This window comes from Diaporthe citri, assembly GCF_014595645.1.
Source record: "Diaporthe citri strain NFHF-8-4 chromosome Unknown scaffold_5, whole genome shotgun sequence".
Classification (NCBI taxonomy): Eukaryota; Fungi; Ascomycota; class Sordariomycetes; order Diaporthales; family Diaporthaceae; genus Diaporthe; species Diaporthe citri.
The window spans coordinates 2,066,489-2,188,384 of NW_025064850.1; the positions used below are offsets into that span (position 1 = coordinate 2,066,489).

Genomic DNA, 121,896 nt, shown 5'->3' on the forward strand with positions numbered 1-121,896 from the left:
TAGCGACGACGACGTTGAGAGTTCTAGTGCTGGGGGTTACGGTTCCTACCTAGGTATGCCCCGTGCCTGTGCCTGTGCCTGTGCCTGTGCCTGCTGGCCCGCCCCCTGCTTCCCCATCCTATCCCTCTGCTTCTTCCCGCCCAAGCCCCAGGTTCCTGGATCTGAGGTTGAAATGTGGTTAGCCCCGGCAGGGTACGTCGCGGGCAAGGCGACCAAGAGAGTTACATCTCGGCTGGGGTCCCTTCAGGTCGGTGGGGACCGGGGGGTGTGCGCGCATTGACGACGCAGTATTTCATTTTCCAATGCCCCCCCTCCCCCCACCACGTCCTGCCCTGATCCGCTGGCTGCCCGGCCCTGCCTTTGCCAGCGCCCTTTGCCAGCCTGGCTGCCCTGGCTCCCCTGGCTTCCCTGGCACCCGTGGTTTTCCCTGGTGCTTGGGCCCGGGTCGTCATTTACTAATCAGAATCCAATACACGCCGCATCCACAAACACAGGCACGCATCCTGTAACCGGACCAGACGAACAAGGCACGTACCGCCTAGCTCGGACCACTGGGCGGTGGGCGGGTGGGCTGGTACCACCCAAAGGTACCGCATCGTGCCCAGACAGTGCCGTATGCTGCGCTGCGGCGCCCATACAGTACTCTCCGGTACGCCCGTGGTACGCTCGGCACGAGGCATGTACAGTACAGGTCAATCCAGACTGGACTGACTGGATCGAGGCCATTCCCTTGCTCATCAGCCTGTCCTTTCCTGTCGCTACGCAATGCAATGCAATGCCATGCATGCACTCTCCTGCACTCCCTTTCCTCCTCCTCCATCCTGACTGATACTCTCCATTTCGCCTTCGTGCTTGACTGACTTTTTTTTTTCTTTGCCTTCGTACCTGTTCGACTCCTTTCCTTTCCTTTCCGCCCTTACCTTGGGCTCCATCCGCTTAGCTCGCCTTACCGAACTTCTTATAACCCACGGATACCTCATCCACTCATTCCACCTGTGTCGCTCTCTTTGACTGAATTTCCTCTTTTTCCCTCCTCACCTCGGCTGCCTGTCTCCTAGAGCGGTTTCAGCACCGACTGTACACCTAGTTTACCAAGACAGCACCCACGGATACTTGATACGCCTCCGCTGCCCTCGCCTTACCTTATCCGGGCATCCTCACGCCTGACCCAACCCATCGCTCCTTGGTCTGAAGTGTGCCGGTCCGTCCGCATGTGTACGAGTGACTCTGTGTTACTCTGAACATCGCTTCCGTTCGGTCTGCAAGCTGCCTCCTTCATCTCACCAGGGGCCCCGACACAAGAATCCCGTCCGTACTCCCGTGGCTACTTCCATCCCGTGGGTATAGCCAACTTCGCCTCAAACCGCCCTGCCTTGACCCCTAGGAGCACTCAGGGGCAGTCACCCTCATTGCACGGGCAGTTGCCTTGCACACCAAAAACTTAAAGCCTCCTGCCCTCAAAGGTTGGTTGGCTTGAGTCGCGACAGGACCAGCGCTTCGTTCCGTCCGGGCTCGGTTTCCTGCTCTTTGTTCCGCACGCTCCCGCAGCCATACCAACACTGCTTCTGTTACAAGCCGAACGAGGCCCGCCCGGTTCCTCGCCCCTTCCTCCCTGCCGATAATTACATCGCCCTCTCTGCAAACAGACAATTTGTCTTCGCTCGTGGGCCACGTTGCTTCCCTGGACGCTTCAAAAGATCGTGAACATTGCGCCTCTTGCGTTGTGGTACTTACAAACGACGGCGACTAAGTCAAGCTGCGAATAGCGATCGCCATATACTCGACTCTTCTTTTTTGCGAAACACTGCAGGTCAGTAAATAGCCTCCCGCTTGTCCTCTCTCCTCACTTCTACTTGGAGAACACAACGCCATTCTACTCCTCGACGATCATAGCCTGCCTGCAGGTTTCCACGGTACGAGAGGGCACTCCTGCGGCCATCCGCTGCATGAGATCTCATTAGTCTGGCAACCAAAGCTCCTCCGTCCACAAACCTTTTGCAATAGAAACTGTTGGACTGACCGGTGTGCTACTGCTTCTACAGCCAGATTTTTCTGACCAAGGCCTGCACTGTAATTTTCGTCCTCGATATTCCTCTTGTCTTCCCGTCGATCTCCCGAGGCGGACATCTGATCAGACTCCGCGACTCGCTTATCATCACTGACACCAGGTCTGCCGCTGTGTGATTCTTGATTCCGGTGTCAACCCCCTGAACTCAGTGACAAGACCAGCTGGACTGGGGAAGGCAGTAGGAAACATGGCCGACCAAGGCGCCGGCGGGCACATATCGCAACACTCGAGATCAGAATCTCAGAATGAGACAGCGCCAGCAGAGAGATTAGTGGACACGATAAGTACGACATCGACCGATCCGGAAGACCATGTACTACAGCACCCACGATCAGAGTCCGAGACGTCCCAAACGTCAAATACATCGGCGTCCTCGGCACCGTCAGTGGTCTCGTGCCCATTGATACCGTCCGAGAATATCCCGGCTCGTCAGTTGGCTCCCGCGAGGACGCCCGAACCAAGGAATCAGATTTCTCATCCACCTCGACCGCTCGAACCACCTGTCACCAAGGCGACGCTGAGCGAGTTGGACGTAAGCAAGATCATACACAACCCCAAACTCCGACACGACATCAACTTTGATCCGGAACTTCACTTTCGACCGAATTTGGACGGAGACAAAGGGCGAAGAAAGCAGGAAAAGGCAAACCAGTTCTGGACGACGCTTCGTGACCAACTCACTTCCTTTGTGGTGGACAGAGAAACATTTAGAAGGGAGTACCCCGCTGGGACCGACTGGTGCTTGCCAATTCTACTGAAGTCCGTCAAGGAGATTATACAGACGCTCGTACCACAACGAGACCGCGAATTTCTCCACGAGGGTTTCAATGTGGAGCTTCTCATGCAACAGTTCAATCAGGGTATGGCAGATTTGGAAAAGGTTGCCTCCTGGTTGTCCGGTGTCCTCAAGCTTCACTGCGCCCCCATGCGTGATGAGTGGGTGGATGAGATGTACAGCGAACTCTCCAATGGCAACCGCAACAACGACATGGCCGAGCTCGTGAAGGGCATGCGAAGTCTGCTCAGCGTCCTAGAGGCGATGAAGTTGGACGTCGCCAATCACCAGATACGGTGCCTCAGGCCGATGCTGATCGAAGACACTGTACACTTTGAGCAGCGATTCTTCTACAAAAAGATCGCCGCGAATAGGCTGGACATCAGTGGGGCACGGCTGTGGTACGCGGAGGCGTTGCGGTCAAACTCGGGAGTGCCTCAGGACACACGGAGCTTTGGCGAGACGGCTGCATTCTTTGCGGCTCTGGCCAAGTTGATCCTACCCTCGACAGCCAAGGAGACCATCCCAAACACCTTTCTGTTCGACGAGGAGCGGATAATCAAGCTCCGTTCCGACATGCTTGACGCTATCAACCTAGAGGTCTGCATGAGGCTTTATGATGATCTGGATCGCGTATCGAGGATCACTTCTGTCACACCGTCCTTTGTCCCACCTCCAACCTCTGTTCCATCGTATGTGGTAGATGAAGAATCCAGCACGCACAGCAACAGGAACTCGGGCGACTTCAGCTTCCTCAACACACCTCCATCTCGCCCTTCCAGCCTGACCCTCTCCGCCTGCGGCTCCACGACCTCATCGCCCCGGAGCTCTGGCTACATCACCCTCCAGCCGCCCACCTCAGCCGATACCGCCGAGTCAAAAACCGACAAGGACAACACCGTGTACGACTCGCTTGTTGCCCTGCTGAACACGGCCCCACAGAACCAAAGACCGCAACAGCGCTGGCAAGGCCTGGTCCCTTCCATTGCGATACAGATTTTCCGCTACACGAACGCTCCACAAGACTTCCTGCCCCGATTTGAGGCCAAACTCGCCCAGCATCTTTGCGAGATGAACAGCGATCTGTATCATGCTGTCGAGGCTGCTTTCCAGCGCAGGATCATGAGATCACTTAGCGGGCGTGTGAAAGACTTCAGGAGCCTGAGCGGCGTTGCACTCTTCTCTGTTGCCACTGGTGGGCGTATGGGAGGCTCGGGATCCGCACGAGGCGAAGACGGCGGTTGCGATTCTTCAATGACTTCCGAGGCCGGACAGATGTCGAGGGAAGAGGGAGCCCTACAGGAGCTCGTAGAGGACATGGCCGTACGGTTGGCCCACCTGGGCATTCTGCACTGGAGAGTTTGGGCTCAGCTGGCCTATCTGGAAGAAGACCCGGACGAGATGGACATCGAGTGAGGTGACCACCGGCCCAAGAGGAGAACGACGCTGGGATCTCGGGTCCTCCGCCTCGGCCAAAACGAACTCAGAGCCGACATTTTCCCCGGAAACACTCGAACACCCGTGAAACCGACCTATACGACGACTTTAATCACCCCAGTGCCTATCTTGGAGAATGAAGGGAATCATTTCATGTTCAGGTGTCACCAGCTGCTAATTTCCTTTTTTCGGCTCCCAATACCCCAGCATTGTAATATCTGCATTTATAAGCTTGCATATCGAGTTGGCAGCCAGTCGCGTCGTGGGTAGTAGAAAGGAGCAGGAACAGCGATGTCGAGAATACGGCGTTTTGGGGGCCACGAGCGGTTATCTGCATTTCAAAGTTTTCCGGAGTGTCAGCACATCGCGCGGGGTTTTCTGTTATTGTTGTTTTTGGACTTTACATGGGACAACTTTCTGCTTGTGCTTGGCTGCGTGGCATCGCAGGACAAAAAAGGCGCCTGTCCACGTTTTATTTAGAAGAGGCTCTGTTCGCACTATTACTACTTGACTCGGCCCAGCCTGCCCATCCAGCTTGGAGAACATATTATTTCGCGGCTGGGGGAGGTGGATGGTATATCACAGGAAACTATCACCAGACCCGCAACAGAGAAAGACGGGAATCAAATTATTTTGGAAAAAAGAAAACTGGTCGTCTCAAGCTCGCCGGCCGATGTTCAGTGTGGCTGCTCTCCCTTGTGTCTCAGTTTCCGGGCCGTCTGTGAAAGTGTGATGACCACCACGCCGACCAACTGCACGGCAGGTGGGATCACAGACGAGGCAGTCCGGCCCAACGACACCCACCCGCCGAACCAAGGGCCGAGTCGAGGCCCGCGGTCGAATCCGCGGCCAGATCAGTGCCAGAGCCTGGCAGGCTAACTCACAGGAGGGCAAGTCAGAAGAAACTTTGCCCAACTTTTCTGTGTTTCTAGGCTGAGACGACACCTGCCGGAATTCTCGACGTCCTGAGCCAGGGGGCAGGCGGGAGGGTGTCCCAAGGCAGCTTATACATGTTTGTGTAAGTCAGTCATGTGGTTAGTCAGTCCATGAAGTAGGTGCATGGGTGTGCCCCGGCATTTTGGGCGCGCAACTCCAAACATGGGCGGCTGAAGATTCAGCCCCGTACAGTAGCATTCCGGCCGCTGGCCATGCCCCCTTGGGGGGGGGGGTCTCGCCTTCCCCGGTGGGATGCGACGTTCTGGTTTTGTCCAGGGGACCGGAGACCACACACACACACACACACACACACACACACACACACACGGCGGTGATTCGGCTCGTTGGGGTTTTGGGTTTGCCTTGGGTATGGTGACTGCAAATTGATGCGTGGCTGTCGTATTTGGGCACAGCGCAGGGATTGGGAATACGGGAGGATGTGAAAGGTGAAGAGGCTCGAGCATGGAATCACATATTGGGGGCCAGGGCCGCCAGGAGTGTGCTTGAACGTGCAAGTTATTGGCATCTATCTCATCAGCCTGGGGCAGTTTTGGCTTTCAATGCTACTCTGCCCTGGCCTGGGCTCGTTGTCTCTGCTGCGTACCGAGGAGGTACTGGGTCGGGACATATACTGTACCTGTTATACCTGATTGCCCGTCCAATGATCGACAACAACGAAACCCCAAGGTATTCTTGCACCAGTGCCGCGGAGAAGCGGTCGACGCAGCAGGATTAAGGTTCTGTGGCTAGTGTGTTCCAGGGGGTACAAGTTGAGGCTGAAGGGCTGAGAGAGTGTTCCAGATCCAGCGGCATGTTCAGCTGCAGCTCTTAGTGTACCTCCCCGTCGGGGAATCAAGTCCCAGCTGGTGACGCAGGCGTGGAGGTCACCACACGTTGTAGAGTTTATATGAGAATTCGGAATCACCATCCGGGGAAAAAGGTAAAGGAAGGGGAGCGCTTCTTGATATCGTCGTCGACTATTCACTCTCGATCATCTTGAGCCACTTCTACACATGCACTGATTTCATCGCGAGGCGGGAAGGGCTAATGATATCGGATTGATTCTAGGTCGTACATGAAATTTTTTGCTCTCTAGATGTCAGTCATCTGTTCCTCATCTTCAGGTGTGCCAGAGAATGACCCAGTAACGCCATCCAGCGAGTTGAGTCCATCAAATCCCCGTCGACAGCTGTTGCTGTCAACCGCGTTCACACGTGCTGCGTCCAGTTGTCCCTCCAGGAAAGTCGCAATTTTGACATCCCTCAACTGCGTCCTCAGTTTGTGCAACAACGCATCAGCAACCGCCTTCTTGACCTCGGGAGGCGACTGCTCGGGCACCATGCAGAGGCAAAATGCGTCCCTTGCTCCAGGTATCATTCGCTTCATGCAGCGTGCTGCTTGTTCGCAGACGTGTTCCAAGACTGCTTCCATGAACAATTTGCAGGTGCCGCATGCATAGCTTGATACTCCGATGACTGGGAATGCTTGGTTCGCGCGCCGTGGTCTGGCTATCCAGTGTTGCGCAAGGACGCATTCGCAATGCACTCTGGGGCGGCCCAAGTTCATTTGCAAGTGGTGCTGCGACAGTTCCGATGTGTCCGCAAGCTCTGAGAGGATATCGAATCCCTTCTGAGCACGTGTGTCAGTGTTGGCAGAAGCTTCTTTCTTCCAATACTCGCGGATGATTTCGATCACGTCCGTCTTGTCGATCTGGTGGTTGTCCTTATCGGAGATAAAGCTGATGTGCACGGGTTTCTCGTCGCTCTCGCTGTCAGCCTTGCCAACTGTGAAGGCTTCTATAACCCCATGCGCCTCGTTCTGTCGGCGCATGACAGCGTCGAGTCTGAAGCAACCCTCTAGCATATCCCTCACTTGTGTGTTGTCGACTGCAACGAAGACTGACGAGAATCTTGGGGGCCTGGCTGGGTCGCTGTTCAAGGCCTGATAGATATCTCCCTCATCTTCGCCTTCTACATCTTCCACATCCATTCGATCTTCCGGCACACGTCCTTGGCCACCATTCGTGGGTGGTGCTGGAGTGTCGGGATCCTCTGCGAGTAGGTGAAGGGCACATGCGACGGTCCAAGGACACTTCATCAGTTCGTTCCATGTAATTTGTGCGCTGTACAGTGCCATAGAACACCATGTGATCTCCACCCTTGTGTCCAGTTCGTCCAAAACATGTCCATTGTGGGTTTCACCAATTTCGACCCACAAGGAAAACATGTGTACAAGGTGTTCCAGAGCCTTCCTGGATGAGTGGATCATCAACGCCATTGTGTAAAAGTAGGAAGTGATGTTCTCTGTGGTTTGGCCCTGCTCGAGCGTCTCCTGTGCTGCCTCCAATGCATCGTGTGGATCTGCGTCGACCCTGGTCGGCGTCCCGCCTGTTGCCAGCCAGAGATCAGATACACGGTCGCAGATCTGGCTGAGTTCGTCGAGGCTGACTTGTGCTGGAGTCGCATCTATGGCGCAATCGGAAAACCACTTCTCGTGCTGATCCTCCAGCTTGTTCAGTTCTGGTGCGAGAAATGTTCCTCCGACTTGACTCCAGAGACAGAACCGCAAAGGATGTACGGTATATAATGCGTACTCAATAGTGTGGAGCGCAAATAGGATCCGAGGATGTTCCTTTTGTATCTGAGCCGAGTGTTCGCGATAGAAGTCGATCGTAGACTGAAGCTTTTCTGAGTGTCCGGTCCATTTCGGCATTGCCTAAACGCCGCGATCGGTATCCAAGGCGATTCTCGCCTCGTGCCGAAAAAGAGGAAACCTGGAAGCAGAGAGATACTCTCCGATTCTGCTACGAATCATAAGCGGGTGGTGCAGTACCTCGGTGTCTTCGTCCGGCGTCATCTTCCAGTTGTCTGCGATGATGCTGTGCAACCTGATGAGATGTTCTTGGGCATGAGTTGTCCATCTGTGACTGGGCCAGTCGCTGCACAGTTCTGGAATCGCCTGGAGAAGAATATGGGTGTAGAGCTCTGGACACATGTAGAATACTCTATGCCACTTTGTTAGTTTCACTCCAAGTCTTACAGCATGGATGGACACTTACTTTTCAGGCCGTTCCCCTTCACTCGTACCCGTCTCTAGAGGGATACGACTGCTGTCATCATGGGCCACCGCCAAGAGAATTTCGTTTTGGAAAACGTCTGCAGAAATAGCAATCGTCTCACCGGGCTTCCGTAGCAGGCCTCTACAAAGACTTGTCAACGCCCTGACTTTGGTGCTGGTGCTCTGGTCTGAACAATCATTCGGGGAGTTTTCCTTGCGGCACTTGCTCTGAAGATAGGCCAGAGTCGCGGAAGCTGCTATGATGCTTCTGTTGTGTGTGTCTGGATACTGGCTTGTTGCACCGCTAGTAGTGGGTTCAGGGGCGGCTGACGACGCGTATCTGGGCGGCCAGGGTCTGCCTGAGGCATGCTGGCCGTTTTTCGGATCTGCTGTTGGACACGATCCTTGTTGAAGTTCTTCCGCGTCTGCGTTGCTGCTTGAGGACGGGACGGTCCTGTCGGGCACGTGCGGAGGTGGTTCTGGCATGCTGCTGGATTGGGCTGTCGATTCGGGCATGATGGAGGTTGGCATCAACGACGCTGGAAGTTTTGGCTGCGACTTTTGTGCGCTACTGGCTGGTTGATTTCGTGACCAGAAGTTTTCGGCGGTTGGTTGGGTGTAGCCTGGGAGGCAAGCGGACGGTCACTTCGATGTGTGAGAAAGCGAAACTGCTGCAAGGCGACCGTAAGCAGGCTGGCTGTGACTGACCATGGCTCTTGGAAGGGAGGTAATGTCCTGGACAATGGACTCTTCAGACGGGAACATTTGAGCAACTGGCATTTCTCGGCCGCTGCTAATCATTCCATCTCATTCAGGCCCAATGGTCTCAGGTTCACCTAGCAGTCTAGGTCATACAGCCACCTCCTACCTGGTATCCGGAGAGTGTCCATTATCTCAGCAGCGCTTCCGTGTCCTGATTCTGCCATTTCGATTTCCAACTTATTTCAATCCACTCTTTCAAGTGCAAGGGCCTCCTGACTGTCAGGAACACCTTTCTTTCTTGGCTCTGCAGTTTGGATCGATACTGTTGACAACATCTTACATGCACAATGCGCTGGATTTTCTCTTACAAACGTGCACTTACAGTGACGAGCGCGACTACCGAAACTCCATTCGTTGTGATTCTAAGTTTGCCTTGTCAAATTGGACGGGGACCTTCCGAAGTGCTTGAATGAAGCGGCATAAGGGATGAGACTTGCGCTGTGACTTATCCAAACCAGCTTACTACACTTTTTTTTTTTTTTTTTTTGGATCAGGTCTCACGGTATGCCTTTGCAATATTATATTTCTTGTAAATCATGCAGGTTCAAGAGCCTTGTGACAGACATGTCGAGCAGTGAAACTTGGATTCTACAAGGTATATTTCTATCACCTGCATGTATACCGGGCTGATCCCGTCAAAATTCACTAATTGTCATGAATGTTTGACATACACATAAGTTGTCGGTATCATTGAGGATCCTTTGTAGTAGACCCCTTACAAGGTCTCCACCATTCCACCAATCCACCGCATCGCTCACATTCTGCTGAAACGGACAGCAACAGGTGGTGAAACTGATGAGAGATCCTAGGCCATCAATCAGGTCTGACAAAGCGAATGACAATTTTAAAAAGACTCACTTCTTCTGCATGTTGGACTTCATGTCGCATGGTCGGCATGTATGCCCGACCAAGACAATCATCGGAAGGGGGGCGTGGCTTTAGTGTCCCGCCCCGCTCTGCGAAATCGACGACGGGGATGTGAGGGAGCAGCATTGTATGTATGCTCATGCGCCTCAGGTCACAAAAAAAAGGACACCGCAAGACATTATACTTTTGAGGCAGTGTGTACCGTAGCACTCTCAGCCCAACCCCGATTTTATCCACACTACTACCTACTTGCTAAGATTTACCCCAGACTCTGAACTCTGCAGCCCTCCATCCCGCCAGGGTGTCGATCGGCACAAGCATGACCGAGACAGAGATGAAGGTCGATGCCGTCAGAGCCAAGGCTCTCGTCTCACAGCTGCAAGAAGTGCGGCTCAGGATTGCGAACGTGGCCAAGGGCCGGAATGTAAGTTTCCATGTGCGTGCAGCACACTCATTTGCACTGCAACCTCGAGGCACCCAGTTCTCGTCTCACCTTGTGTGCGTGGTGCCGTTGCCGCGGCGCCTGAGGGCCTGCGTTGCCGGACCGGGGGTCGGACCCGATGCGGTTGGAACGGACAGGAAGAACCGGAGGAAGCGTTGTCATGTGAAGACGTCAAAGAGGCTGACGCCCACTCGCAGGTCAGGCTGGTGGCGGTGTCGAAGCTGAAGCCGGCCAACGACATCCTCGCCCTCCACCGGGAGCCCACGAGCCAGCTGCACTTCGGCGAGAACTACGCCCAGGAGCTGGGCCAGAAGGCGGAGCTGCTGCCGCGGTCCATCCGGTGGCACTTCATCGGGGGCCTGCAGTCGACGCACTGCAAGACCCTGGCCAAGATCCCCAACCTGTTTGCCGTGTCGAGCGTCGACGGCGCAAAGAAGGCCCAGCTGCTCAACAAGGCCCGCGGGGAGCTCATCGCCTCCTCCTCCTCCGCCGAGGGGGACGCCGCCCCGGTCTCCAGGCTCAACGTCCACGTGCAGGTGAACACTTCAGGCGAGGAGAGCAAGTCGGGCGTCGCCCCGGGCGCCGACGTCGTGGCCCTGTCCAGGCTCGTCCTGGCCGAGTGCCCGCACCTGAACCTGCTGGGCTTCATGACCATCGGCGCCATCGCCCGCAGCGTCGCCACCACGCCCGAGAACGAGAACGAGGACTTCGTGCGCCTGAGGGAGCAGCGCGACCTCGTCGCTGCCGAGCTCGCGGACCTGCTGGCCGCCAGGGGGGACGGCGGCGAGGCCCAGCCGCTGGAGCTGAGCATGGGCATGAGCGAGGACTTCGAGGGCGCCATCGCCCTGGGCAGCGGCGAGGTCAGGGTCGGCAGCACCATCTTCGGGACGAGGGGCCCCAAGTCGGAGGCCAAGATCCTGGTGTGAGGGATGCCCAGGCGGATTGAGATGATTGGGATATGGGTCAAGTTCGGTAGTGAAGAACTCGGGCAGGCCGGAGCATCACAGGCAGGCAGCCACGGGATACCAAACAAAGGCTTCGATCACAGGATCATGAAACTAAATGCATCAAGAATGGTCAAGGCGTTGCTGAGATTAGACAATCGCCGCAAGCGACGGGCACTTTGCAATTAAATTTGTCAAATACCAAGACGTTGGCTTCGTCCGCGTCGGTGGATACAGCTGGGAAGGGCCAAATCCAGGCCGCCGCACCCATCGACGCCACCACCGTCTCAGTCAAGAAGTGGAATGGAAAGTACCTTGCCGATGCTGTCCAAGAACGCCCTATGCTCGCTCGATTGTGGTGTACTCCACGTAATTCAACATGTTGCCCACACGGCAATGTGCCATTATATACTGCTTCCCAATCCCTTGGACTTTCATTCCAGCACCATGATGTTAGAAAACGAATCAGATATTTCTCTTGGCGTTGGTCCGAGATGCGACTCCGGTAGAGTCGAGACTCCGGCCGCAATCCTCTCCTCCATCATTTTCAACATCACCTGGGGTACACTCTCATCGGTAGCTCGGATTGTGAGACGGACCATCTGTGGTACAGGTTAGCTCTGTTCATGAAGGCGGTACACGCAGAGACTCTTACCTGTGTGCTGTAATTGGGCTCCAGCCTCATCAGACACCCAAACTTGCCGCCTTCCGATGTATGCAGCACACTCGCGCCGACAAAATTCTTCCTATTAGGGTCGACACCCTCAAGGATACCCCACCTGAAGCCAGACACGACCGAGCGCACCGAGCCTTCAGTCATCTCTCTGTCGCGGCTGCCAGGAGCCAATCCGACAATCTTCTGGGCCTCCCTTGGAGCCCCACCGATCTGCTTCCACCTCTTGAAGAAGTCTTCTCCGGTAAGCTCTGCAGGGTCCATGAATTTGTGAGGGGTGACAGGCAGCTTCAAGGTCAGAGCCTGTAGCGCTCCGGCGAGGTAACTGATCCGCATGGTGGGGCTCTTCGAGAACATCCTCTTCGCCTCAAACATGATGACCTGTTGACACTGATTGCCTTGGGTGATGGTGGTATCGGGAAGGCCCTTGATGTCCCATGTCAAGTTGCCCTTGTCGCTCTCGTCCAGGTCTAAAGTCGTGGTAAATGAGCTCATGATTGTAGGGGTCTTGTTCATGAAGTACATTATGAGACAAGCCATCTGGCCTCGGTACTCGGATCGAACGCCGATCTGGATCTGGCCGTCTTCGAACAAGATGCCGTCGGCTTTAAGCAGCAACCGGTTGAAGCCCTTCTCCCATCCGGGCGACAAGTGAGCCGCACTGGCCAGATTTGGTGGTTTCGTCTTGGGTTCCGCGGAGCCAAGATTCGCCATGTCAAGCCCAGCAAGGTCACTGGCGGCCTTGTGGCCGTTGGTGCCATTCGTTCCGTTGGTAAGTCCGTTGCCGTTAGCTTGAGACTGCGTGCTGAAAGTCCTCTTGAGCCCTGGGTTCTTAGCCATGTTAAGCTCCTGGGCGTCAGAATTTGCGCTCTTCCCGCCAACAACCCAGGTGCGCTTATCACTAGTATTCGCATGCTTCTGGTGCAGGCGAGACAGAAGAGCTGACTGCCTCTCTGGGAACGGAGGCATCTCATCGCAGACAGTTCGCAGGAGGTCGTCCGTTGGGAGGGTGGCTAGAGTGAGATACTCGCATGCTCGCTGCTGGAGTTCCGAGTCGAGCGTATGGCTGTAGATATCGAAGACGTGGAGAAGTTGAGGTTTGATCTCGGGGAAGAGATTGACGTATTTGACGAAACAGGACAATATCATGGCGCGTGTGCTAGAAGAGCAGGCGGGCAACTTGCCATGCAGTCCTAAGAACTGCTCGATAGGGCTGCAGCCCTTGTCCTCGGCAATGAGATGCCCGAATTCCCCTAGGATGTATGCCCCTATCTTGACGAGCGTCTCGTGACAGTGATCTTGCTTGATGTATTGCAAGGCGTTCTTTGCCGCATAGACTTGCAGTTCCTCGTTGTTTGTAACGATCTGGATGACACGCTGCCATACTTCGTCGCTGACATGATCACCAGCCATGGCAATCAGTCTCAGCGAGATGTCGACATACCACTGCACATCTGTTGCATACTTTTCTGTCAAAATAGCGATTTTGAGTACCATTTCTTCCCGGATGGCAAAGTCGGCGTTCTGCAGATAGTGTAGCAGCTCTGCAACAATCGGTTGTGCGTTGGAAGCATCGCACATGCTGTAAAGCAGGTCGAGCCCCTTCCGCCGGACACTGATGTCTCGATCCTTGAGCGAACCAATAATGATGTCCTGGTGCTGCTTGATGGGGTCTAATGTGTCTGCTCGTGCTGCAAGATGCGTCATTGCCTCTAGACCGAGGTACCGAACATTAGTCTCCCTCGACTGAATGAATTTACCAAGCCTTTGGGATATTTGCCGCATCAGGGCTTGTTCGGTTTCTAAGTGGATGACCAGGTCGATGGCTTCAAACAAGACCGCGTTCTGCGCGTTGTTTTGCTGGACATTTTTGTTGGTCTCCAGCGCCAGATCCAAGATCTTCTGGCAAGACATTCTGATCATTTCCCGCACATGGCTATCATCTGCGCAGACTGTTAATTTCCGTTCCAGCGAGGGCTGACGGGATCAGAGTGCAAACCTGAAGGTGGGAAGTACTGAAGCAGCCTGAGAAGCTTCACCTGGATCCAAGGACAAGGCACCTTGTAGTAAAGGTAGTCGGCAGCGTAGTCTCCGTCAACCACTATTCTCTTCAACCGGGCAGCAGCCTTCGCGTAGGCTCCTCTGTACTGGTCCAGGTTGTCTTGCGCCAACGCCATGACAAGAGACGTGACGGACAACGCAACCCCTAGATCCAAGTCGTCCATCAGAGAGATGATTCGCTCAGCCCACTGCGGTTGGATGATATCGGGGTATTTCCTGTACAGTCGGAGAAGAGTAAGTGCGGCCTTTTTCTTGACAAATGATTTAGATGTCCTGCGCCTGCCGTCAGCTCCGGTCACAAATACGGGCAGTGGTGAATCGTACGGTGATATCAACAGCCGATGTACCTCGCCGCTCAAAGCCTCTCCCATCTCCCTTCCACCAACATTGGCTATCGCGTGCAGGGCCAGGCAGTTGAATAGTTCGTTGTGGTCAAGTAGGTCCTTCCTGATGCTGTTGACGACCAGGTGAAGCAGCTCGTGCTTCTCGTGGAGGAAGAGGGTCATGGCGAGGTACCCGATCTGCTTCTCGGAGTACTTGTTGGCTGAGATGAGGTTGACTGCCTCGAGATGGCCAAAGTCAACATTCCAACCGAGGATGTATATATATAAGAGCTGCGCCCGACCGTCAGCCGTTTCTCTTGCACAATACGGGGATATCCTTTCCAGCGCGCACCTTGCAAACATATTTCTTCTTGTGGTACCCGCTCAGGTTTCCATCTGCTTCGAGTTAGCCGAGTGATCGCGTGGGATTTTTCGTTGACGGCAGGGATCGCAAACCTTTGAACTTTTGCCTGTATACAACATTCGTAGTCAGCAAGATACTGGGACGTGGAAAGGGGTTGTCTCGCGACCAGCGCCGCGTCGAGCCGCGTGCGTGCTCACCGGATATTGGCCAGTTCCTTGTTGATGCGCTTTTCCTCAAGCTCACGGGCTCTCGCATTCCTCAAATCTGCGATAAATTGCACGAGCCCGCGCATGTTCGAGTTGTTGCTACTTGACCGGCCCAGGAAGCCGGAGGCCGTGGAGGAGGACATCTTGGATGTTGAGGGTCGTGATTCTTCGAAATCGTCTCGTCGTGATAGTCAGAGTGAGAGAACGGAGAGGTCTTCGAATCAAACCAGGGTGTCAAATTGGACAGTCAGGCCGATGCGTGTTGGACGCGAGAGCCGAATTACCCATGAGGGCCCGCGACGGCAATGCAGGAGGGCAGGGGGTTGATGCTCAGGTGGTTGTGGACTCAGAAGACGGCCGGCATGATGGAGAAGGTTTGTAGGGTATCCGTGTCCGCGATTGAATGGGGAGCGTCGCAGTGGGATTCGATTCGAATGAACGAGACGGGGGAGGCTTGATGCGATGTCCTCAATGTCAAAAGGGGATGGATCGATGGTCGGGCTCGACGGTGGAGTTATGCGGGCCGTCTCGAGGTTCGGCTTTGGGATCCTTTTACTCACTGCACCGCTGCCGCGCTGCACCACGCACCTGCTTGCCGGCTTGCTTAGCCAAGCACAGACCCTTGAACGCGACCTGCAGCTTGCTGTCTTGGAACCCTGCTGGGGACTTCCATGCTCTGGATGAGGCGTCAGTCAGCCCGGAGTTTGTCTTGGACTCGAAGCGGGCAATTCATGTGCGATTCCCTCCAAGCAATACCGAGTGGTGTGAATCAACGTTGTGCAAGACCATCATTCAGGCAAAAAGAGCATGTGTCTACGCAGGCTCGAGACTCGTACTAGATCGATAGCGTTTTGTCTTGCTGCCTCGGTCCACTCTTTTACATAGAGTTGATCTAGATGAGCTATCGTCTGCTGGACCAAGACTATGGGCACAATTCGACTATTCCACGGACAAGTTGGAGGTACCATACGGTGCATTAGGCATGGATGAATTGTGTCTTGACAACTCAATTGGACGTGCAGCAACCTATGACAGTAATCCCTGAGATTGACAAAGTGCCAAAAGGTAATGGTGCCTAAGTAGAGTGCATGACGTCTTGAGCTTCTACCGTTTGCTCCCCAACCCCACCATGCAGCAGCAGCAGCCAGCTCCAAACCCTTCCTGCAACAACAACAATGTCAATACCCAAAGATGACACCGGTCCTGCCAAGAGTCCGCGCAACTCAACTCCCAGGAGTGGTTGCTTGGACACGTCGAAGCTTCGCCTCGCAGACCCCGGGATCTCCTGTCTTTGAGGTCTTCAACAGGCGATCGAAATGGCTGCAGAAGGAGAGGGCTGCAGCTGATGTCGAGGGGAGCCGGCAGGCCGACTACCTCAAGGACGAGGTGGCCATCAGGCTCTGCGAGCGACTCCTGGTAGGTTGCACCAGACACCCCAAGACCTGTAGCTGCCAGGCCCCAGTTCGCTGACTTCGTCATGCTCCTGCCGCAGGATATCAAGCGGCACTTCCCTCGCGCCCTCGACCTCGGCGCGAATACCTGCAGCGTCGCCCGCGCCCTCACCCGCGAGAATCCGGACCCGGACCCGGCGAAGCCCACCTCCCCGCCGCTCGCAGAGCGCATCAGCGAGCTGGTCGCCGCCGACTCGTCGCACTCGCAGCTGTACCGCGACGCGGACCTGCCCTTCAACGATCACCTGGCCATCACGCGGCAGGTCCTGGACGACGAGGAGAGCCTGCCGTTCGAGCCGGCGTCCTTCGACCTGGTTCTGAGCAGCCTCAGCCTGCACTGGATCAACGACCTCCCCGGCGTGCTCTCGCAGATCAACCACGTCCTCAAGCCGGACTGCCCCTTCATGGGCGCCATGCTCGGCGGGGACACGCTCTTCGAGCTGCGGACGTCGCTGCAGCTGGCCGAGCAGGACCGCAGGGGCGGCATGTCCCCCCGCGTGTCCCCGCTCGCTGACGTGCGGGACGTCGGCGGCCTGCTGCAGAAGGCCGGCTTCAAGATGCTGACCGTCGACGTGGACGACATCATCGTCGACTACCCCAGCACCTTCGAGCTAATGCAGGACCTGCAGCTCATGGGCGAGGGCAACGCCGTCCTGGGCCGGGAGCCGGGAGCCATCGGCAGGGACGTCCTCCTCGCGAACGAGGCGATCTACCGTGAGCTCCACGGGAACGAGAATGGGACGATACCTGCGACCTTCAGGATAATCTACATGATTGGGTGGCACGACTCTCCTAATCAGGCTGAGCCTCTCGCTCGGGGCAGTGCGGAGATCAACCTCAAGGACATACTTGAGAAAAAATAATACGGCCAACGAGTGGTATGCTAAGCACGTCGTTGTACTTTGGTCTGCAGGAAAGCATATGGCTTGAAGATCCAGTTCATTTCATGAGACGAGGACCAGAAGGGAAGTGGGAGGCCGGCCAGACAAACGGACAAAGAATCGCCTCGCCAGTCCAGGTGTTTTTCAGGGCAATTACACATCCAGGCATGCCACCGATGCGTATTCTGTGTGTTACCTACGGACAAAGCTTGGTGGGCTCACTTCTGAAGCCTCAATACTTCTTTATAATACGTACATTATTGGCATCAAGGCTAACCGGTCAACGCTTTACCATGAGCCTTGGTTGTCCACAGGCGTGCTGCAGCCATGCTACCTCAAACTGAGCGCCCCTGCTTGGTACGGAGTTCATCGACGCTGGAATGGATTGATACTGGCACTAGTGATGTTGGTGATTTGGGTGCTGTCGTGCTCGTCCTTGCAAGCTTCCCAGCTGTGGACATCGGCGAGCTTGGTGTTCGCTATTGCAAGCCACCTAGGTAGTTGTGGGTGTCAACCATTATCAACGAAGATTCGGTCGGTACTCGAAGGCTGGGTTGTTCTCATCAAAAAGCAAAGCATCTCTCTTGGGCGCGCACATGATGGTGGATCTCAGATTGTCAGATGCCGTCGGATGTGGATCTCACGACAATGTAGTCTGCCAGGACAAAGCCTTTGCGTGTCTCTAGAATATGCATTGCTCCCCTCGATAACGTGCGCTGTTCAGGCACGAAGACGATGTTCCCTCGTCGGTCTGTACGAAGCCGTCAGCTTCGAGGCAGCCTTTCCCTGCTGTAGTAAACCATGTAACCATCTTTACACCCTCCGCCAGTCCGTCATCGTGCGTCCTATGCATCCAAGCCCAGCCACATCGACCACCTTCTCGTGCCAGCTCAGCAGAACACTCATACCCGCGCCCGCGGACTCGTTCGCCGCGCCCGGTCGGCCACCGACCTGGCTGAACCCCGTGGCCTGGGGTGTGACTCTGGTGGGGGTCCGGGGAGCGCTACCTCCGGATGTCGATGCCATGCCCTTGTACCTGGTCGAAGGACAAGATGCCCAAGGTCAGCTCACCGCTCCACGTGGGACTCTCGTGTGTTGAAGGGGACATGTTGTAGAAGTCGGCACTTCCGAATGGGGACCACCACGTACAGGTACTTCATGAGCACATCCAACAGCTCGCTACCGCCGTCGCCCTGGTATATGCGCTGGAGCATGCGTCATCTCGCTCGCCTTGATCGACTGGAGGACCTCAACGACGGTCTGCAGGTGTGCGTCCTATGACAATCACGCGTCAGCAACAAAAGAGATCCTCATCCTGTCCCAAACGGCGGCCGTCCCCACACGGGGGGCGGCGTCCCCTTTCCCAAGGAGCCCACTCCGACCAGACGTTCGGGGAAGGAGGACCAGGCGGGATCCTCAGGGCTCGTCGTACCTTTGCCAGTTCGTTCCCGTTGTACACCGGCATCTCCAGGCAGCCCCTCAGCGCGCCCTCCGCGTCCCCGCCGCGCAGCAGCTGTCTAACCTGCCCCGCGAGCGAGCGCACCTCGGCCTCGCCGATTTCGGGCAGGGGTGGGTGCAGGGTCGAGGTGTCGAAGTTGACGGACGAGTCCTCTTGTAGCGCGTCGATGTCGATGGTGCGCCAGGCGTCGCTGAGCGACGCGGACGTGTGTTGCTGGATGATGGACATGGTTGCGAGGCGGGCGGTGATGGTGTTGAGGGGTCACCGTAGGGGCGAGGAGCCGGACGTCGAAAGGAGCTGGCTTCGGCCACTGGGATCACGCTGGAGACACCGCAGGTCTGTCTGGTGTGGCCAATTGTTTGTCGTCTGTTTGAGTGAGGTGAGTGAGATGCTGTCGTGGCGGTCTTTTGGATGGAATTCAGATGTGAGCTTAGTTACTGTACGCACGTACGTACGTTGCTGCGATGCACTACCTACCTAGGCACCGTTACTGTGGTAGGTGCCATGTGGAGGGAGGCGTCACCAACCGGCTTAACCAATGTGGGGCAGGCAACCCACCCCTCCTCCCCCTTTACCAGAACCCGAACTCAATCACGCCCGCGACCCATGTCCTGAGCAGGTCAACAACGCCCCAAAACGACTCAAGTATTTCGTCGGACTCGATTTGATCTGGATGGTCTCTTTCACTATTCTGGAAAACAAAAAGAAGAAAAGAAAAAAAAAAATACGTCGCCGACAAAGCTGCGCACGAGAAGGTATTGCCTTACATATTTCTATGCAATAGCAGGGCAACGGATCAACCACTCTCCCACAGCGACTGGGATTGACCAACCTGGCCAATGTAGAAATATATCGGTCAGCTGGACAATGGAAGAATTCTCTTCGATGTGGCGATTACGAAAACGAACCCACCTCTTGTAGAGTGCTCATGATGTTAAGATTGCACCCCAGGATGTTCAAAGGCTTTTAAAAGCTATAAAAGTTGATGGTTACTACATCGCATCGCCAGTTCAATGAGTACATCTCGAGCTGCGTCCGCAAGCTTAACAATACGGTTAGATCTCGATTGCCCAGAACTCTCTCTTGATTCTGGTGTTTGGTGTATATGAGATTGCTCCGGCCCGAGCGCTTCTGGCCTCACTCAGCCCAAGCTTCGTCGTACTCGTGGGTCTGTTCCCTGGAGAATCTTGTTGTCATGGCACCACCGGGGAACATGAAGCTTTCGCACTTATACACCCCAGGTAGCTTGCGCTAGAACCTTGGAACATGCTGCATGCTGCATGCCGCCAGAGGGGAGCTGGGGAGCTCCCTCCAAACCCAAATCTGCGAAAATCCCCGTATTCAACGGCCCCAGGCTCTGTGCGCGCCGGGCTGAAGAGGTTAAGGTTTTCCTGTAGCAGCGTTTCAAAAGCCGCCATACCGGGCGGCCAATCTTGACTCGACCCGGCACTCTCGAATCAGACGCACGCGATGCTGATTGACAGATTCAGCCCGTCTTGCTTGACATTTTGATGAAGGTTGGGCTTCTCCTTCAAGTTGACTCGCGTCGCTCGTGCGGATGTGTAGGCCGAGCCCGCTCACCTTGACCCTGAAAGCCAGACTCTAGAGCAAGGTGAGGCATTCCCGAGCGGTCGGCTTGTGCCACCGCAATGGGAACTCTCGCCGCGGGAGAATCGCGGTCTAGACTCCAATGCCCGTGGGGACCCGAAGGCGGTGCAGTCGGCAGCACGAAGCAAGGGGGCGTCGGCTCTCCTCTGTGAATCGTGGAGGCAAAGAGGCTTTCGGTATCTGTGGGTGTCGTTGAATCGGTGATAGGGGTTTCTTACAGCTGACTCTGAAACCACAATCATGTGCTCTGAATAATGCAGTGCGAGGCCTGCTTGCATAGCATCATTTGCGAGAGTCGGAATAGGCATTACAAAGTGAAGTCCGGGAATTTCAGATAATCTCTGTATGGAGATCAGTTGGAAGTCAAGCAACACACGGGAAGGTTGCTCGAATATGGCAATCGGCAATCCATATGCTTCCGGGCATCCATTGCCATTGAGGCCGGATGGTACTGCATGGCAGTCACGGCTGTGACATCCTCTCCCCGTCCCCCGTCCACCTCGTGTCGCGACCAAAGTTGCGTCTCGTTGCAGGAGCTGGCGAAACAGGGTTGCAAACGTCGGGGGAGACAAGCCGGACACCTAACCCAGGCTTCTAATGCGACCCGGTGGCCCCAAAAGCTGGCTGGGCTGCCTGTCAATTTGATCGCCCTCGCCCTGCGGCAGCCAGCAAGGACCGTTTCCAGAGGGCCGCCTGCAATGCAACCGTTCGGAGCCGAGGCCAAACCACGTGTGATGCGCATAACGTAAGTACTATAGAGGCCTAACAAGTATGTTGCACCGAGTGACCCGGTGGGCGTCGCCCTGTTGCAATACGTCAGCAATTGTCGATGTTTCCCATTAACAGGTTCGACCGAAAGCCAGCCTTATCCCAGCAACGTGCTCATGCTGCATTGGGATCCCCAGCCCCCGTTCGTGGCAGACGCCTGCCCTATGCCCACATAAACGGTGGCGCTCCGTATTTCCTTCCAAATTAGCAACCTTCGAGAAAAGATGAACCGCATGGCGGCAAGTGGAGTGGCATGCGAGGCCGGATGGTTCCCCGGAAACCACGAGGTCGCCAGCCGACAGGGATCTCTCATGCACCTCTGACAGCGCGGCTGGGCTTCCGGCCCAGAGGCGCCCGGCACATTTGTTTCCCTAGTGTTCGCTAAATGGCCGATGTCCGTTGTTGTTGTGCCAGAGAGGTGTCATCTACTTGGAACCTTGCCTTGGCAGGCGGCTGCTTTTAGAAGACTCACAAAAGCCCTGAAGATCCTTGTCCCAGGTGAAGGCCAGAGGGACCAAGCAACAAGCAAGGCTGAGTGCTGTCGATGTCCTAGCTCTATGCAACTCACACGTCGCGCTCAGCCAAGCCCACTGCCGACGGCTCTGGCTGGGCGAGGGCGAGGACACGGCATTTCGGACACGCTACCCACACGTGCCGTTTGCGGGACCAAGCGAGGGCCCTCGACCGCCCAGCGTTTCGGTGTGGACAACGGACGAGGGAATGGTTCAGTGCCTGACCCTTGCTCACCGAGCCTTCTCGGTGAGATTTGCTACTGGTCTGGAGGCCCACCGTACCTAGGTATGCTGGCCTAGCCGCTCTCTCGGCAGTGCCGCAGGGCCCGGTTTGCAACGCGCCGTGTGCTGGGTGCGGCCCACTACCGTGCATTGTAGTCGCGTGGCCGGTGGGTCTGCATGTAACTTCGTGTAAATGGACTCATGACAGACTGTGAAATTAACCCCAACTCGTTATCGTCAATACGGTCAATCGCGATTGCCTCACAGGGCTGCTGGCCGGGGAAATGATAAACAGTTTTCCAGAAGGTTTCGCGGCGGCCCACTGAGCGGCAGGGGCAGAAGCTCGAAGCGGCGGGCTGGAGTAGCCCACAGTCTCTGAGCGCTCCACACCTGTTCGTCCTCGCCGAAGATGCCCACTTGGCGCAACTGTCAACTGGGTGCCAGCCCACCAGGCCTTCACAGTTGCTTGGTGACAGCACGGCATGGATCCGTGTTGCCCCGTCGGCAAGGCTGTCAAGGCTGAAGTTTGCGTCCCCTTGGTGGTAGCACGGAGGGTTCGTTGGTCAAGGTGGTATCTTGTCTCCCCAGATCGTCGCCCCCGACGCGCTGCTTTCACACATGGTTCTCGGCAATTCCTTCGTGGAATCGTGCCATGGCCCAAGGTGCTCCGAGCCTCTCCTGCCACGTGCGGTCAACAAAGAAAATCCGTGAAAGCATCAAGGCTAGACCTCAGGTCCCTGCCTATACCTGTTGCACTGTGCTCCTCCTGCTCGTGCCGCGCCCGCTTTCGCGCACCACAGAAAAGTCTGATAGTGCCGCTGAATCCCCGGCAGCACGTCTGTGATGATGTGTGAATGTTCGCGACTACACCGAAGACTGGGCGACCTACCCACGGTGGATCACCCTGGCACTGGTTGCTCAACCGGGGGCCACGGAGCCACCGTTCCATGAGGTGCGTGTGTGGGAACACGGTGAGCAAGAGAGTCCATTCCGATGTGACGACTCAATTGAGCAGCATTCTCCACCACAACAGAGAACTCATGGGGATGCGAATTTGAAGGCACGAGGTGGTTCTGACGAGCTTGTTCGATGAGGTCACAAGCATACGACGACCTTGCTTTTTTTTTTGCGCGCACAGGCGACCCTCAATTCGAAAGATGACCGCGTCCAAGAACCTTTGCGGCCTAGACCGGCGAGTGTGGATATCTGTTCCGGTCGGCAGCTCGATGATACGATGGCACATGCTTTTGGGCATTGGCGAATTGGAAGCATTCCGAGTAGCTGTCACAATCGGCAGACGCACAAATTCCAGACGACTGATTTCATTAGTTGCTTCATTTTGCATCTGAGTTGATGATGGGGGATGGGACGACGGCGACCAGCGCGCGGCGGCTTGCTGCGCCCTCCTGTTTCGTGTGACTGATCTTCCTCAGCCTTGCATAGAATCAAGGCCTGGCAGCATATTAACTTGGATTTTAGCAGCTGCGAAGGGGGTCCAGCCCACCGGCACGGAACTACGTGACCCAGCACGGAGGTTAATGGGTTAAATATGAGCAAGCCTGTTTTGCAGATGCCTCTGTGCGAAAGCTGAGTGGAACGGATAGACAGTATGGTGACATCGCTGCAATTGTGCAGTCATAGCAGCAACAATAAGAACACACGCCCCCCCCCCCCCAAAAAAAAAAAAAAAAAAAAAAAAGAAGGCATGCCATCTTGCACAAGCAAATCAGCCAGAGTCAAGCAGGCATTTCAGGCTACGTAGTCCCGGCCCGGAACCTTGGAAGGAAAGAGCCAAAATTGCTAATGCAGGAACGCCTCTCTCTTTCGGAATAGCGCCGTTTTAGCCTGCACTCCAGGTTCTTCTCCATGTGGCCGGGAAACTGCATAATGCAACCGACCGGGCCCCATCCGCCTGGGTGGCAGGTACCTCGAGCTTGCGAGTAAGTACCTGTGGGCCCAGGGCTGAAGTACCCGATACAGCGCGAGGCGCCGGGAATACTACGGCCTGCCAAAAAGTCACCCTGACGTCCTTGGTACGCCGAGCCGTCCCCTTCCTCATTTGGGGCGCGTCTTGCTGTTCCCCAGCCCTGAGAGGGGCCCGTGAGGCGGCTTGGGTCCGCTGGAAACTCTCAGGTGAGCTCGGTCAGGACGCTCTGTGTCAGCGTTTTCTGGCGGTGGGAAATGTCCTCGGAAAGGCAGCTGCCTGACCTGCCTCGTGTGTGATTGGTGCCAGGAGAATTGGTTGTGGTTGTGCTTGTGTGCTTGTGGATGCAGGCGCGGCGCAGGGCCAAGGACCGGTAGAGCTCGGCCGTCTATCCTCTCGAGGCTTGGTTCGGTGGCTTGATGATTCACAGCACGCAGGTGAGACAGATCAGCCTAGGGACTGCGTCCGGTTTGGCTGACAGCTTGGGATGGCCCATCGGTCCAAGCCGACGGATTGAGCCTCGGCTGTGACAAAGGGCTGGTTCGGCCCTATTCTGCTCCCAAAACACCAGTCCCGGGGCTGCTTGCCGTGCTGATTTGCTCATCATGGCAGAGGGCTGCCTCACCCAAGGACACAGCCTGTGCCGCGGATGATGTCAGCTGTGCTGGTTGGACAATCGTACCGTGCAGGATCGCGGTAATGTCAGCCAGCCCGCGGTGCCTGACTACCATTAGCAGCCGTGCTACACAACAGCATCTATTCTGAGAACAGTGCTTTTGTTCCTGTCGCGGAATTATTACGGTCTCGGAACAAGAACATGTGCATCCTTCGTCGCCGTCACTGACTGTCACCAGCCCACCAGCCCACGGGACCCTCTGGGGCGCCCTGCAGGACCTGGCATTGATCATGACAGCTTGCCTCTGGGGAGATGAAACGCAGGACCTTGTCGTGGGTCGTGCCACACAATTTTGCTTAGCGACCCACCCCAGCGCCGAATCCGACCTGTCAGCGAGAGAATCGTTCTAGAAGGTGTGGATGGCTTCCATGGGCTGCCAGGGGTCCTAATTAGGTAGATCGGAGACGGGATGGAAGTTTTTCAGTTTTTTAAAATTGTCATTTCGATTTTCCACAACTGTGTGCAAGGGCACCCTCGCCGGGTAATTAGTCCTCCATCTGCACTGTGATGTCCCTTCTACCAAGATCAAGGGGACCAACTGTGAGAAGTGATCGATGCGCGGGCCTGTGCAAGGCTTCCAGAATCATCAGGGTCCAAGAGTGATGAATCGTGAAGCCCGCACTGACGACTGCGGGGGTGTTCAGCGTGTTAGAACTAGGACCTGCTTGTCGAAAAAGGAAAAAAAAAAAGGAAAAAAATAGCACCCTTAGACTCATCAGATTCAAGACCTTGGCTCCGCAGCCTCACCTGAACAGCCGTCACATCACCATGGGTAAAGGGGACTGAGACATGTCAATTCATGTTTGCTGTGAATCGTCACCCGCAGACCGCGCGGCCAAGGGTTGCAACGAGGGCGTGTTGGCGGCCGACATGATGCGTGGCTGGCTCCTCGACTAACCCGCTCTCTGCCACCCTCACTGTGTGGAAAAGGTTGTCTCGGGAGGCCATCGGCCGCAGCGAACCAGTCGCCGCAGGCTCAGCTGCACACAGTGTTGTGCATGGTGATGGTGTCCCCGCGTGTTCTTCGTCGCCGACTCGGGAGACAACGCGAACATCTCTGTCTGACTAGTGACGGTCTCGGAAAGTCACCTCGAGTCGTCGCCAGCAGTGGCTCTCCGCTGTTACACCGCGGCAGCGGACCGAACACGTCGCTCCCGGGTCCTTGGTAATGGGAGGGCCAGGAAAAAAAGGGGGGCAATAGGGGTCCTATCATGTCTGTGATGCAGGCAGTCTATCTCTACATCGTCTACAAGGGACCGCCCGTAGTATGTATGCAAGACGGCAGGCGGGACGATCTGTCTCCCAGTGGCCGGGCCAATCAACCCGTCAATGCAAGCCAAGGCGAACTCGTTCGTGGCGGAGACGAACGCTTGCATCCCAGAATATCTGTGTTTCGCCCAGCTGAGCTCGGAATCTGTGATCGTGCATATCGAGAATCTCATGCGGCAGGACGGAAGTGGAGCCTCGGGAAGCCATCAAGGAGACCCCTTGGACTGCCGGCTATCCCATCGTCGGAGGTGACTCGTATCTGAGTTTTCGCCCTTTACAGGTGAGGACCCAGCAGTCCTGTCACAATTGACTCGTGGCTGCGGCTTCCTTTTTTCGCCCAAGACAAACTCTTGAGCTTGCGAGGCCGTGATGGTGGGCTCCAGCGACGGAGGGGGAGTGAGAGGTCAAATCTGCGCTCGCTGCTCGTTTCCCTTCTCAAGCTTCCCGACGTTGCCGTTCCACAAATCACAGCTCACAGCCTGTGCTCGCTTGGGTCTGAAACAGTCTTATGGCGATGATCGTATCCACCGCTAGCATCAACCACCAAGGAGGCAGGTGCAGATCTGACAGTAGACTGATCAACGACAGAGCATCGTCCCCCCCCCCCCCAATTCCTCCCACCCGCTCTTTCTCGGGTGATGCCAACGTCACAAAGGGCCGAAGGTTTGGGGGGACGCCCTACGAGGCTCACCGACCGGTCAGTGCTTAATAAGTAAGACGTGCTGACATAGCCAAGGCACACATCCATCCTCACACACAGAACCTGCCTACTTACATCACCGTCGTCACGGGCTCGAGCTTCTTACATGGTGCTCCGGTGATGCCGGTACACCGTTCCGCCGCAGGATGACTGGCGGTCGAGGTCAACTGTATGGCGATTGTGATTGTGATTATGATGATGATGACCCCCATGCTTCGGCAGTGACTCGTAGTGACTCATCAGAACCGTGGTTGTGGTTGTGGTTGTGGTGGTGCATGTTACTTGTTACACGGTTCTAGGCTGCCAGATTGTCGACTGCGGGATTACACCTCTCTTGAGACCCTGAGCGGCACAGCCAACAGCTGGCTGTAGGGCTGACTTTCCGCGGGATATGACTGATCCGAAAAGGCCATGCTTTCCCCCGTGGCTTCTCACCCGTGAGACGCACTCATCATTCTGCATCTAGGGGAGAAGGCAGAGGGGCTGTGCCGTTGGTCAGCCCAAACGAGATGCAGCAGCAGGAGGACTGCAAGCCACGGATGCAGACGGCGGATTCCCGCAGCACCCGATCTGGAACATCCCAACCCGAGGGCCTGGGTGACACGTTCATCAGCGACAAACCATTCGCGAATTTTTGGACGAATTGTAGCTCTGGCCCAGGGCTGCAACCAAGAATAGACGACGGCCTGGCTGCTGTGCCCTCCTGCACCGCGAATCCACCCACCTGTTCCGTACTGGCGCCGTCCCACCATGCAGCACACAGAGCTGGTCTCAACACGGCTTTGAGAGCTCCGAGATGTCGTGCCTCCGTGCTAAGACAGCTCAAGTTCCTGTTTGTCACTGCCGATTTTTTTCGCCATGTTCATTTGTGGCGGCAGCGACGTGTCACAATACGGGGCCCCTTGGGAAAGGCCGGGCCGTCCAGAGAGGCTGCAATCCATTTCGTCATGCCGCGGACGAGATACTGCCGTCGCCTCCACATATTCTTTGTCGGCCGTGTGAGACAAAAAAGACAAGAGCGAATTTGGTCACTTTTCTCACGCTTCCAAGACAGCAGGTACAGCGCCTCCAGGGGACTCTAGGCGGGCGCAATAGACTGCAATATTCGAGGTTACCGGCGTCGGTATTAGGCAGAGGGCAAAGCCACACGGTCTTACACACGCCCCCAATCATCCATCCATCCATCCATCCATCCATCCATCCCATTCTCTCCCACCCATGCTGCCCACGTTTTCCCCCACGCCTCGCAGGCTTGCTGACCTGAGATCGGCCCCTTTACCGTGGCACACTCGGGTCACCAGGAGAGGTCGCATGTGGTGGCGGACGAACCCCCCGTGGGCTCGCAAGTTTGCCCACGCAACCAACCTCCCGGGTCGTCTGCGTGGGTAGGCGGACCTGCAGTGTTTTGAACGTGGCCATGCCCTTGTTGTGCGACACCCCCAATCTGACTGGCCTCGCACAGAGACATGGTTCTTTTGCGATCCGGCGCCAAGTGGTGACACCGCCTTGAACAACTACCTCTGCTGAGCTGAGCATACTGACCGACCCAAATCGAAACTCCTTGGCTCCGCAGCAAGCGTCGCTTTGACGTTGTTGCTTCTCCCACGGGGACCACGGCTCAACACGATTGACACCGGGTGGGGCCGGCTGGGACAGGAGGCCGACCTTAAAAAAAACCAAAAAAAAAAAAAAAAGGGACTGAAAATATCGGCCAAGCACATCGAAGAAACACGGAGGATCCAAGCACTCCGGTACATGGTAGACGGGCCAGACAAGCTAGAGAGAATATGCGGAATAGCTTACCCGGGCGGGCGGGTGACCCCGGTCCCCGCTGAATTAGGGAGGCGTTGAAATGAAGCATGAGAGAATGAGAGATGCACGCAAATGCGTCGTGTTTGATTTGAGCTCATGTTGGCCTCCAAGCCGTCGGCGAGATCCACCTTGCAGGCCCAGGCCCGGCGACGACAGCACCTCATCAATCAGGAACCTTTGTGGCATGTTATTTACGACTCTTCTTCATAATTTGAGCCACGAGACTGCGCGAACTCGCAGACAGGTCTTTATTAGAGCACAAGAATGAGCCAAGATCAGGACGAATTTACAACACGTCGCCCAGCAAAAAGACCTAATGAGAACCACTAATGGTTGGCCCTCCAGACGACACCCCCCAAAACGGCAATGAAAGTCGCGTGTGCCACAGGAAGTACTTCTTGGGGTCGGCGGCTGGTTCGTTTGAAGCAGATGGGCGCCCCCCCCTGGCTCCCCGGCTGCATCCCCCCAACCCCTGCAAGTGCGAGTATCCACCCTGGGAAAAATTCTGGAAGATTGCCCAAAGCTCGTATGTAAGCGAGAACATTACGAAATGAACAACAGAATCATCCTCATAATTCCCGACGCCAGGACAGGACAGGCCAGACAAGACAACGAGGGCACGCTCACAGCACCTCCCGGGTGTGGCCTGTGTTTAGTTGATGGGAGGGAGATGTTCCACGAGGTGGGAAACGGGACGGGGAACTGAGGTTGCCGTCCAGCGATGATGCATTCTTGTACACAGACACAATTTACACTCCCCCTCTCACACTCACTCTCACACAGGCATATGTTTATGGTAAGTGGTAGTGATTATCCCGGTGAGTACCGTTCCTTGTGTGCGCGTGTGTGTGCAATGCAGCAGTACAGTACTGTGGTAGCAGCTCGACCAGCCTGACGTTTCACGGAGGGGACGTACCGAGTTGCGAGCGATGTGCAGGCCTGCAACGCAAAACGGCGCCCGGGCTGAGCGGATCCCCACCGTGTTCAGAGCCTAGGACAGGACAGGAGAGGTGCGGCACTGCGCGCTGCTACGTACTGCCATGTAGGCGGTACGGCAGGATGTACACTGACAGGGCCCACGAGGTACCTCGCTGACGTTGCGGGACCCCTGCAGGTACATGGGGCCTAGCACATGGGGACCTGACTCTGATACATGACGACTGTTGCTTTCTCGCCTAAGGTGTGCTTTGTCTTCGGGTACCTGGAACATGGCTCCGAAATTATCTCTCGACGCCAACCCAGCCCAACCCAGTACTTGCCAGAACTCCCCATTGCGCCCTCCCTTGCTAGCCTAATCGGGCCCTGTCCCTCCTGTCCCTGCCGGGCCCTGCGTGCATGCTCTGGTGAGAGCGAGAGTGGGATTTTGCGTGCGTGTGTGAGCGTGTGTGAGTGCGAGTGTGTGTGAGGTAAGAGACACGCGTAGTAAAGTTCCTACACACCTTAATTGAGCCCACTCTTTTCCATGTCAATCGCATCCATTCCATCCCATCCATCCATCCCTTCCCCTGGCTCCCCGTCCGCCGCTCCCCTGCCCTCCTGGGCTGGGCCCCTGGCGTCGCCTTGCCTTACCCTGCCTTGCCTTGCCTCTCGCCTGTGTTCCCAGCACTGACGGGCACGGCACAGTACCGGCACAGCTCAGCACAGCACAGCACAGCACAGCTCAGCAGAAAAGGAAGGGGAGACAGGGTACTGAGAGGCAAGGGCTGAAATAAGACAAGGAGGAGGACGAGGAAAAGTGATGTACCTCCTGGCCGGAGTATCAGTCACTCTCACCTTCGCACAGGGCTTGCACTCTGCGCTTTGCTTTGGCACAGCGCGCTCAGCTTGAAAGTCTATTATAAGACGCGGACGGCCCCCTTCCCACACTCGAAACGCCCTCCCTTCTTAACTTCCCCCCGACCCAAGTTATTAATCCTCTCTCTTGTCCTGTACAATAACAGAGCGCTTCTTCCCTCTTGTCCATTTCCTATTTCTTAAGCTGCAGCGTTCCCATCTTGAAACGCATACCACCTGTCTATCCATCTGCCTGCCTGTCTACCAAGTCAGCCAACCTTGCCGCCAGCGACCCCGACTGCTGCAACCTGCACCTGCCTGCACCTGCACCTGCACCTTGCTCCAACTCGCTTCTCCAAAGCCCACACGTTCCCGAAACAGTGAGCGCCACTACCGCTGCTGCTGCTCTCCAGCGATCCACTGCGCCTTCGACTGGACCATCCTTGGATACAATCCGGCCCTACGATCTGCAGCGTACCTGACATTAAGGTGGTCAACCTTGAAAAAAAAAAAAAAAAAACGCCCTCAACGACATTCTCCCGGTCGCCAACAGATCCAGAAACTCCCTGATCCGTCCGGCCACGTACCGACGACAAAAAGAAAGACAACAACGCATCCCTTTGCGCATTCTAGAACCACGGAACCCATCACACTCCGGGGTCGACTCTGGCCACTTGTCTCACCCACACCACCACCACCACCGCCAACATCAGCGTGCATAAGTCTGGCCCATAAATAACCAGGCGTCATCATCACGCTTTCGGTGCCGTCTCCAGCCCTCTCAGGTCCCACGCTTTGCACACGCATTTCCAACGAGACTTGACCACTGGCGACACCTCTGCTGAGCTCCTCTACGATTCGGCAGAACTCCCGGCGCCCCTGCAACCTTCGACCTCGCCCCGTCTCCCTTCACCAATCCCGCGCCGCGCCGCACCTCCTGCGACTGCTCCAAAGCTCCTGAAAAACCACAGGAAGCCCTACGCTTCGCAGCCCGGAATCCCGCTACCTATTGTGAGTCACCTTCTTCCTGTCCATCCTGGCTCTCATCTCGGTGCTTTTGCGCTTCGGTTGGGAGTTGCTGCCTTGCATGCAACCCAACATTGCCGTCCTGCCCCTGACTTCACTTTACACCCCTGCAACAATCTCATTACACCTGCATCGGCACAATGCAATGCGACATTCCTTTGGCGACTTGTGGCTAACATTGGCTTTTGCACAGCACCTTCAACCTCGTTGCACGTTCCCCAAACGTCAAAATGGTTACCAGAGAGACTCCAGTGTTCGCCAACCAAGGCCGTGGAGCCTATGACACAACTGGTGTGCCAAAGCCACCACCGCAGCCGAAGCCGCGATAAATCGTGTCGCTATGCCATCCCTTGGTTCGGCGCCAACTCTCGAAACAATGGCCCGCCATCACACGCTAGCCTCCCTCCCGCGACAGGAGGAACCCACGGCAGACCAAAATCGTGGCGCCGGACTATTCGCTCGGTCGGCTTCCTGGTCGCGACGCCAAAGGCCAGGAGCACAGCCCTCTCTCACAACGAGCACGGACAGACCTCCTGCTTCCCGGGCCCCTGCACGCTTTCGCAAATACGACGAATTTAATCACTGCGCCGCCGCCGCGCATCGTGTAACAACAGTCTTCATTTTTATCTTACTTTCGACAACAGCGACCGGATGGACCACCATCCCCCCAAGTGTCTTGGGATCGATCGATTGCATTCCGACACCGTACATCATTTAATACGCATTCCTCCGAAAGAGACGACACAATGTTTGCCTGGCTCACTGCCACTTGGATTTCCCAGTACGAAAAAGGACAGGCGCGAAATGTTTTGTTTTCCACAAAAGGAAGAGGGTTTCACACGGCGAGAATCTCGTCCCGGGGCTGCACACGGCGTTCAACTAGATCGGATCGGGTTTTAGATTGGGGGCAAGTCAGCTTGCTTCTGTCTGTCAGACGTCAATATTTTCACTTTTTTCCTTTTCTTTTGCACCGCACGTCGCGAGCGCGCAAGCCTTGGGCGAAGTCGGGCGCGAACCAAAATGTCTAGCGATTCCTGCGCCTCTCCTCGACCATACGACACCGGCATTCATGGGTGGACGAGCAAGCCGCTTCGACTCGGCCGCATTGTTTGACATTTTCTTACCTGTCTTAGTTTTTTGGGCATGACCGGGGCTGGGTTACAGAAAAAAGGATATGACTAGTGGGCTGCAATTTTCGTCTACTTCTTTTTATGTTGTTTTATTTGCAGGTGCTATGGAAAGAGATGGAACGGATCACAAAAAAGGGTTGAGAGGATTGGGAAAAAAGAAAACTGGCCGGGATGCATATAGACCTGTTTTTTTAGGCTTCACTGCCGCTTCCACCACTATCCTCCTCCCTTTTCCACCCTCGTTTTTCTTTCCCCCTTCTTCACTTCGCTTCAGAGCCATGTTTTTCCCACCACCAAAACAACATTGTTGTCTCACACATGTACACATAGCGTCGAAGGATCTGGAGGAACTTCGATAATGGAAGAGGAGAGAGAGATTGTGTCTGGCCAGCTGGGCACCCTCGGGCTGGCACCAGGAGGAGAAGAAAGATACCCCCCGAATTTAGAGGTTGCCTGTACAGATTAGTAAGAAGCACCAGCTAGCTACACAGCGTTTTTTTGCTTTTAACAACGATTTTTTCTCAAACATATGGTCCACAAGAGTAAAATTGACGTTGTTCATCACGGTGTGATGACGGTTGCAAAGATGTGAGAACTGGGGTGAAAAAGAAACGACAAGGCCAATCACTGGGCGCCACATGCAGGTCTCAGGATCAGAGATAGGCGAGGCGACGGCGCGGGGGACGGTGGCTGATGGCGCCGTATGTAAGGGCAATCATCAAGAAAGCAGAAGGCGCATCGCATGTATGTTTGTTTCTGGACATGCAAGGTGAATCTAACGACGATCTGCGATTAGGCAGGTCCGGGGCTGATGCATCCCATACCGCTGTTCATGTCAGGTCGACGGTGAGAAAAGACGGATGGAGAAGGAGAGACACAGAGAGAAAAAGGATGTGCGGCAAAAAGAGGTTGAACACATGATATGGCGAGTCTTTCGGGCTTGAGCTTCTTTTTTCTCTTCCACTTCCTTCTCCTCCACCTTGCTCCCAGCCCTTGACCAACAAGATCACGATCTCGATTGGAGAGTATGGATTTCGACTACACACCCACATGACACAGTAGAGGGAGTATTGTACGAGACACGAACCCCAGCTTGACGGTACACAACCCGGGACTCGGTCCTCCTTCACCAGGTCTCAGCCTCACCTGCAAGGCGAACAGACGTAGTCACTCATGCCCGACACCACAGCAACACCAGTTTGAGCCACCTCTGCTGAAAAGAAAGAAAGAGAAAAAAAAAAAAAAAAAAAAAAAAAAAAGAATCGGACCCCGTTCCCGTTCCCGTTGCTGCAGCAAGGGTCCTGCCGCCAGACACCACTACTGTTGACTAGACCAGGTAGAGAGTAAGCGTATACATGAGCATGTATCTGCTCTTTCCCAGGCCGGCTGGGCTAATGCGAGTGGAGAGAGAGAATGAGGGATCCGCCGTCCTGGGTCGGCGAATGAGAGGATGAGGATGGGGCAGCAAGCGTCGGCCTGAGCCGTCGTGACGAAAGTGGGCTCTCTCACGCTCTCCCCCCTTCTCTGTCTCCCACCTTGTGCCAGCTTGTTGGGTTTGGGCCTGGCGTGGGCTGGTGGTCGTTGGCCGGCTCTCCCCTTCCTCACCGTGTGCTACCTGGCCCTGGCTGGCCTACCTAGTCAGGGCCCCGTCTCCGGGACGATGCATGGTGCATATGGTGCTACTGCACTGCGCTGCAAGGTACGGTACATCTGTCGAAAAAAGTTCCCACAATCTCCAAATCCCTCCCCCAGCCTGCGTCATGTACTGCGGTACGGTACGTATGTGTGCAGGTACGGGGGAGATGCTTGGCTTTCTGCTAGCAGCTGGGGCTCCACCTGCTCCACTGCTTCTGGATGACGGGCAGACACCCGTTTGTCGCAGGAGCTGGAACTGGCCGCTGGCGGTGACACTGACTGACTCTGGCTGGTGACTGCTTTGGGGTGGTGGTGTTGGTTGAGCCACACGGAGAGACAGCCAACATCCCCGTACCTAGGTAGGTTGGGAAATGCCCGCCCTCATTTTTTTTTTCCTTTCCCTTCCTGCAGAGAGATCTCATCCTATCTAGCAACGCCGCACACACCGGCAGAAGTTCCCCTGTTTCAAAGGCCCAAAACACGGCGCCTGTGTTGGGGATTGGACGGGAGCGCCACCGACGGGCCTCCAATCGCAGCAGGTGTTTTGTTTCTCGCCTCGAGTGCGAACCCCCCTTCTGGATGCAATACCTGGCCTTGTTGGGCAGGAATTGGATGCACAGGATCCCCTGGGAAGGGAACCGGTGACATTCAGCCTGTTCAGAACCTCTCACCGGGCATGGAATACTTGTTACCATGCGGAGTACTGTGTCGCTGATCAGCGCCAACCAAATCCCCCCCGGAGGGCTTGACCTCGTCGGCCCTTCTCGAGGGGATCCATCCTCCTCGTTGGGCCGTTTCCACGCGCCAAATCTTCCACCTCCAGACCGGTACATGCCCGTCAATCCCTTCCGCCGCCTTCCAGAAGGGGGGTAGCACGGCCAGAGATCGGAGCCACACCGTCCAGAACATTTCCCCTTTGGTCCGACGTTGGCACCGAAACTCAAAACCGCCTATCCCAATCCTTCAACGGCCTCTCTTCCTTCCCTGACCCGTCACCGAACGCACATCACCCAGCAAGAGAGGAAGAAAGGAAGCTCTTTGGCTGGTGCTGGTGGGAAGCTCCCAAAAATCCCCCCAGGCCACTCTACCTGGATCCCCAGCGCAGCCCCGGGCCCTTCCCTATCTCTTGTCATCTTCCTGAGACGTGCGGTACTTCGGGCCTATGCACCAAAATAGAAGAAACCGACGAGCCCGACGACATTACGACGCATGCCTATGTATATACTGTACACACACGCGCACAGCCCGGCCCTCCGCCCAAAGCTGTTCCCGACGGCGATTTGGTGAGTGACTGACCCTCGCTCTTTTATTTTACCGGGTGGTGTGCCCGCCACGGAGGAACAAGGGATGGCCCGGGACGAGCTCGGCCGGGGCACGTGGGTGCGCGGCTGATCGGGCTGAGGAACGTTTCTTCGATCCTACAGACAGACAGTACCGGTGGCAGCGATCATGTCTATTTTCACAACGTCCTCGAGCTTAATCAGAGAGGATACCGTGCAGGAGCAGGGCAGGGTTCCTGATGCAATCTCTCCAGGACCGTGTGCATAGCCAACGTGTGGGAAGCATCTGACAGACGTTGCGGCGTCACCACGCATATCCAATCTACCAGACAACAATACCCTGTGGTCTTGTGTCTGCGCCTCTTTGTCCTTCCGAATCCTACAACCACTTTAAGCAGACAGAAAGACCAACCCCTTTTTCTCTCTTCGCAAGTGAGCATGTTTCAAGATGATATCCAACTGGATGCAAGAAACTCTCATGGCCGTATTACGTCACGGTACCTATGCACATCGCAATCAGATCCTCCTAATAGACTTCGTGAGTGTGTGTGTTGATGACAAGACCACGCCACCACCACTCACCTGCCTCGCATGGTATGTAAAGTTTTGTCACATCTCAGAAAAGACATCCCTGGCACGTGTCAGCAGCAGCAGTGTTCCAACGAGGAAGATAATTGGGGGGTGAGGGGGGGGTGAGGGGGGGGGGGGGCGCGCAAATGCGCCTCGGCGCAATGTTTAAGACAAGCCTCCTCGGTGTCATACATCGAGACGTGAACGTCTTGTTGGTCCGGGGAACGGAATGGAGACAAGGAAGGGGGCCTATAGCTGGCCATTTCAGACTCACCTCCTCCTAACCAGCGGCATCCTCTCCCGGATACTCTCCCACAGCCCCAGGTCGATGTCTACCAGGCCGAGTGCCCCCACCGCGCCCTCCGGCACCGACATCTCCCCGCTCCCCCGCTCCTCCACCGCGGGCAGGGCGCACCGCACGCGGCCCCACGGGTCCACCACTGTGCTCCCGCCGTAGCTGATCCTCCCCTTGCCGGGCACGCCCGAGTGCCACCCGGCCTGCGCGGCAGCGACGACCCAGCACTGCGCCTCGATCGCCCGCGCCCTCAGCAGCGCCTCCCAGTGCGCGGCGCCCGTCGGGACCGTGAAGGCCGACGGGTACGTGAGGACCTGCGCGGGCTGCCAGTGCTGGCCCTTGCCCTGGCCCGAGGCTTGCGGGTGCGCGAGGGCCGTCGCCGCCTCCGGGAAGCGCAAATCAAAGCAGATCAGGCTACCGACGCGGCCCACGGGGGTGTCGAAGGGGGGCACGAGGCCCGGCCCCGCCCGCGTGTGCGCAGACTCGCGCAGGCTGCCGTAGTCAAAGAGGTGCAGCTTGTCGTAGCTCCTGGCCTCGTCGACCTCGCCCGTCGGGAGCACCCAGATGGTGCGGTTGAGGAGTTTGGTGGCGGCTGTGGCTGCGGGCCCTGGTGGTGGCGAGGAGGGAGAGGAGGGCGCCGGCGCCGCCGGTGTCTGCTCGGCGGGGACGGGGACGTGGACCCCCACGCTGATGTGGATCTCGTGCTCCTTTGCCGCGGCCTGGAGGCCCAGCACGAAGGGTGACTCCGACTCTGGTTTGGCCAGGGAGAGGGACTCCTGGGGCGAGGAGGCTATGTAGTCTGATGCCTCGGGGAAGAAGATCGCCTAGGGGGACGGGAGCCTGTAAGCCTTTTGTCCGGACAGGTGGGACTGCCGCGGAATTCCCCCGGCCACGGTAAGCTGTTGAAGCCGTGGCAAGCGTGGCGCGACTCTAGAGCGTGTCTACATCTGTCCCCTTGCGACGAGGCCTCATGTCGAGCATCTTGTCAAGTCTCACTTGAGAGGCTAGATGCCTTTTGGTAACAGCCCACGATTGACGTAGAAGGGACCGCAGCCCACCTTTGCTCCCGCATGGGCAGCCTCCTTGACCAGCTTGAGGCACTGCTCCAGGTTGTGTGGTATATCCGCCGTCGAGCAGATCTGTCCAATTGCCTGTTTACGTCATCATCAAATCCGACTCTTTCTGGATATGTGAAAGGCACTGTCTCACAGCAATCGCCATACTTGAAGAAGTGGCTGAGAAGGGTCGTCCTGTCCGGAACAGGCGAGGGGATCCAATGGCGGCGAGGTGCGCTGTGCGACAAGTAGACCGAGTGGAGCTTGACAGATGTTGCCTCGCCAATGTGCGTGTCAGGAACATCAGGTCGTGAAAGAGGCTTGCTACCTGCTCACCAACCGTGTGTACATAGTTCAAGGCTGAGAGTTGTTAAGAAGTGCAGGGTAGGTATCGTCCAGGGAGGAACCAGTCCGCATGTGGGTGGATCACGAGCAATGCCGTCATTTGTCAACTTGCCCATTTCAACTCCTATCTCCGAAACCCTCTTGAGGCGTGGTTTACTTCCGTGCAAGGCGCTACCTCGGACTGGACGCACTTATGATGCTTTCAAAACGATATTGAATGGGTATTCTGACCGCTTCAGCGCAGCTGCTGCACTGATTTTCTATCAACCCACTGAATTCCAGCCTGCCACATCGAACAATCTTGACCCGCCCTGTCCGGGCGTAGTCGGGGTGCCCGTCAGATGGACGAGCTTCAAGCACTATTGCTTGATGTCGCTGAGAGGCCAGGAGCGCAGAACATAAAAAGACCCCCCTATTTTTGTGTAATCACGAAGCGGATCAATGCGTGCCTTCCCTCCATACCGATGCCCTCTCGTAGAACGCCAGGCTGAAGTCATAAATCAACACAATGCGAGGTATTAGTCTCGTCGAAGCGAGATCCTTGTGGTCCCCTGTTACCGCAGCCCTCCATTCCGTCCTCATTCATCATTCGCTTCGACTTCTGCTTGCTGGGTACCAGCACTTTCATAGCGGCTCCTCACGATCCAGAACAGGGGTAGAGTCATAAGCTCCCAGTTCGTAGGTCGTGACATGCAGCCAAGGTACCGTGCTGGTCAGTGGCCCAGCAGGTGTGTTTGCTGCTCTGCCTATCTTGCTCAAGAGGGTGCGTAGCCCCCAAGGCCTTCCACGCCGTCGGATGGTCCCAGATTTTCCGAAATCAGGGCGAATGTATTCGTTGGCAGAGTGATAAAGGTCCAACGTAGCGAGCATTGCTCGGAGAACCTGCAGGTGAATGGCCTTCTGAGGTTCCGATTCAGAAGAAATCTTATCGTCTTTGTACGAGTAGCGTCCCGAGCTTCTTCCCGCCTACTCCGCCCGAATTGGGCTGAGATGGAACTGATTCCACTTGACGACTGTGGCTCTACCGCGGCTCAGACGCGTCAAGCTTCATATACGCATACTGCAGGGCCAACTTTTCTCGACCATCACGCTCTAGGACGGTGATCCAATCCCTAAGCTGGATATCTTTGCCCTTTTCGCTGTACTCCCGCCAACTTCCAAGCTTGTACCGGCCCTCCTGGGTCAGAGACTTGCTCTCTGGTGCTTTTGATGCCGAGGCAGAAGCAGCTGCGGACGCAGGTGTCCCTGGGGCGCTAGCTGTCGGCTTGTTAGGAGTGCTTGGGGTGTTTGCTCCCATCGACATCCACGAGTACTTCTTCTTGCCACCGCCCAGAAATTTCATCGTTGTCTTGTTGACATTGTCAGCTGAGGCATCGTGCTTCTGAGCCGCAATCTTCTTCTGCTCCTTCTTGGTTGGTGCCTTCTCGGGCTCCGGGGCCGTGGAGCCTGGGGTTCCAGGCGCTACTGAGCCTGCCCGCGATCCATTTGCTGCAGTGTCTCCAAGCAATCGCTTCTGGCGCTTCTTGAGGCGCAGCTCCTCTGCTTCTCGCTCGGCTCTGCCCATCTCTCGCAGAACCTGAGCCAGGTGATTGGTCGCCGGCACGTTCGGCCTTCCGCTTACGCCCGAAAAATTGCTTCCATCAAACGAGCCTGCCCCCAAGAGTGTCAACAGAGGATCAGTTCGGCCTATTGAAGGGGTTGGTCAACTCACGTTTGCGTGGATTGGTGCTGCCGTTAGCACCACTCTCGACGGCCTTCGTCGCCGTCTCACCATCATTGACAGGGAGGCCAGCGCTATCCACCGGGACGGCAGAATCAGCCCAGTCTGAAGGTATCACACCATGAGAGGTCTGCTGCCGCGTGGTCGCAATCTGATCCGCATCTTCAAGAAGCTCTCGTACCCTATGCTTGGTGGCAATGGACAGTAGAGCAAGCTGGTCAATCAGAAAGCTATCTGGCGGTAGCACTGACCCATAGACAGATACCATGGCGCCATCCGGACCTTCTCTGGTTGTCACTGAGACCTTGGGTGCAACGGGGTAATCGGCTGGATTCCTGGATTTCTGAACGGGCTGCGTCTTGGTATCGAGGTTGAGGTCCAAGTTGTATTGCCGAGCGAACTTCTCTGCGCGAGCGTGCAGATTTGCCAGCTGCAAGAAAGGGTCGCTTTGCTCTACAGCCCGAGTTGCCGATAGACGAGCTGCTGATTCGTTCCATCTCTGCTCTGCCAGTGCTGCCTCAAACTCCTTCTGACCAGTTGTTGCGGGCGCACCGGTTTGGTTGACTGGGCCGGCGCCGTAGAACGACCCTCGACTGCCAGGCGCGTTGGCGGGAAAGCCCGTCCTGGAATCCTGGCCGAAAGATCCGGCATAGTACTCAGCGAGCGCGTTCTCCTCTTCACGAATGTCGACCCCTGTGCCCAGAAGGCTGTCTGTGACCTCGTATTCGTAAGTTCGTTGCGGCCGATCTTTCGCTGGAGGCGGCCCCATCGCGCCGGCGGCAGGCTGCTGGCCCCCAGTCGGTACGAAACCTGCGTTGACGTATGGTGTGGCGCCAGGAGTCCCCGGAGTGCCAGGGATCGGAGTCGTTGGGCCGCTCATAGTTGGAGTAGACGGGTGGCTTGGATGAGGATGGGAGAACGGGGGGAGCGAAGGCGTATTTCCATTCGTGTAAGATGGTCGGCTGAACTGCTGCTGTGTATGTTGAGTCTGCGCTTGCACTGGCGAGGGCGCAGGCGCAGGCGCGGGCGAGGGGGCGGGAGCGGGCGAGGCAGACGGAGCGGGTTGTATGGCGGCATATGGAGGTGAGGTTGCCGAGGTAGGCGTGCCGACGATTGGACTTTGAGGGGCAAACGATGGCGCATGTGGCGAGGCGGGGTATGGCGATGGCGGGTTGGACTGCGAGCCCGGTTGGAATGACATTTGTGGTTGTGGTCTCTTATTAGCCATGTTCTGGCTGCTCGATGGGAGCGCAAAACCAGGCTGGGGGGTTGGAGCAGGAGATTGTGCAGGAGAGTAAGTCCTGGGCACCTGCTGAGACACCTGCTGAGGCATCGGTTGGGTTGGTTGAGCCATGGCGACCGTCCTGGGTTGTGAGCCGTCTGATTGTGAATGAGAGACGACAACTTTGTGTGGATGAAGCGACCTGGATCTAGCTCAAGCTGTCCCCTGGGCGCACGGAGTGTTGGCCTGCGCTTTGTGGTGTGTTCGCAGTCGTGCAGACTGAGGCAGAAAGCCTGCCTAGCCTGTCAAACTTCCGTTACCGCAGCCCATCCGGTGTGTCTGACAGCCTGGAATTAATCTATGTGATGCTTTCCAGTTCCTTAAATGGAGGACTGGCACACACGATGGACGCGATGGGATGTATGGTGGTGGTAAGGCGATGAGTTAGATCACTCCATCGGGTTGGTGATGGGTCGAAGTTGCGCGCCTCCGCTTTGGATAGCTCCTCGACTTCGGCAGATTTGATCACGTGGGGTGCGTGGACTGTACGTACTCGTCCTAGGCCAGCCTCCCTGTGTCTCTGCTGTAGCCTGTCGCGTCTTGGTCCGTGCACCACATTGCATTGTCGCTCCTGCTGACAGTCTTCAACCACCACCACGTCCCTACAGAACATCAACTGGTCTCCTTTTCATACTGTCTGCTCTCCCTTCCTCCCTCATCACAAGACCACTTGTAGAGTCTGCCAGGTCCTTTTGGCCAGAGCCACCCAGCAAATTAACAACGTGCTACAGGAACCAGACGAAGAAGACATGATCCTAGGTTCAATCGTCAAAACATCTTCTTGACCAACATAGATGCCAGCCAAGGGGTGAATTGCTGCTGGCCTGCTGCCCGCCCACCTCTCTGACAGTCAGGCCTTTTTAGGCAAAACTCATCACAATGGCATCCAAACGCAAGGCCTCGGCAATGGCCAATGCAGCCAGCGAGGAGCCTGTCGACCCAGCAGATGAGCTCAAGTTTCATTGTCTTGGCGGCGGCAACGAAGTCGGTCGGTCCTGCCACATCATCCAGTACAAGGGCAAGACTGTCATGGTGAGCATCTCCATCACGTCGCTTCTCATAATTGTTGCCCAAAAATACTGAACTGCGCTGCAGCTTGACGCAGGCCAGCACCCTGCATACGATGGGCTAGCCGCGCTCCCGTTCTTCGATATCTTCGACCTCAGCACTGTCGATGTGCTTCTCATCAGCCAGTAAGTCATTTGAACCCTCCTGGAAGCGGGCAGACTCACGTTTCGGTGGATTCCCTTGGGTATGGGTCGGGCTCATCTCGCACTGCTTCGTCCTGATGGGGGCGCTGTGACTATCATGGTGTCGCCACTTCTTCGCCCATTTCTATCAGTGTATTCAGAGATCAATACAATCTACAACAATTTGCCAACCCTTGCCACCTTTGTATTGAGCCCTCAGCGTCGTGATTCCACGCCCGTCCCTTCCCTTGGTGGTAGATAGACAGCTCACCGTGCCGCCGCACCACCTTCCAGACCAGCCCGACAATGTACTGACTACATACCAGTTTTCACGTGGACCATGCGGCCTCGTTGCCGTATGTCCTGGCCAAGACCAACTTCAAGGGACGGGTCTTCATGACACACCCCACCAAAGCAATTTACGGATGGCTTATCCAGGACAGCGTTCGTGTCGGCAACGCATCGTCCAACGAATCATCACAGCCTGTGTATACAGAGCAAGACCATGCCAATACCTTTCCCATGATCGAGGCTATCGACTACTATACCACCCACACTATCTCTTCTATCCGAATCACACCTTACCCTGCAGGCCACGTCCTAGGTGCTGCCATGTTTCTCATCGAGATCGCAGGTCTCAACATCTTTTTTACAGGCGACTATTCGAGAGAGCACGACAGGCATCTTGTCTCGGCAGAGGTCCCACGAGGCGTCAAGATTGACGTCCTGATCACCGAGTCTACGTACGGTGTGGCCTCACATGTACCCCGTCTCGAGAGGGAACAGGCCCTGATGAAGTCTATCACCGGCATTCTGAACCGCGGCGGGCGTGCCCTACTGCCCGTCTTCGCGCTCGGCCGGGCCCAGGAATTGCTTTTGATCCTTGACGAGTACTGGGCCAAGCATCCCGAGTTCCAGAAAATCCCGATCTACTACGCAAGCAACCTGGCCCGGAAGTGCATGGTGGTTTATCAAACATACATTGGAGCTATGAATGACAACATCAAGCGCCTCTTCCGGGAACGCATGGCCGAGGCCGAGGTTACTGGGGATGGAGCAGGCAAGGGCGGCCCGTGGGACTTCAAGTACATCCGATCCCTGAAGAGTCTTGACCGGTTCGAGGATGTCGGAAGTTGTGTCATGCTTGCCAGCCCTGGTATGCTCCAAAGTGGCGTGAGCAGAGAGCTCCTCGAGAGATGGGCACCGAGCGACAAGAACGGTGTCATTATCACTGGCTACAGCGTCGAGGGAACAATGGCCAGACAGATTATGCAAGAACCTGAGCAGATTCAGGCTGTCGTCACCAGGAATGCCGCCGCTGCTCGCAGGGCGCCTGGCGGTGACGCAGAGAAGGTGATGATTCCTCGGAGATGCAGCGTCCAGGAATACTCTTTCGCGGCTCATGTCGATGGTAATGAGAACAGAGAATTCATTGAAGAGGTTGCCGCACCAGTGGTCGTAAGTTGATTCACAGCCTCGTCATCTCGATCTGGGTTCACTAACATCCATCAGATTCTTGTGCATGGAGAACAGCACAACATGATGCGATTGAAGTCCAAGCTTCTCTCTCTCAACAGCAATAAAACCGTCAAGGTCAAAGTTTACAGTCCAAAGAATTTCGAAGTGCTCCGCATCCCATTCAAGCAGGACAAGATCGCCAAGGTTGTCGGCAAACTCGCATCGATTCCACCACCCACCCATCTCCCAACCCCCGAGGACGACACCCAACTCGTCACTGGTGTCCTGGTTCAGAACGACTTCAAGCTGTCTTTGATGGCCCCAGAGGATCTGCGAGAGTACGCTGGCCTCACTACTACAACCATGACTTGCAAGGAGCGCATACGGCTCAGCGCCGCTGGCATCGATTTGATCAAGTGGGGTCTCGAGGGCACGTTTGGCAAGATTGAGGAGCTGCCAGAGATGAAGCATGACCAGGACAACGGCAACGGTGCTTCTCCCAACGGCGATTTCGAGCCCGCAGACGAGGAGATCAATCAAGTCGTCGCAGCCTACCGTGTCATGGGCTGCGTGGTGGTCCGCTACCGCAACAACGGCGAGGTCGAGCTCGAGTGGGAAGGCAACCTGCTGAACGATGGCATCGCCGACTCCGTCCTCAGCGTGCTCCTGTCAGTCGAGAGTAGCCCCGCCGCCGTCAAGCGGTCCGCGCAGAAGCACTCCCACTCGCATGACCACGTCCACAACGACCTCCCACCGCGCAACCCCCACGCGAACCTTACACCAGAGGAGCGCCTCGAGCGCCTATTTATGTTCTTGGAGGCCCAGTTTGGCGCAGACAACGTCGTGCCCATCGAGGAGCCAAAGCTTCCTCCCGTCCCCAAGGACACGCCCAAGAAGAAGGAGCTCACCGACGGCGACGGCGGGGACGCCTCCATGGAGGACGCCGTGGACGGCGAGGGCCAGGATGAGGCGGAGGAAGAGAGGGAGCTCGAGGCGCGCAAGCGGGCGGAGCTGGAGCGGCTGCACCGGCTCGGCATCCCCGTCCCCGGCGTGGCGATCAAGGTCGACAAGATGGCGGCCAAGGTCTGGCTGGAGGACCTGGACGTGGAGTGCGGCCACAAGGCGTTTGCTGACCGCGTGCGCAGCGTGGTCGATCGGGCTGTCGAGGTCACCGCACCGCTGTGGGCCTAGCGAGCGGCGAGCTAGGCACGATCAAAGCTTTGGAAGGGCGGCCATTATCGTGGACCTCAGTACGAGCAAGATGGAGATGGTTCAGGGTGCCATCAGAAAGATGGTGGACTTAAGGGTGTTCTGGGCGGGTTTAGAGTAGGCACCAGAATATTATTCTGCAGGTAGAATGCACAGTCAAAATGTCTCATGGATGTTTCACGTAAGGTCTCCTCATAGGAAGCAACATTGGCTTAGTTTTGATTCATTTCTGGCAAATATCTTGCCAATCTATCTAGCAGTAGTCCCTCAGCTGATACTGCTCCCATCTCCGTATTTCTGCAGCCGCGGTGTAGATTGCACGGATTTCTCGGGCATGAAATGCTCCCCTCCCCAGAATTCCCATTCCAACTGCGGAGCGGGTGAACCTGAGCATGCTCCCGGTTGAGATCAAGGCATATATGCCCGTTGAACAAAGCTCCGGAGAGATATAACCGCCTCCTTGACCTCATGAAGGCACCAAAACAGCGTCACGTCTGCCACGAGAGCCCCCCCCTCCCCTCACGCCTTGCCCTTTCCCTTCTTGTCCTTCTTCTTCTTCCCGCCTCCGTCCTCGCTCGCGTTCCCGCTCCCGCCTCCACCTCCGCCCGCCCCGGCCAGCAGGCTCGCCATGTCGCCGCCGCCCTGCATCTCCTTCATCATGTCCTTGAACAGGTTCTCGCTGACGCCGCCGCCCGTCATGGCGGGGCTGTAGTACGGCAGAAACTCGCCGACCTTCCAGCCGCGGGGCACGGCGGGCCGCGGGTAGGGCTTGCTCCTGTCGGGCGCGGGGGCGCCCGGGACGCGGTCCCAGAGGGCCTGGCTCTTGTCGCTGGTGGGGTTGTTGCGCAGGTGCTGGGCGACGAGGAGGTACAGCTGGTGCTTGTTCTTGACGCCCGAGGTGCTGGAGGGCTGCATGGTCTTGCCGTCCCGCACGATCGCCTTCAGCTGCACCTTGATGCGGCCCGGGTTCGCCCAGTCCTTGGGGTGCATCTTCTCGGGCTCGAAGAGCGTCTGCAGCCGCAGGTCGCGGCACGCGTTGATGATCTCGCGCGCGAGCGGGTTGGGCACCGCCAGCTCCTTGGACACGCGGCGGCCCTCGGCGCGCGTGCGGTTCGAGTCGAAGTAGAGGGGGTACAGGCACTGGAAGCCCGCGTAGGCCTTGGGGTTGGCCGTCGTCTGGATGTCGTCGGCCTGGCCGGGCCCGCTCGAGAGTGATGGTATTTGTGACGGGTTCATGAGGTGGGACGCCGCTCCCGGCTGTTGCTGTTGTGCGGGCCTCGAGGGCGCGGGCTTCTTGTCGTTGCGCGCGCGGATGATGTCGGACTCGACAAAGTCGTCGATGTCGTCTTCCGAGGGGTCGGACATGTCGACGTCGCTCTCCTCGACCTCCTCTATTCTTGGGTGCGACATGCTGGGCCGGGCGACTGGGGAGTGGGTGTGTGGATGGTTGATAGTCGATGTTGGAGGCTCGAGGGTGGGCGGAACTCAGCTCGCAGGTCAATCGTACCGAGCCGTTGTCGACGTGGAGGATCTATGGTGGGGCTCCATCCCGACAATTCGTTTTACACACCTGACAGAAGCTAGCTAGCTACCCCTGTCGCTGGGCCGAACCAAGGCGGGCAAGCAACCCACAGCCCACGGCCCACGGCCTAGTCCACGGGTGTGGGGTAGGAATGTAGGTTGGGGACCAGGGGCCCAGGGCACCCATGAATCGACATTTCACGATTACAGTTTTGAGCTCAATTCTGGCTTGGGAAGATGCATTCTGTGGCATAGCCGTGCTATGAACATGGGTATTAATACTCACACAAACCAATCGGCTGAGCATCACCACCTCGCCCGAACTCGTAATGCCTGGACAGCCGCACCAAAGCGTCGGGAGCACAGGCATCGGGAGAGGCTTGCTCAAGAGACTGGCATGCATTGACAGGAGAGGGGAGGCCCAGATTAAATAGTCCGTAGAAATAGACGAAAGCAAATACTAGTAGCATAAGTGCTACTGTTTTGGTTTTTGGTTTTTTCTCAAAAAAAAAAAAAAATCCACCGAGTGCCTGCAAGGTCAATCTTGACCAAGGCCTTATTCCTCATCGAGCCACTGATATGTGTTCCTGAATTTTGTACCGGGCGGATGCTCGAATACCTTGAACTTGCAGTACGGATGGGTGCACATCCCATCGCGGGTGCTGGGGCACTGTACAAGCATGTCAGCTCACGTCGCAGTAACAATGTCCGCGCTGTCTACAGTCAGCAACGCACATGGACCGGGACAGGGCTTACATGATGGCCGTAAATACAATCGTCGACCTCACAATCTTGACCATTGGTGCAGGGATTCAGGCGAGCCAGGAAGGCTATGGCAGTCCTCTCCGCTTCATTTGGTCGATATTTGTGTTCAAAACAGCACGAGTCCCCCTTCGCACAGGGGCCCCGCAGGTAATGATTATTGCAAAGTTTGTTGTTGTCCTTTCGTTTCTTGATGTTGTCCAAAGCTGCCTGGTTGACCTCCAACGGCGGATCCAGTCCTCTGGAGCCCGGATTCCAAGTGGGTACTTTCTCGCGCCGCACGACCGGCGCCTTGACCGGTTTTGGCTGAAAAGGCAGGGTTATTTGCGGGGGCGGGCTTGCGCTCTTGATGGCAGTAGCATAAGAGGACGCAACGCTCGCAGCAGTACCAGCCGGGGTGGCTGATGGAGGGGGCAGCGGCGACATGCCCGCCACGACAGCAACCGGGGAGGACATGGCTGAGGGGGGCGTCGGGTCGCGGAGCGTCTTGTCGACAAGCTTTTCGGCGCGTAACAAGTCGGCATTGAGGTTCAGCGTGTTCAGGTTCGCCGAGGCCAGGTCCCGAGTCGAAGGGGTGCCCTCGAGAATCGTGATGCGCCGCCGGCTTGCTTCGTCGCGAAGTATTTCATCCAAAAATGGGGCATAACCAGCGTCATGTGAGACCCCAAGCACAAGTTGCTTACAGTTGTGATTGCGAAGGTTCCACCTGATCGCCTCTGGGGGGGGGGGGGGGCTGTCAGCACTCGGCCTCGAGGGGCATTCACCTCCCGGTTCTCGACTTGCCTTTTATTTTGGTGTCGGTCCTCTCTTTCCCGTATCCAACGTCAATAAAATCAAACGATGCCATTCCCTGGCTAAATCCTAGGGTGAAATCCTTCAACCTGGACTCGTGATCTAAAGAGCCGTCGTTTCTCATTGCCTTTGCGAGGCCCGAGAGGTTGGCCACGACCCTGGCTATGACTTCGACTTCGCCGGCAAGGCTATGACATTCCTTCAAAATGGCAGTGCGAAGAGCGTAGGCGGCCTGTTTCCCGCCGTCGATGCCCTTGTTAACATACTCTTGTTTGAACTAGCCAAAAAGGTCAGTCAACCGAACAGTAGCTGGCCGCGACATGGAGGGCAACTTGCATGGCAGCCATCGCCGTCAATTAGGATGACAACGTAAGGATTGTAATTCTGTACTTGTTCAGCGCACATCCCATCAAGCCGACGCGGGCATCTACCTTTAAATGATCAACGTCCATGGTCATGAAACCTATTTGATGCTCCAACTCTTTTACACGTTGCTGCAACTCGCGCCTCGACTTAGTAGCGTCTGCGAGGTCGAGGTTCGCGTCGCTAATTTGCGAGCGGAGATGCGAGTTCTCCTGCCGCAAGCCGGACTCGACATGTTCGCAGTAGACGAGGAGGTCCTGGGTGGTGGCCGACAGTCAGCAGAACGCGACACATAGGCGGAACTTGGGGCTGAGGGCGGGAGACGCCCCAGTATGGTTCCGTCCAGGATTGGCCCAGAGTGAGTTGCCCATGAGAGGGGAGACAGGGCACGAAGGATGCCAGGCGAGACTGTCCCAAGAGGACTGGCGCAGCGGGAACACAGCTTACCTTGATTAACTCGTCGCTCGTATCTCGCTGTACCTGAAGCTGCCGAAATCTCGAGACAAAGTCCATAAGGTTGCCACCGTCCATTGTCTTGCGGTCCATGAGATTGCCAGGCAATCACGAGCCAACTTGTCGTGTTGGGAGAAGGGGAGTAGGCCCGGCCGAAAGAGACAAGCAAGGAAAAATAAAAGGCCAGGCAACGGGCCAATCCCACAGGAAGAGTGCAACGGTCGGTCGGAGGCAGGTTGGGCACACATGGGTGGGACAAAGTGCCGTAGCCGAAGTCCTTTTCTCACAGCGTACCTGGAAACCTTGGGAGGTAGGACGGTGTCTCGCTTGGGTCCAAGTAGAAAAACTCCACAGTTGCGCTTCTCTGGGGGGCAGAGGTTTTCTTTGCCTCTCAGGACTGGGGAGAGAAGAGAAGGCTGGCTGCAACGCGACAGCTGCACATGCAATGCAGACGGGTGCCGGTGCAATACTTATGGATATCTGACCTTGTAGACCTACGTAGCATGAGGCAGGCAGTCTAGCAGTCTACCCAGGCCAATGTGCGCAGTAAGTGCAGTGCACATGGAAAGAGATGGGAATTGGAAGCGAGAAGCGACGCCTCCACGGTTCATAAATTTTGTGGGGAGCTTCAGGGAACCGGGATCTAATGCGACGTTGACGGGCTGGATGCTGGATGCTGAATGGGGACCTCCAGCTGGGAGGTTTTTTTTTGCAGCGTGCGAGGCGTGCCAGGCTGCCAGGTCGATCACTGTGGGTCCCACCGGCCGGGAGCAAGCCACCAACGGGGGGCGAGAGGGCGTGTGGAGGCGTGTGAGTTGAGGTGAGAGGTGAGGTGTGTGAGCTGGCCCGTCCTGCACTGCGCACTGCAGGCTGACTACATGGCTGCGGTACATGCACAATTACGGAAAATGATTGATTACCTAGACTACCATCTGCAGCTTTCTCTTTCCACCGGCTCTCGCTGGGAAGCGGAGCAGGGCACAGCCCTCGAGATCAAGACTCGCAGTTGCATCCAGAGGAGCTCCGTTTCGTGCCTTCTCTTTCCAATGCTTCTTTGTGGTTGCGAGCCCACTTCCCAATAGCCCGCCCCCCCCCAGACACGGCTCGACCCAGCCTGGACGCCTCTCTGCGGCGCCTGTCTGATAATGCCAGTCCCTTCTTGGACGACGAGCAAGCCCGTCCTCAGCCCCAAGTCCTCAGTCCTCAATCGTGATTCCTCACTTCTTCTCTTGACCAGCCCTCCGCCCTCCACGGTCCAAAACCCCTCCCGCACCTTCTGCCCTCTGCGCCACAACTATCATACAGACATCACAACATTTCCCTAGCGGAAGGTCGTGCGACCCAAGATGTGCTCCTATGGCTTGAGGGGCAGCCAATAGGACACGTCTCGCTCCGTCAAGGGGTGAGGGGCTTCAAGCTTTCACGGCTGAGTCTTGTTGCGGGCGGCTAGGTAATGAGTGTCGACTACTGCTGCTAGGTACCCATGCATGGCAGTCTGACATTGGACTTGGCACATGCTTTTTTCCTATTCCGCCCCATCACTGCCGACCGTCCCTACAGTGCTGTGTTTCTTCAGGACCGACCGGACAGGTTGTTCGCATGTACCTAGTCTATGCTAGACCATGTCCGCATTTATTAGACTGCGCGAAGCGAGGTGGTTCGTGCTAGCTGACCTTTGGGGCCGAGTGCCTCCCTTCCTGCCCCTCTCTCCCCCCCCCCCCCCGCGCCTCTTGCGCACTCCGCCCACTCTTGCAACACCCAGATACAAAGTAACGCCCAGAACTCAGAAAGGAGACGGGTATTGGTTCAATAGACTCCAGACACTGTCGTTCCCAAAGTCACCCCCGAAAAGCCAAGGCTGCGACTCCCCTCCCCCGCCAGGAACATCGTTCAGCAGCGGTGTCCCACCGGCCCAATTTGGCAACGACGATGATGTCGCTTCCCCGACATTGCTGCTGATCCCCATGAGGTCATTGTAAGCAACGTCAGCCATCGCGTACACGGGCTGTATGGAGCTCCAGTGGAATCCCTCAGGCAGCGTCCAGTCACTGGCTGCCATGCCCGAGAGCCCAGGGTCGATGGGCGGACCAACTGACGGGCCCGACATAGACCCGAACGGGTCGCCTGAGCTACCAGAAGTCGTAGAAGCAGCCGGCGTGAGGATACTATTCCTGCTGCTGTCGCCGCCTCCTGCCATTGTAGAAAACGGTGACATTGCCTCGCCGTTCGGGGCCGATGGGGCTGACGGTGCCGTCTCTTGAGGCAGCTGCTCGAGGCCGTCTCCTTCCGGCTTCTGCGTGCACTTGACAGCGCTCTTGAGCCGCATATATACAGCTTTGAGCACGTTCCGCGCTGCAGCGGCCAGCTTGTTCCTCTCGGACATGGTTTCGAATCGCTCCATGGCCCACTGGAAATGCTGGAGCGCCGTGGACACATACTCGACGTTCTCCTTGGGGAACAGTATGAATATGCTCGCCATGAGCACAACGGCATCGAATGTGCCGAAGAACAATGTGAAACTGTTGCAGAAACGGGGTGTGAGCAGACGACTTCGCCATTGTAACCTGACTGGACAGTTGCTTACGCTTTGTAGTGCTTCGGCCCAATGCTCGCAAAGTGGTCCCTCTGGGACACCAGCATCCTCAAGCTTGCCTTGAGCGCTTCCTTCCGGCTGTACGGCCTCGTGAAAACATATGGTCTGTGGAGAGCCATCTTGTTGAATGACAAAAGGAGGGGCACAGTGCCTCGGACCAAAGGCACCCAGAAGCACTCTGGCAGGTCGTCATACCTCGTGTCCGGGTTCTCGGTGCGGAAGAACGCTGGTGTTTGAGCTTCTAGCTCCTCAAGACTCTGGTGGACCTTGTCTACTTTGTCAAAGTCTTTTGGGCAGGGTCCATCCTTCTCTAGCTCGATGATGTCTCTCAGGGCCATGGTGGTCCGGTATACCCAAAGTGTCCTTGTCAGGGGCGACGGAGGGTCATGTTCTGAGCGCAAAGTCACGGGCACTTTGCTTGGGTCCTTCGGCGTAGGCGCGTCGAGAGGCAGCGTATACCTGAAACTTGTGTCGATGCTCGTTGGGCGGCCGAGGACGATAGCAGTGTGCACATCCCAGCTCATGAGGATGATCCAGGTCTTCCGCCTTCGCTGTATCTCCCATTGGTTCTCTAGAACATCCTCCAGCTTATCGCTCTTTGGCTTAGGATCGAGGCTCGTACGGTGCAGTCCGCATTCTTGTCCATCTCTTATCGCGGATCCTATTGCATGCCTGCAAATGCGTTAGTAGAGTGTCGGGGAAAGATTGCTTTCCTGTCTACAGCTTGAAGAGCTCGCAATCCAGATCAAGTTCTGGACGGGATAAATATCACAGTCCTAAACTTTTGGATGACCTGAGCAATGAGAGCCACCCAGCGCCTGAGCACAGATCGCACGAGCAGAATGGTGACGAGGGCCTGAAACAGTACTGACCATGCCTCGGTGACGAGTCCGGAATACTTCAAAAAGGCAGCTCTGACAAAACCAGCGATGACAGCCGTGTGAGAAACCTGTCTCTTGCCCAGCACTGATATAATCGCCACCCCAGATTCGGAATAGTCGAGAGCCAGGTCCTCAAAGGTCATGCTCCCAGCGTACTTCAAAGAGTCGAAAGTCGGATCTGGACCAGGAGGAAGATTCAGAAGGGCCGTAGCGATCATCTGAAAGACAAGAGCTGGGAAGGCCCTGAGATCGGGCGGGAGCGCTTGCGGGCCTTCTGCATTCAACACGGTGAAGGGAAGGCTAAACCACTCAGTCATCTGCTTGTTAAACACCCACTGATCGACTGCCTAGAATAGCTCAGTATGTCGCGTGTTATCGTATCGGGGCTACTTAAACTCACATTGTACTGCCAGTTGAAATCCTTGAAGTATATATCCACCAGCTTCTCAGTATATGACCTCGCCGGCAACTGGCGGATAAGGCTCTTGTACCTCTCTCTCGTCCCGAAGTGCTCGACGCTGTTCTCACGGCCCATGGCCATGCTTGACAGTGAGGACTCATCAGCGTTCGTCCCGTCGATCTTGCTCAGGAACCCCAGCGTCGACGACGACCCCGTAGACGAGTATCCGAAGTTGGTCAGCTTGTCTGACATGCCCGGCCCCGCCCCGACCTCCGCCTTGAATCGAGGGTCGCTCAGGTGGCTGCCATTGTGAGCAAGCCGCTCGTCGCCCTGCGTATGGTGCACGGCCTTCGCAGTAGGTGCTCCCGACTCATACCGGCACGAGTCTTGCTTGTTCCGTGACACGCAATTCGCACAGGGCAAGCTTCGGTCGCACTTTTGCTTCCTGCGGTGGCACTCTGTGCAGGAAATTATGAGGCGCCTTCTCTTCCTGGGAGGCGGCCTTGCGGGGCCAGGGTCACCTTCCTGTTGCTCAGGACCCCCGGACGAGGGAGTCGATGCGGGAGACAATTCGTCCTCCGCTGTCATTCTGTCGCCGCTTAAGCCACTGAGTAATGCATATAAGTTGAAAGCAACTTGAATTGAAGGGCCACGTCCGAGAGAGGGTGCAGGAGGGGAGATAGGAAGGAGATCAGTATGAGAGGTTGCGGGTTTAGTCAGCCTAGCTTCGGGACTTAACTCCAGTAACTCCGGCGCATTTTGGCGCGGAGGAATGGGGTGACCCTCATCCTCGAATCGCATCCAATGGAGCTACACTGTGGTCTGTGGCCATCTGAGTAGTCTATCTGGTAGACTAATGCTCGAGCAGATTCACGCAAGACCTATTTCGTTCTTGAGATTGGTAGATGCTACGCTAAAGGTACAGTCTATGATACATTGAGACGAACGCGATCAAATCACTCAACCCAGATATTCCTTCAACTCCTCCGACTCCTCCAACATGTTCTTGAAAGAGAAGGGCGTAAACGCCCACCCGTTAAATTCCGCAAACTTGGAGAAGGACTCAACCCAGGCCAACCTGAGCGAGTGAAGCATAGCGGACACTCCCTCCATGATGATGAGAATGATGACACTGAGAATGAGGAACGCGGCAAAGAAGATGACGATGGCGATCACGCCCACGACACCAGTCATGCTCAGAGCCGGCCCAATGGTCATGGACCAGAGCACGGCACTAAGCTGCTGGTGAGCCAGCGACAGTGCCCAAAGACGCAGGTACGAGGCCGTGTGGGAAACGCAGTTTAGGCAGAATTCTGTACCGGGTCAGCAATTGCGGCATGTGTGTAGCGAGTAACAAGTCATCTTACCAATGGTGTGAATGATCTGGTGGATCATGACTTCACTGAATTCAAATTCTTCGTGCTCTTCCTCGTCGATGTTCTGCGTGATCATGGCGACACCTTCATCGTCGCTGTTGATGCTCGGCCTGCCGTTGATCGCATGGCCATTGTCCTCCGTCGTCGCCGTCCAGAGCACTAACGCGCTGGGTCTCTCCGAGACCGCGATAACCGTGGGCCCGAGCTTTGTTGTGCTCCCAGCGAAGGTAGAAGGGCTTGAAGAAGAGAAGAATGGGGACCTGTACCACCGCCAGGAGCAGCAGAAAGACCTGGACTCCGCTCTGTCCAGGGTACAGCTGCTCGTCGAGCGTACCAGGCTGCAGGAACATGTAAATCAACATATTCAGCAGACCCGGAGGCTGCTGTCCAATGGCGAGCCAGTCCACGGTCCACTTGTAAATGATGCAGACGACCAGGTATCCAAAAATGGACTGGAAGAAGATCATGCCGGGAATGAAGTTTCCGAATATGTCAACTGGCTTCTTGAAGTGCTTCGCGTTGATGTAGGAGAAGCAAAGCGAGTATGTCATGTGAGCCCAACCAAGGATGATACTCATCTTCATCTTGTAACTGTTCGAGAAGAGCAGATCGTTGTCGGTTCCATGCCACATCCAGTCCAGGCCGAAAGGATAGCGGTAGTCGCCCTTGAGCTTGGCACTGATTTGACGGCCTTCAACATAGTCGTCCGGAGCATCCCACTCCCATTGGCTGGGGAACAGGGTCATGGACTTGGAGAAGACGTCGTTGTAGATCAGACCCGTGAACACGGAAAAGACAGCCATGACGAGAGCAATATATCGGCCATAGTAGACCATAGCGAACAGTTCAAAAGTGACCTTCTTCAGTGGCTTCTCCCAGTAGATCATGGCCAGGGCAGCACACAACATGATGCAGGCGTGGCCGAAATCACCAAACATGACGGCAAAGAGGAAAGGGAACGTGACGATGACTGGGATGGCCGGGTTAACCTCCTGGTAAGTGGCCGTGCCGTATGCGTTGACGATGGTTTGGAATGCCTCGGTGAACTTGTTTGTCTTCAAGTAGGTTGGCGGGGTCTTGTTGGTGTGGATGACATTGATGATGGACGGGACGGACAGGCCAGCTCGGTTGTTCACGTCCTGAAGCGTGGACCTTATGAGCGGCAGATCGTTCGTAGGAGACCAGCCCTCTGCAATTAGGGTGCGCCGTGCTCTGTCGTAGGAGAACAAATTGAGCGTATTGTAGACGGACTTCTCCTTGTTGACCAGCACCATCCAAGCGGACAAAGACCTTGAGATCTGGGTCAGCTCGGCGTTGAGAGTCTGCTGGGTGTTCTGCAAGACGTTCTGAACGTCGTTTGAGCCGAGCATTGACCTCATGGATCTGATCCCTCCGGAGGTCGCTGTTCTCATCGACATTATACACCTCAGCACCCATCGACTCGGAGATCTTCCTGATCTTGGCCAGGATTTCCTTTCCGTGAGCGAAGATGACGAAGACGTTCTTGTTGACCGGCTCGTTGTTGCTGGGGTCGATCAAAGGCTCGGGAATCTCTGACTGATTCATGTACAGGTTGCCACGCAGGGTACGCCACAGGATACGCTCGAAAGCCGCAACCCGATCCCTGGAGATGACACCAGCAACGAAGCCGATGTTCAAGCCGGAAAAGGACCGCTCGACATCAAGAGCCGAGTTGTTCTGCTCGACGTCTTGCAGGAGCGGGGCATCGTCCTCGTCGGTTGAGGCTCTGATCTCTTCGACATTGCCATGGGCGCGGTCGAAGAAGCCGCCAGCCTCGCGCAGGACCCAACGCCATTCCGTCAGCTCGACCTCCCGTTTCTTGAGGGTCTCGTAGCTGTCGTTGAGCTGGAAGATGCGGTTCTCCAGGCCCTGGCTTCGCTCAGCGAGCTCATCAATCTCAGTCGTGGTTGGGGCGGCAAGGGTTTCCATGTCGAGGTCCAACTTCCTAAGGGGGATTCCGGTCTTTTCCATCTGTGCATAGAAGTATCGGAGTTGGCGTTCAACGTTATCGAGTCGTCGGATCTCTTGGGTGAATGCTCGCTGGAAGGCGCTGAGCTCGCCGTTCAACTGCATACCGAGGCAGGTTAGTCGCGGGTGCCACGGCTGGGGCTGTGGCGGCCGAGTTGCGAAGGCAGGACTGGACTCACGTCTCGGAACTGGACCAGGCCCAGCTCGCCAAGGGCGTTGACGACCTCTCTTCCGATTTCATTGGAAATGTACAGCTGCACCATGCTCATTTCCGCAGAGCGGAACGGGGTGTCGCGTGCTGGAGCCATGGTGATGGTGTTGGTGTAGCTCACGACGAGCTCTCTTTTGGTTGTCGTCAGCGACTTGGACTTGGACTTGGGTGGACGGATGGAGCTTCCAACATCGTCAGCCAATTGCTAAAATTGGCTCTGCTGGGCAGCAGGGCTGGCGCTAACTGAATGACTAAGCAGAGCGACTTGCAGTATGTTCACGGTAGACTCCATCTAACCATGGGAAATCTGAACCTGTAGCTTTAAAAGAGATTGTAAATCTGACACTTTGACTTGAAGAAAAGCCTGCACTGTTCCCAGACGAATGCTTTTTCCGACTTCCCAGTATTGTGGCATTCTACCCCGTCTTTGTTGAGTGACAGCTTCGTCCTCGTGTGTCAGTCGAACACGGGCCACGAGGACAGCGTTTGGCGGAATACTGAAGCTGACCGGACATACGCACGGTCCTTCCTCAAGACATACTGCAGGGCTCTGCAGTGCATAAGATAACAGAAGCACACAAGTTTACCTTCTAACTACATGGTCTCAGGGTATCTCGCATTTTTGCACTAGCCCAGATATATGGAGCCTCCAAAATAGACCGATGTGTCTGCGCTATTACTAGGCAGCTCCTGTTGTTCCCCATTTCGATGAAGACGACTAGACAATTCATAAGAGGTCTGTGAAGCGGCATCGCAAGCCAACAGCATAAGTCTCCGCGGAAGTCGATGCTTCGAGCCCTACTTGCGCGCGATAGTGACCGGTGACAATGAGATCCCCCGTGCCAGGAACTTCAAGTTAAGCCTAGTCTCGCCGCTCAGACGACCATTCAACCAACTGCTGCCGCCTGACCAGGTACCGTCATCGCCAGCGAATGCCAGAACATTCATTTCTGCGAGACTTTAGCACGCAGAATTGTCTCCCCATTCTCTTTTACCTCCATACTATACAATAAAGTAACGACCTATTTCTCTGCGGCCTGTATTGCCTCATCAACGCACCCTAATGACGAACAAATCGTCCAGGCTTAGCAGCGGCTAGAGACACCGCCGATCATCCGGGAGCCTCCCGATTTCGGTCTACTAGACCGGCTCGGCCACGCCAGCCCGGCAAAGACATGCCCTGAAGGGCGCACAGAGCTGGGCACCGTGCCGCGAGCCGCCGTGCCTAAAGTCAGTCTTGCCCTTGGCCTGCAGTAGTTCCTCAGTTCAGAGCTGCCGACTGGCCCCGTTTCCTCGGGTCGATGCAGGTAGGCATCTGCTGGAGGCCCAGTCTGGGAAACAGACTTTGAGACTCGTTGCCTGTTGGCTCGAGATTGGCGAGGAGGAGTGGGTGTGTGTCCACACGCCTGAGAGGTTGGGAGCGAATGTAGTTGAACGGCTGAAAGAGGCATGTTGCCTGCACTTATCGGTGGCCAGTTTCTGGGAATATGAGTGCTCGACTACATCTGAGCAGGCCCTTCACTCAGCCCATGGGAACTAGCGTTGACCCAGGCACACAGTCGACCGCGGGGTGATTGGTCATGTCATCGATGCAATGGGTATAAGTCGACAATACCCACTTTCTTGTGTGCCTTCGACTGTTCCCTCGCATTGCATAGTCCCTGCTTCAACCTCGAAATCTTCTGCTAAAACGATGCCGGCCTGCGGAGACTCGCTGAATCTGCGAAATCCGTCAAAGTCCTCAACGAGTCCTGTCGTCAGAGTCCAACCATTCCTCTTGCCTTCTTTGCTTATACCATCGCGCAACTTGAGACGGTTATCTCAAGGTGGGCGACTGCACCTAAACCACAGTACCGAGCTGTAGGATCGGCCCCCAAAAAGAATATGGACGGCTCGTCATCCCGAAGCCCAGTTGCACAAGAGCAACATTACGAGGGAGAGGATGAAGCCACGCTTCTCGGCCCCGATGGCTTTCATCAGTCTTCCAGTCCTGCAGAAGACCTCGCTCCCCTGATGTCTGACTTAGACAAAGGAATCGAAATAAGGAGTCAAGGTTCACCACAGCTCCTGAAACCGATCGGTCCATGGCGATCCTCGACCACTTCTCCGAGTGACGGGCGGCCGGCTCGATATCTTGGGGCAACCCCAACGAATACAACGGTGACTTCAAAAATACAGCAATTTTGGGAGACGAACCGCAGCTGTATGCTAGTGGTGACATCATCCGTGTTCAGCTCGGCTATGGCTCTTTTTACCAAGCTCCTCGAGCTTGGTGACGATGGCATGGATGCGTTCCAAATCCTTTTCATCCGAATGGCGGTAACAACCATATGGTGTACGTCAGTATTGTGGTGGGAAGGGAAACCTGGTTCTCTGCTGGGACCCAAGGAAGTGAGAGGGCTATTGCTCTTCAGAGGAATTTCAGGCTTCTTTGGAATCATCGGTATATGGACCGCGATAAAGTTCCTTAGTCTCGCTGACGCATCGGTGATAACCTTCTTGACACCATCAATCGTGGGATTTTACTCCGCCATCTTTCTCCGCCAGCCTTACACTCGCAAGGAACAGCTGGCATCCCTGGTAGCTTTGGCAGGTGTGGTCTTCATTGCTAGGCCTTCCTTTCTATTCGGTAACACCTCGCCGAGTAGTCCTTCATCGCCGGCCCATGACATCGTGTCGCCAGCTTCAGGCGTGGCAGACGGCGGGCCCACAACTGCACAATACTCTGTGGAAGAAAACGAGAGCGCAGCACATCGCTTGACGGGAACACTGTTTGCACTGCTGAGCGCTTTTGGTGGTGCTGGAGCATTTATCGCTATCAGGGCCATTGGTGACAGGTGCCAGGTGCTGACGACGACCAACTTCTTTGCCACGTGCTGCACTTTGATCAGCGCAACGGCGCTTGCCATTGCTCCTCTGGTGGGATACGACCAGCCTCATGTGCGGTTTGGGCTTCCGCGTGACCCAAGGCAGTGGTTTCTGGTGTCCATGATCACGGTTTGCGGCTTCCTGGCCCAGTGGTTCCTGACAGCAGGCCTGGGCAGCGAGACAAGGTCACAAAAAGCGCCAGCTATGGTATATACGGGCATGTTGTGGACTGCTGGGTTCGACCGCTTCTTTCTTGGCCAGACCATGCACTGGTCAAGTCTCCTTGGATGTGCCCTGATAGTAGGAAGTGCTGTATGGGTGGTCGCAATGCCCAAGCCTGGGAACACGCAATGTGAAGCTGGAGGAGACATAGAGAACTCTGCTGGTATAAGAGCCCAAGACACGGGTGTGATGGAGGCAGAACATGCGCAAGGGTCAGTCCAGATGCAAATTCTTCGTAATCACTGAATAGCACGTAGAACAAGAACCAGAGAAATCAGGTACAGATTGATCAGGAAAATAAGCAAAGTGTGAATCGTAGGTAAAGCATGAGCATTGACTGAGGTCTCTGTAACTAGACAAGTTCGCTCAACGCTCAGGGGTGTGATTTGAGAAGGATTGCGAGCTGACACTGCTTGTGTAATCCATGTGTAGTCTACTTTACCTGGGTTGTCACCGCCCAAGGCCCGATAGTTGACTGCAGCTAACAGCAAAGGTAGAATACGGTGGGTATATTGCACTCCTTTGCTTGTTAGTAATAGCACTATCGGTATCGAAATAACTGTTCTATATACGTTAGAGGAAAGAAAGGGATAGAAAAAAGTGGTAAGATTTGGATTACGCAAGCTTAATGCTGCTTAAGGTAAGTTTACTGCAAGTTGATAGTAATAAAGATGTGAATAGTGCAGATTTGATAATACGTCCCATTAGTAACATTGAACAGAAGTCCAAGTTATATGCATAGCAAAAACACACATTTGTGTCGACACCCCAACCACAACGCTGTGTAACGGAGCAGTAGGGTGGGACGAGGAGAACATAGTAGAGCCGGGCACTTATGGTAGTGAATGGGGGTTATGTACAGACCACACACACACGCATGTAAAGAGCCCCTTCGATAGTTGGATTCTGGCAATACGCCCACTTCCAATGCAGAAAGCCTTCACTTTGCAGAGCCCAATTATCCTTCCAGAAGCGATGAATTGTTGGGTGCACTTTTCTGGGAATCAAGGTCGAAATACGCTTCTCGGCGTCGCAGGATTACTGCTCAAAACCATGTGTTCAAGCAATTGGGATGAAGAAATCAGCAGAAACGACGACAACCATATCTCTACTTCTGATGATCCCAACACTTGTAGCAATGAGTAAGGCAATTACAGTGAGAAGGGGGAGGGTGAAGGGGGAGGGCGAAGGGGGCGGGCGTTGCCTACAACGGACCCTCTTTAAAAAAGGTGCCTTCTAGGCTTCCTTCTGGACTCAGATCGCACATCGCACACTTTCCCAGACCCAACGTTGCCTTCCACTGTTCTTTAAAGAACCTCTCTGCCCACAGTTCAGACCACTTGTAGAGGCAGACTTTCCTCATACCGGCAACACGAACCAATCCATCATCCACAGCGAGACAAACATGAAACCCTCAACCATCAACGTCCTCCTCTCCTTGGCCATCGCTATGATCGCCATAGCGACCGAGTTGCCAGATGCTATCACCTCTGCCGCCATCACCGTCACCGTGACGGAGTCAATCTGCATGGGCAGCTGTGCTGGAGAAGCTACTCCACTCTCTGTGGCCAACGCCTTGGCCACCGCCGCCGACGTTTCAGCTGCAGCTTCCCTCATCGCCAACATGATCGCTGCCCGCCCCAGTGGAGATGGCGAGGTCCATCAGCTTACTGCAAATACCACGACTGTTACGATCGCGGCCAGCGCAACTAGCTGTCCCGCCCCACCAAACTTTGACCTGAGCCCTACCGGGTCGTTCTGGAGCATCTTGGATGCCGATATCAACAGCATTACCGACAACAACTCTGATACGAACGGCACCGTGGCCCCTGCTAAGCGCTGGTCCAAAGGCCGCCAATCGCTCTGCATCACCTCGGCCTCCTTGGGTCTCGCTGGCTACTATGCAATCTACCTAGACGGCTGGGGCCAAGAAATGCAACCCTGTGGGAAAGGAGTGCTCGACAACATCCGCGGCCAATGTGGAGGTGTCGATCACTGGGGTTGTGATCATTGGGGGACCGGCTTGTTTGTGACCTTCCAGCTCCCGGCTCCATGGAGGGCCAAGTGTGCTTTGGACGGGGTGTGGCTTGCTTCGCCAAAGAACAAGAGGGAGGAGGGCCTTTGCTGCGTGTGGCTGGGTTACGGCATACATGCCAACACCTGCTAGGTTAGAGCGCATCAATGCGATGATTTGAGACTTGGGAGTTGGTCCGAATCAATTGGGGGGGGGGGGTCCGTGTCGCATTCTCTAATCAAAGTCATTCACCCCTCTTACGTGCATGGTATAACAATGGAACATACCGGATGAGGCTGAGAAGATTTTCATGAGCTGTGAGAACCACGGAGTGCATACTTGATTTTGTTGCTCCAAGTCCTAATTGAGGTCGAACCAACTCAGCATCGCCACCGCAAAAAGGCGGGTAGCAAAGGATAAGCTGGCGCGCTTCTCGCTGGAGAACATTGAGGCTCAGCTGGGAGAGAATCTGCTCTTTCTTGAAGAACATTATCACGGCGGTCAAATATTCTCCATGCAATGCTCCCGCCGACTTTGAGAAGCTGGACCACCGGATTCTTCGTTCCCAATTCATAAAGTTCCCGTTGTGGCGTTGACGATGATTTTGGTTTCCCTGGGAACTGCAGCGTGGTCCTTGTAATCATGGTGATTCTCACGACTGGAACACAGACGTTCCTTACACGCAAAATTTTTGCTTTGCAACATACTGGTCAGTTCTATTTATGCGGTCAAAATATTCCAAGTTCGACTAAAAGGACGTACATCAAGGCGCCGGGATGACTCTACAAGCTGCATAGAAAGCTCGTGTCTCCATGCGGCCCGTGCCCATGCGTTGTGCAGATCGGCCCAAAATTTGGGCAGGCTTCTGCAAGCTCCCAGCTCTTATTGCCCCAGCGCGCGGAACAGAGAGGACATCCACCCCTGGATTCCCACCCTGCTAGCCTTGCTAGCTTTCTGCATCGCCAACATCGCCAACATCACGAACAGACTCGTCCCGCTTCCTGTCTTTTCTCTCTACTGGGCACTGGGCACCTCTGCATCGTTTTCCTCTCCACCTCTCCACCTCATCCTCCCCCCACCACCTATTCCAGAGATCTCGCGAGCAAGATGGTTCAAATAAGCGAGGTCAAAAACCAGGGTCGCGACAATCGCACCTCAGCGCACACCCACATCAAAGGCCTGGGCCTGACGCTTTCTGGCACCGCCGACAAGCAAGCTGCAGGATTCGTGGGTCAGCAGACAGCACGCGAGGTGAGACATGCGATAAGGCTATGCCGTCTAGACCGGAATCATCGACTGACCTTGCAATGCGACTTGTAGGCATGCGGTGTCGTCGTCGATCTCATCAAAGCCCACAAGATGGCGGGCCGAGGCGTGTTGCTTGCAGGAGGACCTGGCACAGGCAAGACAGCCCTTGCGCTTGCCATCAGCCAAGAGCTAGGAACCAAGATACCGTTCTGCCCCATTGTTGGCAGCGAAATCTACTCGTCGGAAGTCAAGAAGACGGAGGTGCTCATGGAGAACTTCCGAAGAGCGATTGGTCTCAAGGTCCGGGAAACGAAAGAGGTGTACGAGGGCGAGGTCACTGAGCTCACACCAGAAGAGGCGGAGAACCCGCTTGGCGGCTACGGCAAGACCATCAGCACGCTTCTGATCGGCCTCAAGAGCGCAAAGGGCCAAAAGAAACTGCGGTTGGATCCAAGCATCTACGAGGCGATACAGAAGGAGCGGGTCACCGTTGGTGATGTCGTCTACATCGAGGCCAACACTGGTGCATGCAAACGCGTCGGTCGCTCTGATGCCTACGCGACCGAGTTTGACCTGGAGGCTGAGGAATACGTCCCAATCCCCAAGGGTGAGGTGCACAAGAAGAAAGAAATCGTACAAGACGTGACACTGCATGATCTCGACGTGGCAAACGCGAGGCCACAGGGTGGCCAGGATATCATGTCAATGATGGGCCAGCTGATGAAGCCGAAGATGACCGAGATTACAGACAAGCTGAGAGGGGAGATCAACAAGGTTGTCAGCAAGTACATTGACCAGGGTGTTGCGGAACTGGTCTCCGGCGTCTTGTTCATTGACGAGGTGAGTCGAACCAACTTCGTTTGCCCAGACGGCGCCAATACGAGCTGGCACTCATTCAAATCAAACCTAGGCGCACATGCTCGATGTCGAGTGTTTCACATACCTCAACAAGGCCCTGGAGTCGCCAATCTCACCAATCGTTGTGCTTGCGTCAAATCGGGGCATGGCTACGATCCGTGGTACCGATGATATTGTCGCGGCTCACGGGATCCCTCCCGACTTTTTGGCCCGTCTCCTCATCATCCCCACCACACCCTACGACGCAGAGGAGATCCAACGGATTGTACGGATCCGAAGCTCCACCGAGGGGGTCTCGATTACCGGCGCGGCCATTGACAAGATTGCGGAACACGGGGTGCGGATCAGCTTGCGGTACTGCCTGCAGCTTCTGACGCCAGCAAGGTGAGCGGCCAATGCCAGACCTCAGACATGCAGGGGACACTTGTTCAGCTAACAACGACAAAGCATCCTCGCACGAGTGAACGGTCGCACCCAGATTGACGTCCAGGATGTTGCCGAATGCGAGGACCTGTTCCTCGACGCTCGGCGCAGCGCAGCCCTGCTCAGCAGTGAGACAGGCAAGGGATATCTGCCTTGAGGGCATTTGATGTATCTGGTCCACGGACCTTTTCTGTTACGCGTCGCGCGCAGACTCGTCATATTTCTAATTTCTCCAACAAGAATCGGTGTTCAGCGATGATACAAATGGGATAGTCATGAAGGGAAAAGGCCGGTTGGGAGTCCTGAGTGCGCGTTGATTTGGTGCGGAGACAGGGTGCTGGCTGGTCGTCCGTTTGCCGTCTGGATGAGACAGCAGACCCTCTCACTCGGATCCACATTGCTCGCTGAGATAAAACTAAATGTAAGATCACGTGGATAGAGAATGGAGAAGCGTGCGGATTGCCGTATTTCGGCTGACATAGTCTTTGTTTCCAGCTTCACATTCCAGAGGCGGCCCATGGCTGCCGTACCAACCGCTGTGCATTCCGGTGGCCGTTGTCGTATTTGCAAAGCATAAAATCCGATGTCTTGTCCTGAGCAATCTATCACTTCGGCCTGCGGGGCCTGGGAGGGTCACTGCGAACGGAAATCGCAAACGCTGAACAAAGAAGTCGCTGTTGGCGCCGTTTCGCTCTCAGTAGTCTCCCGCTCCTCTCCCGAGACAAAGACTTCCCCCCATTGCGCCCAGCCGATTGCCCCATCATCACCACCACCCTGATAATGGCCGCCAGGAAAGCCAGCCATAAGGCTATTGAGAGGAAAGAGAGCTAGCCTGGTCATTGTCAGGTCGCCCATGAATTGGTGAAGAGAAGAGGGGGGCATGTCACAAAGCAGACAATCCAACAAGACCTTGGTGGTCATTTTTGCCCCTAACATGAAGTTGTGGAAGCCCATTTCCTTCTTGGACCAGGCCTCCTTCATTCGCCTTGCTCGTTGCTGAGATTCGACTGGCGGTTACCGCTCACCTCACGGGCAGCCACCACTGACCGACTCTGGCCCTTGACCGACAGAACTCACCGAACAATCCCATTTGCCCCCTGAACCTGGGTTCTGTCCAGTCGGTCTGACTTGTCTCCTGCTGCCTCCCAGCTGTTCGAATTCCTACCTCGTTTGCCCACCCAGACAGCAGGTCTTTTGCAGCAAAATGACAGACGTAGCCACCAATCCTGCCTCTTCCTCTGACCCTTCCCCTTCTCACCCACTCACTCCTCCTCATGCCCTCACTTCACCTACCGGCAGCACTCATGCCATGTCTACAAGATCCAGCAACGGTCTTGGGAGGCAGCAGCCATCATCCCAACAGCAGCAGCAGCCACAGCAGCAGCAGCCACAGCAGCAGCAGCAGCAGCAACAGCAACAGCAACAGCAGCAACAACAGCAACAACAATTTACTCAGCCTCGTTCGCCTCCGAGGGAAACCCACGGGCTCCCTGCTGTCCCCGGGCGACTGACCAGGAAACGGGCACAGTCCATCAACATTGAGGAGGCAAACCACCCCAGGCTTGACGGGCTGTCCATCCACTCCCCAGCGCTGGTGGGCACACCTCCGCCTTCAGCTACCGCGACGGATCTCATATGCATCTGCCCAGCGCCACCAAAAGTTCCAAGACCTCGCAACGGTATGTTCTATCATTAATACATAATTGTATCTCTAGCCCTTGCACCGTGGGTTCTGTTGTTGCCCTCCCGATGTTGCTGATATTTCCGTTCCCTTTCGTCTGTTCCTGAGACGCAACTCGGGCCTCATCTTCTTTGTTCTTCTGAGTCACAAGTTGCTGTGACGACCTGAGAATCTTCATTGGCTGATATGTAGCAATCTCTTGGTTTCCTTGTGAACAGCCTTCATCCTTTACCGCCAACATCACCAAGCCGGTGTGGTCCTCAAATATCCCGGCCTAGCGAACCCGGAGATCTCAAAGATCATTGGTGAGCTGTGGCGCGAGGAGACTGAGGAGGTCAAGAACTACTGGAAACGTCTTGCGGAGGAAGAAAAAGCCCGGCACCAGCGCCAGTATCCACAATACAAATACCAACCTCGCCGCGGCGGAAAAGGGGGTCCATCGGCCAGACCTGCTTCTGCGTTGGGGGAGGATCCAGGACGGTGTCCAAAGTGCCAGGGACGGTATATCGCCACGCCTAGGACGCCTTCGACACCATTCATGACGGGTAGCCACCACGGGCACCCGTTGGGCTCGTCTGCAATGCAGCCGTTCATTGCCAATAACCCGCGGGTGATTGAGCAAGTGCAACAGCACCACAGGCCCTTGATGGACATGGGCCCTCAGCATGGAGGAGACCCTCGCCGCGTGGCGTACTACCCACAGCATCAAGAGCAGCTTCGGACAATCGAGGAGACCTATGACGGCTTGCCTCCTCATATGTCAAAGAGACGGACGCAACACGACGACTACGAGGTGATGTCGCCGGCCGAGGCAAAGCGACGACGCGTTGGCGACCGAGGTCGTTCACCTGATCACTCAGTGCCCGTTTCGCAGCATCCACAACACATGCAGCAATCTATGTCATCTCCGGTCAACTATGCTGCCCACGGCTCAAGTACCCGGCGAACCTCCTCCGTCGGCAGCAGTGCCTACACTGGGACGCCCGGAAGCAGCACATTTGGCCCAGGCCCGATGGCTCCCCTTCCTCGTCCACGCATGCCCACAGGCCCGAGCGGCTTGCAGCAAGACACGACAATGATGGCTCCGCCTCCTCGCCCAAATCGACAATTCAGTACCGGTGCTCCACCGCCATCAGCTGGCCACACGTCGCGCAACAACTCCACATACGACGAGTCTCTAACACTGGCGCCTCTGCAAATCCCTACGTCTCCCACACAAGCCTCCGATGCAAGCGGCGCCCAAACACTCTCAGGTAGTGGAGCGACAGGCCTGGGAATCATGAACCAACAGGGGTTGTCAAGGGACAGCCAGGCGAGAGGCATCGAGGCCATGGTCATGAGCATCCCATACATGAACAAGCTTGATGTCTTGCGCAAGATCAGCCCCCCTCTCGGACCACCTGCACCGGGAAGTCCCTCCGCCGAGACGAGGGGACCGGTGATAGCTATTGAGGGGGCAAGTGCGGCACTGATGCGCGAGGTCATGCCCGTGATAGAGAAAGCATTGAGGCAGTCGGGGGAGTGCGAGACCAAAATCTGGACTGACTCGTCCTCAGCGAAACAAAATGACTTTTCTGGTGCTCGTAGCCCTGGAAAGAAGGGCAAGGACGACGGGGAGGATGCACAGATGAGTGGTACGCGCGACAAGGACAAGGACAACAACGAAAGCCGAAGCGGCAGTGCGAGCAGCGCCACCACTAAGAAAGATGCCAGTGGCACTGTCAATACGAGCTCCCACGCGACGGGGACCTTCAACTACCTGCAGACCATCATGGAGTGGCATTCCAAGTCAGCCGAGATCATTAAGCACATTACGACCAAGCAGATTGCCCCTGCTTCGTCTTCAAAACCCCTCCTCCCAGTCGCACTCATACCTGATGGCTTCAGCCTTACACTGTCGGACAAGTTCGCATCCACCGTCGCCATCACGGACCCCTACTCGCCCGTGGATCACTGGCAGTGGATGGCAACGCTGTGGCGAGGGATTGTGGGGCCAGACCTGGTGGTGTACATCCGAGCCTCGACGTCAGATGAACTGGCTAGGAGCGGTTCCAGTGCGGTTGAGTACCGAGCCCCTGGCATCATGATTGTGAGGGTCGACGCCGAGAAGGGGACGGTAGACGAGAAGACAGAGAGGAGGCTGGCCTTTGAGCTGATGGAGTGGGTCAGAGCGGGGAGTTTTAGAGACGGCTACTCCTTTGGAGACGAGTGAGGGGACAGGGCAAAGGGAACATGGCAGGACTGATGCTGACGACGATGGTGATGGGTGACAGGCGGTGCTCTGTCGCCCCACCCACGTGAACAAGCTATGATTGTATTTAAACTCTCTTTCCTTACTGTAGCTATTCAAGCTGAAAAACAATAGTGTTCAAATCCAGCAACAATTTGGAATCGAATCGCATTGTTTCAAAGGGCGGCCGTGGAATGTTGCACGAATTCGCGGCTCGTGTTAGTGCGCCAGGGGGTTAACCCCCGTGGCTACCCGTTATGAAACCGAAGGGCACTAACACAGTAGCTCCCGGAGCTAGGACGTCGTCCCTGCCGCTTCCAAGTGCCTGCAGTGAGCAGCAAGGAAGCCAACACCCGCGTCGGTCAGGGGACGCGACACAAGTAAACAGCTCTATGTCAGCGCCACGACTGCGACACCAACGACGACAACGACGGCGCCCACTCCGCGAAATGCCCATCCGACGATAGAAAACTCACGACGAGCACCGCCCTCCCTCCGGTCAAAATGACAGAACTGGTACCAGGGCAGGTCATCCGCCTGGCCGATGGCCGCAGTGCCGTCGTCCGCTTCGTCGGCGAGACGGCCTTCGCGCCCGGCGTCTGGGTCGGCGTCGAGCTGGACGACGGCTCGGGCAAGAATGATGGCAGCGTCCAGGGCGAGCGGTATTTCGACTGTGACATGGGCAACGGCATGTTCGTGCGGCCCGCCGCCGTCGCTGTTGTTGCCCAGCCCCCGCCGAAACCAAAGCCTGCCGCAACAGCCACAAGGAAGACAAGCACCTCGAGGCCGAGCAGCATGTTCACTTCGGGGTCGAGGACTGCGAGCACCTCTCTTGATACTGGCGTGGGAAGGAGGAAGAGCCTGAATGCCCCCAGCCCTAGTCCGGGTCCGAGGACGTCACGCCCTTCTAGCATTGCAAGAGTGAGGATCCTGTCCCCAGGCTGTTGTGTCCTATTGCTTCTGTCGATGCTGATTTCGAATTACACTGCAGTCGCCTACCAAGTCCCCTACAAAGCAGCTCGGAACCGCCTCGTCAAGCGCGGCCACCTCCCGCACCGGCACCCCTGCGAATGCACGAGGGACTACAACTACCAAAGCACGAGCCGCTTCAGCTACGACGAGATCATCTATGGGCCCTCCCGCTGTTCCCGCATCCCGAGTAGGCCGCCAAGCATCAGTCTCGTCTGCAGGAGCCTCCCGGCCCACCACCACAGCAAGGACTGCGAGCAGTCGGCTATCTCTGACCACAGGCAAAGCCCGGCCCGAGGCCTCAAAACGAGGCTCTCCAGGCTCACAGTCCGGGGCGGAAAAGCGGAGCTCTATCGACAGGGGTGCCGCGTCACAGAGGGCTAGCAGCGATGAAGATTCCCCGTCACAGCAGAGGAACCCAGCATTAGAGAATCTTAGTGGCTCAGCAGAGACTGACCCTGCAAGAAAGGTGTCGAGGCCCACGACACAGGCTCTTCAGGCCTCCAACCGGGAAATTGAAGACTTGAAGGCAAAGCTGAGGGTCATGGAAAGGAAACGCATGGAAGATCGAGACAAGCTCAAGAATCTGGACAAGGTCCAGGGCGAACGGGACAAATTTGAAGGGATCATACAGAAGCTTCAGGCCAAGTATGCACCGCAGCAGCAGGAAAACACGGAACTTAGGAAGATGCTCAAGGAAGCAGAAGAAAGGCTGAATTCGGTCGAGACTATGCAGGCTGAGCATGAGACGACGCTAGAGCTGGCGACTCTGGATCGTGAGATGGCCGAGGAGACTGCCGAGGTGCTGAAGGCCGAAGTTGAGGCGTTGAAAGAAAAGGCCGAGGAGCTCGAGCTCGAACTCGACATCCTGAGAGAGGAAAACTCCGAGTACACCAAGGGCATGTCACCAGAAGAGAAGGCCAGCACAAACTGGATACAGATGGAGAGGAACAATGAGCGATTACGTGATGCTCTCATCCGCCTGCGGGATATCACGCAGCAGCAGGAAGAAGAGTTTCGGGACCAGATCAAGAGTCTTGAAGAGGACGTCACGGAACTCGCCACTGTCAAAGAGCAGCACGAGGCCGCAAAGGGCAAACTCGCGCAAGCTGAGGCGATGGTCGAGGATCTTCGGCAACAGCTTGACACGGCCCTTGGCGCTGAAGACATGATTGAGGATCTTACGGAGCGCAACATGAGTCAGGCCGAGCAGCTTGAAGAACTCAAGGCCATCATCGACGACCTCGAAAATCTCAAGGAAGTTAATGACGAGCTTGAGATCAACCATGTTCAGAATGAGAAGGAACTACAAGAGGAGATCGACTTCAAAGACAGCGTCATCACAGAGCAGGCGAGACGCGCTGCGGAACAGGAGACCATGATGGAGGATATGGAGTACACCCTCTCTAGGTTCCGCGAGCTCGTTACCAATCTACAGAGCGACCTGCAAGACATGAAGGCATCGCAAGCTGTGTCGGACACGGAGTCAGAGAAGCTGAACAGCCGATCGAGAGCCATGGAGGACCTGACGATGAGGCTGCAAATCTCCGCCGAGAAGGCACAAGCAAAGACAATTGACCTCGAGCTGCGGCGCTTGGAGGCCCAAGAAGCAGAGCAACATCTGGAGATAGTGAAGATGTTCTTGCCCGACAGCTACCAGAGTGATCGTGACTCTGTCCTGGCCCTCCTGCGATTCAGGAGGCTGGCGTTCAAGGCGAACTTGCTGCACCAGTTCATCCAGGAGAGAGTCAAGGGCCATGCGCACCCTGGTCATGAGGACGATGTTCTGTCTGGCTGCGATGCAATGGACAAGCTCACGTGGGTGTCGTCGATGTGCGAGAGGTTCGTCAACTCCATCAGCCACTGCTCGCTTGAGCAGTTTGCCAAGTATGCGGGTGCGCTGTATGAGCTTGAGCCCGTGGAGAGAGCCTTGAACCAATGGATCGAGGGTCTGAAGAAGGACGAGCTGAAGGAGAAGCAATGTGCAAGCGAGCTGCAACGCACCATTGCCCTCATGACGCATCTTGGAGAAGTCCACATCTCAAGCGACCTTGAGAGCTTTGCAGACGATGTTTACATGAAGACATTGATGATGCAGAGCCACCTCGAATCCGCTGCTACTACCTTTACCACGCTGCAAACTATGGTGCAGCGCATTATTCCTTCGGCGAGCGAGGAGGATGAAGTCGCACAATATTTTATCAGGAAGGCAGATGCTGTCGTCACACAGACTCGCAGCACCAAGGTCATCTCGGGTAGAACTGTTAAGGCGCTTGAGGACTTGAGGTTGCGGTCCCTCGCGTTGCCGCATGAGACTCAGGAAGTCTTCCAGCGATGTGAAGAGGTGTCACAAGAAATCGCAGAACTTGCCCGCCGAATTGGACTAGACCTTCATCAGCTGTTGCACGAGGAGGGCCGAACAGAGCCATACACATGGCTGGAGGTGCAGGACCGCGTGCGAAAGACCGTCTTTGCGGTGGCAAGCTCGGACGAGTCCGATCTCTTCGCGACATACCTGAACAAGCTCCGCACACTCACCAGCGAGATCAGCGACCTCTCGCAGCTTGCATCGGACTTCACGCAGACCCAGGAGTTCGAGCGCAGTCCGGCGCCCTGGATCCTACGCTCTCAGGAACTTCGAGCGGTCAAAACCGTCCCTGTCGACGCCGAAGAGGAGCTCCGACACCTCAAAGAGGAATACAATGAGGCCCGCCGCGCCATCGCGCAGCGTGAGGAGAGCCTCAGCACGGCGACGCTCAAGATCGAGACCCTGGAGTCGCGCATGCGTGACGCGACCGCCAAGGCGAACAGGATCACGGACCTGGAGCTCCAGATCGAGAAGTCAGGTGGCAACGTCGCATCGCTGAAGGAGGACATCGAGAAGCAGGACCGCGAGCTGAAGACGCTCGAGGCAGACAGGGACAAGTGGAAGAAGATCGCGGGCGACTCGCGCGCGTTCAGCGAGGCAGCGGCTGGCACGAAGGCAGGCAAGGAGATGGCGGTCGCGACGGCACGCGAGATGGACACGCTCAAGGAGGAGATCACCAGCCTGCAGTCGGCGGTGAGGTACCTCCGGGAGGACAACAGGCGGGCGAGGCTCACGGAGCAGGGCGGGCACGACTGGCTGTCCGAGCCGGTGAAGAGGCCGGCGCCGGTGCACGAGCAGCGCAGGAAGCTGGTGGTGGCGGAGGGCAGGGACGTGCTGGGCGAGCTGGTCCGGATGGCCACCGAGGCCAAGGTGTACGACCTGGGCAAGCTGCCTGCGGACAAGCTGGCGTGGAAGAGCGCGAAGAGCACGCCGCAGTACCACGCCGCCAAGCAAATGGAGGACCTCGCAGCCTGGCAGAGCTGGCGCGACAGCGTCGCCCGCAAGGGTCAGGTCCTGTCCGGCCAGCAGCAGCACTCGCAGCAGCGCCGGGACAAGGATGGGGTGTCCCTCAGGAAGGCGAGGAACGCCGCGGCCGCGAGGCTGCACATCCGCCTGCCGGACGGCCAGGGGAAGGTGGCGCCTGGTGGCGGCGGGGTCCACGACGTGCGCATTGTGGGCTCGAGGGAGTGGGATGGCCTGCAGGGTCGGTTGGCTGCGATCTAGAGCGATTGATGTACCTGCGGCACCAGCAGAGCATATAGAGAGATACCATTGTGATATGAATTTGCTTTCTCTTCTCATCCTACCACCCCCACCGTGCCTTTTCGACCTTGTGGTATTGAGAGGTCTTGCGCGGTCTTGCATTCGTGGCAAGGAAGTGTGCACCGGATCAGAATAAAACGTCAAGTGGCGGACCGTCGTTCGCATCGACGTTGATCGTGCCGTCACACTCAAAAGTGCTCCTAAGTGGCAATGGGTGAGTGAAGACTAAATGAAGCATACCAGCCATTTGGAGTTGGCATTTGGTATAAGCAGGCCACTGGTTGTAGCCAAGCCCCCTTGACTAAAAGTCAAATACAAGAGATAAGAAAGCTACTGGGCTTGAAAAAGTTTCCTCTTTTCGTCATCAATCACCCAGGCATATCACGACGACGAGCTCAGTCCTTCGAGTCCAGGTTTTCGGTAGTCCAGCAGGTACACAAAGTAAGAGAGACTCAAGTGTTAACAACAACCAAGCCGTTCTACCCTGGATTATAGATTGTGATGGTAATCACAATGAGTGTTCTTATTCTGGCTATACAATAAAGTGCACTATATTCTCCTCCTGCCCCAAATTCCACAGTAGATTATCCTCACCTATGCCATCCTGTAGTCTTCAAGATGCTCTCATACTACGCCTCAGAACCATCCGCCCTGGCCGAGTCTGTCCGCCTATGACGCTGCGACAGACTTCTCCTCGGTCTCGGCTCTCTTGCCTCCCTGGCCATTGGCCGCTCCTCCATTGACGCCAGACTCACTGCTCGTCTCCGAGGAAACATGCTTTGGCTTCATGAAGGGCCAGTGGCCCTTGACCTCTTTGAACCTCATCACAATGAAGCTGGCGATGACGAAGATCCAGTAGACGTTGTACGCGACGACGGAGCCGTATGTGCCGGTGTTGTTCCAGCCCAGGATGGCGTTGAAGATACCCCAGCCTCCTCCGCCGTTGAACTCAGGGCTACAGCACTGTAACTTTGGTCAGAATTTGAGAAGGCTGAGCATCATGCGCGCTGTATCAGACTCACGTTAACATGCCATACGGCCTTGTCGACGTCGTAAGAGCCAGGGCCGACTCCGAGTTCAGCTGCATCACCTCCGACAATGTTGTTCCTGGTTCGATGTTAGTGATACCGTCCCCATATCATGGAGGTATCTGACACCAGTTGACTTGGGTAGGAAAATATCGTGCTTAAATTACTTGCCACTTCTGTTGTTCAAAGTAACCGACAGCTCGGGAGAACAGGCCAGCTGCGACAAGGTATAGCAAGCAGGTCGAGACTACGAGAAAGAGTTGCATCTTGGCCGAAGATCCGGACCTGCGGGGAGAATGTCAGCTGCTTGGTAACTCAAGGGAGAAGATTGCGAGGTTTGACTTACTTGTACAGAATATACCCTACAAGAATACCTACCAGCAGCCCAACAACAGCAGGCAACGGGAAGGCAGTGGCCGGCGCAGAGAACGACACACCAGCCACGAAGATGATGGCCTCGATGCCCTCGCGCAGGACGGTGATGAAAGGGAGGATGAACAAGGCGTACTTCTCGGAGAAGTTCTTGAGCCATCCGAAGCGGGTGCCCGTCTTGACCACGGGCCCCTCGAGGGCGGCGGCCAGCTTGACGCGCCACTTCTCCTGCATCTTGGAGATGCGCAGGAGGGCTGCGCCGACGAGGGTGATGATGATGGCTGCGAACAATGCGAAGGCGCCCTCATAGTAAAGCTCGCTGGTTTCCCAGTTGTTGACGCCGACGGTGTAGAAGGTTCCAATGACGGCGGCTGCTACTACCAGGCAGATGAAGAAGCCGAGGCCGGTTCCTGCCCAGACCTATTTACACGAGACAGAGTTAGAGACGTGCACGCCTTGTGCGCATTGTCGCGATCGGGCTCACCTGGCGCCGGAGCTTCTTGTAGACCTTGACATCTCGCTCAGGGCCGTCGAGGGTCTGTTTGAGCCACGCGAGGAGCACGGAGACAATGATGACGGTCTCGAGGGTCTCACGGAAGACGACGAGGAAGACGGGGACGGCGAAGACTTGGGGAGCCATGTTGGCGGCTGTTGGTTTGCAGGTGTCTGGGTTGGGACAGGAGGACACGAGGGAGGAACGACAATGGGGACGAGGATGCCGGACAAGACACCATTACACGGGCACAGTCGGAGTGAGACCGGGCGCCGGCAAGGGGTCCAGCTAAGCAGCAGAGTGGGCTTGAGGAGGTTTGGGTGGTTTGCCCCTGTCCACGGCTGGCCACTTCTGATCAATCTTATCAGATAATCGTTATGTGAGACGGGCGGTGGGGGGAATGATTCCTAAAAGCAGGCTGTCCAGGGATTCGGATTCACCAAAGTGAGCAGATGCATGCTCGACCAAGTTGACCGACCAGCCAGCCTGGTCGACGCCTCGCCAGCGATCTGTGCCCTGCAGGTTTGTAACATTGGACGAATCAGGATCTGCACATCCATTCCCGACCTGCAGGGTGTACCGAATGGTGGTAGTGGTGGGTGGGGAGTCTCGCTCTCGCTGAGAACCGTCCATCGAACAGGGGGAACTGTGTGGGTGGGCAAAGCATGACAAAGAACGCACAAGGTATCACGCAGTCTACTGCCCAAGTGGTCGTGTTGTTCGCCGGTCTTGAACGTCGGCCCAATGGCGTGTAAGAGGAGCAGCAGGGGGCCCGCTAGCACCCCTGCTCCCCACTGTCCAAGCACCCTGTTAGCCTGTAGCTCAGCCCGTCAAAAGCTTAATTTCCGGGTCAAGATCCTTCAACTCAGGGCAGGTGGGAAACGAGCATCGGCACCTCCATCCACTGCGACAGAGTCATTCAAAGCAGGACCGGGTGTGTATAAGTCGTACGATGCAAGCCAGAAGCAGAAGCTGACCCCGCAGGACGTGCCATGATCTTCCGTGGGCTGGCTAACAACAACAAAACTCTGCGCCGTTGATCTTTTAGCCCCGACACTTGTTTTTGAGTCCCATGCGCGGAGCAGGGTCCTCCCAACTGCCTTATCAGATCAGATTCAAAACACCTCCCTGCCGAATCTTATCTGATCCGTCCCCCCCACCCCCACCCAGCCACTCACCGCATCGTCCCGTTTCCATTCGGCCTGGGACAGCAACTACCTCTACACAGTAGCCAGCATTCCTCAGGCCGCCGTTGCCATTAGCCTCACCACCCCTTTGGCTCGTCCTCGCCGCTTCTTACCTGCTGATGCATCGAGCTGATGCCGCAGCGCTAACTAACAACAGGCCGGCGTGCCACCCTCGGCGACGAGGGGCAGACCTCGCCGAGCAGCCAAAAAAAAAAAAAAAAAAAAAAAAAAAAAAAAAAAAAAAAAAAAGGTCACGTCACAGCGGAGACCCACTCCAGCCAAGATGGCTAGTCAAACAAGCTCATGGCATGGGCGACAAGCTTCGCTCCATGTAACAATCTCTGCGGGCTCCAGCCTGTTCTGGCAGCCCCGTCGCCCCCCTCCCACCCCTACCAGTGGATCACCGTCGCATCGGACCCCCATGCGCTTAAACCTTCCCTCGTTGACGGACATGCCCCTTGGCTTCACCACCCTTGGCCATCAGCTCGCTCGTTTTCCTGGCCCGCCCTTCGCATTCTCTGTCTGGGCGCCTTCTGGCTGAGCGACCATCGGCGGGTGGGAATCGGGAATCCTGACCGGTTTTGAGACTTTGGTCCTACACACGAGTGTCTACCTAGGTACTTCACTACTACTATAGGCCACACCACCGCCCCGGGGCCTGACCATGACTATTTCTGATTTTGATTTTGATTGATAAGATAATCTCAGCTCCTTGAGCCCGGTTACAAGCGCCCTTGCTGCATCTGGCTACCCGCCTCCCGCAGCCGTGTCCCTCGGTTTTGTGCGAGCTGACCTCTGCCTCTTTGCCCGTCCATTGTTCTCTTGGGCTGCATCTGGGTGCACTTTCGTACACAACACCAGTAATCCCAAGGTTGCCTACCTCAAATCGACCTCAGCCTCTCCATTTCATTTCCTGACATGTGCTGTGCTGTGCTGTCCGGAACCTGGATTAGGGCATTCAAATTTGTCTTGGCCAGCAGCATGGCCTTCTCAACTCCTTCACGTGTGCTTCTACCGGCACTCTTCTCCCTCTTTGCTGTAGTACAAGCAGCTACCGTCACATACGACTTCGAGGTCGGGTGGGTTACCGCAAACCCAGATGGCGCTTTTGACCGTCCCACCATTGGCATCAACGGACAGTGGCCTATCCCCCAGATCACAGCAAATGTCGGTGATCAGGTTGTCGTCAATGTCCTGAACTCGCTGGGGAACCAGTCAACGTCGCTGCACTTCCATGGGCTTTACATGTAAGACAAATCCCGCAATTTCGAGGAGCCTGGACATCACCTAGTGCCGTGCTGACCACAAGCCCTCCCACAGGAATGGCACAACGCACATGGACGGCCCTGTAGGTGTGACACAATGCCCAATCCAACCGGGCTCCAGGTTCACCTACAACTTCACAATCAACCAACCAGGCACGTATTGGTACCACTCCCACGTGAGAGGCCAGTACCCCGACGGCCTGCGCGGCCCACTGATCGTCCACGACCGGGACTCTCCGTTCAGCGGGCAGTACGACGAGGAACTCGTCCTTACCGTCTCCGACTGGTACCACGACGAAATGCCCGGTTTGATCGAGGGTTTCATCAGCAAGGACAACCCTACCGGTGCGGAACCAGTCCCCAAGAATGCCCTCCTCAACGAGACACAGAACCTCACCGTCTCCGTCGAGCCGGGCAAGACGTATCTGTTCCGCATGGTCAACATGGGGGCCTTTGCGGGGCAGTACGTCTGGTTCGAGGGCCACAACATATCGATCGTGGAAGTCGACGGCATCTACACGCAGCCTGCGGTGGCCGACAGGATATATCTCTCCGCTGCGCAGAGGTGCAGCTTCCTGCTGACGACGAGGAACGACACCAGCGCGAATTTCCCATTTGTGGCAAGCATGGATACCGTGAGTCTCTTTGGTCTTCCATCTATCTTTCCAGGGGTCACACAGGACTAATTCTCCTCCCAGGACCTCTTCGACACCCTGCCCGACGACTTGAACTGGAACGTCACCGGGTGGCTGTCGTACGACAGTTCAAAGCCGATGCCCGAACCAGCGTTGGTGGATGAGTTTAACGAATTTGACGACTACACTCTAGTACCGTACGACAACCAAACAATCCTTGGCACTCCAGATCATCAGATCGAGCTGGAAGTCATCATGGACAACCTCGGAGACGGGGCGAACTAGTAAGTCTACTCGATCAGACACATCCCGACAACTCCCAACACTAACGTGATTCCAGCGCCTTCTTCAACAACATCACATACAAGGCCCCCAAGGTCCCAACACTGTACACGGCCCTCTCATCCGGCGAGACGGCCAACAACGCCTTTGTCTACGGCAGCCACACGCACAGCTTCGTCCTGCAGAAGGGCGAGGTCGTCCAGCTCGTGGTGGACAACGCCGACACGGGCAAGCACCCCTTCCACCTGCACGGGCACGCCTTCCAGGCGGTGTGGCGGTCCGCCGAGGACGTGGGCGCCTTCGCCGACTCCAACGCCACCGAGGCCGACTTCTCGCCCGTCCCGATGCGCAGGGACACCTTCGTGCTGCCCCCGCAGGGCAACATCGTGCTGCGCTTCCGCGCCGACAACCCCGGCGTCTGGCTGTTCCACTGCCACATCGAGTGGCACGTCGAGTCCGGGCTCATCGCCACCATGGTCGAGGCGCCGCTCGACCTGCAGCAGACGCTCACCGTCCCGCAGGGGCATTATGATGCCTGTGCCGCCGCGTCGCCCGCCATGCCCACGACCGGGAACGCGGCCGGCAATACGGTCGATCTCCTGAACCTCAAGGGCGAGCCATCGCCGCCCGCGAGGCTGCCGGACGGGTTCACCGCCAGGGGCATCGTGGCCCTGGTCTTCAGCTGTATCAGTGGCGTCCTGGGCGTCGCCGTCGTGGCGTGGTACGGTCTCTCGGGTGACCCTGCGGCGGCGGCGAAGACTGCGGGCACCTCGGGTGTGTTCCAGCAGGGCGCTGGACACGACACTGCCGCAAACGGCAATGGAACTCGTGTTGAGGAGGTTACTGCTGTGTCTGGTGGTGGCGGCACCGGGGCTGGGAAGAGATGATGAAGGGGGGGGGGTACCGAGGTCTTTGAACCTTTAATTACTGATGAATGAGAGCGTTGTGCACCGTGGTTGGATACTGTCTTTCTGATCGAAGATGTGAGCATACTCTTGAGACCTAGGTCGTGGTGAATTGAACATAGCAAACCAGTTTTATATGCTACAGTGCTTTCCCACAACACTTGCTCTACATAATCACAGGCTGGACTCCAAATACGAGTACAGCTTCCACACCAGTTATGTATTCTAATTCGAGGTCATTCGGTGGGTTTTGGGACTCCAGCCTTTAGGCCCGAACTGTAGCATCCCATCTGCTAGTCTTCTGATACAATACGAGGCGAACAGAAGGAATTACACTCAAGTACACCGGCGACGCCCCCGCGAACATCCCGCACTAAGGAGGAGGGAAGAAGTAATAGTACCGTTAAGAGAAACCCGTTTGCTAAAGCCTAAGCCTTCTTTCACAATGTGCTTCCGAGCAGAAGAAACGAAAAGTAAAACAAAGATAACAGACCAAGAAAGAAGAGAGCAGCCCCCTCAGTAACAGTTGACGTTGTCCGGGACCATGACGCCGCCTTTGCACACGGGGTTGACGCCCCAGCCTTCGGCGCGGTCGGGCCTGATGTTGACGGGGTCGCGGCAGTTCCCGTACCCGACAGCGATGTTGAAGTTGACACCCATCGCTTGGAAGAACTTCTGCCCGGACTGGCCCCTGTTGTACGAGGACAGGCCGGAGTAGTCATCCCGGCAGCAGTTGTCATAGATACACTTGACGCCCTTGGCAATCATTGAGCCACTGAGCGGTATCTCATGGCTGCCGTCCTGCACCCGAAAACATACGTTGTCAGTCTCTTGTTGGGGCTCTTTTCCCGCGTTTGCATTGAAAATCGGGAGGAGGAGGAGGAGGGAAAAAGGGGAGAGAGGGGAGATCGGGAGGGTTGAATGTTGGTGCGAAGAAGGGGCCACGGGATTACACATACGTTACAGACGTAGATTCCGGTTGTATCGTCGCAGTGCACCCTGTTGCACTCGCCGGGCTTGATGTTGAACATCTGGTCCTTAAGTTTCCCGGACAGATCCCTCTCAAGCGCCGAGACGGTGTCCTTGTCCCCGGACCCGAAGATGCCACAGTGCAGGGTCCCATCCGTGGAGACCTGTTTGTTGGAGCGCTCATCCAAATTCGTGTCGCTCGGGGCGACGCCTGCCGCGGCGCTGCCCAGGAGGCAGGCGAGGAGGAGGGACGCGTAGTGAACCATGCTGGTGGATGCTGTGCTTGTGAGGTAAACTTAGGACTGTTCGGATTAAAACGAGCCGTGGTTGGTAGATGTTGAGTATATTGAGGAGCGTTGTTTGATGTGATCTCTTACACAGAAGTGTGTAGAGCCAACAGGAGCCCTTTCTGACGAGGGATGCCGCTCGCACCCCCATATATACGCTCTGGCAGCTGCGGGAGCGTCACTCAAAGAGCCCTCATGACAGCGGAAACATCCAAAGCGAGCGTCTTGTCCGTTTGTCCCATCCTCCGCGCATATGATGGCTCCATTCCGCTGTGCTGGTGCGCCCCATACTTGGCCCACGGCCGTGGCAAGGCGCCTCAGCCTTCCGGCCTTTTCGGAAAGCCCTGTTATCTCAGCGGCAGGGCCTCATTGAGATGACTTGGCGATCATCGCCCTTGATGTTTTGTCAGGCGTGGGCGTTGCCGGGCGCAGGATATGTGACTGCGTTGTTGCGGGACGCATAATATCAAGAGCAAGGCGGACAATACCAAGACGTCCGAGGGCGCGTCTTACATACCTCCGGGTGACACTGGAAGAGCGCCGGCGCGAGAGTTGTCGAAATCAAAGGCGCGGCTCGGTCGATTTTCGACAATCGACTGTCGAGGTTTGAGGCAAACTGGCCGGCACCGTACTCGACGACTCGACGTTTTTCGGGTTGCTCTCATGAGAGCAACTTGGCTGTGGCCCACCAAACCCTTTGAACAGGCATCACCACGAATGGCACGACCAATCATACCTGAGCCGCGCTTTGATTATCTTGCTGCTCTTCTCTCCTTCTCGACAACTCCTCGTGCACCGCGATTTCTGGCCTAGTCCCAATAAATAGCAATAGGAGCCGAATCACCAGCGAGCTCCAACGCGCGCAATGCAAAGCGACATCCAAGAAACAACTGCTCCGATGGCCATTAGAACGTCGCTTGATCCGGCCTCCAATCCCTCACATAAAAGACACCGGGAACAACTGGCTTCAGTCTTCTAAAGTAGCCGTCGATCCTGCCCAAACTCCTTTGCTGTGCTGCGAACCTCCTTGCGGCACAGTCCAACCTGACCGTCCTCTTCCGAAAAGTCTTGAACCGTTTTGTACAAAGAAAAATACAACACTGAGAAGCATATCCACCAGACTTCTAGCAGTCTGGTACTTCCAGGGGACTTTTGATCGTCCCGCCATCACCCTGACTCGCCCATTCGATGAATCTTGGTGCCTCCAACTCCTGTTTCGGCCCCCATTGCACAAAAAGGCCACACGAAATGCAACAATTCTTCTTACAAGTCACTCCATCCACGGAACGTGACTTGACCAGCGGCCCTGTCATATGCTGGCCCCCAATTCTCAACAAGATCTGATGTGAGCTTGCTCTGCGTGACGCAATCAAGCTGGTATCGCCCTTCGTGGCTCAATTCGCAGCGCGCAAGCCAGCCGTTCAAGCAGTCTTCCCCTTCTTCCTGGGCAGGCCCTGTTCTTGCCTCATGGCAACGTCCCCTTCAGCCAGCCACTTGCTAGCCTTGACCAGCTGGATGACATTCATGATTTGCTTGTAGGCCATGACAGGGAAGCTGATGCCGGCGAGGATCCAGGGGACAGTGCTGTCCATCTTGTTGGCGCGGGCGAGCTCGAGGGCTGCGGCGCTGTAGGGGCTGGTGAAGACCTTCTCCAACACGGAACTGTTCACCTGGGCTCCCGCCTGGAGGTTATCCGCGACTGGGGTCGACAGGAGCGCGGGCGAAAGGGTGGGCGAGGAAAAGGACAGTAAGTACAGAGCGATGAAGAACAGCTCATTCAATGCGCATGCAACAAACAGAACCACCTAAAATCCCATGTCAGTTTAGTTTCGGAGCATTTGCGAGTAGTGCATCCTGCTAGTGGTGGTGGTGGTGTTGAAAGGAGAAAAGGGGGGGGGGGCGGTGGGGGAGGTGCCGCACCTTGTTGGTGTAGTAAAGGTTCAGAAGCCAGCTCCTGCTCTTGTCCACCGACTTGTGGCTCGTGTTCGAGCCACCCATCACAAGGGTCGTGTACATGTGCATGTAGTGGCTAGCGAAGTCGAGCGAGATCAAGCTCTGGAAGATGATGGCCCACCGGGGGAATGCGGACGAGAGGAACACCAGCAGGCACGAGGTCGTGCATCGGTCCGTCACCATGTCGAGAACGGCACCAAAGCGCGTGCTCTGCTCGTAGTACCGCGCGGCATATCCATCGAGGGCGTCAAGGAGGCAGGAGACGCTGTAGAGGAGCGAACAGGTCCGAGGGTGCAGCGGCATGTAGTAGAGGGACGAAATGGCGAGGACGATGCGGACGTAGCCTTCGGAAAGAGCTGTCAGCTTGCTATGCGTGTCGACGAGGACCCCGAGAGCCCGAGTTGGGGATCCTCGTGGGGGCCGCAGCGTGGCCCTCGAGAGCAGGGACTTTGCGTACCAATCAGGTTGGGTATGAAGAAGAAGATGTTCTCCGTGGATTGGGCATTCTGGGCAACGCCGTCGCCGGAGGCATGGGCTGAGCCATTGCCATTGACGACGACGTGCTGTTCTTGCCGGGGCTCAGGCGTCGCCTTGATGGGAGTTTCGTCAGCCGCGGCGGCCAAAGCTGCCTGTCTTCGGGTCCTAGCTCCAGACATGACAACGTTTGATTAATGAATCGCAGATGGGATGTTCGACGGGGCGAAACACGAAGAGGGCGGCGTCTTGTTGTCGATCGTGGCTTGCCGAGGCTTGATGTGCTTAAGTGAGTCTCTCTGTTGTTTTCCGGACAGGCCGGCGTGAAAGACTGGATATCGAGACCCGTTGGGTGGTATGTGGAGCTGGCTTGTTGGCTCTACGTGGCGTGGGCGTGGCGTGGGGTGAGAAGCGGGTGGGGAGCTTTTCTTCATGTGCAGTGACAGAGAGAGCTTCTGTATGTTCTGCAGAAACTGTCTCGATGTTCACGGTCGTGCCAATGGTAAAAGGGAGGAGAAGACAGGTTCACAAGCGAGATGGGCAGATGCGAATCCAAGTGTAAGCGTCGCCAGACCGGAGTGACTTATTAGGAATAGGAAACTTGAACAAGCCCGACGACACAGCTCCCAAGGCCGATAAGCCTGGCGATAAGGCAAACTGGCAGCCTGGGCAGGGATTGTGTTCCGGTCGTTCCTAGCGCCGTCGCCTCATCTGCCAGTCTGCTAGTCTGCCCGGAGCAACTGGGACGAACGGCAATGTCGGCCAAGGGGCAGAGCAATGACCTACGTACTGTAAAAGCGAGTAGAAATCCCAGAGTCAATTCCCCTCAGCGTGGACTTGACACAATAGACTTGCCTGAGCAGGCTTCATCAAACCTGTCTGCGTCTGGCGAGGTCGCCGCCTACTTTCTCTCCGTGACGCGCTAGGAGAATGAAGCTCACGGCATCCACCAGCAGGTCGCATTCCGGCCGCATGAGCCGGGCCTGCCTGCCAGCCCTGCCAGCCAGCCCTGCCTACAGTAGGGAGGCTACGTGCGCATGGCAAACGGCCCAGACTGCTTGCAAAGCAATACTGCTCGCAATACTGCTCCGGTGAATAGCACTCCGATGCATTTGTCATCTCCTGCAATGGACTTCCATGATGACATCTGGGCACGCTCACGGCTTCCCTGGCTTTTGGACTGCATCGCACTGCCCACCCCAGGGTCGGCGGCAGGTTCCCCGTTGCTCATGTAAGTGGTGGCCGCTTCAGTGTCGGTTGGGACGAAAGGACCACGCAATGAGACGAGGCAAGTCAGTTTGGAGCCGTGTTTGATACGGCGGTGTCTGTTCGAACCTTGCGCGTCTGGCCGATATTTATGGTGCCAAACAGGCTGACCTGGGCTGATAAGGGGTCCGTTGAAGTTGTGAGTCGTACGTAGGCGGCACCACGGGAATTATCCATGTCACCGGCAGCTCCGGTGAAGTGGATGGGATCACCAGAGATAAACTCTCGGCAAACCCTACTGTAGGGATGCCCCGTGTGGCCGGGAGTACCGACAAGAGCAAGTGGGCGGCGTCAGACCCCGTCAGCCCCGTCCAGTGTCCCGCAATCTCCGCGACAGACGATGTGCAAGGCTGGCCGGCCGCTTCTCTGCATGCATTTGTTGACATTTACCGGTCTTTGCCCACCACAGTACGCATGGCATGGGCGGGGTCGTGGCCGAGCCCTTGACTCGTCTGCGTGTTGCAGCTTGCAGGTGAGGGCATCCTGCGACCGTGTGCCAGTTCATGTGCTTTTGTGTGTTCCTGCAAGCTGGCCCGTCTCGACCTGTGCTCTTGTCCTGCGTGGTGGGTGCGCAGGACGGACTGAGAGGAGCCCCTCCTGTGCATGTCTCCAATATGAACATGGGACGTGAACATGGACGAAGACGGCATAGGCATGGCATGGCATAGCATAAGCATACAGCCGGCACCCAGACTCGCCTACGTCATCAGGCAGTTGCAGATATAGTCGACAGCGGCGAAGTCTCAGATGGGGGCGGTATTTTACAGTGCACTATGTAGGGTGCGAGCAACGCCTGTTGGTGGCTGGGAAGCGGGAGGGAGAAAGATCATCACCATGGGTTGGACTAGGACTCATCCCGGATGCACACAGCATCACCCAGCAGCCCGTGGACAGGACTGTTTCTTCTATTCTTGGGCCGCCCCCCTGAGGAGAGCTATGCTGTGCAGCCGGCCTGCCAAGCCAGCTGACACAGGTTGGTGTCCGTAGCTCTGGGACAAGGAATGCGGGTGCAGGTCGGCGCCGGTCAATCACGACTCACGGTCCAGAGTTGGTGACGGCGGACAGCAGCAAGTGGTGCACAACAGGACAAGCCCACCAGCCAGATCAGTCATCTGCCCGAATGGCCCCGCCCAATCCGTCCATGCGGTTGGAAAGGCAATTGGCCTGCAAGTCGGATATGACGAGTGCCGTCAGAGTCGAGTGATACGTCCGCTGAGGGATCGGGTCGAGGGGGTGGTCCTGTCATATTTGGTGGTTTGATCGCGCCAGGTGATGCAGGTGAGGGAGAGAAGGGTCGGTCTGGTCTAGCTTGTACCTGGTCAGCAATCTACCGTATTCTGGGGTGTGAGGCTGCTTCCTCCCCTTGCTCGCGCCACACGTCACAGCTACTGAACAAAGTAATGATCGAGTTGCCAGGCCGCCAGGGGGCCGTCTATCCACATCCCACAGTAGCACTGGGGCAGGTCGGAGTACTGTGTTGTGCTTGCAGCGTGGTAGATCCAGGGCGATGGCCAGCCTGCACGCAAGGGACCCAGGGCTCCAAGGTTTTGACCAGGTCTGGACAGCCCACCTCCGATGCACCTGGGCATGGGCCATGGGGTCCTCAGGGCAGCGCGAGGATCTGGAGTCTGGGCCCATGGAGCTGGCATCCCTGCCAACCATGGCCCTGACTGGCCCTGCCGGCCTGCCAGCCCTTGAAGCCCTGTGAGCTTCGACACTCGCCCACCCCGCCCTCATCTGCCCGCAGACAGGCCTCTGCTTGCCCTTCTCGCCCTGCCTGCACGTACTGTCCCGACTGTACACGGCCAAGTACCTGGACTACCTGGGCATATCGCAGACGAGACGGAGCTGCGGGTCAACAAAAAGGAAGAAAAAAAATAATACGCAGAAACACACAGGCTAGATAGACACGGCGCAGGACACACGGCGGCGATCGATAAATTCTTTCCTTCTGCCTCTCCTCCTGCCTCTGCCTCTGCCTCTGCCTCTGTTCCTGCCTCTCTCTGCCTCTGCCCGCACATCCTTCTGCCGGTCCCGACTTGTCTTGATAATCCTTATTAGGCCGAGCCAACCGCCCCCTCTCCCTTCCTCCTTCCCACTGACACCACCCCTCCCTCTCTGGTCGCTCTCACATCTCGGCTTGGCCTGCGACCCGTGACACAAACAGCCACCCTCCAGACGTCGACGTCACTCGGGACCACCTGCATATCTACCTCCCGTGTAGAATACCAATACCAGCTTGCCTCTCCCACCAGCAAACACGCCCTCTTCAACCGCCAATTTGAGGCTCTCGACGTTACATCGATCGTCGTGTTTGCGTTTGCTCCACTACCTGCTCTTTTCTGCTCTGCTCTGCTCTGCATTGCATACTACCCCAGCCGGCAGACCTTCCTACCTATCCTGCCCTGCACCACCTGCACAGCTGGGTGCCACCGCCAATACGCCATACCGTACCGTACCGCACCGCACCGCACCGCACTGCACCACTGAGAAAAGCCGTCGCCCTCTCGTCCCGCACACCAAAGCAGCTCCATCCCAAAGAACGGACGGAGTAGTGCTTCGACGACTTGGCAAAATACAATTCCGGAACCCCATCCCCGGTCCTGATCAAGCCATCCAGTCCTAGGCCCCCCTGTCACATCACACCGTCTCCTTCGTCTTCGTCGCAGCGGTGCGTGCTTCAGGTCTGGAACTTTGTCTTGTCGGAAAAGCCTGTGAGGTTTTGTGTGCAAGTCTTCTCCAATTGGGCTTGTAGACGCCTCGGTTCTTGCCCCGGCTCTCTTCTCCCGATACGACCGACCGATCATCGCCAGTTAGCCCCACTCCTCGTAGTTGGTGTCTTTGCCGCACAAACAACCTCTCAACGAACGTCAGCAGTACCACCCTCCTCCAGCCTGCCTCCAGGAGCCTGGCTCTTTGGGCTATTGAAAGCTGAAGCCGAACGGCTCCAGAGTCGTCCTCCTCGCCTTCACTTTTCGAACTCGACCCCAACATCTCCCGCACCCGGCAACTGCTGCTGCACGAATTGAAGTAAACAACGGTCTAGCTTGCTTTTAGCTCCTACCAGCGAAACGGGCCGTCAAGAAACAACACTTGCTTGCAATCCCACCAGTCTGTGCGGTGAGACTCGAGCGAAGTGTTCAATCTCAGACACTCTAGTCGATTCCATCTACTAGTAGCAACCCCTGCCTCTGCGCCGCTCCTCTCCACGGCAAACAGAAATTTACGGGACCATCAGCTACACTGAATCCTGAATTTGACTGCACTGGTGAGATACCACCATCCTGCTCTCTGTGTCGGATCGTCCTTTCTAAGACCCGTCACCGGCAGCCTCAAGCCAGATACAAACCGTCGCGAATTTGGGACTCCACGCATTATCCTCCCGCGCGACCCCCGCCCCAGCGCCAACATTCACGATGTCGGCACCAAGGCATTCCAGTTTAACAAGTAGCTACGGCGACCGGGCAGCGGGCGCGACACACCCGCTAACAAACTACCTCCTCCGGTTAATGGAACTCAAGAAGTCGAACTTGTGCGTGTCTGCCGATGTACACAGCGCACGGGAACTCCTGTCTCTGGCCGACAAGGTCGGCCCCTCGATTGTCGTCCTCAAAACGCACTATGACCTTGTCATGGGCTGGGACTTCAATCCGCAAACCGGCACGGGAGCGTACCTTGCGGCTCTGGCCAGAAAACATGGCTTCCTGATCTTCGAGGATCGCAAGTACTGCGACATTGGCAGCACGGTGCAGATGCAGTTTGTTGGTGGAACCGCGAGGGTCATAGACTGGGCACACATCGTCAATGCGAACATCTCAGCGGGCAAGCCAATGGTGGGAGCAATGGCCGAGGCAGCGGCTAAATGGCGGGAAAGGATCAATTACGAGGTCCGCACGAGCGTCACTGTTGGAACACCCGTGAGCGACGGTTTCGAGACCGACCCCGAGGAGATGGATGAGGAAGAGGACGAGAATGTTGGGGCTCTCGGCACCAACGGCCAGAGAAAGCCCTCCGCCGCACTAGAGGCCAGGGACATCAACATGATGGCGCCGCCGCCACCACCTCGGGATGCCGATGGGCGAAAGGGCAGTATCGTCAGCATCACCACGGTGACACAATCTTTCGAGCCAGCCGACTCCCCGCGCCTGTCCAAGAGCCTGTCCGACGTCGACGACATCGTCTTCCCTGGCATTGAGGAGGCACCACTCGAGAGGGGTCTGCTGCTCCTGGCACAAATGTCCAGCAGCGGTAACCTCATGGACGCCCGCTACACAAACGCATGCATCGAGGCAGCGAGGGAGAACAAGGACTTTGTGATGGGATACGTGGCACAGGAGAATTTGAACTCGGAAGCCGATGACAACTTCATCCACATGACTCCGGGCTGCAAGCTGCCGCCAGAGGGCGAGGAGGAGAATGGCGAAGGAATGCAGGGCGATGGAATGGGTCAACAGTACAACACGCCAGCGAAACTGATCGGCATAAGCGGCACGGATATAGTCATCGTAGGAAGGGGTATCATCAAGGCAGGAGACCCGCAGGGCGAGGCAGAGAGATACCGGGTGAGGGCGTGGAAGGCCTATCAGGCAAGGCTGAGGAATTAGAGTCAGATTATGACTAAAGGCCATATGGCGAGGAGGGTTTGAGGAAGTTGGATTTGGATACCCAGTCGGATGTTTCAAGGAGAGGACCGAGGCCATCATTTTTATTTTTCTCCTGAGATTCATTGAACTTTCGGTGTCACTGGAAAGCGAAAATGAGGGACTGATTCAGCCCGGCCATGGCGGTCTAGATAGCAGGTGCCTCTGTTGGAGGGTGTTTTGTACATACGGAAGCCCCTTGCAAGGGTCATGGAAGAAATGCAGGTCTACTATCACAGTCAACACAAGCCTCCGTATTGTGCTCTGCCGGGATAACACAGTGTGCTGACACCTCAAATCCCCAATCCAATTGATGCGCGTCCGGTGTGATTGCTGGATGGCATATGAGGAGCCATCCGGTTTTAAGATGAGGTTTCATAGTGTATTGTACGCAAGGCGCACTGCTCCCGGACAAATTGACACCGTCGAAGCAGGTGGTCTTGACGTTCAATGTCGATGTATGTTTTGTTCTAAAGATGCCGTCTGTTGCTGCCAAACCTGGCTGAGGGGAGTGAGCCCCAACATTGAACAGGCCCAAGTCTATCTATCATCAGGACAACGCTCTCAAAAGTAATGTCTACGCTCAATTCAGCCTCACGCCACCACCTCAAGGAAAATCACTTGAGCCATTTAGTCGTCGCAAATTCCCTGCCCCCGGCGCCCATGTCGTCCTCTGGCGTCCAGTCCCACTCCTCTGCCATGAATAGCTCCAGAGCCATCCGGTCAGCTGCCATGGCGCCTTCGTACCTAAGCCGCTGGTCCTGGGCGAGAGACCTCGTGAAGCGGAACACCTTGCTCCTCCCGGGGTCCCTGCCTTCTCCACCGGCGGACCCGACGGTGAAGTCCTTCTTCCGGCCCGGCTTGCCCCTGTCGGCGTCTGCACCCCCGCCCGACGCTGCGATCCACGTCGCGGCCTTTGGCTCCTTCTTCCACGCCTGCAGGTTCACACCGACGACATTAGAGCTCAGCATCACCTGGACATACTCGAGGATCGGCGTGATCTTGGATCTGAGCCCGCAGTTGGTGTGGTTCTTGTCTATCTGGTAGTGAGGGCTCTGCCGCAGCGCCGCCAGGACCGAGCTCACGTCCACGGCTGCAAAGTCCTTGACGCTGTCCTGCGAAGAGGGAGAGAAGTTTACGAGGAACAGCAGGTTCTTGGCCGTGAAGAACTTGACCATCTCTCCCAGCTGGAATGAGTCGCAGGCCGCGCTCGAGTCGTAGCCGAGCTTGCACTGGCGCGCACGGGAGGAGTAGAGGCGGAGAAAGTGCCCTACTATAGAGGCCAACGTCCTGAGGATGAGGGTACGGCGGTAGTGAAGCTCCTCTTGACGGGTTTCAAATTTCAGCGAACAACACAGGAAGATACTAACACAAATGCAGGGATGGGGGGTGTAGAAAGCGTGAAAGCTTGAAGCATGCAAAGAGGTGGAGGGCACTTACCCTCCATTTCAAGATACCACCACAGAGCATCTCGACGAGACGACTCGGGCTGCTTGAGGGGCTCGGGGCCCGCGCCCTCATCTTCCTCGTCGCCGACCGCAGCCCAGCCGTGGGAGCCGTAGAGGACCAGCTCCCGCGTAGCCGCCTGAAACTTGAGTGGATGGTCAAGCAGCCACGAAACAAGTGCCTTCTGGCGCAGGATCTCCTCCTCAGCAATACTGAGGCTCGTCATGCCCTCCACCTCCGCGCTCGGCTTGGGCTGGGGCGTGGCAGGCCACTTGAACTTGAGCCCTGTGGCTAGATAACGCGAGACGGTGGGGGCGCAGGCGAAGCGATCGGCCATAACCGCCATGGTCGCCACATACAGCATGGTCACGGGCCTCGTGGTGATGCCGCCACCGTGCAGGATCCTCAGCAGATCCCGAAAGACATCCTCGCGGCCGGCGGAGCGCGTAGCCTCGTCGTCGTCGACGATGACGACGCGGGGCAGCTGGTCGGAGTCGACGTCTGCCGGCTTCTCGTTGCGCAGGGACAGGTCGCGGAACCTTGACTCGATGGCGCGGGCTTCTTGGAAGCGCGTATCGGTCAGCAGGTTCGTGAAATACCTCGAGTGTTTCTTGAGCGTGGAGAGGTCCACACGGTAGGCAAGGTGAATCCGGGGCTTCAACAGCGGCTGGGGCGCGGGTGGGTCGCGCTGGGCGGGGCGATGCTTGGGAAGGGCGGCGCGGGCTGCCTTCAGAGTTGACTTGGACGTCTCGAAGGTCACGTCCAGGAGGATATCGCCCTTCGGAGCGATGGTGATGACCTGTGGCAGGTCAGTTGGGGATGCCGGGACTCCATCATCTTGGGCAGTCTCGGATGCTTCGTCCATGGGATAATTTGGGAAGCACAGTCGTCGGCGCAGATCATAATAGGTGGAACAATGCTGCGAAAACGAACTGGGTCAAGAGGTTTAATGTGAGGGCAGACGGGATCAGATTCAACAGCCTCGCCTGATCGGTGACGTCGTGGCGCACGTTTGGAGACGGACCTCGACCCCTGACACGACCCGACGGCGCCCGTGGGGTTCCCGGATTGCTGATTATACAGTCTACTGTACTACCTGTGCCCCATGCCTATGCCTGCGCCTAAGCCTGTGCCTGCCGGGTGCGCAGGAATGGGTGGGACTCAACAACGGCTCCTCAATGGCCGCCAGACGGGAAATAACCTACGATGATGGCATTTGGAATCCCGAGTATTCCTGTTTATTACAGTACCGTGTTATGGAGCTTCCCAGGCACGGCGGCCTTTCTCCTCCTCCCAAGGTTCCTATTGTCCGACCTTGGTCAACGACCGACCCGAGTTTCTTCTACCCTCTCCTTTCATCTTCCACTCGTTGAACTCCAAGTTCCTCTCTCGATCACTCAGCAACATCGACGACAATAGCCCTTATTTCCGCCGAACTAGAACTAACCACGCCCACGGCCCCCGACGAGCGGGCCCACGATACGTCAGCTTGTACCTTGGCACTTCCGATCCTGTATTTTCGCTGATGGACCTCCGACTGCCCTCGAGGTGCCCACTCAACCAACCCCTCCGCCTCTCCCCTCCTGCCCAACTGCTCCTTTCGTGGCGTCTACTGTGTTCTTGAGAGGGGCACAGTTCTAAGCCCAGTCTTGCGGAACTGCCATGGCCATGGCTCGGCCAATCTCCTCGCTGGTGCCGCGAGCGCGACCCTCAGTAGGCAAGCCCGAAGACACCGCCGCGCTTCTCGAAGAGTTCATGGGCTTCGTAGCCACATTTTTCCACGATGCGAGTCCAGCAGCCTCGCAGACAGCCCATGTTGCTGCACGAGGCCGCACTCCAAGCAGACGCTGGTTCCATGCCCAGCGTCAACTGTCCATGGACAGGACCGCACCCGCCTCGTCGCCGTCTCACAGCAATCTGCAGCAACAGACGCCCCAGGCAAATTCTAGTCGGGCTCGTGGTTTTCACAACTACTTTGTCACCCACCTCCCTTCGTCCTCCCTACACCCCGACTCGAGAGTCGTCAGCGGTCCGCACCACAAGCTTCCTCGTGCCGCTTCGACCCCGCATACTCCTGGGCCCGGGTCCTCGACTCCAGCATCGCCTCCGAATATGCTGTCCCGCGACCTGACCGTGGTGCGTATACCATTGCGCAGTGCAAAGCACCACTTCGGGGCCTTCAGCGGCCGGGGCAGCCGTCCGTACAACGAGGACACAGACCAGGCTGGCACAATCGACATACCGGCTTTCGCCAAGCGGGCACCCATGAACTTGGTCAGGAGTGAGAGGAGGAACAACGCTGGCGAGGCGACAACTGCGGACAGCTCGTTTGGAGACCCTCAGATATTCTATTTTGGCGTGTTTGACGGCCATGGTGGCTCTCAGTGCGCCGAGTTCCTCAGGGACGAGTTGCATGGCTACGTTGAGGAGGCTGCCAAGGAGTTCGAGCTGAAGAGTAGTCTCAGGAAAAAGAACAAAGCAGCCAAGGGACCGTCAGATGATGCCAGCAGCCCAGAGCCGCTGAAGCCTCCTGGAGGATCCAAACAAGAGGCTTTGGAGGGCATAGATATCAAGAGTCCAGACGAGGTTAAGGCTCAGATGAAGGAGACAACTGCGACACATGGCAAGATACCGACCACCCCAGGCCAGGAACCCGTTCCGGTCAAAGCGGATCTTCCAAAGGCCATCAAACTAGAGAAGGAGCTTCTTGACGAGTACAAGAGGACCATTGGTGGTTACTTCAGGCGATTCAGACCAGCTCTTTTCGATCCTGGCAGCTCTTCAGCCGTCACCACCAACGCAAAACCGGCCAAACCGAAGGTTTCCATAGAATCGATCCTGACCTACGCCTTTCTCCGCGCTGACCTTGACTTCGTCACCGCCCAGGCCCGCAAGCCTGACCCGGACGACCCGTACGTGAGCGACAACCAGCCGCTCAACCAGGACGAGGTGCTGGGATCCTCACCGCACTCCGCCCCGTCGGGTCATAAGATCGGCGGGCCCACGCGCTTCAAGGGCGGCAGCACGGCGTCCATCGCCCTGATTTCGACGCCCACGCCAGCGCCGTACTGGCACCCGGCGACGCACAGCACCGTTGTGGTCGCGCACGTCGGCGACACGCGCATCCTGCTGTGCGAGACGGCCACGGGGCTGGCGGTGCCGCTGACCAGCGACCACCACCCGTCCAGCCCCACGGAGAGCCGCAGACTGGCGCGGTTCGCCGAGTCGGTGACGGACAGCTTCGGCGAGGAGCGCATCGGCGGGCTGGCCAACAGCAGGTCGTTCGGCGACATGCAGTCCAAGCGCGTCGGGGTCAGCGCCGAGCCGGAGCTGACGCGCCTCGACCTGGGTCCCGCGCAGTACTCGTTCCTGGTGCTGATGAGCGACGGCGTCAGCGGCACGCTCAGCGACCAAGAGATCGTGGACGTGATCAAGGAGGCCAAGACACCCGAGCAGGGGTCCAAGAGCGTCGTGGAGTACGCTAACGAGGTGAGCCACAACGGTGACAACGCCACCTGCCTCGTGGTGCGCCTGGGGGGCTGGGAGAGGAGGAGCGAGGGCGGCCTCGGCAGCCTCGGGACCAAGGAGATGCGCGATGCTAGGAGGGCCGAGGCCCTCGATCCTCGACGGGGTAGGAGATGAGGAGGCATATACTGGCTTACACGAGAGTTCTAGATCCGTGAGATAGACGTGATGGGAGATTGCGTAACTTGTTGAATCATGAGATACCCAACAGGGAGGGAATGGAAGCCACAGTGGCTGAGGATACTTCGCACATAGGCATACACACGCAAACAAGCATTTTGAACACAGTCCCGTGTCGGCGTGCTGACTTTCTGACTTCCATGGCCTTTTCCCGAAGTACATGCAGGAACACTTGTGATAGGCTAAGCTAATATCATGGTGAATAAGCCATACTTTACGAGGTCTCATGTCTATACCCGTTGATCTTCTTGAAGTTGTGCAGCAACAACGCAAAGGTTTAGGACCTAGTTGTAACGAGTGTGCCCTATCCTATTCAGGAATGAGTAATGTGTAAATAGTAAGTTCTTGAATTGCATCACAAAATCATGGCTACTGGTTAGATTCCCTTACATTGGTGCCATACCAGTTGTACTTTGGCGAAGGAAGCGCTTCAAAACTGAATTTTCTCCAGCAGATACAAGGCAGAGTAAGATACATAAGCCTTGCGACAGGCACAGGTCCGCGAAACCCGTCTCCCATCAACGGATTACGACTCACGTGAGCAATCGAACGGGCCGCAGGAAAGTATGGCATTAAGGACATAACATTTACATGACAAAAGGCATCTCCCTGACTATTATCGTCATCGTCGTGCGTTTCATCCTCAACTAGAGTGTATGGACCGCCAGAAACGCCTTGCCCTCGCAGGCACCTCCAAAAACCCGCTGGTCCATGCCCTCCCCGCCCGCAGCAATATACTGGCCAGCATCAAGAAATCCTGACGTGAACGGTGTAGCTCAATACCTTGGAGGGTAGCCACCCCACTGCCCGGGCGGAGGCTGTCCATATGGGCCGGGTGGATACTGCTGCCCACCAGGGCCATGTCCAGCTCCAGGATATCCTCCCTGGGGCGGCGGTGGCCCACCACCCCAATATCCTCCCTGCCCGGGCGGTGGAGGCCCTTGAGCATACTGCGAGCCTTGAGGCTGTGCAGGGTATCCATACGGACCAGGGGGCGCCGGCGGCGGTTGTCCGTAGGGCCCGGGAGCTGGGGCGGCGTATTGATTTGGGGGAGGCGGCGTGTGGCCGTAGTACTGTTGATCAGGCTGGGACGGACGCAGGTAATCGTCGGCGGCTCCTCCAGTGGGAGGATGATCAGACTGACCGTACCCATACGACCCATAGGGTCGGGCTGACTGCGGCGGCGCTGGCTCCTGGCTCATGTACTGGTCCTGCGGCCGGCCATCGCGGCCTCCCATGGCATCAAGATCTCGCGTCTGAACCTGGGACCACAGAGAACCCGCGACCTTTCCGTGGCCGACTTCACCGAGGGCGTTCGTCCAAGCGGACCAGTCGTTCGCACCGTGGTTGTGTCCGCCTGCCTTCTGGTCCGGCCGGATGATATGGTTCTTTCCGTTCTTGACGGATTCCGAGCCCAGTGTGCTGTTGAGGTCATGGTTCCGCGAGTACTCGTTAGCCCATTGTCGCACGGTGTCAAACATGTCCTTTTGGATCTGGATGTGCTCGTCGCGGATGGCTGGGTGGTGAAAGGCACGGAGGACGTCGTTGACGACTTCATCCACCGGCACGCCTGTGTGCTCCCAGGCATACAGCACGCGGCTGCGCAGGTTTGTTTGTTAGCCCAGTGGCTTCACGAGCTACGGTGTGGGGAATACTCACGGGACTGTGTACTGCAAGATGGTGGACGCAACTCTGCCGGCGCATGGGTTCAGGATGTTGGTAAAGTGGTCCTTGGACAGCATCGAGTGAGTCGGATCGGTGCAGGAGGGGTTCCTCCAGGGTTCCAACTGGTTGTTGGCGGATGCGCTGATGACCCCTGAGCTCCCATCCTTGAGTGCCTTCGACACCTGGTTGATGATGGGTCGCACGAACGGGGCCAGGAGGCCAAGCACGAACGCCGTGAGAGTCTCACTGATGTGCTCCAGCAGCTTCTCCAAGCCAGGAACCTTGCTGATTATGGTCGACAACGACTTAACGATCTTGTCTCGAAACTCAAGAATAGGGTAGATGCGCTTAGCTGTTTGTACAGGATCGAAATCCGGCGACATGCCTGGAACCTGATTCACGTTTGCTCGGGTGGTCTCGTTCCGTCGCTCTTGGTCGGCGGAGGCTTGCTGGAGATTGCGAGCCTCGGAAGCAAAGCCGGACCCTACGCCGGGCAGTTTGGAGATACTGGAGATGAAGTCCGACCCGACGTTGCTGCTGCCACCGCCGAAGTTGATGCCGAAAAAGCTACGCTCGCCTGACGAGTCACCACGGCTGGTAGGACCTGCAGAGCCTCCTTTCTCGGCATTCTTCAGCGCAATGTCCACCTCGTCAACCTCAGACTGGGTGAAGTGGTCAGTAGCCTCGCCAAGAACCGAATGAAGGAAATCCACGCCTCCAAAGGTGCCCGTCACGATTGGGTAGACATGTTTCCCTCGTAGGTTGATCTGAGAGGCAGTTCCACAGTGTGGGAAGACGTTGTGGTAACCCATCTCGCGCAATGCCAACTCGCAGTAGTTGCTGTGTGCACTGAAGTCTTCCATGCAGTGGAGGGCCTGGCCGAGGCACCTCAGAGCCTCGCAGAGATCGGCCTCCTTGCCACTCCTGCCGCTCCCTCCGCTGGTGTAGAGCCTGCCGAAGTGGACGCTCCTCGCGAAGGAGAAGCGCAGGTATCCAGCGCTGGTAGCCCAGTCACCAGACTCGTTGGCGATGTAGTTCTTCATGCCTGTTCGCATGTCGATTTCCGTCTCTCTCTGATCGACAGGGCCTCTGAGCCTGGAGTCAAAAGTGCGAGCATCCATGCCGTCTGCGTAGCCAAGCGGGTTGTCTATGTGCTCCTCGGGCCGGCTTCCACGCGTTAGCTGCATATTACAGGGCGCAAGATGCCGATGAAATTCCTGAGGGGGTTTCAAAGATAGAGGGAAGGGAAGCTGTGCAGAGATGGCCTTGTACGTACTACACGCCAAGGCGTTCCTCGGTGACCTCGAATTCTTCGGTGGCGTAACCGAAACTCATAAACGAGAGCACCCAGACCAGAATTCGAATTGTAGGCGCATTGCAGCCCTTCAACGAGCCCACGTCTACAGCTTGGGAATAATCGCGTAGCCAGTTGCCGAAATACGTCCGCTTCACCAGCATGCTGGTCCATTTCTTGCCGTGCAAGAAGGCAACGGTCTTGAGCATATCCTCAATGTCGCCATGGCGCCAGTTTGTGCCTTCAACCTGGGCTGTGATGACGGACTGTCAGAATTCTTGCTTATCATGCACAATTATCATGCGCTACTAGAGTGACTTGCCAATGGATGGGATGTTTCCAGCGCCGAAGGCGTGTGCTTTGCCGGGCAGCAGCACCAGGATGACGCAGAAGACGAGGAATATCGAGGTGGTGGGGCCCCACCTCAGGCTAGAGGAAGCCATGATGAGGTTGGCTTGTTGCAGGAGGTGAGCGGGAGACGGCGCGCGCTTCTGGATGAGAAGAATTGAATATGATAGAAGTGTGCTGTGCTACACAAGAGAAGTGAGAATTAATGTCAAGTGTGGAGTTCAGGGTGTTTGTGTGAAGAAAGCAGAGGCTGACATTCCAAGTTCCAAGGTTTTGGCTGGTTCCGTTTGCTAAGAATGAGTTCACCACGGAGGCGGGGCAAGATTACTGGATTGTCTGACTTCCCTCCTGCTAACCATAGTACCTACCATTACCTAGACGTACGGTTCAGCTAGCTACCCTGGGTATCCTTCCTTGCCATCAGGCACTTGCAAAAACGATGTTGGCTGCTCCTGTTCGTCTCTGCTCTCGCCCTCCTGTGGCTGCGCCACCCGCGTCCTGTTGGAATGACATCCGTGATAGGCTGCCTCTGACGGTTCCAGCTTGACTGCGTCGACAAAGCCACACAGCTGGTGTCGACATTGTTACTTCTACCTGCAGCGGGGGGCAGTTGCATCGACTACTGTGCTGTAGTCCCGGGCTTGGCGAGGACGAGGTTATTGGGAGCACATCTTGGGCAGCAGCACGGACCAGGCGGAGGCCGTTGCTCCCCAGTCATGTTGGCCCGCCGAGAGGAGGGCGATGGGAATCTACAGTATCTATTATGGCGACAACTGACTGCCATGGCAAAATGTGCTTATTTGAGCTGAACCTGACTTGGGCTCGGCTCGGCTCGGCTGGACTGGGCTGAACAGGCTGGGTGCGGGTGTCAGCTCTGGCAGCTGGCTGGGCTGGTTCCTACTGGCCTGCCAGAGTTTGAACGACTCTTTGCTTGGATGTGACGGGGGATCACTTTGTCAAGGGTTCCGTGTCAAACCACAACGTTGGATCCGGTGTGTGGATTGCGGACCCTGAAGTCTTGGGGGTGCGAGGAGCAGTTCATCGATTTGATTGATACTGCAGGCAGATAAGCAAGGCCACTCACTCACCCACTCACTGCTGTAAGTCAGCACTGCGTACCTGGCACTGTCAACAACGCAGACAATAGTTAGCCCAGTACCATTGATTAATGACGACAGGCAGGATCTAAGGATCAGACATTGCCAGCGCACCGCAAGATTGGGAATACCGCTCCTCTTGGAGCCACAAAATCATGCCATTGTTCGGCCACGTCCAAATCCCGGGTAGCGCCACTGAGCACTCAGTGGGGTGATCATCTATGGCTACCACTCGGGCTGCCCATCGAATTTCAAAACCCTTCCCAGGGATCCCGAAAGCGCTGCAAGGAACGGCACTTTGGGGGAGTTAAGCAGCCCGGCCGGTCAGGCCACCCCAGCTGATGATAGAGTAATACATGTAATCTTGAGCCCAGGTCTGGTCTTGGAGGCACTCGGAACCCATCTCCCTCGCCCCTGGTCCCTGGTCCCTGAACCAGTCGAGGTATAATTCATTTCCTGCCCTGTCCATCCGGCTTCATTTCATCTCCCATGTTCTCAATTCTCGCGGTCTAGGTGATTGATTGTGTTGGTATTTGTTCGCTGGTTCCCTTCTTCTCGACCAGTCCGACTCTACGAGCCGACCGACCAATTGACCCGTGCGCACCGTGGCCTCGAGTTTCCCGCACCGAAGCGCGACACGGCGTTGTCTGTTGAGTAGTCTGACCTGTCTACAGCTCCACTCCGCTCCCTTTCTCGTCCTTGCCACCAACCCCAAAAGGACACCCAGGTTCACCGCACCCTTCAGCCCATCGCTGATCTGCAAGACACGATGCCGTCGCGTACGCTCCCTTTCTTCACGCGCGCCGACGTCGAGGCACACAGCTCGGCAAAGTCCTGCTATGTCACTGTTGGCGACAACGTCTACGATGTCACAGATTTCCTCGACGCCCACCCCGGCGGCTCCGACCTCGTTCTCGACTGGGCTGGGAAAGACATCACGGAAATCCTCAAGGACCCGGACTCACACGATCACTCCGAGGCTGCCTATGAGGTGCTCGAGGATTCCCTCGTTGGCTTTGTGGCTGGAGACAAGTCAAGGCCGGGCGCGGACGGTTCAAATGGGGTCAACGGCGATGCTCACACGAACGGCAACGCCAACGGTAACGGTGCCGCAAATGGCAAATGGGTTCACCCGAGGACGGGCATGTCGACTGAGGAAGACCTGAACAAGGAGACGGACTATTCGGAAGACTACAAGAAGCACAAATTCCTCGACCTCAACAAGCCCCTCTTCCCGCAGGTGTGGTTCGGCGGCTTCAGCAAGGAGTTCTATCTCGACCAGGTCCACCGCCCCCGGCACTACAAAGGCGGACAGTCCGCGCCTTTCTTCGGAAACTTCCTCGAGCCCCTTAGCAAGACGCCTTGGTGGGTTGTCCCGCTGATCTGGTGGCCTTGCGTGGCCTTCGGCGTCTACTCGGCCGCCCAGGGCTTCGAGCATTCCTACAACCTGCCTCCCTTCTTCGTACTGGGCTTCTTCATCTGGTCGCTCATTGAGTATCTGCTTCACCGTTTCCTATTCCATCTTGACTAGTAAGTCCATGCCTCGTCATGTCATCAGGTGATCACAGTGTGGCTTACTTTTGGTGTCTCAGCTACCTTCCGGACAACCGAGTCGGTATCACGCTGCATTTCACCCTGCACGGTGTCCACCACTACCTGCCGATGGACAAGTACCGGCTCGTCATGCCGCCCACACTCTTCTTGGTGCTGGTTGCGCCATTCTGGAAACTTGCACACTTCATCTTCTACTGGAATTGGTTCGTTGCCGTGGGTGTGTTCTCGGGCGGCATGTTCGGCTACACGTGCTACGACATGACACACTACTTCCTGCACCACCAGAATCTGCCGCTCTGGTACAAGCAGCTCAAGAAATACCACCTTGAGCACCACTTCCTCGACTACGAGAATGGCTTCGGTGTTACCAGCAAGTTCTGGGACACTGTCTTCGGCACAGAGATCAAGCCGGCACCGGTCATGAAGACCAAATAGGAGCACAGAGTGCTTGGGCCCGTCGACACTACATTTCAGTGTACATGTATATCATTCAAGACATATAGGACGGCATTTTGCGGCGTGCGCCGACAGAGGCAAAACAGGGTTGGATTGGTGCCTGTCTACATACACACATCCCCTTTCGCGAGACGCGAGAATGCCGTAACTTGGTATCGCTAACATCCGCCGGATCGAGGCACAGGGAAGTAAATGTTTGCCCGCCGGCTGCTCCAGCGTGGAAGCGCTCGATACGATAATAAGTAATAATGAAACAAGTCGCTCTCAATGAAACTTGATAGACCAAGGCACCTGTTTGCGCATGCTCTCTAGACTGCCAACCCCTGTGCAGTAAGCAGATCCGTGCACGGTCCACCAGGCTAGAAATTTGTGCAATCAAAGTGCTGGCCCCACCCTTTTGTGTCTCCTGATAAAACACCACATCACCCTGCTTGCAGCCGCCCGACACACCATCGCTGTCGGCAGTCCTGCAGATTCGACTCTTCTGACTCTACTCGCTGTTAGACACAATATCTCATCCACACAGTTCAAGATGGCATCCTATGATGTCGAGGCGCTCCTCGAGGAGACTGCGAAGCAAGATGTGAATATGGAGGATGCGCCATCCGTTCAGGCAGCAGCCGACGGTGCCAGCGACGAAAAGCCCAACGGCGAGTCTCGCCACCGAAGCCGCGAGAAGAGCCGTGACCGCGAGCGCGAGAAAGACAGAGATCGTGACCGTGACCGCAGCCGCGACAGAAAGCGACGCGACCGTGATCGCAGCCGTGACCGGTATAGCAGCCGTCGCGGCACCCCAGATGCCGAGAGGACACCCCGCAGTGATGCCGGCAGCCATAGGAGCAGTAGGCGCCGGAGTAAGAGCCGGGACCGCGAGGATCGGTCCTCACGCCGCCACAGGGATGGTGACTATTATCGCGGCGGGCGTCATGGTCGATCGCGCTCTCGGTCCCCGGGCGGACGTTTCTACCGCCCTCGAGACCGCGACGACCGGCGGGATTATAGGGAACGCCGAGAGCGACGGGATGATGACCGAGATCGTCGTGGCGGCCGGACGCCTCGCACGGATAAGGATGCTAGCGATCCTACGCCGCCGCAGCTCACCGAGGATGAGAGGGATCGCAGGACCGTGTTCGTCCAGCAGCTTGCCGCTAGATTGAGGACGAAGGAGCTCAAGGAGTTCTTTGAAAAGGTTGGCCCCGTATCTGAAGCTCAGATCGTCAAGGACCGCGTCAGCAACCGATCCAAGGGGTACGTTTCGAATCCACACCCATCGCAGGTCTCCCCCAGACTACGCTTCATCGTTGCTAACTCTTGTCTACCAGTGTCGGCTATGTTGAATTCAAGGACGAGGAATCTGTGCAGGCTGCTCTACAGCTTACTGGACAAAAGCTCCTAGGTATTCCGGTCATCGTCCAGCTCACCGAAGCTGAGAAGAATCGACAAGTCCGCGAAACGGGCGGCTCCGGCGGTCACCCCAACTCGATCCCTTTCCACCGTCTGTACGTTGGCAATATTCACTTCAGCATCACTGAGCAGGATCTTCAGAATGTCTTCGAGCCATTCGGCGAACTCGAGTTCGTCCAGCTTCAGAAGGATGATACAGGACGCAGCCGCGGCTACGGATTCGTGCAGTAAGTAGACCCATCAACGCTTTCCACCGAGTCGCGTTCTGACTCCATTGCAGATTCCGAGATGCCGGCCAAGCACGTGAGGCTTTGGAGAAGATGAACGGATTCGATCTTGCCGGTCGACCGATCCGCGTCGGACTTGGAAACGATAAGTTCACCCCTGAATCCACTGCCAATCTCCTGCAGAGATTCCAGGGCCAAAACCAACAGTATCAGGGGTCTGCTTTCTCGGGCGCTGGTGGCCGTGGTGCACCGACATCCAACTTTGATCGTGCCGGTGCCCGTGATAACGACAAGGGTACTGGCGCGAGCGCTCTGGACGACACCGACGTTGCTGGCGTCAATTTTAACAACTACAGCCGGGATGCTCTTATGAGGAAACTAGCGAGAACTGATGAGCCCCCGAGCGCAAACACTGAGCGACAGATTCTCAAACCGAAGACGGAGCCAAAGCCGCTGCCCGTCAGCGTCAGCCAGGCCAGCCGCTGCGTTGTTCTTCACAACATGTTCGATCCCGATGAGTAAGTACCTGGTTCACTTGTTTCCCGAAGATCACCGTTCGCTAACAGAATCGTAGGGAAGAGGGAGACAACTGGGTGAAGGAATTAGAGGAGGATGTTCGTGAGGAGGCGGAGAACAAATACGGCCACGTCGTCCACATCTCCGTCGAGCCCAACTCCAAAGGAGATATCTATCTCAAGTTTGACAAGGTGCAGGGAGGCGAGAACGCGATCAAGGGCCTTAACGGTCGCTACTTCGGCGGCAGGATGATCACTGCTGCGCCGGTGGTAGATGCCGTCTACGCCAGTCTATTCCGAGCAAACTCGAAGGCTTTCTGAGTCGCTAATTCGGATCCACAAATGCTTTACTCTAGGCTTTCTCCCGTCCGGTAAGAGAAAGCATGGGCGACACGCAAAACTTCAGCGGTACTGATGACTGCAAGATTATTTTTCAACTGCATTCCCTTGTGGGAACTCAACCTCGCCGTCAAGATCGAATGATCTCTAATCATCCCGATCACCGAAGTCGCCACCATCTCAATGCCCCTTCTGGAACCTCTCGGCAAGCACGGTTGCAAAACGGACAACAGGCTGGTTTGATCCCGCAACTGGAACACGACCACTGACGGGTTACGAGTTACAGGTTCCCACTGAACTGGTAACACAGTGCACGACAACTCGGCCCATCTTTTCACTGATTATCATAGTACCCGGCGTTTGAGTCTCCGGTTCTATTATCCGTACAGGCATCCGTTTCGAATACACTTTCATCTTGGAGTTAGGGTTGATTAACAAGATACTGATGATTGTACATAGGAGGATCAACAGCTTGACGTTACATTCCCGTCGTCTTTAGCTGGCGACCCGCCATGCTCGTGACCGAGCGATTAATGGAACAAATTAGATTGCTTACAATTAAAACCTCTTCTTGAGGGGCGCTGCCTTGTGACTATGCGTCTCAGTCAAGTCCCGCCATTCGAAGTTCTCATGGCCTCGGATCGGTGGGCAGCATCACGTTCAATGGCGACAGTTCGTTTATGAACACACGGCCCATCTCCAGTTGACCGGTCTGGTCTTCTGCCCCCGTGCTCTTCTATTCCTCGTCGACTTGCTCTGTAACTTACTGTGCTTTTTCGTCTGGTCCTCTTACCCGCTGCCCCAACACCCACCACGTCTTAGAGACCCACGCGTTGGCCAGAAGGCATAAAACAAAGGCTCATGTTTCCCGGGGCCACCTGCTCATGCTTTGCTGTCATCCCTTCTTGCTCATCCCCCCTCAACACCTGTATCACGATCCCAACTCACGGTCTTCCCCTTGTCACCGACCGCACAGTAGGTCAGCAAGTCGCGCAAGATCCTCTAAGCAACGTTGGGGGAGTGAATGAACGTATGCAAGTTGATCTCGGTTCTGAAGTTCAGGACAAAACCTCCTGCACCATCGACAGCCATGATATATTTAGCTGGTCGTTTCTACTCTATCATGGCCACCGTAGGCAAGCCCGCGGAAAGTGCCGGCGTCACTCAGCCTTGACCCGTAGGCTTTGACACACATTGATGTGTTTCCCCTTTCCCATAAAACGGCTCTGGCCCTGCCCCTCCATGCTATACACGAGTCTCTTGCTGTGTTACTTCATTCCCTGCGGCTGTCAGAGTTGATTATGCCTTTCCCTTTCCCTCAGGGAAGGCACGGCCTGGGAACACCTTCTCTCGTGCGTGTTGCAGTTTTGCACGAATTGGTCCTTTTTTTCTCCAGATCACACCATCTTCCGTGCCTTTTTTTAAAATCTCCCACCACAGCTTTCGGCATGGGCCAGCGGTCCCTTGGTTTCTATAAGATGTACTGTCTCTTGCCGGCGTTCATGTACTTTCGAACGTCCCGACTCACGGGTTTTGCTTTGTCGGACGTGGCCTGCTCCCATGGCTTCTCCTAAAACATTGAGTCCATGGCTCTTCTATTGACGAATCTCGCGAGAACGGCCTTCCAATTTTCGTTCTCTGCCCCAAGAGGGAGTATCTCCACCGGACGTCAAGTTCCGTTGCTTCGTCTTTGGAAGTTTCCAATGTCACTTGTTCCGTAGTTTCCCATGGCAACACCATCGCAGTTCACTGCCCGCCACCGCTCTACACAAATGCCTATAATCGGGACGTCTGGATGGTCGTCATCCTTGACGATGATACCAGAAAGGATAGCTTAAAGCATGATCTCCTTAAGGCCCAGATCTCCTTACTTCCAGCCTGGAAGCATGCATCGTGGCGCACCTTCCGGAAGCCGGAAATCCACACGCACCTAACACTCAGCCGAAGGGGGTCGATCTTCGAATCTGTTGATTTCAAGCAAATTTACGCTTCTTTTGGGGCTCCGAGGTCTGTTGACGGAGATGTCATGAGAGATTTGAGAAGAACACCCTACAATACGGGTTAGCTGGTAGCCCATTGCAGGCGCAGGACACGGGAACGATCAGCCTACACTCCTCGACAGCCACACTCCTCGACAGCCACGCACGTTCAGAACCTTGGTATAGAAAGGGCTCACGTACCGAGTACCGCCTCCTGGAGAGAACTCGTCCGTGCCAGCCACTCACAGCTTTGGGTCGATCGAACACGAACACTCCGGAGTTTGAAGACAGTGCTGTGGTCCAAGGTTTCAGAGGTGTTGGGTGGTCATGGCCTGGCACCGGCCGCAGCTTTCATACAGCTTCTTTCTGTCCATTCGATTCACCTGTATCTTGCTTGGGGCATGTCCTCTGGCCGCAGGGGATTCGATCTCATCCCTGGTGGTTTGACATGGAACAATGGCCCAGAGGTGGCAGAGAATAAGGGTCACTGCGGTCTTGGGGAGACAAAAGTCCCCTGTACCTATCTGGATCAGACAAGCACAATTGGGCCCGAGCTGCAGGTCACGATGTGCCTCTGAATGGCAGCCCCAGGGCGTCCCATCCGCCGGCTTCTTTTCAGCTTTCTGTGGGACATATCTTTGGATTTCTTGGGATACATGGACGTTCAGTCCTCTTTTTCCTCCAAGCACAACCCCTTGCAAGGCCCTCACCAACTGCACCACCTCGCCGTCTCCTTGCGTGCGTGCTCACACGGTTCCTGTTTGCCGCCTCCTCCACCAGACGGCACACGTCCATGGTGACTTGGAGCACGCGGATGACTCGCCCTTGTTGACGATACTTGGCTTGGTCCGGTTTGCCTGCGGCCAGAAAATTCCGCTGGATTGCGGAAAACGACACGCAGCAGCAGACCACTTTTCTTGCCCTTAGCATCGTTGCCTGCTAAGGCTTTTAAGTAATCCCTCCCCTCTGCCACAAATCCCTCCCCTTTCTTCCAGCTTCTTTGCAGGAAGTCTGGAGAGCCTTCCCTCATCCCCTTTCCTTGAGCATCTTCTTTAATGGTCTAGAGAGACCTCCATCTTTTCATCTTCCGCACACCATCACCGGCAGCATCCCTAGCAGCAGCATACCAGTCAACAGCAGCAGCGTCCTTGTCAGGAGCAGCAGCGGACACAACCTTCTTCCTACCCGGCATCAGTCAATCAAGTCTGTCTGTCTGCCTGCCTGCCTTGGCAACATCTCCCTTCAGCTGGCCACTGAAGCCCAAGCACAGGTAAGCAGACACGTCCAAGAGCTAGCAGAACGAGATCTGAACAACATCCGGATGTCTCGAACACACACCACTGGTCAGCCCAACGACTAGCCACGACATCATTCAGTCCTCCCCACTTTAGAGCTGACTTTCCGGGTTCAGGCAGCGTAGCCCGTCCCGGGATCGCACATCAACCGGAAGTGTGTTTGTGTACGCATCAATCGACACACTCACTCAAACACCATGAGCTCGCTCATATCCGGAAGCGACCTGTCCCAGCAGGACCCCCAGCCCGGCTCGGATGCAGGTGGAGAGGACCAGGACGTGACCACCAGTCCTGAGAGCGTCAAGGCGGCATCCGGCCTACTGTGAGTCTTCTTCTGCCCCCATGTATCCAACATGAGTCACCTGTTCCGCTGACTTAGCTGACTTCGCTTCCGCAGGTCAACCAGCTCCCGGGACACCACCGGTGCCACCGCCATGGGTACCAACGCTCGTGCTTTGAAGCTGCTCCAGAATCTCCAACTGGTGACAAGAGACGTGGTACGTTACAGCGTGTCTTGCGAGTTTCTGCTCTTTTGAGGCGAACAGGCTCTTGTTTTACCGCTGTTTTGTGCTTTACGTCTGCAACAATGGTTTCTTCTTCGCTACGTCCTCCTCAACCTCAACCAGGAGGGACGAAGCTGTCTTGTCAAGCGCTGGCCACCCAGTCCAGAGGGCCTGGGACCTCGTCAGTTGATCATCCGGTCCAGAGGGCCTGAAAACTCAGCCTTTCATCCCCCGGGCCAGAGGGCCTGGGATCTCATCGTTTCAACACACAGTCCAGAGGGACTGGGATATCCGCCAATCATGCAGTTCAGAGGGACTAAAACAGCAGTGGTCACCCAGTCCGGAGGGCCTGGGATAGCCTTGATGATCCAGCAGTCCGGAGGGCCTGGGGTTATCAAGGCTTGACACGCTGTGGTGGTGTCCTCTTGGGCCGGAGTGGAATGTGAGTTTCCTACCACTACATGCCTGGTCCCATGACACATATGGTCAGTCGCAGTGCAAGTTGCATTCTGATGACTGCCTCAGCATTGTGCTGCACAACCTCCAAGGCGCTGGCTGCCCCTTCACTATCCGAGTCCCGTTTGTCCGAACTGGCTCTGGTATCTGGTATCGGCCGTCCCATGTTCGTTTGCCTCTGGCAAAATCCAAACTTCAGACCTGCCTTGCCAGACCGCCTGGCCTTTCCTTCCCACCAAGCCATCCACCTGCCAACCACAACCTCAACTGACGACTCCTCTCGAGATCCTCCACTGCAACCTTCTTCATCCATTGCGTTGTCAACGAGACTGCCTAGCGTTCTGCTCCGCCTTCATCTTCGTCCTCCCTGCTCTCAATCATTCTTCACAGCATAGCCTCACCCCTTATCACTTGGGTTCTGCGTTTTCTTGGACTCTGCTCATTGTTTGATTCCAGCTCGCGTTTTCTTGGAGTTCTTCGTACCCGAGAGTCGCGTGTTCTACCATCGCGTGCCAGCTGTCCTTTTCGAGCGCAGTCGTTCGCAGTCGTTCAACACGCTCTTCTGGAATCATTCGCAGTCGGCCTTGTTCTGGAGTACCTTGGGAATCATTCTAGTCCTTGCATCCCTTGCGCCTTTGTTTCCCCTCCTTTCACACGAACGTTTAGCATCGACAATGAGCTCCAAGTCATCTGCCGCCGATGGAGCTTCGCTCTACTCGTCAAAGGAGTCAACGCTCATATCAGCGGAATCAGCTAACCCACGGCGACAGGCTCCTTCCACCGACCACTCGTACCGTCCCGGTCAACCTTCGGGACTTGCGATCACCGCCGGTCGAGAGGAGCCCAGCCAGGGGCCTGGTGCTGTGCACCTCGTCAACGTAAGTATCTCCATGGCTCGCAGCAGACGACATCACTACACAGGCAACATTCTGACTTCGCACACGTAGGAGGTGCGCAATTTGTGCAGTGAAGCGCAGGAGAATCTGCAATCGTTGAACCAGGCTATCCACCACGCGACTGGCATACCTGGAAGGACCGCAGATCTCATTGGCAATGACTTGAAGGCTGTGGCCCATCAGTTCATTACTATCAGCTCGGTCTGTAATGCGCTGGAGAACAAGTTCGACGCAGACAAGCTCCACCATCGCCGAGAACTGATAGCCCAGCAAGCCTCGCATGAGGCTTACCAGGGTGGTCTTCATGGACAACTTGCCAAGGCCAACATGACGATTGACGAGTTCCAGAATCGTCTCCGGCAAATTGAGAAGAACTCCAAGGGCGAGCTGGAGGCCAAAGCACAGAGGTTGAACGAGAAGGTCAACAATCAGAAGCGCCGCATCAATGAGCAGCAGGCTCAGATAGAGGTATGTTTTCCCCCAAGACACTCCGACAAGCAAGTTACGCGCATGCAGCTAACCTGACATACCAGACCCTGAAGCGGAAGCTGAGCCAAGGAAGCAAGCTCAGCAAGCTTGCCATCAATGACAAGAGGGAGGATGACAGCTCTCCTCCGTCGGAATTCCCTCACTCCGCTACTTCTGAGCTCACATACAGGCACCGCAGAAGTCCTCCCGTCCCTCAGCCAAGGATGGGATCATCCATCACCCAGCAGGACCAGGAGTTCCTCCTCAACAACCTCAGAAGCAACATTGATGGCCACCAGGGCTTCCCTCCGCATCAGGGAGGTACCCGAATGGAAAGGGACAATCACTTCCAAGGCGGACCAGCTCCTACCGCTCCCTCGTTCGGCCAGTTCGGCCACCAGCTTCCAGGTGCTATCGGCCCAAACAACCCCATGGGTGGCGCTCCAGGCTACTACGGCCCATACCCTCCTGCTCCAGCATACAGCCAACACACTGGTGGTCCCACCCACGGACCACCTGTGTCGCATCACATGTATGGAATGCCGAGCATCCAGCCTTCTGCGCCTCTTTCTCACCATCGAGTTGGCCCCTCTGGCTATGCCCCTCGCATCCGTCCTAGCAACGCCCTTGTTCTTCGACAAGACGACGGCGACGACCCTCAGGTGACCTCGTGGAGAGAGATATTCCAGAAACTGTTCAATGCTGTCAAGGGCTGGACAGAGCAGTTCGACGAGGAGGTCGCCAGTGACTCTGTTCGCCGCGTTGGACCGGACAACCCAAAGCTGTGGGGCTACATCCTGAATGTGGCGTCTTGCTACAAGAACTCCCAGAGCACTCCTGGACATGCTCTGTTCCTGCTGACATCCGAAGAACACCGGACGAAGTTCATCACTCGCTTGTTCCTCCAGTACCTTGAGCAGGAGGTGCTTCGTTCCAAGTTCTGGCTGGGATGGGACGACAAGCTGGACGCATTCCTGGAATCCTCAGTATTCCCTAAGCTGGAGACCACTAAGTATTCGTTCGACCAGCGCCGCGTCGCACGTGAGCATCTTCAGAGCATCGTCGACCAAATCGTCAGCGGCCCCGGATACAAGACAGAACGTGACCGCAGGATGGCAAATCACGCCAAAGCCCTCCAAGACATTGCGGGGTCTTTCTATCTGAACAACGCTCATCAGCAGAGTGCCATCGTGGGACTGCACAGCATCGCCAAGATTGCGATAGAGGTGAGCGCCAAGATGATGCAGAGCCGCCTGTCATTCTCATTCATCTGGAACGAGTGCGGCGTCAAGTTTAGCCACGACTCCCACCTGGCCATCAACGAAGACCTCCATGGCTACGCGGTCCAGTTCAACAAGCACATGCGCGTTGCCATCGTCGTCACGCCCGGAGTCAGCTACCGCGACGACAATGGTCCCAGCATCGTGGCACGCAGCCTCTTCAAGGCGCACGTCATGGTCATGCATTGAACGGAGCCCATCCCCTGCTCGTGAGGTGTGGTACATTGGGCGTCTGGATTGGGGGTCTCTGGCCATCCTGGGCGAGCTGCCAGGAAGCGGTTTCGTGAGTACTGGCAGAGGTCGGAACGCACCTGTCCCCATGGCAGTCTCGGCCTGATTTCACGCTCTATTTCACTACGGCCCTCGAGGCTGCTTGCGCGCTCTTCTTCGGCATACATTCTTCTCTCTTCTCGGTTTTCTCCTTTTCCAACTGGACGGAGTTCTTGACTTTTTGCCTCTTTGATTTCCAGCTTGCCCTCTTGCAGTGTCACCCGACAATGGCTTGGCACAGCCCAGCATGATGATGGCTACCTGGTTTGCGGCTCTCCTTTTTGATCACGATAATGACACACTTCTCTTTCGGCTCTACTTTCTTTTTCATTTTTCGGCATCTCGGCCTCGTCTACGGCTGGTATGAGGCATAATTTGGCAACGCAATGGCGTGTTGTGGGTCCATAAGGGACCTTTTGACAGACTTGGCTGTCGACGCACTTCCTCTCTTTCGAGTTGCCCGCTGCGGATGCTTTTTCTTTCTTTCATGAGGCATACGAGGCACGATGATACTGGGTCTTCATTAGGCAAACTGCCTGGAAATTGACGACTTGCAATGGATCAGGAGTTTCTGGACACTCCTTTCTTTTTACGGACGACGGTGGACTTGGGCACACGGTCACTCAGATGCGTCCAGCTTTAGAAGGTGTGACGTCGGCACCGACAATGGAACCCTTGGAGGCCCTTGGAGGCTGCTAGGATCTGGAGAGCTCTATTGCATGGCCATTGACGGAATTCGACGATAGTCACACTCTCAGGTTTCGTAGACAGAAAAAAGAAAAGTCCTCACGGACACCAAACTGATGGTTTCTTGCTTCATGTGACGTTGCTGGGTGAAATGATGCAGGCACAGCGCTGTCAAAGTGCCACTTCTGGCAAGATCAATCCCGCTCATGCCGTGGGAACTCCCGTGGGATAACCTCCTGTGCGATAGCCTCTCGAACTACATGAGATAATCTCTTGGTTCTCCCTGTGCATTTCTCTTGGCCAACGTTTCTCAACGTGTGAATTTGTGTTGCTTATGGAGGTTCCTTCCAAAGGCCAATTCCTTCCACTGCCACCCAATGCTATTTAAGGATTTCTATCACAGTGTGGTTTCTGTGGGTAGGCTTTTTGTTCGTTGTTATCATGATGAACTTTGCTCAAGCAACATCAGTCACGCTTCCTGAAAGAACCACTCTAGGACTATGAAACTCAAAGTGTAATTCATTGAGAGGAGAATTCTGTCTCCAACGGGTATCAAACTAAAGCTACATTTGTTAGGTAAGACGATGTTTCGACAACGCACCACCAACGCCAAGAGGACAAAGCTGGCCATCAAATGTAGTCGTCTGCTGTCCTTTTCCTTTGCCTGATATCCCTTCAGAGTTTATGAGAATGCAAAAGTCTATGGGTGCCAGTGCAAGTTACCACCTGACGGGGAAGGAAAGCCTTGCGCCCGCTGCTCCTCCTCTCGATCCTGCAGGCTTTGGTGGAGGGATTGTTCCTGCTGCTGCTGCCACAACTGCGAGGACGAGGGTCTCTCATGGAAACCACCAGGCCAAGCGGATTGTTTCTGTTGTTGTTGCTCCCACCACTGGGGGGAGCCCGCACTGGGACGGGTATGAGGAGGAGGAGGAGCCGGTGGGTTGCTGCTGTATGGGAGCTGCGTAGAGGGTGGTGGGGGTTGCTCGGCATAGGCCTGGTGGTATGAAGGCTGCTGCTGCCACGCATATTCTTGGGACGGGCCGGACTCAAAAGGCCGCTGGTAGGGTTGCCCACCGCCACCGTAGGATCCTTTCTGTCCTCCGAGCTGCTGCTGAGGAGGCTGCAGATACTGCCCACTTCCCCCCTAGGGACGCAACATGCCGCTCCTGCCGCTCCTCTGGCTTCTCCGCTCCGCATCCATGATCCTAGCACGATCGAGTCTCTTCACAACGGCCCCGAGGACCACCTTGAGTATTCCATCTCCGCTCAGGGTGGTTTGTGATAAAGAAACGGTATCAACCATGTCCCGCACACCACCACCCATCTCGGCCAGATCATCGTCCAAGGTCCGAAGGGCGTCAGCCGCACCGGGCTCGTTGCCAACCTGGAAAAACTGCACGCCGATCTGGTGTGGCGGGGCCTCCAGGCGGTCGAGCTTCTGGGCGACAGACAGCAGGACGGACTCTGGGTCGTCGGACGGCACGCCGTCGGTGATCATGATGACGTTGATGGGCTTCACATCTGTGGCATCCGGGTCGCCGCCGGCTCGCTCCACGGCCGCCTCGTAGTGGCGGAGATAGGCCTTCAGGATGTGGTTGAGCCGGGTTCCGGTGGGCGTCATGCCGCCAGGACGGACAGAGGTGAAGATGCGGTCCACGGCGGAGACGTCTTTCACGTTGGCATATCCGCCCGAGGCCTTGCCTTGAGACTGGCTGGCGGGGTAGGGCGACCGGTGGTTCAGAAAGTAGATGTCGACACCGTCGGCATCGTGGGCGGTACAGATGGGGGTAATGGACGAGAGGGCTGACTGGACTTCCCGCCAGGACCGGCCCACCATGCTGCCGCTGTCATCGACGAGGAAGATGGTGTCGAAAGAGCTCAGGAAGGCATATTGATCCTCCGGGGTAGTGACGGTGATGGCAGAAAGCCTGGACGGCGTGGGGCTTGGATCCCGCGCGGTATAGGCCGGGGACGGTGCGGATGGGTAGGCGCTGGCTCCGCCGGTGGGCGCACTAGTATATGCCGGAGGAGGCTCATTGTCTGCAAGTAGACTGTCAGTATCTACATGAGGTGATCAGGGTAGTTACACGGGCGGAGGTGGGGCTCACGAGGTACTTGGGTGGGAGGAGAAGCAGTGGAGAAAGGATTGGAGAAGGGGTTGGCGCTGATGCCCTGGCCAGAGGTAGCACCTGCTGAGAGCCTCACGGGCTGTACCTGCGGCTGAGGCTGATGGCGAGGCTGTCTGGTCGACCCCTGAGATGCATTGCTGGGGGATCTGGAGAGCTTGTCCTTAATGGAGCCCTTGATAGAGCCGAGAAAGCTGTTCCTGTCGCTCATGGTGGCTGCGACAGGGCTGAGTATGCGGCGAGAGACTGACGAACGGCAACTCAAGCGACTGTTGCGAGAACTGTTCGTAGACGGGTGGATGAGCAGGTCGGGCATTTGTGAGGAAGGAGGAGGTCTGAAGATTATTTCGGAACAGGTTGTTGGAACTAAGGGATGCAGACGGCGGAGACGGTAGCGAGTGACTCCTTATTCAGAAAGAGTTGTTGCGAAGGGAGACAAGCAATCAGTGAGTGGCCCTGCTCCCGTGACTTGCACTTGCGCTTGCACTTGCGCTTGCACTTGCAGTTGCACTTGCAGTTGGACTTGGACTTGGACTTGGACCTGGCCGGTCAGTTGGCAGCCTTGAGACGATGGTCGACGGTTGATGGCCGATGGTCTATTGATGGTGGTGGTGCCCGTTCATAGCAACTGCCCGATCGCATCTCAACAACGACGGCGCCTTCTTATCACATCGCCGTCTCCCAGACCCGAACGGCTACCGGCAGCAGGTGTGTGCCTTGCGATTGCCTCCCCCCGGGCGGAGCATGGAAGCGCTCACCACCAGGCCCGACCTTGGTTGGGATACTAACCCCTTTGTTCATGTTGATTAAGTACAGGCACCAACCCAGGCAGAGAGCAGACTTGAGGGACGCAGAACCAACATACCGGACGTTTTACTACACACACACACACACACACAAATGGCATGAGTTGTGAAGCAGAGGAGGGGCCGCGGCCGCATCCAGAAGGATGGGTGAGACCCGCTGTCATCAGGTGCGCACATTGTCAGTCGTTCGGCTGGGCTCAGCCTCCCGCGCCGCTTCGGGAGGAGAAGAGGAGGCACAGCACTGCCACGACGCCGCCCAGTGGTCAGAGGTTGCACAGCATGCACTACATGTGCTTGGCAGCATGTACATGATCCAGCCCACATGTCGGAATTTCTGCCGGCCGGTCTGCCAGTTCTGCCTCGCAAACCAATTACTGATTACGGTATCCGCCCAGGGGCTGCGCCGTGCACGCGCCTGACTGATTCTGAGTGTGGTTCTGATACCGACATCTGATGGGCATGGCAAAGGCAAAGCACAGCACGGCGTCGTGTTGGCGGGGCTGGGGCTGAGGCTGAGGCTGTGGCCGGGGGTTTCCCCGCCCCTCGCCCACCACCTAGCGTCTACCACTGCATCCCACATGGATGGCTCACGACTTGAGACGGGCCTTCCAGGACCCCGCCAAGTACCTGCATAAGCGAGGCCTTCTTTGCAAGGGGTCGTCGACTTCCATGGACTGTTTAGACTTCTTAGTAGTGGTCGCCCTTGTTGCCTCCTCCGAATGCAGAACAAATGCCACGGCGCACCACCGGCGTCTAGTCGGCCATCAACAATACATCTCACTGCTCGCTTATGGCAGAGTAGACAGGTTCGTCCAAGACTGCGGTGAGGCCCTCTATGGCGCCGCCGAAGGGGAAAAGGATGCCCAACATCACCTTACTAGCCATCATGCAAGAGTGCGAACTTCTGGCATGAACATGGGCGGAGGAGCGGGTGTTGGTCGGCCCAAGACCCCCAACATTCAGGCTCCCCTCGGGCCGGGGTCAGGGGGTCTTCCGGCTCCATCATCTCGGCCTCAGAGTGTCGCCAAGACAGTCGCTGCGGCTCCGGTCTCTAGGGCCCCGGCCATGGACATCCTGGATCTGAACCCGTCCTGCAGGTCCACACGACCGGTCACAGCCCAGACACTCGGGATCTGGCCTGGGGGAATGGCAGCATCATGGCTGCCGTTGGCTTGGAGTCTGTCATATCTCTCTTCTCTATTGTTGCCCTTCCACGGCCATCCCGATCCACGGGTGTGTCAACGCTGCGTGTGATGGACCAGGCGGCCAGCGTGGACAGAGTGAGCGCGGCCACAGAGACCAAGTCCTCTTCATAATATAGAACAATCTCTCAATTCGAATCACTGCTGCAAGGCCGACGCAGCAATTTCTCACACAAGTCAAGCTACCTCAGAGGGAGCCGGAGCCACATGGTTGGACCTGACCAGGTTTGCCACGGAAGATCAGCACTACGGCTTGCAGGAATCCCAACTGTCTACGTGTGACGGCCTCCCGTGGGATGACCACTTGTGGGATGAGCTCGAGTGACACAACATCCCATAAGACAAGATCAAGTAGGGAGACGCCCAGTAAGACAACACCAGATAAGACAAGGTTCTATGGTACAAACCTGCGGAATGATCTCCTATGGGATGACCTGCAGCGTGGTGGTGGATAATCCACCCCCTTGTGTACTGTGTGCAGGCCTGGGATCTCTTTGCCTTTTCTACTGCTCATACCAGCCCAATATTTCTGTGATCTGTACGCAGCAGATGGATAGACTAGATGCTTGGCACACTTGACTTGATCGAAATTCGGAATTGCCCTGTACTGTCCCTGCGTCGCGTCGCGTCGAGGGCGATGTGTGCCGAGTTCGACGGGTGAAATATGACAGGCAGGTAGCATCAAATCGTCACCGCCTGATTGCCTTGGCCCTGCTGCCCTGTCACACCCTGCTGTAACTACCCCGCTGTTGCATTCTCGTCTGGTGGGGTTGATTCTCGATCCAGGAGATTCAAGTGGGGAGCATCGGCACTGGACCGCCCTGTTCACTGCGTCCCTACAACACACTGATTCAGTCCTCCTCCGGGGCGGCTCTGGGGCACAAGACAGGTCTCCATCAGGATGATTCCCAGATACGGCAATGGATCGTTGACGGGCCCAGCGACCTACAATCTGATGTTGCTATCTGAGACATGTGTGCGTGCTGTGCGTGTGTTATGTAGACCAAATAAGAGCGTAAGCCATGCAACATAAAACGTGGGAAATAGGGATGGAGGTCCAGCACAAACAAGCGTGGGCAGCCCCATCACACCTGGGTCTACCTGATGGAAACCAATCAGCCGCCTGGCGTTACCGTCGCCAGCAGAGAATATGCCCCGACTGCAGGCATCAAGCCCCTTCGCGAGGCCGTCGCCAAGATGTACAACGAGCATCATCGCCAGGGGCAGGCCAGCCAGTACACGTGGGAGAACGTGGCCATTGTCCCCGGAGGTCGTGCCGGTCTAATCAGGATCGCCGCGGTTCTCAACCAGGCCTACCTGGGTTTCTTCATCCCGGATTACACCGCTTATAATGAGATGTTGTCGTTGTTCAGGAATGTGAGTCTGACTGGCCCGACCGTATCGCGGTTCGCGTGGGGAGCGACAATTCTCACCAAACACCATTATTCTAGTTTGCAGCTATCCCTGTGCCCCTGGACGAGGAGGATGGGTACCACATTCACCCGGACAAGAACGTGGCACCGGCGTGATCTTGACCTCGAACCCTCGCAACCCGACTGGACGAGTTGTGCAGAACCCGGAGCTGGCAGAGATCCAGGACATCTGCCGCGGTCGGGCCACCTTCATCAGCGACGAGTTCTACTCGGGCTACAACTACACCTCCAACTGCGACGGGTCGACCATCTCTGCCGCCGAGAACGTCGTCGACGTCGACGAGGACGCCGTGCTCATCATCGACGGCCTGACCAAGCGCTTCCGCCTGCCCGGCTGGCGTGTCGCCTGGATCCTCGGTCCCAAGGAGTTCATCAAGGCCATCGGCTCCAGCGGCTCCTACCTCGACGGTGGCACCAACGCCCCCTTCCAGGAGGCCGCTGTGCCCATGCTCGAGGCCACCCTCGGTACGTTATCAAGCCTTCCACCGTGTTACTGCTCACAGAAACCACGAGTCCATATTTCGCAATGGTTTACTGACTTCTCGCACAGTGAGAGCCGAGATGCAGGCGCTGCAGACCCACTTCCGTGAGAAGCGCGACTATGTCGTCAAGCGTCTGCGCACCATGGGCTTCGTGATCAAGTACGTGCCGGACTCGACCTGATACCTGTGGCTCAACCTCGAGGGCCTCCCGGGCCCCATCAGCGACGGCCTGAACTTCTTCCAGGCCTGCCTGGAGGAGAAGGTCATCGTCGTCCCGGGCATCTTCTTCGACCTCAACCCCGCGAGGCGGCGTGACTTGTTCGACTCGCCCTGCCACCACTTCGTGCGCTTCTCGTACGGGCCCAAGATGGAGACGCTGCAGCTGCGATGCGACGGCATCGAGAGGGTGGTCAACAAGTAAGTGACATATGCCACATGGGCGCTCTCCTGAACATCCGTTTTACTAAACTCCTAAACAGGTTCAAGAAATTTGGAGACAGCTGAGTTGGATCATGGACCGGTGGGTAGAGGCATGGTGATAGAGTATATATAAAAGCTACAGGCTCTGAAGGAGGACGTCTGGGAGACTTTATAGGCGATATTCAATGACATCATCCTTGACTTGCGGCCCGCCTCACATGCAGACCTGTATCTGGAAGGTGATAAAGTGTATTTGCGTGAACATCTGGGAACGTAATACCAGTTTGAGCTGTGATAAGCGAATATGCCAACAACTTATGTGCTCAGTGGGATATTGGACATCATCTCGAGCTCGGGTTACTCCCTGCGTGAAAGCTTCCCGTGCATGAACACCATGACCACCTCTGTGATAACCCCCTTTGGATAACCTCTTACGGGATAACTTCCTGTGGAGAACCCTTCTTTGCAAGCCCACCTATGGGAGGGTGGTCCTGTGAGATACTTAGGCTGACTCATCTCATGATACCTGCCTGGACATTTTGATATCCCTTTCTAAACATATGCACTTGAAGCTCTGATGTCGAATCACGAATTTAAGGAGCCACTGATTTGTGCCTCCCAAAGCATAGGGTCCTTGAAACAGGTTTTATGGCTTCTGAGATTTGATCTTCGTGAACAGAATACGCCCCAGTCGGAGACATGTGTATGGGAGAGAAGTGTTTTCCTATTACTTCGATCAAGTTACTGTCCAATCCTTCCAAGGCGGGTCAGTTGTATTCCGCGGCATATTCCTACCAGATCAGGGAGGTAGCATCAAGCCCGGGAACTTGGTGTTTACTTGACTAAAGCTTAACTGACTTGTCAGAGTACCGGCTTATAGTATAAGGCAAGGCATGGGGGGAGAAGTTCTAGTAACTTTGGTCACACCTCACCTCCTGCAGGTCACCTGGATCTCGCCACGATCCGTCACCTTGGGGGTCATGATTTCTCGGAATGTGGCACCAGCCTGTCACTTGTGTCGCCCAAGACTCACTCGCATGCAGTCCTTCAATTATTTGCCCCGTTCTGGGCGGCTATTTCCTCTCCTTGATTCCTTAATTTGGCAGTGAAGCATTGAAGGTTCTTCTTCGGGAGAATCCCGGAGTTAGCTACATACGAATAGCCAAGGTAGTACGAGCCCGGAGCTCTTGACCAATATGTACTGTAGCTAGAAATAGTGACACTTGAGAAAGAGCATGGGAAAAGCCGCGTTGAGCGGCGAGGAATATTTTGTCACCGAGCTTGGACCATCCGGCCAAAGCCACCCGAGTTGGGCTCCCGAGGCAGGTAGGGCCTATTCTAGAAACGACCCGAAAGTCCTCGTCCAACGATCGCCGATGAGCCTCAAAAAACAGGGACGGACCTCAGCCAGGCGCTACAAATACCGGTGTTTCTCGAGACAGCCTGCCCTGAACAGGTGAACAGACCTGACTCGAGTCGGCAATGAGGAGGACCTGGGCAAGCGCGCGAGACTCGGCCAGCCTCACCGCAGCTGCTCACCGGCGCACACCACGGCCACCACTTTTCTTAACCACACCTGGACCCAGGCGCCTCGGCGGCGACGACCTTCCCTCCCCGTCACCAGCCGCGTCTACCCACAGCTGCTACCACACCATTACTACCACCAGGGCCAGCGGCTCCAGCAGCAGCGAGCCCCCACGCCCGCGGAAGTAGGGACCACCCCGGCCGCCATGGGAGTGACAGGCAGCCCCTCGAGCACGCAAGCCGCGCCCGGGAGCACACAAGATGGGCCCTCAACCGGGGCGGCCAATCACACCGCGTCCAGGGATCCAGGCGCGCCGAATCCGTCTGGGGCCGCAGCAGGGCACGCCACAGATCTTCGCGAGAGTGCAGGCGAGCATGGAGAAGCGGCTGCGGGAGGACACGAGGAAGCAGAGGGACCACCAGCAGCTGCAGGGGTCGAGGGGGTTGTAGGGGGAGGAGGAGCATCTGGTGGCGGTGGCGGCGATCCGAAGGCCCTCCCGCCTCCGACTGAGGGCGGAGGCGTGCGGACCCTCGAGGTGGATGGGAAGCCTATTAGCCTGGACCATATGGGGCCTATGGTGGTTCACAAGGACGGCACTCTGTCCAGGATCAGTAACTGGGGTGAGATGACCGAGATTGAGCGGCAGAACACGCTGCGGATCCTGGTGAAGAGGAATCAGGTCAGGCTAGGCGCTCTGAGGCAAGGATTGCAGACGGAGAGTGATGAGACAAAGTAATCCATCAGTATTGTTGCTGAGCATTCATCGCGTTATCATCCGCCCCTAAGACATGCCGTGAACCAAAATTACATTTACCACATAACCATAAACATGAAATCAAGTCAAGTGAAGTCCCCCCCTGGGTTCCCCATGTTCCAGGGGAACTATGCTCCTTGCCCAATTTCCCTGCCCGTGCCGCACGGAGCAGAACCATAGCGTTGGCCGAGCCCAACCCGAAAACGCCTGCCAATGTGTGTGCATCTAGGGACACAATTTCGTGACCCTAGTAGCTAGCGGGTATATACTCGAGAACAGACCACCCGGTAACTCAGGCGCTATGAGGATGTTTCGGCCTTGGCCCTCTTTCCGTCCGGCGCCCCGTCCGTCTTGGCGATGATTTCAGCCTCAGCCTTGTCCTCCTTCTTAGACTCGCCAGTGGCTTTGGATGGGGCCTTGCTGGGAGCGGTGCCTTCGTTCTTCTCGATAACCAGCTTTTTCAACCATTGGTTCTCCGTCTCCAGCTGTGTGATCTTCTGCTCCAGCGCGGCCACCTTCTCGGACATCTCCTTGGCGCTCTTCTCCAGTGCCTGCTCCCTCTGCTTCTTCTTGACGCGGAACCGAGCGCTGGCGGCAGTGTTCCGCCGGCGCTTGTCCTCCTCGGCCGCGACCCTTGAAACCTCCTCCATGTTCATGGCGCGAGCCTGGGGCTCAGTGGCCCGGCGCTTGTCACCCGTCTTGGGTTGACTACCGGCATGGTTCCCGTAGGTGTGCTGGGCAGGGTAAACAGCCTGTGGGTTTGGCTGGATAGGCTGCAGGCTTCCGAGGTTATCGGGGAAATTGTTTAATGTGGGAGACGCGTATGCGTTGTTGAAGTCGCCAAAGTTGAACTCTCCTGTACGAGGCATAGTGCCATGATCAGCACATGTAATTGGCGGGAATTCGATTCATCAAGGTTGCGGAAACGGTGATAAGACACGCTGCAAAGAGAAGCACAGGTTGAGTAGAGAAGACTGGTGAACAAGCTTCACAGCCCCCAGTGTGTTGACCATGTCAGACATATCAAGAAACGGACGACGCGGAACCATGGGGGGTAGTATGGGGATAGGTGCAGTGAGGCATGGGTTCTGTCGGTTCTGGGTGAGGCAGAGTGACGCTGCAGAGTCACGGGGGATTGCGCCATCGGTGGCCATTATGGCGGATGCATATCTGGCACTACCCCAGAGGCTGCCCTCGCAGGACGCAGCCGGGATTGACATGTCCTCGCATCTGAAGATGGCCAAGGCCAATCAGATCGGCGGCTGATGGCGCAAGCTGGGAGCATGTCGCAGGCCGTAGGTGCAGGGTGGGGAAGCAAGGCTATTCCTCTGTGCGCGATAGCAGAGTGCCATTGGCTTTTGGTCAAAGTCTCGGGGGAGATCTGAGCTATTCGGAACCGGTCTGAGGTTCAGAAGGCACTTGCCTCTTCGACACGTCTCTCGGCACTCACCGTCCCCTGCCGATAATACGGCCCCTCCCAGCCGGGGTCCTTTTTTTCTCGAGAAGAAGGGACTGAACTTCTGATCGTGATGGCCCGCAGTGTCCGAGATGGCCGGCCAGGACTCTCGGCCGCACAGACTGGGCAGGGGAGGACAAGCAGAGCGGGTCAGGCAAAAGCATAATTGCAATCCAGGCGCTTCAAGAGCAAGCATCAGACGTAAATAGAAAATCCAAGGGGCCTACCATTGTTCATGTTGAAGTCCATGCTCCCAAATTCTCCTGGGATCGTTGACGTGGCTGATGTCGGCTCGGGTTTCGACGACGCCGGGCTGTCGGCAGCGGGCTTGAAGTCGGTCTGGGTCTGGGTATCAAAATCGAAAAACTGCGTGTTGGCAAACAAATCCAAATTGTCGATGTTGCTGAAATCCTCCTCGGGCTCGGTGGTTGGCGCCACGTTCAGCTGTTCCCTCATGAACTGGGCCAAGTGGGACCCTTGCCGCCTGTAGTTGGCCATGTCGACGTCTGGTGGTGTCGGTCGAACCAGGCGATTAGTTTCGAGTACTCGCAGTACCGCTGTCGGAGCGGTGTTCGGCCGTCGCAGTCGACGTCACGATCGTAATCGTGGTAGCGGCGCGGTCTCGTCGTGAGTTGGGTTTTCGAATGTGCGGACTCGAGTCCCGATGATTAAATTGATCGGTGTGTTGTGGTCGGCGCCCCTGTTTGCAGCGGGTGTCGATGGGGGTGATTTGTGTCTTTGGGGGAGGAAATGCCACGAGTCGAGGGTTTTGTGTGGTTGAGTCAGTTCGCAGAGGCGGGTCCCAGGAGGAAAATGTAAGAGTGGTGCCAGTTGAAGACGCCGACGATCGGGGGGTCGGATTACTAGTGGCGATCCAGGTCACACACTGTAGGAACGGATGATTTGGCGGTAATCAAGATGCAGTAAAGCCGAGCGTCATCCGGGACCCGTGCACGGCGTAACGACAATAAAAGGCGATGCTGGGCTCCCGGGGGAAGCGACCAGACAGAATCAGCGATGGGCGGCTTTTTGGTTTGGGAAGAAGTCCAAGACAAGAGCCAGTTTTAGACAACAGGTCAGACGAGATGTTGAGAAGGGGATTGGACTGAGCGGAGTGTTGACGAAGCTCTTTGATCTGGGGAGAGGGGGAAGGTGAAAGAAAAAACAGTAAGAGACCGGGGTCTGAACAAGGACGTCTGCGGGGCCTCACGAGAGGTGGTCGTGGATGCAGGAATGAGGGAAAGAGGGAGCGGCCTCAAGTCAGGCAGTCAGGGACTTCAGAGCAAGCGGGTCGGCGCTAACAGTACATCGGTAACAGCCTGCGGTCGGAAGGGCGCCTGGCCGTGTGCAAAGCCCGTAAGGGGCCCCTTCCCGCTGTTAGAGGGGAAATCTCTGATCCGGAGCTAAACTACTTCATCCTTCATCATCTCTGCGAGACTACGTCCCCATCCCACGCGGGCCTGGCGGGGACATTTCCCAAGATCGGATGCGCCCCATACTCAGGCCAGGCCACGACGCCTCTCTGGCCAGGTCTCGCCGTCCCCTCTCCAGCCTCTGTGCAGCCTCACAAGTTCTCGTCCCCTGGAGACCCCCAATTGACCGTCTGCCGGTTAAATTAAGAGTGGGCGAAGAGCCGACAGCGTCACCACCCACGGCAGCCCATCCCACATGGCGAGGATTGAATTATCTAATAAGTGGTGGGGCCCTGGTCAGCTACCTCGGAGCTTGTGTCCATCCCGCACAGCAAGCCACAGAATGCAACTAAGGCCATGCGGATTCCAGAAGATGGCCTCGACTCGCCCACGCAGTACCCACGCACACGGGACACTTGACTCTGGATAGGCAGCTGCACGCGAGCTGTGCTTCGTGCCTCATCGCTCCTGCACGACGCAAGTCACCAGTGATGCTGGTGCAGTAGTGGTGGTCTTGCCGCTGCCAATCCAACGCTGCTGACTGAGTGACTGGCTGACGGAGTGACTGGCATGACAGCCCAGAGCCCACAAACCACAACCCACGCAACATTCTGTTTGGTACGTAGTATACAAACCCACACAGCATCGGAGAATAGGTCCTTGACATTTGAAGCCACCGATCTTCAGAAAGGGCCCACGGACCCAAAGACCCAAGGATCCAGCGGTCGACAAGACAGAGGGTTTCAACTTTCAACTAGCGAGAATGGGCCCGATCGTTGCCGACTCGCCGGAGATGCGCCGCCTGCCAAGCTGTAAGGAAGGAGCACCGCACAGACCCCTTATGGGCATTGATAGGTAGTCCTCGGCCCCTCGGCCCTTCGGCATAAACTTAAATAGAATCACAACCAGAAATTAAATATAACCCTTTTATTACAAAACCCCTTAATAACTTAGCTTGAATTATAAGAATTAAACGCCAGCTGGTAATTA

General features: G+C 56.3%; 33 protein-coding genes across 33 annotated transcripts; 17 read left to right on the top strand and 16 right to left on the bottom strand.

Annotated features, from left to right (window-relative positions):
• Positions 1–2,255: 2,255 nt before the first annotated feature.
• Positions 2,256–4,259, top strand: INS49_011238 (uncharacterized protein; the record flags this gene model as incomplete). The annotated part of the gene is made up of 1 exon (XM_043171957.1): positions 2,256–4,259. One exon carries the CDS (start codon positions 2,256–2,258, stop codon positions 4,257–4,259), a length of 2,004 nt encoding a protein of 667 aa, XP_043023702.1.
• Positions 4,260–6,308: 2,049 nt separating this feature from the next.
• INS49_011239 (uncharacterized protein) lies at positions 6,309–8,789 on the bottom strand (the record flags this gene model as incomplete). Its single annotated transcript, XM_043171958.1, has 3 exons — positions 6,309–7,931; positions 8,049–8,220; positions 8,275–8,789. The coding sequence occupies 3 exons, from the start codon at positions 8,787–8,789 to the stop codon at positions 6,309–6,311; spliced, it is 2,310 nt and encodes a 769-aa protein (XP_043023703.1).
• Positions 8,790–10,221: 1,432 nt separating this feature from the next.
• Positions 10,222–11,270, top strand: INS49_011240 (uncharacterized protein; the record flags this gene model as incomplete). Its single annotated transcript, XM_043171959.1, has 2 exons — positions 10,222–10,326; positions 10,542–11,270. 2 exons carry the CDS (start codon positions 10,222–10,224, stop codon positions 11,268–11,270), a joined length of 834 nt encoding a protein of 277 aa, XP_043023704.1.
• A 452-nt stretch (positions 11,271–11,722) lies between these two features.
• On the bottom strand, positions 11,723–15,058 carry INS49_011241 (uncharacterized protein; the record flags this gene model as incomplete). Its single annotated transcript, XM_043171960.1, has 6 exons — positions 11,723–11,890; positions 11,944–13,904; positions 13,961–14,636; positions 14,698–14,744; positions 14,802–14,815; positions 14,907–15,058. The coding sequence occupies 6 exons, from the start codon at positions 15,056–15,058 to the stop codon at positions 11,723–11,725; spliced, it is 3,018 nt and encodes a 1,005-aa protein (XP_043023705.1).
• A 1,048-nt stretch (positions 15,059–16,106) lies between these two features.
• Positions 16,107–17,229, top strand: INS49_011242 (uncharacterized protein; the record flags this gene model as incomplete). The annotated part of the gene is made up of 2 exons (XM_043171961.1): positions 16,107–16,331; positions 16,408–17,229. 2 exons carry the CDS (start codon positions 16,107–16,109, stop codon positions 17,227–17,229), a joined length of 1,047 nt encoding a protein of 348 aa, XP_043023706.1.
• An 831-nt stretch (positions 17,230–18,060) lies between these two features.
• INS49_011243 (uncharacterized protein) lies at positions 18,061–18,934 on the bottom strand (the record flags this gene model as incomplete). The annotated part of the gene is made up of 4 exons (XM_043171962.1): positions 18,061–18,283; positions 18,397–18,452; positions 18,496–18,522; positions 18,680–18,934. 4 exons carry the CDS (start codon positions 18,932–18,934, stop codon positions 18,061–18,063), a joined length of 561 nt encoding a protein of 186 aa, XP_043023707.1.
• Positions 18,935–35,650: 16,716 nt separating this feature from the next.
• INS49_011244 (uncharacterized protein) lies at positions 35,651–37,312 on the bottom strand (the record flags this gene model as incomplete). Its single annotated transcript, XM_043171963.1, has 4 exons — positions 35,651–35,672; positions 35,886–36,730; positions 36,965–37,057; positions 37,298–37,312. The coding sequence occupies 4 exons, from the start codon at positions 37,310–37,312 to the stop codon at positions 35,651–35,653; spliced, it is 975 nt and encodes a 324-aa protein (XP_043023708.1).
• Positions 37,313–38,327: 1,015 nt separating this feature from the next.
• Positions 38,328–40,380, bottom strand: INS49_011245 (uncharacterized protein; the record flags this gene model as incomplete). Its single annotated transcript, XM_043171964.1, has 2 exons — positions 38,328–38,956; positions 39,018–40,380. 2 exons carry the CDS (start codon positions 40,378–40,380, stop codon positions 38,328–38,330), a joined length of 1,992 nt encoding a protein of 663 aa, XP_043023709.1.
• An 807-nt stretch (positions 40,381–41,187) lies between these two features.
• Positions 41,188–44,147, top strand: INS49_011246 (uncharacterized protein; the record flags this gene model as incomplete). Its single annotated transcript, XM_043171965.1, has 4 exons — positions 41,188–41,340; positions 41,404–41,501; positions 41,825–42,956; positions 43,011–44,147. The coding sequence occupies 4 exons, from the start codon at positions 41,188–41,190 to the stop codon at positions 44,145–44,147; spliced, it is 2,520 nt and encodes an 839-aa protein (XP_043023710.1).
• A 537-nt stretch (positions 44,148–44,684) lies between these two features.
• INS49_011247 (uncharacterized protein) lies at positions 44,685–45,575 on the bottom strand (the record flags this gene model as incomplete). Its single annotated transcript, XM_043171966.1, has 1 exon — positions 44,685–45,575. The coding sequence occupies one exon, from the start codon at positions 45,573–45,575 to the stop codon at positions 44,685–44,687; it is 891 nt and encodes a 296-aa protein (XP_043023711.1).
• Positions 45,576–46,242: 667 nt separating this feature from the next.
• INS49_011248 (uncharacterized protein) lies at positions 46,243–48,149 on the bottom strand (the record flags this gene model as incomplete). Its single annotated transcript, XM_043171967.1, has 5 exons — positions 46,243–46,356; positions 46,443–47,052; positions 47,288–47,517; positions 47,672–47,860; positions 48,051–48,149. 5 exons carry the CDS (start codon positions 48,147–48,149, stop codon positions 46,243–46,245), a joined length of 1,242 nt encoding a protein of 413 aa, XP_043023712.1.
• Positions 48,150–49,839: 1,690 nt separating this feature from the next.
• On the bottom strand, positions 49,840–52,518 carry INS49_011249 (uncharacterized protein; the record flags this gene model as incomplete). Its single annotated transcript, XM_043171968.1, has 4 exons — positions 49,840–50,575; positions 50,641–51,321; positions 51,522–51,877; positions 51,931–52,518. 4 exons carry the CDS (start codon positions 52,516–52,518, stop codon positions 49,840–49,842), a joined length of 2,361 nt encoding a protein of 786 aa, XP_043023713.1.
• Positions 52,519–52,890: 372 nt separating this feature from the next.
• On the bottom strand, positions 52,891–55,603 carry INS49_011250 (uncharacterized protein; the record flags this gene model as incomplete). Its single annotated transcript, XM_043171969.1, has 5 exons — positions 52,891–53,243; positions 53,298–53,511; positions 53,573–54,652; positions 54,681–55,394; positions 55,475–55,603. The coding sequence occupies 5 exons, from the start codon at positions 55,601–55,603 to the stop codon at positions 52,891–52,893; spliced, it is 2,490 nt and encodes an 829-aa protein (XP_043023714.1).
• Positions 55,604–57,747: 2,144 nt separating this feature from the next.
• On the top strand, positions 57,748–58,842 carry INS49_011251 (uncharacterized protein; the record flags this gene model as incomplete). The annotated part of the gene is made up of 2 exons (XM_043171970.1): positions 57,748–57,841; positions 57,932–58,842. The coding sequence occupies 2 exons, from the start codon at positions 57,748–57,750 to the stop codon at positions 58,840–58,842; spliced, it is 1,005 nt and encodes a 334-aa protein (XP_043023715.1).
• A 1,159-nt stretch (positions 58,843–60,001) lies between these two features.
• On the top strand, positions 60,002–60,763 carry INS49_011252 (uncharacterized protein; the record flags this gene model as incomplete). Its single annotated transcript, XM_043171971.1, has 1 exon — positions 60,002–60,763. One exon carries the CDS (start codon positions 60,002–60,004, stop codon positions 60,761–60,763), a length of 762 nt encoding a protein of 253 aa, XP_043023716.1.
• Positions 60,764–61,717: 954 nt separating this feature from the next.
• INS49_011253 (uncharacterized protein) lies at positions 61,718–63,296 on the top strand (the record flags this gene model as incomplete). Its single annotated transcript, XM_043171972.1, has 4 exons — positions 61,718–61,861; positions 61,931–62,698; positions 62,769–63,100; positions 63,164–63,296. The coding sequence occupies 4 exons, from the start codon at positions 61,718–61,720 to the stop codon at positions 63,294–63,296; spliced, it is 1,377 nt and encodes a 458-aa protein (XP_043023717.1).
• Positions 63,297–64,448: 1,152 nt separating this feature from the next.
• On the top strand, positions 64,449–67,032 carry INS49_011254 (uncharacterized protein; the record flags this gene model as incomplete). Its single annotated transcript, XM_043171973.1, has 2 exons — positions 64,449–64,818; positions 65,039–67,032. The coding sequence occupies 2 exons, from the start codon at positions 64,449–64,451 to the stop codon at positions 67,030–67,032; spliced, it is 2,364 nt and encodes a 787-aa protein (XP_043023718.1).
• A 522-nt stretch (positions 67,033–67,554) lies between these two features.
• INS49_011255 (uncharacterized protein) lies at positions 67,555–71,611 on the top strand (the record flags this gene model as incomplete). Its single annotated transcript, XM_043171974.1, has 3 exons — positions 67,555–67,930; positions 68,042–68,209; positions 68,301–71,611. 3 exons carry the CDS (start codon positions 67,555–67,557, stop codon positions 71,609–71,611), a joined length of 3,855 nt encoding a protein of 1,284 aa, XP_043023719.1.
• Positions 71,612–72,319: 708 nt separating this feature from the next.
• On the bottom strand, positions 72,320–73,690 carry INS49_011256 (uncharacterized protein; the record flags this gene model as incomplete). The annotated part of the gene is made up of 5 exons (XM_043171975.1): positions 72,320–72,613; positions 72,673–72,757; positions 72,853–72,963; positions 73,025–73,470; positions 73,535–73,690. 5 exons carry the CDS (start codon positions 73,688–73,690, stop codon positions 72,320–72,322), a joined length of 1,092 nt encoding a protein of 363 aa, XP_043023720.1.
• Positions 73,691–75,711: 2,021 nt separating this feature from the next.
• Positions 75,712–77,799, top strand: INS49_011257 (uncharacterized protein; the record flags this gene model as incomplete). Its single annotated transcript, XM_043171976.1, has 4 exons — positions 75,712–75,977; positions 76,051–76,630; positions 76,694–76,914; positions 76,971–77,799. 4 exons carry the CDS (start codon positions 75,712–75,714, stop codon positions 77,797–77,799), a joined length of 1,896 nt encoding a protein of 631 aa, XP_043023721.1.
• A 534-nt stretch (positions 77,800–78,333) lies between these two features.
• Positions 78,334–79,052, bottom strand: INS49_011258 (uncharacterized protein; the record flags this gene model as incomplete). Its single annotated transcript, XM_043171977.1, has 2 exons — positions 78,334–78,618; positions 78,777–79,052. The coding sequence occupies 2 exons, from the start codon at positions 79,050–79,052 to the stop codon at positions 78,334–78,336; spliced, it is 561 nt and encodes a 186-aa protein (XP_043023722.1).
• A 1,442-nt stretch (positions 79,053–80,494) lies between these two features.
• Positions 80,495–81,682, bottom strand: INS49_011259 (uncharacterized protein; the record flags this gene model as incomplete). The annotated part of the gene is made up of 3 exons (XM_043171978.1): positions 80,495–80,878; positions 80,994–81,370; positions 81,484–81,682. 3 exons carry the CDS (start codon positions 81,680–81,682, stop codon positions 80,495–80,497), a joined length of 960 nt encoding a protein of 319 aa, XP_043023723.1.
• Positions 81,683–86,182: 4,500 nt separating this feature from the next.
• Positions 86,183–87,370, top strand: INS49_011260 (uncharacterized protein; the record flags this gene model as incomplete). The annotated part of the gene is made up of 1 exon (XM_043171979.1): positions 86,183–87,370. One exon carries the CDS (start codon positions 86,183–86,185, stop codon positions 87,368–87,370), a length of 1,188 nt encoding a protein of 395 aa, XP_043023724.1.
• Positions 87,371–88,023: 653 nt separating this feature from the next.
• On the bottom strand, positions 88,024–89,717 carry INS49_011261 (uncharacterized protein; the record flags this gene model as incomplete). Its single annotated transcript, XM_043171980.1, has 2 exons — positions 88,024–88,730; positions 88,847–89,717. The coding sequence occupies 2 exons, from the start codon at positions 89,715–89,717 to the stop codon at positions 88,024–88,026; spliced, it is 1,578 nt and encodes a 525-aa protein (XP_043023725.1).
• Positions 89,718–90,514: 797 nt separating this feature from the next.
• Positions 90,515–92,494, top strand: INS49_011262 (uncharacterized protein; the record flags this gene model as incomplete). The annotated part of the gene is made up of 1 exon (XM_043171981.1): positions 90,515–92,494. The coding sequence occupies one exon, from the start codon at positions 90,515–90,517 to the stop codon at positions 92,492–92,494; it is 1,980 nt and encodes a 659-aa protein (XP_043023726.1).
• A 650-nt stretch (positions 92,495–93,144) lies between these two features.
• Positions 93,145–95,959, bottom strand: INS49_011263 (uncharacterized protein; the record flags this gene model as incomplete). The annotated part of the gene is made up of 5 exons (XM_043171982.1): positions 93,145–93,170; positions 93,465–94,156; positions 94,217–95,389; positions 95,499–95,764; positions 95,894–95,959. The coding sequence occupies 5 exons, from the start codon at positions 95,957–95,959 to the stop codon at positions 93,145–93,147; spliced, it is 2,223 nt and encodes a 740-aa protein (XP_043023727.1).
• Positions 95,960–97,730: 1,771 nt separating this feature from the next.
• INS49_011264 (uncharacterized protein) lies at positions 97,731–98,950 on the top strand (the record flags this gene model as incomplete). The annotated part of the gene is made up of 2 exons (XM_043171983.1): positions 97,731–98,491; positions 98,554–98,950. The coding sequence occupies 2 exons, from the start codon at positions 97,731–97,733 to the stop codon at positions 98,948–98,950; spliced, it is 1,158 nt and encodes a 385-aa protein (XP_043023728.1).
• A 553-nt stretch (positions 98,951–99,503) lies between these two features.
• On the top strand, positions 99,504–101,438 carry INS49_011265 (uncharacterized protein; the record flags this gene model as incomplete). Its single annotated transcript, XM_043171984.1, has 4 exons — positions 99,504–100,219; positions 100,294–100,602; positions 100,656–101,120; positions 101,177–101,438. 4 exons carry the CDS (start codon positions 99,504–99,506, stop codon positions 101,436–101,438), a joined length of 1,752 nt encoding a protein of 583 aa, XP_043023729.1.
• Positions 101,439–104,927: 3,489 nt separating this feature from the next.
• Positions 104,928–108,522, top strand: INS49_011266 (uncharacterized protein; the record flags this gene model as incomplete). Its single annotated transcript, XM_043171985.1, has 5 exons — positions 104,928–105,052; positions 105,128–105,227; positions 106,460–106,567; positions 106,637–107,053; positions 107,119–108,522. 5 exons carry the CDS (start codon positions 104,928–104,930, stop codon positions 108,520–108,522), a joined length of 2,154 nt encoding a protein of 717 aa, XP_043023730.1.
• A 1,912-nt stretch (positions 108,523–110,434) lies between these two features.
• On the bottom strand, positions 110,435–111,627 carry INS49_011267 (uncharacterized protein; the record flags this gene model as incomplete). The annotated part of the gene is made up of 2 exons (XM_043171986.1): positions 110,435–111,330; positions 111,399–111,627. The coding sequence occupies 2 exons, from the start codon at positions 111,625–111,627 to the stop codon at positions 110,435–110,437; spliced, it is 1,125 nt and encodes a 374-aa protein (XP_043023731.1).
• Positions 111,628–114,621: 2,994 nt separating this feature from the next.
• Positions 114,622–115,843, top strand: INS49_011268 (uncharacterized protein; the record flags this gene model as incomplete). The annotated part of the gene is made up of 6 exons (XM_043171987.1): positions 114,622–114,801; positions 114,876–114,938; positions 114,998–115,322; positions 115,408–115,498; positions 115,562–115,756; positions 115,819–115,843. 6 exons carry the CDS (start codon positions 114,622–114,624, stop codon positions 115,841–115,843), a joined length of 879 nt encoding a protein of 292 aa, XP_043023732.1.
• Positions 115,844–117,135: 1,292 nt separating this feature from the next.
• Positions 117,136–118,020, top strand: INS49_011269 (uncharacterized protein; the record flags this gene model as incomplete). The annotated part of the gene is made up of 2 exons (XM_043171988.1): positions 117,136–117,215; positions 117,291–118,020. 2 exons carry the CDS (start codon positions 117,136–117,138, stop codon positions 118,018–118,020), a joined length of 810 nt encoding a protein of 269 aa, XP_043023733.1.
• Positions 118,021–118,337: 317 nt separating this feature from the next.
• On the bottom strand, positions 118,338–119,992 carry INS49_011270 (uncharacterized protein; the record flags this gene model as incomplete). Its single annotated transcript, XM_043171989.1, has 2 exons — positions 118,338–118,894; positions 119,722–119,992. 2 exons carry the CDS (start codon positions 119,990–119,992, stop codon positions 118,338–118,340), a joined length of 828 nt encoding a protein of 275 aa, XP_043023734.1.
• Positions 119,993–121,896: the final 1,904 nt, after the last annotated feature.